Source organism: Nicotiana tabacum, chromosome 7, assembly GCF_000715075.1.
Source record: "Nicotiana tabacum cultivar K326 chromosome 7, ASM71507v2, whole genome shotgun sequence".
In the NCBI taxonomy this organism is placed as follows: Eukaryota; Viridiplantae; Streptophyta; class Magnoliopsida; order Solanales; family Solanaceae; genus Nicotiana; species Nicotiana tabacum.
Window position 1 is genome coordinate 97,022,677 of NC_134086.1, and position 144,179 is coordinate 97,166,855.

General features: G+C 39.3%; 3 protein-coding genes across 6 annotated transcripts; 1 reads left to right on the top strand and 2 right to left on the bottom strand.

Annotated features, from left to right (window-relative positions):
- Positions 1-22,716: 22,716 nt before the first annotated feature.
- Positions 22,717-56,758, bottom strand: LOC107775074 (protein VASCULAR ASSOCIATED DEATH 1, chloroplastic). 4 transcript variants are annotated; one of them, XR_012693445.1, is made up of 19 exons: positions 56,323-56,758; positions 55,969-56,028; positions 54,082-54,132; positions 53,837-53,902; positions 52,615-52,710; positions 52,371-52,469; positions 51,148-51,242; positions 50,890-51,074; positions 48,353-48,393; positions 48,147-48,234; positions 47,924-48,010; positions 47,765-47,819; positions 29,427-29,493; positions 27,213-27,312; positions 25,340-25,398; positions 24,820-24,881; positions 24,687-24,729; positions 24,279-24,556; positions 22,717-23,152 (listed from the first exon to the last, which is right to left on the bottom strand). XR_012693445.1 is itself a non-coding variant. In XM_016594745.2 (18 exons), the coding sequence occupies exons 1-18, from the start codon at positions 56,509-56,511 to the stop codon at positions 22,901-22,903; spliced, it is 1,914 nt and encodes a 637-aa protein (XP_016450231.1). In that variant the 5' UTR covers positions 56,512-56,758; the 3' UTR covers positions 22,717-22,900. The 4 variants fall into 4 exon arrangements, 3 of the variants coding, with proteins under 3 accessions (XP_016450231.1, XP_075073482.1, XP_075073483.1); XM_016594745.2 differs by lacking the exon at positions 25,340-25,398; XM_075217381.1 differs by lacking the exon at positions 25,340-25,398 and having other exon boundaries at positions 54,082-55,333; positions 56,323-56,501.
- Positions 56,759-85,566: 28,808 nt separating this feature from the next.
- On the top strand, positions 85,567-89,728 carry LOC107775075 (serine/threonine-protein kinase D6PKL1). Its single transcript, XM_016594746.2, has 3 exons — positions 85,567-85,965; positions 86,674-87,962; positions 88,679-89,728. Exons 2-3 carry the CDS (start codon positions 86,719-86,721, stop codon positions 89,547-89,549), a joined length of 2,115 nt encoding a protein of 704 aa, XP_016450232.2. The 5' UTR covers positions 85,567-85,965; positions 86,674-86,718; the 3' UTR covers positions 89,550-89,728.
- Positions 89,729-134,865: 45,137 nt separating this feature from the next.
- LOC107827638 (nitrate regulatory gene2 protein-like) lies at positions 134,866-140,184 on the bottom strand. Its single transcript, XM_016654814.2, has 4 exons — positions 138,566-140,184; positions 137,991-138,175; positions 136,890-137,113; positions 134,866-135,982 (listed from the first exon to the last, which is right to left on the bottom strand). Exons 1-4 carry the CDS (start codon positions 139,926-139,928, stop codon positions 135,196-135,198), a joined length of 2,559 nt encoding a protein of 852 aa, XP_016510300.2. The 5' UTR covers positions 139,929-140,184; the 3' UTR covers positions 134,866-135,195.
- Positions 140,185-144,179: the final 3,995 nt, after the last annotated feature.

Consider the following 144,179-nt stretch of genomic DNA (forward strand, 5'->3'; position numbering starts at 1 on the left):
AGTTGAGTATCAAGGAACATAAAGTGTGCAGTAGGAAAGTATGCCAGATCTCCATTCAAGCCCAAAAAGGGGGTAGTCATCACCTCAAGGCCACTTGATCTTCTTCATATGGATCTATGTGGAGAAGTGAAAGAGCCAAACAGGAAAGAAAGAAGATATATATGTTGACAGTGAATGACTACTCCAAGTCCACTTGGACTTTATTCCTCAGAACCAAGGATGAGATCTCTCAAGTAATTGTGGCTTTTGTCAAGAAGATCTAAGTATAGATAGAAACAAATATGGCTTGCATCAGATCAGATCATGGAACAGGTTTAGATAATGCCATAGTGGATGAATGTTGCATTCAAAGAAGAATTACTCAACTTCTTAGCTCCAAGAACACTGAAGCAAATGGAGTTGTAGAAAAGAAGAACAAGACTCTTGAAGATTTTGCACCGTCAATATTATTTGATAGAGGGTTTGCAAATATCTTGACCAAAGTTGCTGACTCATCAGAAGGTATCTGGGTGCAATTGTTATGTTCTCAACAATGGAAAGGATCAACTTCGAAAATTTGACGCTTAAAAGAGATGGAGGAATCCTCCTAATATACTCGTCCCAAGAGGGAATAGAAATACTGATCAAGGTGGAGAACGCTCATTGATTCCAGCAAGGAACCTGGTCCCACGACTACAAGAACAGAAGCTGAAAATCGAGTTGTCAAAAGGGGTTTGACATAGAAGCATCTCAAGTCATCAGCACTCCCATTGCCTCAGCTACATGCCTAGATATGGATGAACCTGGTTCTACTCTAAATCAAACCATTCATAGAGACATCACTGGATCACTCTTGTATCTCACTGCAAGTAGACCAGATATTGTGTTCAGAATTGGGTTCTGTGCAAAGGTTTCAGTCAAATCCAAAGGAGTCTCATCTGAAGGCTGTTATAAGAATTTTGAGATATCTTAGAGGAACACAAGACCTGGTCCTCCACTATCCTTCAAGTAATGGATAGGAAAAGCACGTCAAAAAAGGGACATTCTCTGGATTCCCGTCTTGTCTCATGAGGCTCAAGGAAGCAAAATTCAATGGCACTCTCAACAGTTGAAACCGAATATGTATCATCTACCTCCTGTTGTGCTCAGATGTTGTAGACCAAACAGCAAATTGGAAGACCTTGAGTCCAACTCAAGAGGGACAAATACATTGATTGTTGAAGATCAAGTTGTTGACATCTTCACCAAAGCCCTGAGAAGAAAACAGTCTGAGGAAAATCGCCTTGCATTGGGGATAATAAAGCACAACTGAGAACCTGGTTCCTCACGATTGGTTATGAAAGTCATACTCAGGTAAAAGTTAGCTAAAGTGTTTTCTGGATAAGTCTAATCACCTTTATACTGTCACAGGTAGATACACATGATGATTACAGAAGCAGATATTGCAGTGCATTCTAAAAAAGGGGTTAAACTCACTTTCCAAACCTATCAGGGAACCTGGTTTTCTTGATACAGGTTAATAGTTTCTTTGTTCTTTCATACACAATTTAAAATGGACAAAAACAATTCTATATCATCAGCGTGATAGTCTGTTTAAGTTGTGTATTTTCATCCAAAGCGTCACACCTTTTCTGAACGATACAACTCCCCAAGCAAAAGGTTGTCGCCGTTTCAGAACGGTCCCTCATCATAAATAAATCAACATCACAACCCTTCACTTCCAAATTCAAAACCTCTTCTTTGCCTTCTCTCTTCTCAATCCACAACCCTTCGAGTACAATCTTGTACGCGACAAAATCAGAAGACTTGATTTCTCGATGTCAAGTCATTTCGGAAGCATGCCTCGGGACCCCGAGGACGGGAGTCCACGACCGAGTTCCCGACCTCAGGGCTCGCCGAAGCCCGACTCAGAGAAAATGGAGACCGAAGCTAGGACATAGGGGGAAGCTCCCAAGGCACACGGCTAAGTCTGACAAGGTCGGCCTATCCAGAGCCTATGCTAAGGCATCACGTCAAGCCATCCCATCTCCATACTTTGTAATTAATCTCCACTTACTTGTAGCCGAGTCCTCCCTCCTATATAAAGGGGACTCACCCTACCTTGTAAAGGGCTGATGTTGCTCCATTTCTCCACAAATGCAATAATATCTCTTTCTCTTTTCTTTCTAACTTGCTCGTTCTTACTGGCCTGAGGTCACTTCAATATCTATCGTTCTCTTACTTGTTCTTCACTATATTGCTCAATATCAGTCGTAAAGAGCCCTGGTTAATCGTATCCTTAATTGTTATCCCATTCTCAGTTGCCCCTGATATCTCGAGCTTGACTCGAATCTCGACCCTGAGGTCCCCATTGACCGGTTTTGCATCCGGGCAACAGGCCCCTTCGGTTTGATTACTGCCTCATTTTAGCTCGCACCTCATCGTTAAACTTCACGTTCTTAGCATCATCTGCTCTAACAATAGCTCGAGAATAGATCACGTATTTTTAGAATCTCATTTACAAATTTAATTATTGTTACCATTTTCACGGTAAACAGTTTGGCGCCCACCGTGAGGATAAAAATAATAGTGATTATTTTCTTGATGGCTTCATTGCACAAACGCACATTATCTTTCACACTTTTTCTTGTCCAAAATCCTTTGATTTCAGGTCAAAATGTCTGGCTCGGTGAGCAAAATCGAGAACGACTAACCCGAAAATCACGGCAGAAACGGCGTAGCTGTTCCAGTGGCTGGCACGACGCCGCAGAACCTCGATAATGCATCTGGACCAATTTTAGCATATGCAGGTTCGCAGGGCACGCAACAGGTCGATGGAGCCTTGCGCATCGATGGTAGCATACAACATATCGACCAACAAGAAGCTCAAAAAAACCCGGCCCGAGAAGAACAAGAAGTTAGTCTTCATGTTATTTTTGAAATGTTGCAGGCACAATAGTTGGCTATCACTCAGCTATAAAGTTACCCGTAGACTCCCAGCACAGTAGCGCCGGAAACATCTCCCTACACCGAACGAGTACCCGAGAGATCAAGCAACAACGGATCGATAACCGACCCCACCGCAACGAGGATGTTTGGGGATCTCTTCGAAAGGATCGGGTCAGGTTCGTGAAAGTTCATACAGCAATCGTCTCCCGAGGAAGCGGTCCCGAAACTTGCTTCATGGAAATACGGAACGCCGAAACCCCCCAAGGTACGACAGAACCTTGGATCCCTACGAGCGCACCACCGCTTGCACGTGCTCATTCAAAGGCAGCGACTTCCAAGATGATGAGTTCAAGCCTGTCTCGTTGAGGAAGTTCGAGGAAACACTCTCAAAACATACCATGACGCAGCGCCGCAGCCTGGCACCTGGCCTGACAAACCCGATTACCATATCAGCAGACCCCTCCGCAGGAGCACACACCGATGTCATTGAAGTAGTAACAAAAGAGCCCGACACACCTGGAACCAAACAAAGAGCGAGTGAAGCACCAAAGGAAGTCGCGTCTCGTTCCCTAATAGGACGAATGAGATCGCTCCCAGTTTCGGATGGCTGGACAACCCAGACCTTCGCCCGAAGTTCAAACGAAGCATGCCTGATGACTCCAGGATGTTTCAAGCGAAGCTTGGTCAGGTACCCAGCCAAGATCTGGTCGGATACCCGCACCCCACACCAACCACGGAGCAGGGCCTTGGAAAACCGTTCGGGAACCTCCTCGGGCTCGGTATATCAAAGCGGACTCCTAACAAAGAAACTAATGTCAAACAGGTAGAGGTACCATCCATGCGCCACGTATGGGAGGAACGGCACAAGATGCAACCTACCTCACAACGATAGGGAAATAGCCCGAGGACAACATCCTCGAGGAACCTCTAGTGGAACCAAATTCAATATCACAGCCGGTAGGGGAACCCCGCCCAGCAGAGTATGATTTCAGCATTGCTATACCAAACATCATGATCACCATAAGCGAAACTAGGGATTCCAAATGACTCAGGACTATTCGACCAAGACCCCTTCAAAAGAACCACAACCCGATGCGGGAACTGCAGAGCGCGCGCTGCCACGGGGTCGAAAATGGCCACCAGCTCAAAAGGACGACAACCGTGCTACTCAATAAAAATCACCACCAAGTATCATCGAGTGGTCAGACTCGAACCCAGCCCCAAGGGAGGAAAGCAATCGGGAAGAATGAAGCAAACAAGACACGACGTATTACCATGACAGTGAAGGAGCGGTGAAAACCCCCAAGAACTCATAAAATGGAAAGTGAAAATCTTCGTCACCAGGGAAGAACAGGTCCGGGGAAATATTCCAAAGGGCACCCTTACATCTAGAGAAAAGGACACCAAGACCTCACCTCGGTCTCACACTGACACATTGGTAACCCTCCCCCTCATTTAATATATTTTCAATAAAATGTATGTTCATGAGTTCAGGAGATTTGATCAAGTACACCAACAATGTCGGACCAAAATCAATTGAGCGGTCCGGACCAACAGACTGAATCGCTTTTGCATCTCAAATCCCCAACAGATTCCCCGACGGATTCCGGATGACGATCGCCACGAAAACCATTCTCTTGATATAGCCCGTCTGAGCTCAGGTTGAGACGCCGAGCTCTGCACCATCATAGAAAGCGCATGCGTCCTATTCAGACAACCACTGGCACACCGCCCGGAGACAGCATCAACCCCACTTCACCGGAAAGATGAATTCCATGCAAAGGGCATGATTAAAATAAGGCGGCAAGGGGAAACACGCGACGAGAGAAAAATCCTCACCACATAACTCATCGCCGGCGTCAATGCCTCCGCCCTCAAAGGGATCGGAGGGTACGCAAAACCACATCTTTGGCCAAGCCTGGTTGAACACAGTAGAAAGCTGTATTAGGGCTCATGCCTCGGAACGGCAGAAACATACCAAACCTTGAAATGTCACCTACACATCCCGCGGTGAGGAAGAACTATTTCACTCCTTTGTTATTTTTTCACTAACCTGTATGTAGGCAATCAACCGGGGCATTCAGAAGTTCTAACTCCACCCGGAGATCCAAGACCTTAGCAGGGCCCGCCGTGCTCTCTTCCCTCGACCGGACTTCAAACCCAAAGAGGGTCCCGCCAGCAAGATTATTAGCGGAGCAGCGTACCCCCAACAAGGGTCCCGCCAGCACGATCCAATAAGATCACATGCCTTCTTCTACAATCGGACGACGAGTGATGATCTTCTCTTAAGGGCACCATTCCCTCGGAAGGACCGAAGATAGCAACTGAGTTTCAAAAGGGAACCTTGTAACGAATCAGATGGTCCGAAGAGTCGTACCTACGCGTGCCGAGATCACAACAACGAGACAACATGTATTTACAGCATATGTTTACGCCAAGCAATAAAGAATATATTTTCGGCATTTCATACTTCGGAAAAGGGGATTTCAGCATACTCGTGGCAAGGGCCTCTCCGCCAAATGCATCCCGAGATACTCAGAGACTTAGCATCAGCAATTCAACACCCGCACGACCCCAGGGTCGGAACTCCGGGCTCATAAAGCCCCCACAAGGCAACTCTGAACTCATGAGAAGCGGTCTTCAAGCTTAAACAAACTTGATTACTCGAAGACTGTCATTAATCGCCACACGCTGGAAAACCCGAAACCTGTAAGACCCCTAGCGGGCAGACTCAACTAGATCTATTCTACATCACAAAAACTGTAAGACCTCAATAGGCATGAAAAACTGTAAGACCTAAATAGGCATGACAAACTGTAAGACCTTAATAGGCATAACAAATTGTAAGACCTCAACAGGCATGAAAATCCCGAAGTTTAAGCTATACGTCGCATTTGTAAGAATCCCTAAAGGGCATACCCTCGGTGTAGATGCTTAAACTATCACTCGGGATAAAAAAAATGGCTACGGCCAAACACATATGACTACGGTCAAAACGGATGATATAACCAAAATAACGCAACTCGGGGATGCCCGACTGTTGCTAAACAAAATTGCAGGACACTACTCCGAATATACTTCGGAAAGAACCGAGTAAAACATGCTTCCCTCAACAGGCAAAAATGAGCTCTGACCATGTCGGCTCCAAAATCGCAAGGCATTGATCTACTCAACCTACAAGCTATGAACCTTCCGAGGTGCTCAAAACATCGCCGACAATGACTTGAAATCAAGGTTCTTCCAGAACTGATGATAGGTCAGGCAAAAATATTTCAAAAGACCTTAACGAGCGGAAAACAAAGCCTAGAAAAATCCCACAAGCAAAACAGCATAAGAGCCATTGTCGCCAGCCAAACGAGCCTATGGGCCGCACACTAAAAGGTCTCTACGACCAAACAGCGTAAGAGCCATTGTCACCAGCTTGAAAATTGACAACTTGAGGATTAAAATGAGCTCGAATCGTAACCCAATTCAGAGACTGAATCCAAAACAGTTAACTATGCAAGCCTCCGGGCCACATATCAAAAGGTCCCAACGACCAAAACAGCGTAAGAGGCACTATCGCCAGTCTGAAAACCAAAAGGTACTTGAGGGTCAATTAAAGCTCAAGTCGCAACGCGACTCGGAGATTGGACCCGAAATAGTTAAACTGCAATATGCCTTAGAGCACGGCATAAATGCCACTATTGCCAACCGAGCGAGTCTCTGGGCCACGCGCCTGTAAGGTCACTTCGACTCGAAGCACAAAAGGCCATCATCATCCGCCCATGCGGGCAGGAAAAAGCTTGAGGCTCAATGGAAGCTCGAGTCACGATGCGACTCGGAGACTGGACCCAAAATAGTCGAAACGGCAAATGCACAAGGGCAAGAAATAAGAACAATTACTACCTGCCCGCACGGGCATAAACGATTCAAGGGCAAGAAGGCTCGAGTCGAAGCCCAACTAGGAAACTAAGCCTAAACAGTCGGGCCAAGCACGGAGGCCCCAGGAACTGCTCACGTCAAGGATTACACTCAAGAGCCCCTGGGTCTGTCCGATCAGTTCCGGACCTACGAGGATCCCGCCAAATACCAAAACCAGCCTGCCCGGTCGAAAGCAATAATAGAAGAGAGGTACAGAAGAAATAAAGCTTCAAGTTTCTTCCTATATATTACATGCACGAAAAAGGCGCATTCTCCATCTACATGCATGCTCTACATATATCAAAAACAAAGCGACAAAACGACGAAATCTACACTCCACACTAAAGGTCTACAGCTTGTCAAATTCGCCCTCCGCGACGTCAGCGAGAAGTGACCGAGCATCACGCTCGTCCGCCCTTGCTCGAGCCAATTCCTTCGAGAGGACGAAGCCCCTTGCATCGACCTCCTCGAGTACCTCTCTTCGGGATCTACAACGAACATATTCCTCGATCCTCTTCTCCCGATCGAGGGCTCGCTTCAGCTCAGCTTGGGCATCAGCAACATCTTTCATACGAATCGCCATCTCCTGATCAGCCTTGGTTCGGCTTAATGTCGCTTTAGCCTGGGCATCGATTATCTCAGTTCTGACCTTCGAGAGATCAGATTCAAGTTTCCCAATCATATCCGCTTTAACTTTGGCGTTGTCACGAGTCACGCAGAGTTGGACCTCGAAGGCAGGGACCTTGGCTGAGGCACTTATCTCCTCCAAAGCTCGAGCCTGCACTTGAGCCCTTAGCTCCCCACAAGCAACTCTGACGTGGTTGACGTCGCCTTTGAGGTACTCCAAGGCCTCCGCCTTTTTCTACAGCTGATATAACAAAAGGGGTTAGCCTTAAGGTTAGAAAGGAGTGAAACACGTAATATAGGAAGTTACCTGATCCATCAAATAGCTCTCATAGTTTGAGCTCTGATACACCTCATAGTGCCAATGCACCAACTCAGCCTCCTTCTCCTCGCTAAGGAGCCTAAGGGACTCGCCCTCATTCAGGATTTTTTGGAGCCTGGCCCCTTGACGGAGCAGCTCAGACATAAGCCTATCATAAGCCTGCACAAGGAAAACTCAATGAAGAGAGGAGGGCGCGACATGCAGGAAAAAACACACCTAAACTCACCTCAAAGAGAAGCCGACGGACTTCCTCAAAGTCAGAACATACTCATGTTGATCATGCCTCTCCGGCCCCAAGAGAACCAACCTTGGGCAAAGCATATTCACTCGGAGGAACCGTCGCCCGGGAATCTGATACTCCGGGAACATCAGGCTCGGACGATGCCCTCTCCTCGAAGATACGGGCCTGCCCAGCGCCACTAAAAGCTCCATCACCCCGCGGGTGCCAATCCCCCTTATCGCCATCGTCCCTCGGCTCGAAGGCCGACGACTCCTTCCCCTCTTCGGAAGAGCACTACCTCATCCCAAGGAACCGCCTGATATCTGTAAACGGCGAATCTAGTACAAATGAAAGGGGAAAATGTTACCTCAACTATACAAAGGCCAAGGCAAAGGCAACATACGCACATACCTTGGTATTTCACTCCCCATCTGGTACGAAATACAGCTCGCCACCTGCGCTCGTCGCAGGTCGAATGGTCACCAAACTCCGGACCCAGTCGGGTAGGTCAAGGACTTCGCCCGGCATCCACGAAGTTGCTGCAACAAGGGAGACAACATTATTACTCAACTAATTTTCGCTATAGGCAAAATCTAAAAAAGCGCCAGATGTAGACATGTGATTTTTGACCCTCCCCAAGATTTTTTATACTTTAGCATGTAAATATTTAATTTAGGTTTAATATCGCTATTTCAACTAATTTTGACTCTTTTACTTTATTTTATTACAAGAAAATAAAAATTACAAAAATATTTTATTTTATGTACCTTTCATAAAGTAAAAAAAATACAAAAATAGTACCTTATTTTTATCTTTATATAATCTTGAAAAATACAAAAAATATATAATAGTTTCATGTTTTAATATAGTTTAGTTTAATTAATTAGAATTTGTTTTTGCATCATGTAGTATAGTTATTTTATATTAAAGGAATTTAGCTATGGTTTTGAATAATAATTTTGGAGTCTTCTTAGCCCAAAATTGAGACACAAAAAGACATGGTCCACCCCAATTACCCTTAGCTCATTCTTCTCAACCCATTAGCCCATTTAAGTGCAAGATTTAATCATAGTCATCTATTTCCTTCAAATCCAATGGTCATCATCCCTTCCCACTTCCATATAAAATATCCAATTATAGAAACTTTACCCGAAGTTTTTTAATTCCTAGACCTAGACTACACAAAAAAGAACGGCAGCTCCCATTTTAGTGGCAATTATATTCTGCTCAACGGAATTTGTTGCTTCAGCCATGGTAGATGTAGCAATGAAATTCTTAGTAGAAAACTTGATGTAATTGTTAATCTACAATGCTGACTTGATTATTGGAATAAAAAGTAAAGTTGAAAATTTACTACGAGATGTGAATGATTTCAATGCTTTTCTCAAACAAGCAGCTAAATCAAGGAGAGACAATAAAGTCTTGAAATCACTAGTAAAGAAGATAAGGAAAGTGGTAAACGATGCTGAAGGAGTTAAATTTGTGTTAATTGTAAAGTTTCAATAGATTTTCCTCTACTTTTATTTTTACATAATTAGATGATGAATTATTTGTGAATTTGCTGATTGGTTCTTGGATATCCTTACCTTGCTTTTTAGTGTTTTAAATTGTTGCACAGATTAGAGTCGACATTGAAGAACTTACATTCCGGTGCTAATATTGGTTAAACCACTATCTTATTGACGGCCAATCCATTTCGCCGCTAATTACAGTGGAGATATACCAATGGATATTCGACTTTCGTTCAGAAATATTTCCTCTCACGGTTTATGGTCTTGCCCAAGAAAACAAAAGGGTCTCAAACCTTGCTGTTCAGGAAAAGATTCTCAGCAATGTGGCGATTCAAACAACAATAAAACCCCAGCTCGATAATGTAGTCAATTATTCCTTGTGCTAAATTGAGTCCGTTTGCGCTAAATTGAGTCCGTTTGCGCTTAATTCACGGTTCCATCGAGGTTGTTGCTTTGTTTAGCCCGACTGACTTGCAATTTTCAGCTTTGTGCATCAACAAAAGGTCAATTTTTCAATTTTCATTATCATTTTCTTGTGTTATAATAGCTTGGTGCGCGTGTTGGTTGATTTGTGATTCCACGTTGTTTGAGTAGCATGTCCTAGTTTTCCTTTAAATTGTTTTAATTAGTTTTTTTTTCTTTTTTTTTTATTTTGATTGTGATGCATGTAGTCTTGGGTTCTTGAATAAATACTTTTAATTGGGTAGATGAAAATTGAAGTTGTTTCTTTCTTGACAAGGAATAAGAATGGGCATAAGGTGTGTCTTGAACTATAAAGAATCTAGGCCAAGTAATAGATCATGTTAGCTAGCCCTTGGCCCCAATAATATCTTGTTCATAAATTTGGCCTTATAACAATCTCAAAGATTAGGAAAATAATTCAATGCGTGGTTTGCTTTAGGCGTGCTAGTTAATAATTTACCTTCCTAAACTCGGGTGTGCATTTCATGTGACCCAAATCCAAATCTCAATAACGTTAAATAAAATGTGTCGTGGACCGCGGGTGCATTTCATGTGGCGTGGTTCAAGATGTGTTTCAGATAACGTTGAATCTTCCTAAAATTAATTAAAAGCGGCTAATAAGTTAAAAATGTATCATATGCTAAAACATGTATTAAAATCAGATAATAGGCCAATTATAACAGTTGAGCGACCGTGCTAGAACTACGGAACTCGGGAATGCCTAACACCTTCTCCCGGGTTAACAGAATTCCTTACCTGGATTTCTAAGTTCGCGGACTGTAAAACAGAGTCAATCTTTTCCTCGATTCGGGATTCTAAACCGGTGACTTGGGACACCATAAATTATCCCAAGTGGCGACTCTGAATTTTTAATAAAATGATCCCGTTTCGATTGTCACTTTAAGTTGGAAAAAACTCCCGTAAAAAGTGAGGTGTGACACCAAACGCCCCACGCACGTGCATGATTCCACCCTTTGGGAAATGACAAAAGCCCCGTAGGGATGATGTCAGTCGTCCGGACCCGAATAATCCAACTGGCCCACTCTCGATCCCCATCTTCTTCATCATCAACAACAAAGGGCGTGGATAAACGGCACCTCAGAGTTAGCAGGCCTCGATGATGAAAGGGCTGGTATAGCCTAACGAGGTGATCAAACGTGAATTCGAGCCCAGCCTTCTCCGCAAAGAACCTCATCATCAGCACCACTCACCAAAATAACGGATGTATCTGCGCCAGAGTAACCCGATACTTTAAGCAAAAATCAAGCACAACCCTATCAGGGGGGCCAAATGCGAAAGGGTATAGGTATATGCTCAAGAATCCATCAGTGGAGTCCGTAATACTCTCATCTGGGGAAAGCACTTGCAGTGTTATCCCCTCACTCCACCCGCAGTATCTCCTCACCATCTCCAGATGTTCCTCTTTTATCGTAGAAACAGTCTTCGGAACAAACCCTAGTGGATCCTGAGCGCCAGGAGCAGCACTCCCTACTTCCTGACGGGCCGGCCCCGAAGTGCTCACCATGATTGTGGTAAAACTAACAGATCAGAGCAAGGACGTGCGCCAATGTTTTTTGCGCCTGAAGAAATGGAGAACCCTATGCCAAAGCAGAAGGGTAGCTATCTAAAATAGTGAGGTCTTGCGAAGAAGCCGAAGCCGCCCCACATATATGCAAGAAGCAGCGATGACTCGCCTACCCAGAGTGAGCCCAAGAAACCTACAGCCTCGATACAGATCGACGGGGTCATACCCAATCCCGAAAACATCCTTCGACGAGAAGCCAAAGTTCGAGAAATTGTCCGTATTATGTCCAATCCCGAGATAGCGCTCTACCCCGAGGATCCCCGCCAAGGAGAAGTTGGACTTCGGAAAGCTTTCAACGCCATCACTCGATGCAAGGCAAGTACCTGGTCTTGTGATTCCCTCTTTCTAAAAAGAGGAATAAACACAGGAAGCTCCGATCGCTAAAGCTCCATGAGGGTCCGAAGCAGCGCCTGAGTATAGGCAACTCCTCAGCAGAAGTCTATCCTATACGCTTTAAAAAAAGGTTATCTACATCAAGATCAAAAAGGACCCCTGGGTACCCGAAGCTGACCTTCGTTCAGGATAACATTCCTGAAGGATCCGAAATTCGACGCATTGTCTCCATACAACTCGGAGGACCTCGGTATCCCGGGCCAATCAGATCAATCTGGGATTGGTCCGAAGTATCAATCTGGGATTAGTCTGAAGTACGACGATGGGTTCAATAGAGAGCCATGTCGACCAGTAGAAGAGCGGAAAGAAGCCCGCGCCCAAGTCAGATATCGACGATCAACAAATAAAGGAAGGCACTCAAAGGGCCTCAAAGGACATGAGAGCATACAGAAACAAAACAAAGATCGAAAGCAGAAGTCAATGGAGTATATTCATATTCATAAAAGATCTATGTACAATAGCCCTCGAGGGGACATTACATACAATGACAAAATCCTACGGAGGATCTCTACGCCTAAAGGAATAGACAAAGGGATGCACACGCAAAGTGAAAGCTCGAAGATCGGTCCATCTTCGAAGGTCCGCAACAGGTGCCTCCGGACGCGCACCCTTGGAAGTTTCATCCCAACCTTCCACACTGATATCCCCAAGGGACAAGGTGAGTGGCAGGGAGGGATGAAAAAACGTTGTAGCTCTCCGAAGCTTGAGGACCCTCTTTGGCCAAGGGAAGCTTGGAGAGATAGTAGACCGAATAATCCTCAGTCCCGCTTGCACGGCTACTTAGAATCAACTCCTTGGAATGTCTAGTCGTGCAAGCCCCCAACTTGGAGCAGAGCACAACGTCGAGTCGGGGTATGAAGGTGAGCAGCGGTGCATAATCCGAATGACTGTCTACATGATGGGGAAACTAACTCCCCGTCCATCATCACCTCGGGCCAGTAATACCAGCCACAATGAACATGTTAACGGCCACATCAGTAGCGGGACAACATGGTTATGCTCGACGAAGGGAAGCCCCGGTAGAAGGCCACGACACGGTCTAAGGAACCTCCGTCAAACGGCCTTGAGGCCATGAGCCCCTAGCATGATGTTCAAGGGTGAAAGAAGATGATAAGAAGAAATAGGCAAGCAAGTCAACGGAGGCACTGGGATAGGAAAAGCAAAGCCAAGGCACCCCCATTTATAGGGGGTTACGACACGATCATCTAGGCTTTGGAAGATTGACTGACGGCCGCAGTCAATGCATCCATGGAAAACCGAACCGACGGCGGTACCTTCACCATAGGAAGAAAGAATCAGGAGTGCAATGAACGAGGTCGAAAAGCACGAGTCGGTAGGTGTCCGGTTACCACAAAGCTCACGCCAGGAGTTGCATCATTGATATGGCGTCGCCAAAAGAAGCTCGAAGAGTCAAGTGTCACAATCATTTCTATCACTTTGTTATGGAAAATGCGGAGACTATCTGTACGCGGCAAAATCAGAAGACTTGATTTCTCGTTGTCAAGTCATTTCAGAAGCATCCCTCGGGACCCCCCGGGAGGCCACGACCGAGTTCCCAACCTCGGGGCTCGCCGAAACCCGACTCAGAGAAAATGGAGACTGAAGCCAGGACAGAGGGAGAAGCTCCCAAGGCACACGGCTAAGTCTTACAGGGCCGGCCTATCCAGAGCCTATGTTGAGGCATCACGTCAAGCCATCCTATCTCCATACTTTGTAATTAATCTCCACATACTTGTAGCCGAGTCCTCCCTCATATATAAAGGGGACTCACCCTACCTTGTAAAGGGCTGATGTTGCTCCATTTCTTCACAAATGCAATAATATCTCTCTCTCTTTTCTTTCTAACTTGCTCGTTCTCACTGGCCCGAGGTCACTTTAATATCTATCATTCTCTTACTTGTTCTTCACTATATTTCTCAATATCGGTCGTAAAGAGCCCTACTTAATCGTATCCTTAATTGTTATCCCATTCCCGGCTGCCCCCGATATCTTGAGCTCGACTCGAATCTCGACCCCGAGGTCCGTATCGACCGATTCTGCATCTGGGCAACAGGCCCCTTCGATTTGATTACTGCCTCATTTTAGCTTGCACCTCATCGTTAAACTTCATGTTCTTAGCATCATCTGCTCTAACAATTAGCTTGAGAATAGGTCACATATTTTTAGAATTCCATTTACAAATTTAATTATTGTTACCATTTTCACAGTAAACAAATCTCATTATGTCTGAAAATCAAGAAACCTCCAGTGTACCTGACAATATTGTGATTGAGTCCATACCAGTCAGCATTCCAGTGGCAAACTCCTTCCCTGACACAATCAGTAGTCAAAACCTTAAAGCAGAGTCTCCCCCACACTCCACTCCCTCTCCTACCCACTCCGATTATGTTCCTTATCTGAGAAAGTCTCACCGGTCAAATAGAGTAAACAGGGTAAACAAGGGAACCTTGTTTAGGAAACATCAACTCTCTCCATGAATGGGCACTCAAGTGAAATCCAATGATTGGTCATGAAAAGACTGGGACAACCATGACAAGCTGCTATTTTACAGGTATCACTCCTCTTTCTCTTGAAATATCCATGAAACACAAGAAAATGAGGGAATAGAAAATATGTTTTTCATTGCTTCAGAAGGGGTTGTTATAGAGGAAGGTGGAGGAGGGTTTGAGTCTTAGGAGGAAAAGACTCATGCTACAGAAGACTGCGGAGCACTTGTTCCATTTGAACAACCGAGTCAAGATGGCATTACTGGGGTCCCAAGTGTTGATCATGCTCTTTCTCCCCACTTCTATGCTCAGCCTCTGAATATGGTGTTGGCTGAGATGAATTCTGATAGTGAGGAAGACACAAATGACTTGTAATATGCTAGTTTTATCAGGGCTAGGAGTAAGCTAGTTGCAACTCCAGAGTCAATCCCTAAGCGACCCATTACTCGGTTGCAGCAAAAGGAGTCTCTAGAGTCTGCTCTCAAGAAGAGTCAAAGGAGCAAAAGAAAGAGAAGGCTGGTAAAGGATGGAAGAGTTGTGCATGAAAAGGTCGTCCCTATGGTAAATGTTGATGAGGAAGCAGAAGAGGAACCTAGTTCCTTAATTCACAAGTCCTTGAAGCAGAAGCACTCTTACTCTCAATCTATAAGGCACACTTCTACAAATGCTGAAAGTAATTTCAAGAGTGATGATACTGCTTCCAATGAAATGTTGGTGAAAAGTTCTTGTGACAAGATAGTGAAAGAGAGTGGTGACAAGTCTGATGATGAAGAAGTGGAAAAATCTGCTGAAGATATGCATAAAAAGTCAGTGGAGAAGGGAAAGTCTTTTCGCAAGTCAGTAAAAAGAAAATTGGACGATGATGAGGAACCTGGTTCCATCAAGAAAGCAAAAGTTAGTGAGTCTCTCAGTACTGTGAAAAGGAAGTTAAAAAATCAGAAAGTACTATGGGGCTGCACATTTGCCTCTAACATTCTAGAACTTGCTGGGATGAGACAATTGGTGGAAATTTGTGATTCTCAACAATAGATAAATTTGTTTACAAATGAGGTTCCCAAAGTGTATGAGGAGGAGGTACCGAGTTTCTATTCCAGCCTCTTCACAATAGAGGGTGATCAAATTTGTGTGTTGATAAATGGGGTGGACATAGTGATGCACTCCGCCTTATTGGGGTCAATTCTGGGTGTTCCTACCGAAGTACTGTCGTCTGTTCAGGGTGCCTGCATATCAAACTTCAGAAATGCCATTGTCAAGGACAAGGCAATACAATATGGGGAACAGGTGCATAAGAAGGCACTTATTCCAGTATATCAATTGCTTTTTGAGATGGTTAACAAAGTGTTTCTTCCCCGCGCTGAGAGAAGATTTGTTGCATCCAAAGCTGACATATTCCTTGTGGAAGCCTTGGATAATTTTACCACCATCAATTTGCTTGGCATAATGATTGAGCATATGCAGAAGGTAGAAAATCTTAAGGATGGAAATCCTGGACTACCTTATGGTTTTCTTATCACAAAGGTCTTTGAGTCCTTTAAAGTACCTCTGGGACAGGCCAAAGTGGGCACTAAAAAGCAATCCTTTTCCAAAACTACTCTTGAGGAGTGTGAGTGTATTGACAAAGCCGGAGGAGTTGGAAGAACTTCCACTATCTCTCAACTAATAAATGCTCAGAATAACGCCATAGAGGAGATCCGGAAGTTGAAAGCTAGGAATGCAATTCTTGAGAGTCAGCTCAGTCAATTACAACAGGCACATGGTTCTAGTAGTTCTCATAGCTCAGAAGTTGCACACCTAACAAAGGAGAATGCTGAGATTAGGAAACAAGTGGAGGATCTGAAAGAAAGACTGCTCAATGAGCAAATGTCCACGAATGCTCACATGGATCTTGTCCTCCAACCCCTTGCTTCCTCTTCTAAGCCCCCTTCCTCTAGTGTCCCCTAAAGATTGTCCCCTCAATGTCCAGTTTCCAATGTCCATCTTTTTAAGTTGTTTTTGGTGATGTTTTTCTTTGTTTCTGGCAATTTTTTTGTTTGTTTTAAACTATGGATGATAACAATGATTTTGCTCCCACCTGTAAAAGTCCAAATTTGGTTAATGCAAGTGGTTTCCTTTTTGTTGTTTATGCTGCTCTTTTATTTCTATTTTCTATCATATTGTGTGCACACAAGTGGCATGAGTTAACTATGCTAGACTTCTTTATGCTACATACTTGTTCTGTGCTTTTTATGATGCCAAAAGGGGAAGGATTCAATTGAATAATAAAGAGCATAATTGAATAATAATCTGAAGGGGGAGAAATACAGATTCAGGGGAATTAGGAACTCACAGAGGTTCATGTAACAGATTCAAGGGGAAAGGATAGATTCAGGGGGAAACTGGGAACTCACAGAAGCCCAGGTAACAGATTCAGGGGGAACTCACAGAGGTTCAGGTACTAATTAAGGGGGATGCAAAGATTCAGGGGGAAACTTAAGGTCTTTCTAGTTCGCAGTCTGGTTCTATATGGCTCTTTCTGGGATTTTTAATAATGAGTTTGTGATCATCAAAAAGGAAAAAATTGATAGGTTACAAGTACTTTGGTCATATGTATTTTACTTTATGTTTTGATTATCCAACAAACTTACTAACCAGAACCAAATAAGGAACTTGTTTCATATATACAAGACCTTAAGATCACAAGGTTCCAGGTTGGGATATGATTCAACTCCTCAGAGTGGAAGGAACAACTGAGGGAATACGTCCCTACCAATTCCCGATGAGACTGTACGAAGTCAACTCTCCAGCTGTAAAGTTGCTGCCTGCACACGCATTTGTACAAGAACAGTGCAACAGTCAACTTTCTGTGGAAGGCTTTTTACCTACCTTGCTTACATCATTTTATGTGAGGTCATACATGTATTATTAACACCAAGGGAGGTAAAACACATTCACTTGAACACTTAGAGATTTTACTCAAGCTTCTCATGTGACTATCCAGCAAGAAAGTTTCAAGTGCTTCAAGAATAAAGAACAAAGCAACTACAGACCAGTTCCTATATCAAGTCATTTTATGTCCTTAGTTGAGTTGTAACTTTGTAATAGTTCTTTATTTGTATTTCCTACTTAGCTTGTTTAGAAGCATTCTGTAGGAACTCTTCTGTAAACCTTAAACCTGTGTGTTTGAGTCTTGGCTAGAGTTAGTCATGTTGTAAAGTCTTTGTAATAGATTTATTACAAAGTGGCTTATAATAGGTATGTTACAAGTTAGTGAGGGATTAAGACGTTAATTCCTAGGTTGCATAGGTTGTAATCTAAAAGTTGCTCAGTAGTGCAGTTGAAATCCTACAAGGGTAGGTCGTGGTTTTTAATCCCGTTGAGTTGGGAATTTTCCATGTGAAATTCCTCTTGTCATTTATTTACTACTGTGTGTGTGTACTGTTGAACCTAATAGAGAACCTGGTTCTCAATAGAGTTTGGTGGACCCTTATATTCTATCAAGTTTAAATCACATAAATCTCCATTGTTGATTATCTTGGATAGCAAATCTAGCTACAAATTATGATAATACTATTTAATTCCAATCCATGTGGATACGATATTATAAATTACTATATTCGACTAGCGAGCATATTTAAGTGTGTATTTCAAGCTCGTCACTCTCCCAAGAACCAGTTAACATACTAACTCGTCACTCTCCCAAGAACCAGTTAACATACTAAGTATTTTCCTGACCAATTTGTTCCTTGGAATGATCATCCCTAGAAGATGGAGCTCATTGATGATGGAAGTGAAGCGAGTATGCATGTCCTGAATGGACTCATCATCCTTTATTTTGAAGAGATCATACTCAACAGTGAGCATGTTGATCTTTGACTACTTGACTTGAGAGTTTCCTTCATGTGCGGTTTCGAGATCCTTCCAAATATACTTGGAAAATTGACAAGATGAGATTTTGTTGTACTTGTCTGGTCTAATACCACAAACAAGGAACTTCTTTGCTCGGAAGTTTTTCTCGATAGCTTTGCGATCGGCATCATTGTATTCCTTCTTTATTTTTGGGATTGTCACTGCTGTATTGCCAATGGTCTTCATAGGGACGAAGGGTCCATCACAAATGACATTCCAAATCTCCAAATTTTCAGAATGATAAAATCATGTATTCTTGTCTTCCACTAACTATAGTATTGTCCATTGAATCTTGGTGGTTTGTAGGTTGATTGACCTTCTTCAAAATTTGGTGGAGCAGCCATGTAGATCCTTAAAAGGTGTTAGCCTTATAGAAAGAACCTACTCTGATACCAATTGATGTAAACTAAGAGTCCACCAAATTGTATAGAGAACTTGATTCTCTATCAGTTCTCACAGAGCACACACACACAACGGTAAGTAAATAACACATTAGTATTTTACGTGGAAAACTCTCAGCTCACGCTCGTAGGATTTCAACTTCACTAATCGAGCAACTTTAAATTACAACCTATTGTAACCTAGGAATTAAACTCTTAATCCTTCACCTACTTGCAATAACTCTATTGCAAGTCTCTTTGTAATAACTCTATTATTACAAAGCTCACCACTTGGATGAACTCTAGTCAAACACAGACACAAGGCTTATGGTTTACAAAGATATTCTACGAGATGCTTCTTACTAAGATGAGTAGGAATTACAAGTGAATAAAATTAACAAAGGTACAATAATACTAAGGACACATGATGAACTCAGTGCTTGGATCTGCTCATTTGTTCTGTTGCTTCTTTGTTCTTCAAGCCTTGGAGTAAATAAAGGCGGTTGCACACTTGAGAGAAAATAATGTTGTAGGGTTTGCGAGCGTGTGTATTCATTGCTTCATGTTGATAATATATAAGTGAGGTCACTAAGATTATACAAGCACGTATTGGTACATAACATGCTTCAAAGTGATTGTTGCACTGTTGCGCCTGCAGTGCAACAACTTTAATGCCACGACCCAAACCGAAGGGCTACGACGATCACCTAGTGCCTAACTCAATCGAGTACTAATGTAACATATCCTTATTATCGTACAATCATGGGTAAATAAGCCTGAAAGGCCGTCATGAGATAACCAGAATTAAACATAAGAGAATACTCAACCTAGGATGACCCAATATAGTATACAAACGTATACATGTGACATACATACCTATAAGATCGAAATGATCATTTGTACACACAAAACATAGGCCGACAAGGCTATACAATCATCCATATACATGACATATGTCCACAAGCCTCTAAGATTACATAAACATCATAAAGGCCGGGAGAGGGCCCCGTCATACCAATCAATACATGTCCTAAGAATACTAATCAAATAGACAACTCTGGAGCAAGTGGAGTGCTCTAACACCTTCCGCTGAGCTGATAGCCTACTAGGAGGACTGCCAACCTATCTATCAGGACCTGCGAGCATGAAACGCAGCGTCCCCGGGCAAAAAATACGTCAGTACAAATAAAGTACCGAGTATGTAAGGCATGAAAAATAGTATATAAAAGACATGAAAGAAACATGAAGTAAAAGGACTCAACCTGTAAGTTTGAATAGCTCTGTGAATCATGAAACATTCATAATTTCATGCGTATCGTATAAATGTCATATCATGCATAGGTATATGCGTACATAACATCGTCAAGCCTCCGAGGGCATCTTATCATATCATCTCGACCTCTCTGGGCGAAATCATCAACGTATACCAACTGATAAGATGGTGGTTGCGTATATAATGCCATAACCATTTCTCATACCCCATATATATATAATATACGCGTATATAATGTCATCTGGTCATGGATCAATATACATGTATAAATGAATGCAATGCATGAGAAGTAAGTCAATAAGATCACTCAGGGTATCATAAGATCAATATGCCTTCGGTTAATATCATAAAATAAACTTTATCAACATACATATTTTCTGAGACCCATGAACAGATGATATAATAATAGGACACATGGGAAATCAAGAACTTAGGCACCCCTAGTAATTCTAAGAATAACGTCATTTGTGAAAGTTCCGTGTTTGCTCGTTTCGTTTGTATCATAAGGATCATGCTAAAAGGGAATATTGATAGCCTTAACATACCTTGACCCCCTTGAGTCCTTAATACTTTCCAAGCAATTATTCAAACAATTCAACTCAATCTACCATAGCAGAAGGAGATTCAAAATCAGTGTTGAGTAAAGGCTATATCAGTAACTTAAGCTAGCAGCTTATTAACGTAATTTCGGCAGCATCTCCCCTATAAAAAGTGCCTCCTCAAATACCATATACCAAAAACAACAACTAGAACAATCCGGCAACATATAAGTATCAATAACAAGACACCATATAACAACAACAAGTCACAACTACTTCACGATGAGCGGCAAACTCTGATTGGATCACGTATACCCTATATCACCACTTATAGACTTCTTAATTTAGCTTAAAAGTATCATTAACATGATAATTAAGTCATTCATCAATGATTCCAGCATTACACCATATATTTATAATAAAGAAAATAATCCACAAATCCAACTATCCTCAATTAGCAACTTTATTCTCTAGTTCATGTCTAGTCCATCCATTTAACTTAATCTACATCAAGATAACCTTAAGCACAACCAAGAACATGATATAATTACCTTTGGAAGTATATACAACTTGAAATCCCCATCTATTGTAGCTCACAACAACCCTCAATCACACCACAACACTATATGAGTTGTATTCTCTTCTTGAATCAACATTTGTGTTCAAGTTGGTGTGTGTAAACACTTGTATTTCGCCTTGAAAATCTAATATATGAAGGAAGGACTGATTATTACCTTAAACAACAAGAAAAATATGAAATTTGTGGTTACTTAACTTGAAGAATGCTCCAAAACAGCCACAAGAACAAGGAAGCAAAACTAGCAATCAATTCGGGCTTCTCGGCTCTAGAATCACTTTGGAAGACTTAAAATCACCTAGGATCAATATGAAAACCTTGGAAGAGTATTTTACAGAACGTAAATCACTTTAAAAAACTCCCCACACGAGATGGAACCACACCAAAATCAGCAACCACAAGAAGAACAAGAAACTCACTAGCATCACGGGATTCCCGACACTTGATTTGTGTTATTCGCCCATGGTTTGGGTCTTGGATCATGAGAGAAATTTGAGAGAACGTTTTTAGGTGTCTAGGGTTTGAAGAGGGTGAAAAATAATGAGTTAAAACGAGTTTTAGGCGTCACATATACATCAAGATGTCTCAACTGCCTAAGTGGGCCCCATAGGGAGCTGTTTGCGCAGTCTCGCAAAAATACGAATATCTCTCTACTTCGATCTTGTATCGATGAAGGGTTTAATGCGTTGGAAACTAGACTCGTAGACCTTCTGGTAGGTGGATAATCCCGTAATTTCAAGTATATTGGGATAAAAGCTTAGCTACATTTGACCTAATTTTCATCATAATTTATGAATGTAACTTGTGATGACCTTTGCCAACTTTTGTTTCACAACTCGTTTGACTTCAAATCATAATACACGACTATCATACGACTAAAATAACTCATAACATTACTTCTTTATCATGTTAAGCACCTTACTATCACCCCAAATGTACATGTTATAACATTCACAACTTGTCGACATTCGACGAAACTTATTTTCTTCAATTTGTTTAGCTTGTAAGCCTTTCAACCCTCTTGGTACTTGTTATTCATGACTTTAAAGATTTGTAACTTCCAAGATAACATGATTAACTTACTTTTTGTACTTTCAAAGACGATCTTATTTCTGAGCTTACATTAATTGACTTACGACGTACTCTCACGTAAAAAACATGGGGTGTAACATTTGACAGCCGTAAAGAGTTAACTTATAATGTGATCCAAGGAACTGATAGCAATATGGTCCCTTTGCTGCTCCCTTGATTGATATTTGGAACTTGTGCCAGACATGTGACTTTTTGTTCCGAACACTTTGAGGCTTTGTATCAGGCTTTGTTAAATCATCAAAACACAATCACATAACTTATCACTATAAAATGTGACGTGCAGAATTGATTCATCCCTACAATATGTTAATGGTTACTCATTTCAAAATATTTTAGTGCTTTTGCACTCTCAATTTGCATATTATATAACTGTAACGAAGTTAACTTGTGCTTGATATCTTCCAAAACGAGTTTGTGTAATTTAGATGGTTAGATATTGGAAGAGTATTGAGTATATATATTTAGCATCACATATTATACGCATGTTTATCCTATTTCCATAATTATTCTAATCATTATATGTGTTTATATAAAGAAGCTCTTGGGGCGCTTGCATATTTATAAACAGTCCAGTAACCTTGTTTTACTATTTTATGTAGATAGTGCAACCATGTAATTAATTCAAAATGTACATGAATGTCGAAAAATCAGAAAAATGTACAACATACAAGCCTTTCACCCAAAAAGAAGATAATAAGGAAGGGAAGAAAAGAAGCAGCAGCATCTATGTACACAGCTCGTTTATCCTTTCTGGTGCTTCCGTAGGCGCTCAAACTCTTTCAATTTCGTGTTTAGAAGTGTATGCTCCTGCTGCATTTTGCCGAGCAGTGTTTCGACCATAACCATCTCCTCTTTGAGATGACTAATCTGTTTATCCAGAAAGGCTAGTGTGTCTATACCCCTATCTCCCAGTCGATACATGCTACCTGTGCAGTCCCCTTGAGGTATCACGTGGACGTGCTGAGGTCTACCTAATAACACGAGTATGCTCATCTGCAAATGAAGTTTGATTACACCAAAAGATTAGACAGCAAAATTTATGTTTCACCTCAGTTTGCAAGAGAAGTTCTGACAGCAATATTGACTGATCGATCTGTTCTGAGGACCACCATATGTGAAAACAGATTAAGTCATGCACACTAGAAGATCAATGCATCACATATACAAAGTAACAAACAAATTAGAACAAAATTGACAGAGTCAAACAAAAGCCAGGCTGGGCTGAAACTCGCAAATTAGTTGGTTGCAGGGGAGGGGGTAATGTTGACTTGTTTTCCAGAAGGCATATAATGAAAAAGAGTAATGCCAGGATCAGATGATGTACATCTCATAGGAGAGACAGATAAATACAAAGCATGTTCCACATGCATCAAAACGAAGGGAACAAGGACAGCATTTTCCTACATTTAAACAAGATGGAAAGAGCAAACATACAAGAATATCAGCTCGTATAGCCCTAACCTACTTCTACCACCGAAAGTCAGCCAACTCTTGTAACATGCAGCTAATTACATTCCCTCTCTTGTCACCATTTTATTAACCCGGTTTCTACCTTAATTCGTCAGTACTATGATTTCAATCATAATTTGTTCCAACTTTTTCCCCTTCTATTCAAACAAATATGAATATATGCTACTTTTTATTACTTCAAAATTGATCTTTCCAACAAATTTGTACACTTCCTCACACTTCAAATTATTATTTTGATCTCCTCAAATAAACCAATACAATAAGCCATTCAAACCTTGAAGGTCAACCCAAGTCAATTAAAATGGTAAGGAGGGAGTGTTTGCATCGCTATCTTGGACATCGAAAGGTGAATTCTACTGTACCAAGAATAGTTTACAGAGAGTATCACGACACTAACCCCAAAATCAGGGAAAAAGGGTCAGACCAAAAACAAGCGTACAATCTGCAGTTGACAAATTCTCCAGTAACTATTTGTTGACCCTAACAACCCTAACGATTAACAGAAAAAAGCATGAAAATCAGCAACTGCGTGATCACATGACCAAAGCAGTTTACTTTCCCTTGCTCACAACATCATATGAGGAACAGTTTGTGGTAGCAAATTAGTTAAACGTAATCTCAGATAGAAGGCGCAAATTGAGAAACATACCTGCATTAAGAGCAGGATCACAGCAATGGTGATCACTATAAGAATGGAAACCTGGCTTTGAGATTTGAAAGATGATGAACACTTAACCATGAAATTTCTACACAAGGAAGTAACAGAGACGGTACTGCTACAACTACCCCGCAGGGAATCAGCAGCTAGCTGGTTGAGTGGCAGTGTTTGTGACCTAACTTCATCACTTGCCCCGTCTAATATTTCCACATGTTCAGAACTTTCTTTCTGCTGAGCACTTGTTACCACATTAGCAGCATGACCACCGGCTGATACAGAAAATAATTTAATCAGATAATGTGAGCCTGGAATCAAAGAACATATACTGCAACATATAAAACAGCAGATGCCAATTGTTACAGACAAAGGTATGATACAAGAGGTTCCCAGAAGCACTACCTTCTTCCTTCTCTAACTTCTTTTGCTTCAACAGTTCATGTGCCTGAAATAAAAACCCAAATCAATCTCTTAAACAGCCTTGAAATACCTGCAAACTGAAAATAGAAGAAACCGGAAGGGATGAGAAAAATACAAGGGCAATCCATATTGCATACACGTCTCGACATTCATCAACAGTAGACTGCACTATCTTCCCTGCAGAGATTTCCAAGCATTTAGCAGCCAAACAGATATTTTTGTAAGGTGATCATCATAAGTTACCTTTTTCCCTTAACTGCTTAAGCATTGAAACTAACAAGGATACACTAAAATGCACATCAAATCCTAAGTAGGACCACTTTTTTCTGTTGTATCTCGTCTTGCTCAAAATTTGTTATATCAAAACATATACGCAAAAAGTGCTGCACATATCATGCCTTTGGTGAAAAACTTCTTTCTGTATTTACTATCATGTCAAGCCATGCCATGTGGATGAGGTGAAAAACTCTCTCTATTTTCAATCATGTAAACTTTGAAAACATGAAAACACACTTTCAAAGAGCCTACCAAACCAAAACTCTTCAATATCTATACATACAAGTATAGCAACAACAATAACAAACACTAGTATAATCCCACAAGTGGGGTCTGAGTAGAGTAGAATGTACGCATACCTTACCCCTAGCTTGAAGGTAGAGAGGTTGTTTCCAATAGACCCCAGACTCAGGAATATCTATACATACAAGTGGGGATTGTTTATATAAAACTCTTTAAACTTCAACTTGGGCAACAAAAAATATAGCTCTGATCCTCATAATACCTTGCCAATGGATCATTGCTAACAACTTAAAGGACATGATATGATGGAACACAACTAAGACTGGGTGGAAGGAAGAGCACCAGCAAATAGCTGCGTCGGCTTCACGGTCTTACAGTTAGTGTCAGAATAAATAAAGGAATTTTCTGAAAGCTTAAGTTTCATCTTAGCATAAAACAACTATTAAACCCCTAGTTGTGCAAAAAACTAAGAACATAGATGCTCATAATGACTGCCAATGGAAAATCACCAGCAACTTAAAAGATAAACTCTAGGAAATTACTAACTAAAATATGATTGATCAAACATAAATGAGGCTCAGTTGAAGGAAGAGCACTAGCAAATGGTTATCTATATTAATTCTCCAAAAAATGGGATGTAGATTTGTTCAACATTTCAAGTCAACATCAGAACTGGGGTGTTGAGGGTTGGGCTTGGATATATTTATTGGCGGGTCATTTTGGCAATGATCCATAAGAAAACTTATCAAAACACAAAAAGGTTTTTTTTTTTTTGAGTTCAGTTTGTTTAAAATAGTCATAATAAACAAAGAAAAATATTTTATTATTTTGATATGATTATTAAACAGATTATAAAAGAACAAACAAATAAATGGAAAACGTTTTGAGTTGGGCTGGATGGGTCAATGACCCATTGTTTAGCCCAAGTTGACTCGCCCCTTTCAACCCAAGCAAACATTGAGCAGGTTATAGCCCAGCCCGTTTATTTGATGCAACCTATTTTGACCTGTCCAAATGTAGCCCAATCCGCCTATTTGACACCCCTTTTCAGGAGAAGCAAAGAAATCGAATATGAGTGGATAAGCCCCATGTAGCATCAGTGGCGAAATATTTTGATTAATCAATCATCAAAAGTGTACTAAGCACATCAAAGCATTTGGTTAACCTATCAAGCATTGAAGAGCAGGCGATCCTTGCCTTGTTTATCCAGCTCTATCATATTTGATTACAACAAAAGAACTCGAAGTGAAAGGAACCCATTTTTTCCTTCTAGAAAACAAAGATCCAGATCCTGATAGTAAAAGTGATATGCCTCTAAAGCACATGTTAGTACAAGCCGACCAGAAGAAGTAATCGTCAATTACCAGATCCTAGACACAAACTTCCTAGAGCTGGAGAGCCCCACGATATGGCAAAAGCAGCAACAGTAACTTTTTGGATCAAATGGTCTCTAAAATAATTGAACTAATTGTGCCACAATTGACCATTCCTGTGCAATTGCTACATAGGTGTCCGTTGAGCTTAGTCACTTTTACTTTAATATTGTATTGATAGCAGTAGCTGTTTTTTGCATTTTTTCTGTCTCTTTATTGATTTATATTTTCATCATCATCCCGTGCTCCCACAAACGTTTACTTACAAGCCAAGTCAGAGTTATAAATAAGAAGCCCTTTGAATAAAGAAGGATTATAGCATATAGAAGCATTTGATTAATCTATCACCAAAAGCATAACTCTTTCAATAATGAGAAGGCAAGATGCTTTATGAAATTATTAAATTATTGATGAGTCGGTGGAAAGCCCTGCATACAAGAGGAAAGGAAAAAAAGCCACGATATTCTAGCCCAGATTTCAACGCCTCTTAAAGTCGCAGTAAGATCACACTTGCAGTTCCTTCTTGAGAAAAAAGAAGTCACTTGCTGTTTCTTTGAAAATTACAGTAAGTCAAACTTGAAGAAGGTATATATGAGCAATAAAGACACATGTGCACCTCTAAACATGGTTTTCTTTGAAAAGGCCACATTTACGTACACCTTCAAACTGCAGCCTCCTACTGGTTCATCGTGATCCTTCTCCACATCCCAAAAACCCTAATGTGAAAGGAAGAAATATATCATGAGAAGAAACTAAGATAAAATCGAAAATATTTCAACATGACCAACAACCCTCCCCCCCCCCCCTCCTCCAACACAAGGAATCCAATATTGGCTAACCTGAAACATATGGAATCTATAAACTACATGAATATACTATATATCAGCCACCAATTTTGTGATTGGGAAATCTGAAAACAAAAGACGACATTGTTTGATGGTCTACAATTCAACTAGAAAACAAAGTTAGACAGACGGAACACTGGTTAAGTTAGAATCGGCTCAGATGTGAAACAGACACCACATGCAGCAATATAGATTGAACAACGTTATCTAGAACAAATGATCCTGGAAAAGTACAGTTGAATGTGATTGTTCTCTCCTCAGTATCTCTGTATCTCACTTACTTATATATTCATCTTCAAGCATCATATAAAAATTGGCAATTGTCAATTCTGTAAAAATGGTTGTTCAGTTAGACATAAATGAACTGACAAAGTATACTTACCTTGGCTGCTTAAAGTTTAAACTCTCTGCTGGCTAACCCTTTTTTGGGGATAATTTATCTGTGAGCTGACTTACACATGAAAATCCCTTTATTACTTTATCAAGAACAGTTGCATTAGAGTCTCAGCAAGACAGACCCAGTTTAGACAACAAACAGCCACCACTCCTTGTCACCTCCCCATCCCCACATTCTATCCCCTACCATCCCCGAGAAAAAGAAAATAAAAAGTGGGAAAGAGAAACAACTCAACCTCTCCTTTCACCAACAAACTAACCTCAAACAGCCTCTAAAAGAACAAAAAAAAACACATATTTTGGCCCTCTTAGGTATGAGAGTCCTATAGCTGGGAGGACAAAACTAACCATGCTTGAATTGTACATAAGAAATACTGAGGTCAATTGATATTTCTCTTTCCAAGCTTCAAGTTCCAGATAGTATTTTCAAATCTATGAATTTACAACAACAACAACAACGGCCCAGTATAATCCCACAAGTGGGGTCTGGGGAGGGTAATATGTACGCAGACCTTACCCCTACCCCGAGGGGCAGAGAGGCTGTTTCCGGGAGACCCTCGGCTCAAGAGAGCAACAAGAGACAATATATTAGTACTATCAATAGACGCATAATAAAATAACATAAAATAACATAACATACATAATCATTTTGATAATGTGTTTTCAGGAATTGACAGTTTAAATTTAACAGGCTAGTAGCAGCTATGGAAGGTTGCAAACTGTTGCAAGGAGATTGGAATTCTAATGTTTGTGGAGATGACCCTGGCATGAGGGGGATAATAAACCAGCAATATTAAGGTCACATGACTTCAGGCAGGATAAGTTAAGAACATAATAACCCAGGCAGCAAAGCCAGGTAAGATAAATGTACCAACATTCAGAGTGCTTACACTAATTTGCTAATAACACTGGGCAGATAAAACTATCCGGTTCCTACTTAGCAATACTATAATACGATCCTTAATCTATTCAAATAAGGTTGAATTATAGTCCAAAACAAACAAAGAAAAATCCAAGGAACATTCAACGCAAAACACAGAATTAAGGGAAGAAGAGTCCAAGGTGAGTGGGGAGAGAAAGGGAAAAATGCCAAAAATCCCCTCATCCGGCGGGGCCCAGAAAAGAATTAGACTAAGCACTTAAGACCATCAAACATTTGCCCAAAGTTTATCCCACCAAACATAACCCCATATATCCCAGAAAAATGACCCCTTTGGCTGGTGTTCAACAGAGTGACTGATGATTACAGAAGGGTAGCAATGGTTGTTTACGAACATGATCGCAATGTGAGAAGGAAAGACAGCAGCAGCATTTCCTAAGGTCCTTTCTTAATTTTCACAGTCAATGTCTACCTTTTAATTTTCCGTTTATGAGACATTTCTTTGGTACGAATATGTCCCAATCGGTTATCTCGCATGAATTGTGCACCACCTTAATGATAGAAGCAAGTGCAGTTTTTCATTTAAAAAAAAAGGATAGATGCAAGTGCAGATTTATAATCAATACTGATCAAAAACCCGTCCAAGATAACCTCAAGTAGTACTAGTGCTAACGAGAAAGCAGACCCTTATGAAAAGTAAAGCTCATACCTGCACTCGAAAATAATCTGCAAAAGGAACATCACTAACTTCTTGTGATGTCTCAATCACCAGGTGACTGCAATCAAAGAAGTTAGAATAGCAACATAAATATCAATAGCAAATCAACAGACTAAAACATGTGCATTTCTAAATGATAGCGAAAAACCGAAGAAAGCCTAAAGTCAAAATCTCTAGATGTAAGCAGGCCTGGGACATCTCTTTAGGAAGTAAATAGATCAATATAAGCTTCAAAATCTAGCAAGTTAAAACAAAAAGATGTGCTTATCCCAGTGAGTGAAGTGAAACAGATCCTTTTTCTTTCTTGCAGCCGTGCAGCAGGAAGGAGCATTTTTGGGAGGATGGAGGTTGGATTTTGGAAACATGCCACTGGCCTTGAAATATTTGAATCTTTCTATGAAACAAACTTTGACAAAGTTTTAAACCTTGATAGTTTATTATCGGAACCATAATGGCTGCTTTGTTTGAAGTTTACTCGATTCATGCAATATCCTCGTGAATATTTAAAAAAAAAAAAAAATTCAATCACCTACGTATCCAAAAACATCAATCAGCTATGCCTCAATACAAATTCAGGTGCTTTGGGAAAAACAAGCAACAAAGCAAAAGGCGGCCATCACTTAAGTAACACAACGTTTGCATTTGGCATGTCCCTGGAACTTGTAGAGGGGAAAAAGGCAGAATCCCAAGATGGAAACCAGACATAGAAAGGATTGCAATTAAAGAAGAATAGGTTTGAAATGGAGGAACATAAGGTGAGAGGAAAACATGAAAACGAATGTGAAGCCCAGGTAAGATGAGACAAAAAGCTATCCAGAGCAAAATAAGCCAGAAAGAAGCTCTAAGCTTACTGAAGAAACTGCGATGAGCACAGAGGCAGTATCCAAAAGGAGCCGCTTTACCCTACTATTATCTGAATTATCTGAAGTGTCAATGGCAATTTATGTAGAGTTCAAAAATGCCCCTCCACTGATCTATGGGCCTGATCATGGAAATAATGTTGATGGAGCTCCATGGCCCTTTATTTTTGGTTTTTCGGTTTGGGGGTGGGGGTTAGAGCATATGTGGAACCCCAAATATGAGAGAAGGAAGATAGGACGCCTTCAGCATCCGGGGGTCACGGACCGACCTCTACGGTAAGACGTAAAAACACCCGATCCCATTCCGACCTCGATATGTGGAATCGTCTTGTGCCGCCCAAAGGTGCTCATTGAGCCGGTCCCTGGTGGTGTTTCTAAACTAGCAGAATCATGGGACGTCAAAAGCTAATTTGGTAAGTCTTTGAAGAAGGGGATCTTATCTCTTCCCACCACCAAATTTTATTGATGTAAGTTCTCATTTTATAAAATAATAAAAATAATAGCATTATTTTTTTCCCTTCTCGTTACTTACACCAAATTTTATTGATGTAAGTTCTCGTTTCAAAATAATAGCATTATTTTGAAGAAGGGGATCTTATCTCTTCCCACCGCCAAATTTTATTGATGTAAGTTCTCATTTTATAAAATAATAAGAATAATAGCATTATCTTGATGCAAATTTGACACAATACTCTTTTTTTTTTTTTTGATGAAGTAAGATGTTTCATTGAATGCATCAAGAAGATGCCAGAAAATTACAAAGTGTGAGTCCTTGGCTAACTCTGTAAAGACAAAAAACTATAATACTTGAGTTAGCCAAGACCAAAATCAAAAGAGGCATTATGCCATGCTAAGGGAGCTAATAAAATCTAAAAGGAAAATGGCATCATTCACAGGGGAGAGGTAGCTCCAACTAAACAAATTCACTAGACATTTAGACTTCAAACAGCTGGTGGAAGTTGAGATGCCTTCAAAACATCTGGAATTCCTTTCTGTCCATATACTCCAGCAGATACAAGTTGGGATCACTTGCCAGGTTTTTTTTATGGATTTCTCAAATTTTCCAGGAGCACCAGCCTTCAAATGCCTCTCTGATGTCCATAGGTATTGCATAAACTGCTAAGAACATGTTCCAGATGTCAGATGCCACTGAACAGTGCAAAGAAAGGTAATTTACTGATTCAGTATTGCTGCAGCACATGTAACATCTATTGACCAGTTGGATGCTCCTTCTGCATAGATTGTCCTGTGTCAGTGTAGCATTCCTAAGGGCAATCCAGGAGAAACAAATAACTTTAGTGGGTAGTTTTGATCTCCAAATATGTTTCCATGGCCAATTGTCAATCATTCCATTAGGTGCACACAATTTGTTGTACCCTTGCTGGAGTTGCCCCATCTTAGCCTGTCTGTAGTTTGAAGGTCTATGGAAGAACCTTCAATGATTCTGAAGAGATCAAATAGTTCCTCTAGTTCCCAATCCTGCAGGTTCCTTGGAGTTGCCCCATCTTAGCATGTCTGTAGTTTGAAGGTCTATGGAAGAACCTTCAATGATTCTGAAGAGATCAAATAGTTCCTCTAGTTCTCAATCCTGCAGGTTCCTTCTGAAGAGTGGTTCCCATAAGTTCCCTGCTCTATTCTGTGCAATTGATGAGTCTGGATCCAAGGCTATCTGGAAAATGCCTGAGTGTGTGTCTTTTAAAGGTTGGGGCAGGATCCACCTATCAACCAGAATTTAACAAATCTGCCATCCCCTACTTTGAAGTATACCTCTGGAAAGAATTCCTGTTTTAAGCTGTTGATATACTTCCAGGGTCCAACTCCATGTGGAGCTCTACTTTGTTTGGTGCTCCAGTTGTCCAACTTCCCATACTTAGCTGTCACCACCTTCTTCCATATGCAAGAATTTTCTTGAGCATACCTCCACCACCACTTCAATAAAAGGCTCCTATTGTGCTTTTGTAGATCCCTAACTCCTAGACCACCTTGGTGCTCAGGCATGATTACTTTGGACCACTTGACCAAATGAAACTTGTGATCTTCACTATTGCCCTCCCATAGGAATGATCTTCTGGCTTTATCTAGCTGCTTTTTGACTCTGCTTGGCATAGGGAAGAGGGACATGATATAAGTAGGAATGTTGTCCATGACACTTTTAATCAACATTAGTCTGCCCCCCATTGATAAATACTGCATTTTCCAAGAGTTAACAAGTTTATCATTTTCTTTTGATGAAAAGTTAACATATTGATCATTTCCTGAAGTATGATAATGAGTGAATCCACGCAAAGCATGTGATCACATTTGGTCCTTGTGAGAAAGGACGGGAGAAAATATTCTTGATTAATATTGACAATGATACAATGAGCCCTATATATATATATATATATATATGTCCTACTCCTAATACATATGAGATTAGGGTTATTTACTATACTATTTAACTATCAAACTAACACTCCCCCTCAAGCTGGTGCATATAAATCATATGTACCGAGCTTGTTACATATGTAACTAATACGAGGACCAGTGAGGGACTTGGTGAAAATATCAGCAAGCTGATCATTCGACTTCACAAATTTTGTAGCAATATCTCCCGAGAGTATCTTTTCTCTAACAAAGTGACAGTCAATCTCGATGTGTTTAGTTCTCTCATGGAACACTGGATTTGACGCAATATGAAGAGCAGCTTGATTATTACACACAAGTCCCATCTGACTAATCTCACCAAATTTCAACTCCTTGAGCAACTGTTTTATCCAAATTAGCTCACATGTAGCCATTGTTCGATATTCTACTTCTGCACTAGACCGAGCAACCACATTCTATTTCTTGCTCTTCCAAGACACCAAATTTCCTCCTACTAAGACACAATATCCAGACGTAAAACGTTTATCATAAGGTGATCTTGCCCAATCAGCATCTGAGTATCCAACGATTTGCTCATGGCCTCGATCCTCAAACAATAAGCCTTTGCCTGGAGCTGATTTTATATACCGAAGAATGCGGACAACTGCATCCTAACGACTATCACATGGAGAATCCATAAACTAACTCACAACACTCACAGGAAAGGAAATGTCAGGTCTAGTCACTGTGAGGTAATTTAATTTACCAACCAACCGCCTATATCTTGCAGGATCGCTAAGAGGCTCCCCTGTCCTGGCAGAAGTTTAGAATTCGGATCCATCGGAGTGTCAACAGATCTACAACCTGTATTCCTGTCTCCTCAAGAATATCTAAGGCATACTTCCGTTGTGAGATCACAATACCTGAGCTAGACTGAACGACCTCAATACCCAGAAAATACTTTAATCTGCCCAGATCCTTAGTCTGAAAGTGCTGAAAGAGATGTTGCTTCAACTAACTAATACCATCCTGATTATTGCCGGTAATAACAATATCGTCAACATAAACGACCAGATAAATACAGAGATTTGAAGCAAAATGTCGATAAAATACAGAGTGATCAGCTTCACTACGAGTCATGCTAAACTCCTGAATAACTGTGCTGAACTTACCAAACCAGGCTCGAGGAGACTGCTTTAGACCATAGAGGGACTGGTGCAACCGACATACAAGGCCACTAGACTCCCCCTGAGCAACAAAATCAGGTGGTTGCTCCATATAAACCTCATCCTCAAGGTCACCGTGAAGAAAAACATTCTTAATGTCCAACTGATAGAGAGGCCAATGGCGAACAGCAGCCATGGATAGAAAAAGGCGGATTGATGCAATTTTAGCCACGGGAGAGAAAGTATCACTGTAATCGAGTCCAAATATCTGAGTATATCCTTTGGCAACAAGATGAGCCCTAAGTCGATCAACCTAACCATCTGGACCAACTTTGACTGCATACACCCAATGACAACCAACAGTCGATTTACCCGAAGGAAGAGGAACAAGCTCCCAAGTACCACTCGTATGTAAAGCAGACATCTCGTCAATCATTGTCTGTCGCCATCCGGGATGAGAGTGCTTACTTAGGGATGGAAACAGAGGACAAAGATGACACAAATGCACAATGGGATGATGAGAGACGATGGTAACTTAAACCGACATAATGAGGATTAGGATTAAGTGGACCGTATACCTTTTCGTAGTGCAATCGGTTGGTTAAGAGGAGACAAGTCCGCAGTATTAGCAGGGTCAGGTTGCAGGACATGAATCAGCTGGGCCTGATGCTGGGGGCGGACGACGATGATAAGTCAGGAGTGGTGGAGCTGTAGAAGGTTGAACTGGACTAGGTGGTGGCACTGGAGCTATAGTTGGTGGAACTAGACTAGGTGGTGGTACTGGAGCTATAGTTGGTGGAACTGGAGCTATAGGTGGTGGAGCTGCAACTAGAGTTGTAGGCGGTGGAGCTATGGAGGAAGATGAATGGGAGATAGGGACTGAATCTCCAATAGAAGGGACGAGTAGCACCTCAGAAATATCTAAGTGATTAACTGGACCTGTGAAGTATGATTGGGTTTCAAAGAAGGTAACATCAGCAGACATAAGAAATCGCTGAAGGTCAGGAGAATAACATCAATATCCCTTTTGCGTTCTTGAGTAACCCAGAAATATGCACTTAAGAGCACGAGGAGCTAACTTATCTTTTCCTGGAGTAAGGTCATGAACAAAGCACGTACTCTCAAAGACACGGGGTGAAAGAGAGAACAAAGGTAAGTGGGGAAACAGGTCAGAGAATGGAACTTGATTTTGGATAGCTGAAGATGGCATACGATTAATAAGATAACAAGATGTAAGAACTGCATCCCCAAAAACGCAGCGGAACATGAGATTGTATGAGTAGGGTACGAGCAGTTTCAATAAGATGTCTATTCTTTCTTTCAGCTATCCCATTTTGTTGGGATGTGTACGGACAAGATGTTTGATGAATAATCCCATAGGAGTTCATAAACTGCTGAAATGGGGAAGACAAATACTCTAGGGCATTATCACTACGAAATGTGCGGATAGAAACCCCAAATTGATTTTGAATTTCAGCGTGAAAGGTCTGGAAAATAGAAAACAACTCAGATCGATTTTTCATCAAAAATATCCAAGTGCACCTGGAATAATCATCAAAGAAACTGACAAAGTAGCGGAATCCTAAGGTAGAACTAACCCGACTAGGACCCCAAATATCTGAATGGACTAAAGTAAAAGGTGACTCTGCTCGATTATCAAGACGTCGCGGGAAATGGGAGCGGGTATGCTTACCGATCTGACACGACTCACACTCTAGAGTGGACAAGTGAGATAAGCCAGGTACCATTTTCTAAAGTTTTAACAAACTGGATGTCCTAACCGTTAATGTAATAAATCTGGTGAATCAGTAACGGGAGAAATTATTGGAGGAAGACAAGATGCGAGTCCATGTGATTTTGCAAGGATAAGGTAATAAAGTCCATTTGATTCACGTCCGATACCAATGATCCGCCCTGTCTGCGTTCCTGTATAAAAACAAGGTCATCAAGAAATAAAACATCAGATTTAAGTGATTTGGCTAAGCGACTAACGGCTATGAGATTAAAAGGACTACCAGGAACATAAAGAACTGAGTCTAAAGGTAAGGAAGGAAGTGGACTTGCTTGACCTATTGTAGTTGCCATGGCTTGAGACCCATTGGCCATTGTGACTGTTGGAAGAGATTGAGAATATGAGATACTAGTGAAAAGAGATTTGTTACCAGAAATATGATCAGATGCACCTGAATCAATGACCCAAGACTCAGAAGGTGAAGATTGGGACACACCAGTCATGCTACTATTTGTTGGAACAACAAAGGCTAATCCTGAAGATGTCTGTTTACGTGCTTTGTACTGAAGGAACTCAATATAATCGGGTAAAGAAACCATCTGGATTGGATTTAATGCATTTGATCCAACGAATTGTGAGTCTAAGGCTTCTAATAAGAATGACATTATAATGTTCACGCCGGAAAGGTCAGAAAATTGTTTGGAAATCATTGTTTCACTGTTACTGTTCACCGGAAACACTGTAGCTCGCCGGAAAATAAAAAAGTTGTCGGAATCTGATGTAAACTTGATGGGTAGGCTCGGAAAAGCAAGGCTATTACACTGTCCAAAAGAAATTTTTTGAAATTCTAGCCGGAACAGCCCTCATGCGCCAGCGCGTGGGACAGACGCGTCGCCACCGGCAGAACTCCGGCAGGCGCGTAGGTGAGTGTTTTCAGGTGGTGTTGGATTTTGCACAACACTGATAATTAGTGGCTTTGACGCAAATAGTCACTTAGGTCACCGGAAAATCTCACGGTGACTGAGGTCTTTCTTCCCGGATATCGCTGGAATGACGCACAGCGATATATTCTCACCAAAGCTCTGATACCATGTGAGAAAGCACGGGAGAAAATATTCTTGATCAATATTGACAATGATACAATGAGTCCTATATATATATCATACATTTCCTACTCCTAATACATATGGGATTAGAGTTATTTACTATACTATTTAACTATCAAACTAACAGTCCTTAAAAGTATATCTATATAAAGACGAGTAAAGCCCCAATTTAGATTTTTGTTCAGATGATTCACACTTGCAGATTTAATTTATCAACAGCATAACCTTCCACATATATGTATAGGGCCCTATTAGCAAAGGTCATCCAATGCCACTAGTGGAATCCGACAGAATAGAAGATCTGCTTAGCATCCTTGGCCTTAAAGTATGACTAATAAGGTGTTCCACCATAAAAAGAGTGAGGATGCCGCTATGGAGGCTATAGTCAAAGAGCACAACTATTGATGGGCTTCATGAGCTAGATAGGATCCTCATTCAGAAAATAGGACAGGGGCCCAACTATAATCAACTACTCCTTTGTTCTACCAATTACTGTGTTGTCCATGTCCACAATATCTCTATATACAAAGTATCCAAGCTATATATCTTGCTTCCTATGAGAACTTAATATACTAGAGAAGCCTCGTACAGCACGTGTCCAATTATATTTTATTTTTTTGAGATGGTAACATATATATATATATATATATATATATATATATATATATATATATAGAATCAGTACATGGCTTGTACTGAGACAATATTAACAAGTCAGCGACGGAGAAGAAAAGACTATTCTGCAGTCCTAGCAAGAATCTAAGACATCTAGGATTGAAACAGTATCTTCTGGGTAACTTTGTGAAGGTGTTGGTTTATGTTTAGTCAACAATGGCATGCCAATTGGAAGAGTTGGTGGAAAAAGTTGGTGTGGATGCTAGGAGGAAGCTTCCTCCTTTGATGTCACCCATGACATCAAGAGGAGGTCTTTACCTCTATAAATAGATGTACTCCTTCATTTGTAGAAACCATCCCAAAATAATACAATACATTGTAGTGAGTAGAGAGTTAAGAGAGAAATTCTCTTAAGTGTAATTGGGAAATCTCCCCTTCCTTTGTTAATATTAAAAGGGCAATTGTTCTCTGGTGGACGTAGGATTATTTTGATCCGAACCACGTTAAATCTTGTGTTCTTTCTTTTACGTTTCAGCTAACAATTGGTATCAGAGCGACAGGATTCTTTAACGATCCAAGGAGGAAGAACAAGCAAATATGAGTTCCATGAAGTTTGAAATTGATAGATTCAATGGACGCAACAACTTCAATATCTGGAACATCCAGATGATGGCGTTACTGCGGAGGGAAGGTTCAATCCATGCTATTGACGGAAAGTATCCTACGGATATATCAGCCCCCGACAAGGAGAAGATTGAAGGGGATGCATTGAGTGCAATCCAACTATCCCTTGCACCTAACGTGCTTTGTGAAGTGAGTACGGGTACCGAAGAGACGGCCAAACAGTTGTGGGAAAAGCTAGAAGGGTTATACCAAGACCGATCAGTGACAACAAGAATGTTGTTACAACGGCGTCTTCACACATTTAAGATGGGGTCAGGTACTTTCGTTACAAGATCATTTAGATGCGTTTAATAAACTTGTCATGGACTTACAGATTGCAGGAATTAAAAGGGAGGAGGAGACGCTTGCATGTGCTTTGCTATTTTCATTGACTTCAGGATATCGTGATATTGAGAATTCAATGATGTATAGCAAGGAGCCTATCAAGCTTGAGCAAGTGCGGCAGGCACTTAACTCTAGTGATGTGCGGAGGCACATTGAAGGAGATAGAGATGACCAGGCAAGTGGCCTCTTTGTAAGAGGCCGGACTAGCCAACAGGGAAAGACCAAATTAAAGCACAGATCAAAGTCTCGTGTGAACAAGAAGAATACAGAGTGTTGGGGTTGTGGCAAGAAGGGGCACTTTGAACGAGATTGCCCAATGTCAAAGTCCAAGGAAAAGGCGAGTGCATCTACAGTTGAACAGGTACATAATTTTGATAATGATTATGTACTAACAACATCGTGTAATAATAATAGTAGTTATGAAAACAAATGGGTGTTAGACTCTGCTTGTACTCTGCATATGACGTTCCGAAAAGACTGGTTTAGCAGCTACGAGAAAAGTGGAGGAACCGTAGTAATGGGCAATAATGCAACTTGTGCAATAGTTGGCATTGGCTCAGTTCGGGTTCGCTGCCATGATGGAATCGTGAGGACTATTACACAAGTCCGTCATGTTCCTGATCTGAAGAAGAATTTGATCTCCTTGGGTACTCTGGATGAACAAGGCTACAGGTACATGAGCGAAGCAGGAACTATGAAGGTGACTAAAGGTTCTTTAGTCATGCTGAAAGGCAAGCTGGAGAACGGCCTTTACACATTGGCCGGAAGCACCATTGTTGGCTCTGCAAATGCATCTACAGTGCAGTTATCTAATGATGACAAGGCAAGACTATGGCACATGAGACTGGGTCATATGAGCGCACGTGGACTGGAGATGTTGAGCAATCGTAAACTTTTGGAAGGTGAGAAGATAAGCACGCTTGACATCTGTGAGCACTGCGTTCTAGGGAAGCAGAAGAAGGTCAGCTTCAGCACTGGCAAACACAAGACAAGAGGAGTGCTAGACTACATCCATTCAAATTTATGGGGTCCTTCTAAACTTCCATCGAAGGGCGGAAAGAGGTATCTTCTCATTTTTATTGATGATTTCTCACGAAAGGTTTGGGTGTATTTTTTGAAGGCAAAAAGTGATGCTTTTGAAGCATTTAAAGAGTGGAAGATTTTGGTTGAAAATCAAATGGAGCGGAAAATCAAGTATCTTCGCACAGACAATGGCTTGGAGTTTTGCAATAAAGAGTTTAATGAATTCTGCAAGGTTCATGGGATCTCAAGACATAGGACTGTCAGGCATACCCCACAGCAGAATGGAGTTGCCGAGAGAATGAACAGAACTCTTCTTGAAAAGGCTCGTTGTATGCTCCTACAAGTCAAAATGTCCGAAGTATTTTGGGCTGAAGCAGTTCACACTGCTGCTCATATTGTCAATCGATCTCCAGCATCGGCAATTGACTTTAAGACTCCGAATGAGGTATGGTCAGGTGAACCCTCTAACTATTCATACTTACGAGTATTTGGGTGTCCAGCTTATTATCACGTTAATGAAGGAAAGCTTGAACCAAGGGCTAAGAAGGCCATATTCGTAGGGTATGTGGATGGAGTAAAAGGGTACAAACTTTGGTGTTTGTCTTTACTCAAATTTATAGTTAGTAGAGATGTCACCTTCGATGAATCCTCTATACTTGATCCTCGTAAAGTTTCCGTGGAGTTTTCAGGAAACAAGAACAACGAGCAGGTGGAGCTTCCGGTGGAGCTTGCCAAGGAAAAGGATCAAGAGACTCAGGTTAAAGATGAGTCAGAAGATGTAGGCCTTGAAGAACTTGCTGTCAATGAACCATACACAATTGCGAAGGGGAGGGAGAAGAGGCAGACACGAGAACCGGAATGCCTTATAAATCAAGCAAACTTGATTGCATATGCGTTCGTAGCTGCACAAGAAGAGATTAAAGATTTGGAGCCCTCCTTGTATATTGAAGCAACTTCTTGCAAGAATGCCGCACAATGGCGGTTAGCCATGACTGAAGAGATGGAGTCTCTTCACAAGAATCAGACATGGGTCTTAGTGAAAAGACAAAAGGGGAAGAGGACAGTTGGATGCAAGTGGGTCTACCGAAAGAAAGAGGGAACTCCTGAAGTGGAAGATGCTAGGTTCAAGGCGAGATTGGTTGCAAAAGGTTTCAGCCAAAAGGAGGGAATTGACTACAATGAGATTTTCTCTCCGGTCGTGAAGCATAGCTCAATTCGCGTGCTACTAGCATTGGTTGCACAATTTGACTTGGAGCTTCAACAGCTTGATGTCAAAACTGCTTTCTTACACGGTGATCTAGAAGAGACAATCTATATGGATCAACCTGAAGGTTTCCTAGCTGAGGGAAAAGAAGATCACGTATGCCAACTAAAGAAGTCTTTATATGGTTTGAAGTAATCCCCTAGACAGTGGTACAAGAGGTTTGATGCATTCATGACTACACATGAATTCTCAAGGAGTGCATTTGATAGCTGTGTGTATCACAAGAATATGTCTGGTAACTCAATGATTTATTTACTTTTGTATGTTGATGATATGCTTATTGCTGCTAACAACATTACAGAGATAAATGCTTTGAAGAAACTGTTGAGTAAGGAATTTGACATGAAGGATTTAGGAGCTGCAAAGAAAATCCTTGGTATGGAGATTTCAAGAGAAGACGATGTTGTACATCTTTCTCAGAAGAGGTATATTGAAAGGGTTCTCGAGAGATTCAATATGCAAACGTGCAAGCCTGTAAGTACACCATTAGCTCCTCATTTTAAACTTTCAGAGTCACAAATGCCTCAGTCCGAGGATGAGGTGGAGCATATGTCAAAGATTCCTTATGCCAGTGCAGTTGGTAGTATTATGTATGTTATGGTATGCACACGTCCAGATATTGCTCAATCTGTAAGTGTGGTAAGTAGATACATGTCCAACCCAGGAAAGAGGCATTGGGAAGCTGTCAAGTGGATATTGAGATATCTCAAAGGAGCTTCTGGTGTTGGTCTTACCTTTCGAAAAAGTGGTACAGGTATTTCAATTCTCGGTTATGTGGATTCTGACTATGCAGGAGATCTTGACAGAAGAAGGTCCACGACTGGATACATCTTTACCCTCGTTGGCAGTGCCGTCAGTTGGAAGTCGACTCTGCAGTCGATTGTCGCTTTGTCTACGACAGAAGCAGAATACATGGCAGCAGCGGAGGCGGTAAAGGAAGTTATCTGGTTGAAAAGTTTAGTAGCGGAATTGAGTTTGGTTCAGCTGGAATCAACTCTTAGATGTGATAGTCAGAGTGCTATTCATCTAATGAAAAATCAAAGATTTCATGAGCGCACTAAACACATTGATGTCAGATTTCATTTTATTCGAGATGTTATTGATGAGGGAACTATCAAGGTCGTGAAGGTTATCACAGACGATAATGCTGCAGACATGTTGACCAAGATAGTCCCGCTCGCTAAGTTTGCACACTGCAAGGACTTGGCGGGGGTGTGCATCAACTGATGCAACTCCGAAGAGAAAAGTTGTTAGGTGGAGGTGGTATGTTCAACAATGGTTTGATTCTTCTTGTTTCTTACAACGGGTTGCCCAGTAAGCTTAGAAGTTTTGGCCAGAGTTGTTCACACGCACGCTCGAAACGCAAATCAAGGTGGAGATTGAAGGTGTTGGTTTATGTTTAGTCAACAATGGCATGCCAATTGGAAGAGTTGGTGGAAAGAGTTAGTGTGGATGCTAGGAGGAAGCTTCCTCCTTTGATGTCACCCATGACATCAAGAGGAGGTAGTTTGATGTCACCAATGACATCAAAAGGAGGTCTTTACCTCTATAAATAGATGCACTCCTTCACTTGTAGAAACCATCCCAAAATAATACAATACATTGTAGTGAGTAGAGAGCTAAGAGAGAAATTCTCTTAAGTGTAATTGGGAAATCTCCCCTTCCTTTGTTAATATTAAAAGGGCAATTGTTCTCTGGTGGACGTAGGATTATTTTGATCCGAACCACGTTAAATCTTGTGTTCTTTCTTTTACGTTTCAGCTAACACTTTGTTTACACCAAAAGTAAAAGAGCAAAACACAATCGAGTTTGATCTTCTGCACTGAATTGCTGCTATCCTCAAAACATCTGGAACTCTCTTTCCAGATTGTCCACCAAATACATGCTGGGACAGTCTTCCATCTATCTCTGTCTCTTGATCCAACTCCAGCTCCATCCCAATTAAATAGAACTTCAGTCATCTTGCTAGGCATTGTCCAAAATATGCCTTGAGATTAATAAAAATCTTACATAGCTGGTCAGTTATCTTGCAATGTAAAAATAGATGGCTAATTGTCTCAACATCTTCTCCATAGATAACATCTTGAGCATAGTGGCATCCCTCTCTTGATAAGATTGTCTTGGTCAAAACAGCCTCCTTTGCTAGTAACCATGGGAACCAGGCCACCTTAGGGGATCTTGATTTTCCACATGTGCTTCCAAGGCCAACTGATAATCTGCATGTCAGTTTAGCTCAGAATCTTGTATGATGCATTCACCTTAAAATGCCACTGCTGTGTCCCTGCCATATTAGTGTATCCACCCCATTCTGTAATCCTGTGAAGCCTTCCAGATGTTTGTAGAAATCAGTGAATCTAGTCACCTCCCAATCATTCAACATTCTCCTAAATACAAGTCCCCATCCTTGAGGAGACCACATTTCAGCTATTGTCTTTTGTTGATGTCGGGCCACATTTCACAACAAATGTTCTCAAAACCAATACGAAAGATCTATATATTCACTCCTCTTGAGATACAGACTTTGGATCAGATTTCCTATCTTCCATTCTTCAGTTTAAATGTCTTCTTACATCAATACTTGGTATCTGTGTGTATTCACATGCATACAAACTGAGACTTCGAAACCTTTTCAATTAATCTTTTTATTGTACTTTCTATATTTCAAGCTTTTAGTATTGTGGATATTTCTGTAACTACGATAATTTGGTAATTATTAGTTGTTACAGCACCGAGCATAAAATTTATAGTGAAAGGTTTAAGGTTGTCTATGTAGAGTTTGGGTAATATTAGTTGTTAGAGTTGGTTTTAAACATCCTTTTGAAGTTCTAGCATCTACAAAGATATCATTGCATATCAGACTGCTCAGCTAATACAGAAATTTCAGATAATTTTTTTAATAGAAAGATCAAAGAATTTTTCAGATAAATTTGCTTCCTTCACATTGTGTGATGCAATGCTTTCTCCTACAACAAAATAAACTTTATGGCAAGAAAGAAAAGCTCACCTGCACAAATGGAAGGGAATCTACATAAAGGAGTCTTTAGCTACAAAATCTATCAGCATAATCATTTCTAGTTGCAGAACCTTCCTCTGCTTTTCTTCAAACGTTCTCCTGTTCCTTTCCCTATATGAGGCCCCCTTCCCACTATTCCTCTTCCATATTTTTGCACATGTAGCGTCAATTTAGACGTACTTTGACGCATAAGATCTACCATGCAGGAAGTGACATTTTCTTCGTCATTTATTCAATTTTCTTATCACTTAACCCAGAGCCCTCGAAACATCTATTGTTTTAACTTCCTTCAGTCTTTTTATCAGTAACTTAGAGCACATATAAAAACTACTACGTGTGTTTGTCCATATATCACTTTACGGCATTCGTTTAATTCATTCTCTCGTCACTTAACTTAGTGCTCAAACAGTTCCCCTTTCAACTTCTGTCTACCAATTATTAACGCTTTTAGGCTGCAACTTAGGGCCTCAAAAGCTATTACAAGTTTGTCCGTACATCATTAATTCCTCTCCACAACCATGTAAAATTCTGAAAAGGTAGATTGCCAAACCTTATGCTTGTCCAACCACCCCTTAATTGAAGGCAGAGACCTCATCCAGAGGATGGAGATAGCCAGGAGTGCTAGCAAGAGTTGATGTTAGATGTTAAACCACTGTTAACTCAGTTAATCGCCTAAGAAGTTCCGAATTAACATGATCATTTGAAATATGACATAGTTGCTACTGGGACACTAAATTAAGCCACCCAAATTACTAACATACTTGCTACTTCAGGCACTAAATTAAGCAAACAAACAACAACAATCCAGTAAAATCCCACAAGTGGGGTCTGGGGAGGGTAGTGTGTACGCAGACCTTACCCCTACCCCGAAGGGGTAGAGAGGCTGTTTCCGAAAGACCCTCGGCTCAAGATAATAAAAAGAAGACAAAAGGAGAGGATATTAGATTCATCACGGAGATCATAGAAAAAATAGGAACATAAAATGCAGAAGAAAAATGCAAACCAAAAACGGTGGCTAGTAAATGGATCCAACGTCGAAAAATAAAATAGTAAGACACGACGTTGCCCCTAGCGTTCTTAGACAAAACCCTACCAGACTAGGCTCACAAAGGTACAAAGTAACGCAAGACTCAACTACCTCCCAGCCTACAACTTTAATACTCGACCTCCACATCTTATCAAGTGTCATGTCCTCGGAAATCTGAAGTCTCGCCACATCCTGCCTGATCACCTCTCCCCAATACTTCTTAGGCCGCCCTCTACCTCTTCTCGTGCCTTTCACAACCAGCCGCCCACACCTCCTTACTGGAGCATCTGGGCTTCTCTTTTGTACATGCCAAACCATCTGAGCCTCGCTTCCCGCATCTTGTCCTTAATGGGAGCCACGTGCACCTTCTCCTGAATATCATTCTTAATCTTATCCATCCTAGTATGCCCGCACATCCACCTCAACATCCTCATTTCTGCTACTTTCATCTTTTGAATATGTGAGTTCTTAGCAAGCCAACACTCAGCCCCATACATCATGGCCGGTCTAACCACCGCTTTGTAGAACTTACCTTTGAGTATCGTTGGCACTCTCTTGTCACACAATACTCCAGATGCTAACCTCCACTTCATCCATCCTACCCCAATACGGTGTGTGATATCCTCGTAGATCTCTCCTCCCCCGTGGATAACCGAACCAAGGTACTTGAAGCTGCCTCTACTTGGGATAACCTGTGACTCAAGCCTCACATCGACGTCCACTTCCCCCGGCTCAGCGCTTAACTTACACTCGAGGTATTCTATCTTCGTTCTGCTTAGCTTGAAACCCTTAGACTCAAGAGTCTGTCTCCAAACTTCCAATCTCTCGTTAACACCGGCTCGTGACTCATCAATCAGAACTATGTCATCGACGAATAGCATGCACTATGGCACTTCCCCTTGAATATGGTTTGTTATCGCATCCATCACCAGGGCAAATAAGAATGAACTGAGCGCAGAGCCTTGGTGTAGCCCCATTTCAACCGGAAAATGCTCAGAGTCGCCTCCTACTGTCCTAACCCAGGTCTTAGCCCATCATACATGTCCTTAATTGCCATAATATAAGGAACCGACACACCTTTTGCCTCCAAGCATCTCCGGAGAACTTCTCTAGGAACCTTGTCATACGTTTTCTCTAGGTCAATAAACACCATGTGCAGATCCTTCTTTCTCTCTCTGTACAGTTCCACCAACCTCCTAACAAGGTGTATAGCTTCTGTGGTGGAACGGTCAGGCATGAACCCGAACTGGTTGTCGGATACAGACGTTGTCATCCTCACCCTCGCTTCAACCACCCTCTCCCATACTTTCATGGTATGACTCAGTAATTTGATACCCCTATAGTTGTTACAACTCTGGATATCACCTTTGTTCTTATACAATGGAACCACCGTACTCCACCTGCACTCATCCAGCATCCTCTTGGCCTAAAAAATAACATTAAACAACCCAGTCAACCACTCCACACCTGCTCTTCCTACACACTTCCAAAATTCCACTGGAATTTCGTCTGGCCCGGTCGCTCTGCCCCTACTCATCTTACGCATAGCCCCCACGGCCTCCTCGACCTCGATACACCTGCAGTGCCCGAAGTCACGGTGACTTTTGGAATGCTCCAATTCGCCTAGCACAATATCATGATCCCCTTTTTCGTAAAGAAGTTTATAAAAGTAAGTCTGCCATCTCCTCTTAATCTGGGCATCTTCCACTACTACTCTACCATCTTCATCCTTGATGCATCTCACTTGGTCCAAATCTCGAGCCTTCCTCTCTCTCAACTTGGCCAGCCGGAATAACTTCTTCTCCCCGCCTTTTTCCCCCAGTTCCTCGTACATGCGACAATAAGCCGCAGTCTTAGCCTCCGTGACCGACATTTTAGCTTCCTTCCTAGCTACCTTATAACTCTCCATGCACGCTCGCCTCTCCTACTCACCTAATCTCCCAACTAACTTCAGGTATGCCGCCTTTTTCGCTTCCACTTTACCTTGGACCACTTCATTCCACCACCAGTCTCTTTTATGCCTACTAGAGACACCGATCGAGACCCCTAACACCTCTCTCGCAGACTCCCTTATGCAGTCTGCTGTCGCTGACCACATAGTGTTCGCATCCCCACTGCTCCTCCAAGCTCCCATAGCTGACAACCGGCACTCCAACTCTTGGGTTTTATCCTTAGTCAAGGCTCCCCACCTGATTCTTAGTTTTTCCCGAGCAGACCTTTTCCTCCTCTTTAACCTAATACCAACATCTAGCACCAAAAGTCTATGCTGCGACGAGAGTGTCTCACTTGGAATCACCTTGCAGTCCTTGCACAACCCGCTGTCACACCTCCTAAGAAGGAGATAGTCAATCTAGGTCTCCACTACCGCATTTTGAAAAGTAATCAAATGCTCTTTCCTTTTTGGAAATCTAGAGTTTGCAATCACCAACCCAAAAGCCTCAGCGAAGTCCAACAGCAATGTACCTCCTCCGTTCCTCTCCCCAAAACCAAAGTCTCCATGCACCTCGCCATAACCACCTGCAGTCGCCCCAATATGACCATTGAAATCCTCTCCTATGAATAGATTCTCTGTAGGCGGAACCTGGCGCACAATCAAATTATTAAGCCAACCAAATTATTAAGATTCTGCTTCGTGATCCACTAAAAAAAATTTCCAATATGATTCTCGGACATCTATATCATATATCGGCTGTGAGAAAACATTATCTTTTATGTGCTTTACATATGCTTTTATATGACAAAAAGCTAAAGTTACCAAAAAGGAAAAGATGAAAGGTTTTTTTAAATATATTGATGATAGACCTTAGAAGAATCATATGGTCAGCAAATTGTTAATTGTTATTGATATGATGAGAAAATTGCAGCATACATTGTGCATTGAAATTAGGGAATCCTGTATTCTTAGCACGTAAGCTAGACAACTTTCCACAAATCTATGCTCTCCGGTCATTGAATTACATTGACTCAAAAGCTTTTGCTTTCGGAGAAACTCACATGTAACCACAAAAATGATGTTATGCAAAGAACTTTATCATGTAAGAGACAAGCTAACGCATGGAGCAGCAGAGAGAATGACAGCATCAAAGAGAACTTAAAGTGCCAGTATCTCTTAAAAAAAAAAAAAAGCAAAATCAGTGAACTATAGTAGCGCCATAGTAGAAGTTATTACCTGTTTCTATAAAAACGATAGTTCTGTACCTCATGGCAGCCACCAAATTTTGCACCTAATCAAACCATAAATTAGTCAAAAATAAATAAATCTTGATTCACTTGAGAGTGCTCAAGTCATGTTTGAAATTAAATTGTTGATATAGAGGTGTAGTCACACCTAAATAGAATTTAATAGGATGCTGAAACGACCAATTACGAGAGTGCCCAAGTTCTTCATGAGGACGCCACTGTGTGCACTTAAAATCTGGGGAAAAAGGACGGAAAACTTTTGGTTAACCACATAATTACTTATCAGTTCATTGTGATCCATTGCTTCTAAATCTAACTGACAGAATGCGCTGAAATATATCCACGTCAGCAAAATCCATGAATACTGTCACCTTTATCACCACATTTTCTACGGAATGACTCCTGAAAAGCAATACCGTCATCTGAAATGAAGAGTTCAAAGAACTTCTCAACCGTAACCTGCACCTCAAATATTAAGTTCAAATAACAGTCTAAGATTAATTACACATCCATCATGAAGAAAACTAGAGATTCAGAACAAATGAAAGAACTAGGGAAAAAGATAAAGTTATATCACCGGAAACTTGGCCTCTGCAACAAGTGTAAAGCATTCAGGGACTGCATGTCAAATAATGCAAAGTTTAGGTAAATCAGGAACTGAATAGAATTTCAAACACAGAATATAAAAAAGAAAAGGAAAGTTTTGCTGGTGGAATCCAAGAAACAATTGCTTTAATAGCTTTAGAACCTATTGGATACAAGTACCAAAGAGAATCTTGTTTCTGGCTGAAAGTACGCATCTATCAAACAGAACTTGAGCATTAACTTGTGGTCAGAACTCTGAGAATAGACACCCACCCCATAGGAGAATACCAGATAACATCTGTCTAGTACGAGGAAAGTAAACCTGCTCATAAGTCCTAGTAACTGTCTCTCACTTCGTGATGTGCACGTCTGATACCTTATTAGCAGACAGTTCTCTCACTTCATGATGTGCACGTCTGATACCATATTAGCGGACTAACAACAACAACAAACCCAGCTTAATCCCATATTAGCAGATAGAGGCAAAGAAATAGGATTAGAAAACCAGACCAAGATAAGGGCACACTATATGTTATCTGGGAAGGTGTGGAAGATAAAAATGACAGCACTTTCCAACTTGAAGGTCCTAAATGCACCGGGTAGTTTAATTCATTCTTCCTGCCTTTTCCCTTGTTACACGTTAGCACATTTGGGAGAGTTACATGAGATTTAGCTTTGCGCATTACATTTAGCTCTAATTCCGTTTCATGTTTTAGACTAGTGACACTGCAATTCTCAGTATTATGAAGAAGAAGTAAACATACAGGCAACGCAACATGAGCACATACTTCTTGTGTGAGAATGCACGGGAGAAAATCTATTTATTGACAATGATACAATGAGCCCTATATATAATACATATTCTACTCCTACAACATATGGGACTAGGACATAGAGGGTGTTTGGCTAAGCTTATAAGCTGGTCAAACTGACTTATAAACACTTTTTGGCTTATCTACGCGTTTGGTAAAATTAAAAGTACTTATAAATTAAGTGCTTATAAACCAAAAATAAGCCAAATGTCATAAGTTGGTCTCCCCCAACTTATCAAATTTCAACTTATAAGCGCTTTAGGTTTGACCAAAATATTTACTATTCTATTCCTAAAATACTTCTTTTTAAAATAAAAATCTTCGTATACTCAGTTCTTCAGCTGCTAATTATTAATTTCAGCACTTTTATCCAAACACATAACTGCTTATTTTTTAAATCAGCTTCAGCACTTAAAAGTGTTTTTCAGCACCTAATGCTTATCAGCTACAATAAATCAGCCAAGCCAAACGGGCTCATACTCTACTCCTACTACATATAGGACTCGTACTATTTACACATAACTATCTAAAACTCCCCCTCAAGCAGGTGCATACATACGTACCGAACTTGTTACATATGTAACTAATACGAGGACTCGTGAGAGACTTGGTGAAAATATCTGCAAGTTGATTATTCGACATACAAGGCCACTCGACTCCCCCTAAGCAACAAAACCAAGTGGTTGCTGATAAACAGAAGTTGGCCGAAAGGTTGCCGGAAAAATTTGAAAATATTGAGACTACGCCGAATTCCACACTACAAAATAGGTTCTAAAACACCACCAGAAAACAGAACTTTTCTAGAAATTACTATTCACACCGGGAAATCACTGTTCATGCCTGAAGTGCACTGTTTACGCTGGAAAAAATAAAAGTTGTCAGAATTTGATGTAATTTATATGCGTAGGCTCGAATCACCAGACGAGTAAGTTGTCCTGAAGAAGTTTTGTCAAAAAGTGGCCAGAATGGCTTACACGCACCGGAAAAGTTACTGTAGCTCGACGGAACCCTAGTTCTGGCGGCGCGTGACTTTCTGTCAGAGCGATTGGCTGGGTTTTGTCGCCTAACTTTTTCGAACAAGATGGTAGTGTTGGTTTTTGCACAAACACTTACCGATGAGGAGATAACGCAAATCAATCTTGAGTAGTCAATCGGAAAAACACACGGTGACTGACTTTTCTGTTCAGATAGGACGGGAATTTCTAGGGTTTGGTCGCACAAGGGTTTCGTATCTGTAGCAGTGATGAACCCTGGAACAAGACTAAGTTGCCGGAAAATTGCACGGCTATGAGATCTTTCTTCCCGGATGTCGCTGGAATGACGCATAACAATAATTTTCTCACTAAGCTCTGATACCATGTGAGAATGCATGGGAGAAAAATCTTTTTATTAACAATGATACAATGAGCCCTATATATAATACATATTCTACTCCTACTACATATGGGACTAGGACATATTCTACTCCTACTACATATGGGACTAGAACGTATTCTGCTCCTACTACATATAGGACTAAGATTATTTACACATAAGTATCTAACATCTTGCAACAAAAGAATGCACATGACTTCAACATATCAGCCAACGAATAAGCAATTTTTCTTTAAATACTAGAAACCAGAGATTGTTAATTAATTGAATGGAGAAAATCATTTAACACACTTGAAGAATGAAGAAGCACATAACAAAAAGCCCAAAGGGACATTTGACTGACCCCGAGGTGCATCTGAATCCTCCTGCTTCAAAGCTGAGGACCTCCCAGAAGAGGAGCAATCAGTACTTTGAACAATAACTGCTTTTTCTTCCACATTGCGCTGCAATCCTAAAGGCTTTGATACAATTTCAAATTCGCCATTGGCCAAGGGCTTTGAGTCTTCCTGTACTGTATCATCCTTATTCCTGGTCACATGAATTAACAGACTGAAATAACTCCAGTGCAAGGGAAGATAATTCCTAACTTGACTCTAGATACCTTTCGAGGGATTCTACCCCTTCCATAGCCTGCCTGAAACTATCTGTTCCTTCTGGTATTCCACTATCTTGACTGTTTAGATCAGATTTTGGCTCCTGACGTCAAAGCAAAGTTAAACACAGTCAGAACTGCAAAGAGAAGGCCCAAAAAAAATAAAAGCATCAGCAAGAAATATTTTCAGGATTGAAACAGATATTTCTTGGAAGATGAATATAAAGAGAATTCTCAAACTTCTCTTTGCAAAATAAGAGAAAAATGAATAGAAGAAAACCAAGAGGTAGAATGTCCAAATTTTCACGTAACTTATGCAGAGCCATTATGGTGAGAAAACAGGCTAAGGGAGATGAAAGGACACGGTCACCAATGCTTTCACAACCAAATTTAAGATGTCAGTGAAGTAGCACATGGCACATGTCTGAGACTTTGCCCACACAACTTATCCAGGAGTCAACCCATTGCAATGAAGTGAGGCACAGAAGCCTCCAAATTATATGGGCTTGGTTGGCGATTAAGGGAACAACTATTCGTAATACCAAAATAACGTCTTTGGCAATGAAGGGTAGATTCCATCCGTTTTACTATCAGGTGTTTTCATTTAAAGAATGCAAGTTATATATTAGATTTTCTAGTAAAAAGCGCCGCCTTCTTGGCATTGCTTAACTTTTAATTGCATACCATGTTCCATTTCCACAAAGAAGAATATCTTTGAAGGGTCTAAAATCTAAATCTTCCACTTACTTAGGTTGCTAAATGACTAAATCCTTCCCTTTACTTATGTAGCTGATGTACCACCAATACCAAGATTCCGCACAGATGACGACTAAAAGGGAAGTGAAGGAAATAAATCCAAAAAGCAAAGTCAAAACTGTAATAGAGATTCTACTTGGAACATTCAATACTAATACCCTTACACTGCTGCGGCATCTTTCTTTTCAAATTTATGCTGGAAAAAATTATGTTTTTTCACACTTGCCTTTAGAGTTGAAAATAACAAGTAACATAACAAGGTTTCAAGGAACTGGGGAATGCATCAATGTTAGGTTACACGGAGAGCGACTGATTACTGACTAACCAAAATAGCACAAACGGAGTATTCATAATTTATCAGCATTAACCAAAAAATAGAATTTTTTTTTTTTTTTGGGGGGTGGGGGGGGTGCTCCATATTGCAACAAGCCTAAACACATTTTATAAATTCCCAAGCTATGTAAGTGACGACACACCAGATCTGTAGACTCTTCCGCTGCACCATTGTGTTGTAGCCAACCATCATTGATAAGCTTAAAAGCTTCATCTCGGGACAGGAAAGATGTAAAAAAGTACTGCATTAACAGAAGGCAAGTCAAGACTACGCCGAGGAAGTATTAATCTGAAAGGAGAACAGGCATATAGCATTAACATGGCATACATCATGTTTTAAAAAAAACATATGGCATTATAAATGGCATCACAAATCCAGGACATTACCTTCTTTTCTCCGGCTACTATTTCTATTGCTGTCGGGAATATGGCCGCAGCTTTAGCTCTTCGTACTGACGTGATCTCATGAAAATGTATTATTTTCTGGAAGATGGATATTGATAACTTAATTTACATCAAGGTAAAAATGTATAGCAAAACAGATGAGAAAGAGAAACTTTCTTATTTATCTTACTATATTTTCCTTGATTCCCTTTTTACTTATCCAAAAAAAAAAAGGAAACAAGCTATCCTCAGATGTCATGCAGTATAATTCTTGGTAAATATTGAATGGAGCTTATTAGTCAGTCTTAAAACTTAAATAACAAGGCCAAACAATGAAATACAGACAAAGCAATCCTTTAAACACATTCTTAGGACCTCATGATGGTGTACCCTCCTATTGCAAACAATAGCAGCAAGAATTTTATGTATCGAGACTAAAATATGTCAACAGTTGCCAAGCAGGAAAGCAACACGACAAATAAAAAAAGGAAATCTGTATATGGCACCAGAACAAAGAATTGGGGGGGGGGGGGGGTAAAAAGGAAGACATAGGAAACAGAGGGTCCTTTGTTGTTCAAATATTCATCGCCTTCAATTCACAAAACTCTCATATAAAACAAACTGCTTAAGATGGAATGATAATAGAGCATTCCACTATAAGCTTTTCGAATCTCTCTTCCATATGACATCCCACCGCACATGAGAGGTCGTATCATTACCATCCTTGCCTATATCCCTTCTATAACCTATATCCTGTTGTATCAGTCCAAACATCAAACATGTGAGCCAAACCCTTCCTAGTGTTACTTGGAATGTTTACTTTCTCTAATGCACCCATTTCAGGTGGGTAGCACGTAAGCACCTTGTACAGACAAATTGTCATATCTAGTTCTAAGTAAATAGAACCTTCCCTTCCTCTTCTTTCTACCTTGAATCACATGAAGCCTTCTCAATCAAGCAGTGCTATGAAAACAAATCCAAACAAATCAAAATATGCATTTTCCTTCTCATGCAGGCACATAACCTCTATCCTGACCCCGTGAATCTAGTAAATATTTTGTTAATAGCAATTCCAAAATAATTGCATAATCGAAACAGACAAAATCTCAGCTATATTTGTGTACAGAGAAGAACACCTTATCAGTAGTGAAAACCTATCTCAATCAACTATAGGCTTTATAAAAGGTGAATTTATTGAAGGGTAAAAAAAAACAGAACACCAAACCTTTGTCTCAAAGCCGAAGAGGTTGGAATAAAAGCAAATATAATGGCCAAAGAGGTACATATGACCCTGTAACAACAGTAAAACATTAACCAACGCACAAAAGCGTGTAAACAAATTAGAAAGGAAGGGAAAATGTTACATATTAGAAATTAGGGTGGTTCAAGAAGCCACAAGTTCAACTATACATGTATAATATCATCTTTTTAATGCGGATAGATGTGAAACATCATACAGTTCAAGTTTACCTGAAGTAGAAAACTCTCTTGCAGCGCACAGTTAAAATCTTGAACCAGGACCTGTAAAGAATTTATACAGGCCAACAGAACATAAACATAAAATATCTGTTAGCATGCAGATTTGAAAGCTGCATTCAGCCACGGGAAAGAAGAGGTGGAACTATATTCTTCATACAGATGAAATAAAGATTCCACAAGACATGCTCAATCAACAACTTAAGTGAAGAGATGTAAAAGAAAAGGATCTAAAGATCACATTATCTATTCCTGTTTCGAAACATGGACATGAAGATAAGATGTACAAAAATTGAACTTGGCAGAACGACACACTATGGGGTGCAAATCAAGGTATGACTTGGACACACGAAGGCTAAGTACTTTTTGAGTAAACGGTTCTAGATAATTTCTTTGCTAACAAGCACTAGGAAGCATCTGCTTAAGTGAACAACCTAATGTTTTCTTAAGCTTGTAGAGCATCTCAAACAGGAACATATCCCATTTATGCCTCAACCCTAAATTGGTTGGAGTCAGCTATACAAATCTTTTGTACCATTCCGCTCTAGAGGTTTGATCATAGTCAGACTAGTTCTACATTAATTTACATTGGTTGTCAACCTACTGCAACGCTCCTTTTCATTTTGGAGAAGGCAACATTCTATATAGAGAGAGAGAGAAAGGGAACCTTGGAGCAATGGTAAGGTTATTTCCGTGTGACCTATAGGTTACGGGTTCGACCCATCGAGGCAACCACTAATGCTTGCACTAAGGTAGGTTGTCTATTTTGGGTGCGGCCTTTTTCCGGATGTTGCGTAAACGCGGAATGCCTTGTGCACTGGACTGCCCTTTAATATATATAGAGAGAGAGACAGCGAGAGAGACATCAGCACAAAGGTTGTGGTGGAAAATAAATTGTTAAACCATGGCACCAAATTAAAAACCAAAATAAAACCTTGATCTTCTTACAAGGAATCTAGCGCATATAGGAGAGCCTCAGGATCATCTATACATTCAGATTTACGCCAAAAACTAAAAAGAGGAACACAATCAATCTTAATCAGCTGTAAGAAACTGCTCCTATCTTCAAAATATCTCGAACTCCTCTCTTTCCATACTGTCCACCAGAGACAATTTTCCACCTGTCTTTGTTTCAGCTGCAGTTCCTTCTTTGGTCCAGCTTGTCAACACATCAGAAGGTCTACCTGGCATTGGCCATCTAATGCCTCTAATGTTGATGAACAAATACCAAAGTTGACTAGTAATCCTGCAGTGTGAAAATAGATATTGATTGTCTCTTCATCCTACCCATACAAATAGCATCTTGAACAAAGTGGCATTCCCCTCTTCCTAAGATTATCCCGAGTCAAAACAACTTCTCTGACTACAATGCTCTTTCTTTGTTCCAACGTGGGACCAGATGTGTTTGCACATAGCCGGAGAAGTTATTTCCATAACCACGCCAAAAAAAGAACTTTGATATTTGGTACTAGTTTTGCAATTTGTTTGTTGTCTTACAGGATTAAGCCTCAAACAAGAAATGATAATCAGAAATACTGACACTTCTAAAGACATTAAAATACCAAGGGAAAAAGGTCAGAGTATACCCTGGTGAATTCACCAGATTTAAACTTTATGGGTTCGGGTTCGGATTCGGAATTCTACTACATCCAGTCCAATTGCTGGGCTCGAAATCTATTATATTTACTTATTTAATGGGTTTTTTAACACATATAAAGGGTTTAAGCCAAAGCTACTAAGATTGAATGAACCGTAGCTTCTTCACTACATCCGCCCCTGGTGAATCACAAAATAGCATATATATATAACCATAAGTAAACTGCCACAATTCAATGCAAACAAATTCATAGAGAAATTAACACATAAGAGACGGATACTCACTTCATCGGGCGGTAAACGGAACAGTTGTCGATACTCTTCACTCTTCACAAACAGCTGATTCTGTCACAAAATTGATAATTGTTGCAATCAGCCACACACAGTCAAATCATTCACCAACCACAACTCCAATTTTGTTTAAATTTAGTTAGTTGATTGTGACAAACTCTTGAAAAGTAAAAGAGTTCTTCATTTGCATGCAACAATAAACCAGAGTAGAAACTTTCTTTGAAGCTATGATCACCCATAAAATTCATATAGTATACACTAAAATTGTGGAATTTAATTCATAATTCAGACTCCTAATGCAATATCGAGTAGAAATTAATTGAACAAATTAATTTAAAAGAAGGTAACCTGAGCATCAGATAATCGTGTTGGGCTAGGGGAAGAAGCAGAGGAAAGATCAAGGGAAGGGCGGCGATCGAGAGCATCAGTATCGGAGGCGGCGTCAAGGCCACGCCGGGAAGTGGAAGGCGACAGATGCATGTGTTGCGAGGGCGGAGGCGACGGCGACATAATTTTCTCGGTCACGGCGGCAGCCATGGTTGGTTGGTTGGTTGTGAAATTAATAACGACGAGTCCAAAGGAAGCGTAAACGGCTATTTTAGCACGGAGAATGACGTGTCGGTTACATCAAAGGGTTCGAGCGCGTCGTGGTGTTGTTGGGACGTAACTCTACCGAAGGAGACGTGGACCTGTATTCAGTTTTAAGTTTGATGTGCCCATTTTTGACTTTTTTTTCTCGACCTTTTTCCTCGCTACTAGACTAACTAACGGTCAACAGTATATTAGAGTTGGTGTGTGATATCGGCTAATGATTTAAAGCAGATGATTACTGTTTTTTAATAAACCCAGTTAGTAAAGTATGCACTAAGGATGGTCGGAATCAAGTAAAGAGGAGTATTCCTATTTTAAAATCTCTAAGGGTGAAATTATAACTTTTACGATCTAAATTGTGCGTACATTGGCAATATTCATATTGCTTTTGATAATTTTATAATGGTACATTTGCGTAAGTTATAATAATCAAGTAAAAAGGACAAAAGTCAACTTCATCAAAAAGGAAAAACTATGTTTAGTTCTTAAAACTATCTATTTATTATTATACGCAACGTATAAATATTATCGAATAATAATAATTAAAAAAAATTACCGTTCGATCCTGTTGTGACTTCCTAAATGCTACGACAAATCAAGTCATATCAGCAAAGGATAAGGAAGTGAAAATGTGTGTTGAGTGAAATATTCGAAAAAGGTTACTTTACACAAGAGGGTAGATATGGTTCTTAACAAGTCTTAAGAGATCAATGTTAGACAATAACCAAATGCGACTTGCTGAAATGTCAGAGCTTTTTTAATTTATAAAATGGGATTTTATTTGGTCGGTCGTCTAAAAATAATTACAGTTCCTAGTTAAATATACAAAAATATAGAGAAACTTTCAGAAATTACTATGTTTTAGTGATTATTAGCTAGTTGTAGCTATCATTTACTATATTACTTCCTATAGCTATGTTTCCAGGTTTTCTAGAGTGTATTCGATGTATTTAAGCTACTGCATTCATGAATACAGTAGCATTTCTCGGCGTGAATCAGGGAATTACAGCGAGACAGATTATTGTATTCGACTGTATTTACGGCGTGAAACAGGGAATTACAGCTAGACAGATTATTGTATTCGACTGTATTCACGATATGTATTTATGAATACAACAACGTAAATAGCGCAATTCATGGTCTATTCAGTTGTTTTTAAACGGAAAGTGAATCAATTAACACAATAAACTCCTAGTATAACTCAACAAACTCAACTATAAATCTGAATACATAAATTATATTAATTAAAAAATATATATGAATACATTGATGGAATATAGCGAGACAGTGAATACAATGAAATACATGGAATACAACGAGATACATTGAAATACAATGAAAAAAGAAAATAATGAATACAATGAAATACATAGAATACAACAAGATACATTGCAATACAACGAGAGAGAAAAAAAGGAAACATACTCTTCAAGTTGCTCAGCCCCAAATTCCGTCGTCTTTGTTCAAAGTAAAAATTCCTAATTAGAACGATATTCATCTGCATAAAGGTGAAGAAGGTCGTCCACATGAGGCAACTCTTTAAAAAACTTGTCAAAATCGTTGAATGACATCCCCTGCCCTAAACTTGGATTTGGTCGGCACGCAATGGACTCGGTCTCAGAAATTAATGTTCTACTACTTTGATCATCCCAATTAGTGTAGATTGGGGGAAAACGGGAAATAACGATGAACCTTTTGATGCTTCTTCGATTTCTTTCATGGCGGATTCTGTTTCAATCTCTTGCTGTGTGAGAATTGGCGCTGAGAGAGAGAGAGGTTGGAGAAAAATCTGAAAGAATGAGATAGAAAAATAATATAAAGCGTATTTTATGGCTTAAGTGTAAGAGGTGACCACAAATAGATATTTGGCTATAAAAATGAAAAAGTAGCTATGGAATATAATTTTTTAAAATGGTATTTATTTAAAATAAATAAGACATCAACTTTTGCTATAGGAGGTAAAATTCCAAAAATATATATTGGTTATATATAAAATATATATTTATTGACTATTGCTTTTTATGGCAACTATATACAATGAAGATTCCCCAAAATTCAAAGTGTCCATTGGACCAAATGAGGGCGATGTGCACAAATAGTCACTAATAGCACATATCTTTATTTTAAAGCCAGTGATTTAAATGTCTTTAGGCTTTAGCCACTGGTTTAATAAACTTATACCTGATTGGATGAAAATACTCTTCTGCTATAACTTATACCTACGCTTTTATTAACAATCAGCAGTAGCAACAACGCACGTAACTACTTCACTATAATCGTCGAATTTCAAAGTATAGAATTGCAAAAGATTCTCTTCTGATTTCAAACTATAGAATTTAACCTTCTCGTCCAAAAATCGACATAAATTTACAATAAGTTATACTTTTATGTGTTTCTATTGATTTTTATTTCGACATAGTTATATTTTTTCCGATTTCTATTAATTTTTATACAGTAAGTAGAAATTTGATTTTTTTGTTTTTTTGAATTTCTGGATTGATAAGGTTAAGGACATCACATCCTGTGATAATTCTATAAAAAGTGAGCACATAATATTGAGGACATAGTGTCCTGATTTTGCAAATTGAATTGAAAAAGTTAAGGACATTGTGTCCTTAACTTTGTTGTTGTTCTTCTGTATATTAAGGTCATACTGTCATAGATTTGCAAATTGTTTTGAAAAAGTTGAGGACACTTGGACCTGAAGTTTGAGTTTCAAGTTGAAAAGTTCAGGACACTTGGTCCTAAACTTTGACTTACATGTTAAATATTTAAGGACACTTGGTCCTTAACTTATAGTTATAAGTTAAAAAGTTAAACACAGGTAGTCCTTAACTTTAAGTATCAAGTTCAATAGTTAAGGACACTTCATCCTGAACTTTGACTTGCATGTTGAGTAGTTAAGGACACTTGGTCCTTAACTTAGAGTTCCAAGTTAAAAAGTTAAGGACAGGGAGTCCTTAACTTCAAAAGTTTCAAGTTTCAAGAAACATATGAAAGACAAATACATCCTGTAGGACATACTGATTCTTGGATTGTACCAGAAAGTGTTAAGTCACAAATTGTTAAACCTCCAGATTTCAAAGTGCCACCAGGTAGAAGGCAGAAGAAAAGGCATATTCCAGCTACCGAGTCATCAAAAATAACATTCAAATGTGGTCGTTACAGAAGAATTGGTCATGATAGAATAACTTGTATATATTCTCCGGCAGTCCATCCATTTTCAAGAAAGCATAGAGAATAGTAGATATATTCACTTATGTTTATCGACTATTTTAAGTTTTTGCTATAAATTGGATTCATTTAGATTATTCTTATTTGAGGAGATGTCTGAATTTTCAAAATTTCTTTTTGCTTACGTTCTTTTTTGTTTCTTTTGAGTTCAAAGTTTAAAAGTTAAGGACAGAAGTCCTTAAGTTTGACTTGCAGGTTCAAAAGTTAAGGACGGACAGTCCTTAAGTTTGAATTACAGGTTCAAAAGTTAAGGACAGACAATCCTTAACTTTGAGTTCAAAGTTCAAAAGTTAAGGACTGACTGTCCTTAACTTTGAGTTTCAAGTTTAAAAGTTAAGGACAAGAGTCCTTAAGTTTGACTTGCAGGTTCAAAAGTTAAGGACAGACAACCCTTAAGTTTGAATTACAAGTTCAAAAGTTAAGGACGGACAATCCTTAACTTTGAGTTCAATGTTCAAAAGTTAAGGACTAGTTGTCCTTAACTTTTGAACCTGCAAGTCAAACTTAAGGACTCTTGTCCTAAACTTTTAAACTTGAAACTCAAAGTTAAAGACAGTCAATCCTTAAGTTTGAATTACAGGTTCAAAAGTTAAGGACAAGCAGTCCTTGACTTTGAGTTCAAAGTTTAAAAGCTAAGGAATGTATGTCCTTAACTTTGAGTTTCAAGTTCAAAAGTTAAGGACATGAGTCCTTAAGTTTGACTTGCAGGTTCAAAAGTTCAGGACATGCAGTCCTTAAGTTTGAATTACAGGTTCAAAAGTTAAGGACATGCAGTCCTTAACTTTGAATTACAGGTTCAAAAGTTAAGGACAGGCAGTCCTTAACTTTGAGTTTCAAGTTCAAAAATTAAGGACACTTGGTCCTTAACTTTGAGTTTCAAGTTCAAAAGTTAAGGATAGGAGTCCTTGAGTTTGACTTGCAGGTTCAAAAGTTAAGGACAAACAGTCCTTAACTTTGAGTCAAAGTTCAAAAGTTCAGGACATATGGTCCTGAACTTAGACTTACAATTTCAAAAGTTAAGGACAAGCAGTCCTTAACTTTGAGTTACAAGTTCAAAAGTTAAGGACACAAGGTCCTGAACTTAGACTAACTGAAATTAATGATATTACCTTAATTTCATTCTCAATCTTTTTTTCTAATACAGATATTTTCTGATTTATTCTAGTAACTTCAGCATGCAGATCCTTTTTAAAACTCTCTGATAATCTCTAAATCAAAAACCATAAAAACAAAAAAGTCTCTTAAGCAAAAAAATAATCAAATAAAAAACTAATGTTATTCAAAGACAAAAATCCTACTTTAACAATTTCCTTAAGCATGACTTCATCAAATTGTGTGGAAGAAAGCATTGAGCTTTGATCTTGAGAAATTGACTCTCGCACACTAATAGGTTCTGTATCTTCTTCAATATGAATAAATGGTGCCACCTCGATCAACTTATACAACTATTATATAACAAAAAAAAACATAAGTTTTCATAACTAAAACAAATAAACAAAAAAATAGTTAGTAATTAGATTAACTTACATTTTCATTATGGAAGTATTTTTACACAAAGAATCATACTGTGGAGATTTCATTTCCAAATAACATAACATCCGAGGAAAATTACATTCTTGGAAGTTCGCAAATTGTTTTTCCTGAAAAATAGGCAATACTTCCATAATCCAAACACAAAAAGCAAAAGGAAAGCCAAGTATAGTGTAGTTATCCTTGTCTTTATCTTTGTCTTTCTCTTTCTCTTTCTCATTGGGCTTCAAACAAATCTTCAATAATTTTAATAACATTTCATAAGAAAGAGAGCCCCAGTTGAAAGAAGAGCAGAGTTCATCATCATCTACAGTTTTCATTATCGGCTCGGACACATTCCTATTCTTTCGCTTCCCCATCAAAATAGATTCAACAAAATAAATTGTTGCCAACTTCACAACATCATCATCGCTGCCTACAAATGATGCAGTTGTACCATGTGGGTGACTAATAATAAAATTAAACAAATCACCCAACTCAACTCTATCCTTTCCGGGGAAAATAGACTTTTGAAAGCCTATTCTCTTTTTCATGCAAACCTTTGATGTCTAGTGAAGAATAACATTTCAAACCAGTAATTATATGAAATGCTTCATGTGTAAACTTAATTTCACGGTCAAAAACCTTGAATGTCATCGAATCAGAGTCATTATTTACAATTTCTGAAAGCAATACACAGTGAATAAGTTTACACAGAACTTCACACTTTGTAATCAGAAAAGGTTTCCGAAAATACCATCCCTCAACTTCTTCCATTGCCTGTTTGACAAAAAAGTTTTGATTGTTTCCTTATACTGTAACTCTCCTTTCCAATAGATCATAAAATTACGCCAAACATCAAACTCGAACACATGATCTCCTTCCATTATCACACTACAAAGAAGGAAAAAGAACATAAAGATTAGGACTTATAGTTACAACTTGAAAAGTTCGAGGCACTTGGTCCTTAACTTCAAATTTTAAGTAAAAAAGTTAAGGACAGACAGTTCTTAACTTAAAGTTTCAAGTTGAAAAGTTAAGGACAATATGTCCTGAACTTCAAATTTCAAGTTCAAAAGTTAAGGACTCTTGGTCCTTAACTTCAAGTTTCAAGTTAAAAAGTTAAGGACAGGCAGTCCTTAACTTATAGTTTCATGTTGAAAAGTTAAGGACACTTGGTCCTGAACTTCAAGTTTCAAGTTCAAAAGTAAAGGACACTTGGTCCTTAACTTTGAATTCCAAGTTCAAAAGTTAAAGACTTAGTCCTGGACTTTGACTTATAAGTTCAAAAGTTAAGGACAATTGGCCCTTAATTTAGAGTTACAAATTAAAAAAGGTAAGAACAGGCAGTCCTTAACTTATAGTTTCAAGTTGAAAAGCTAAGGACTATTGGCCCTGAACTTCAACTTTCAAGCTCCAAAGTTAAGGACACTTGGTCTTTAACTTCAAGTTTCAAGTTTCAAGTTCAAAAGTTAAGGACACTCAATCCTCAACTTCGAACTCCAAGTTCGAAAGTTAATGTCTCTTGGTCCTTAACTTTTATGAACACAGTTAACTAAAAATTCATAAACACAGTTAGCTTATGAATTCGTACGACTATTTTTATGAGATGTCCTTACATAATCAAATATATTGATTGAACCACAAACACATTTCAATACCAAAAATTTCTGAATAACAGCCTCACAAAAATGCGCTACTTATTCGATATTGAATCAATTTATAATCATTATTTTTGAAATTTCACACATACTTGACATAACATTGATCGTGATTACACATATACAAAAACAAAAATACATAAAAGCAAAAAAAAATTACCAGTTCGATCATTCGATGCATAGAAGATGACAGAGAAGATGAAGAAGGAGAAATATTAAGTGTAGCTGGTTTGCATGCGAGGACGATACAGATGAGGAGCACGCGAAACTTGCCCTGAAATTTTTGCTCTCAAATTTTCCCTCTTCTGAATGAAAAAAACAAGGGTTTGGGAATATAAAAATTGAAGAAAGGGTAAAACTGTCTTTTTCCTATTAGTAGTGACTATTTTTGCTGAGTATTATAATTAGTAGATAAAAAATAAAGACCACCTTACTTAGTTGCTACCACATGCCATTTTTACACCAAATGAGGCAAAGGATACAAGCGCAATCCATTGAAAGTAGACCTCTCCAACTAGGCCCAAATTGGTTTTAAAATAGTAAATAAAAGGCTTTTTACCCAATTGACGGCTTACTTTATTGTGAAAATAGCATGTGCTAGCTAGTTCTAGGGTTGGTAATCAAAAAATAGCTACCGTTTGTAAAATTAATAAATATAGCCACTATTGTAGTTGAAATGCAGAAAGTTCCAGCATAATATGCTGGATTATAGAGCTCATGTGTATAAAGTTCTAGCATATTATGTTGGAACTCCAGCACATTATGAAATTCCAGCTGAAACACAAAATTTCCAATATAATATGCTAAATTATGAAGTTCCTGCATATTAACTTCCAGCATATTATGTTGGAAGTCCAGCACATGATAAAATTCGTAAAAAAATTCAAACTCCAGCATATTATACAGGAATCTTTCCTGATTTTTAAGGTGTTCATGCTTTATCTTTATATGAAAAAGTGACTAAATTTTAATTATTTTTCATATCATAGCTAATTTGTAATTCCCAATTGTAAATACAAATTTTATAAAAATAATCGGCCGAATTTATTATTTACTTTTCCTGATATATATATATATATATATATATATATATATATATTAATTCTTCGCGATTATATATTGTCTTAAATGGTCGGTTGGACCGTCTGTTTCGGTCAATTCATCAACTAAATAGAAGTGGTGGACTCAAGCACATAGATATGTGATATGTGATGTGATAAAGCTATAGGCCACATTCAAGTCGTGGACCTTAGGCAAATTGTCACATGACATGCGAGTGATATCCATGAGTATTTAAATTACGAAATTGCGTTTGGCACGTGGCTGTCTCTCTTGCTCACGACAATGAATATAGTAGGAAATTAGGAATTCGTCTCGTCTTAATTTGATTTTGGTCCGAATTGTTCTCAACTCACATAACCGGAATTTGTTATGGGCTTCTAGACCCGACCCCATCCCAATGTGGACCCTTTGAATTGGACCTGTAAGTCAACTTGATAAACAAAATTTGGGCCTAGAATTGTTGGGCCTGGTCCCACTGATGCATAATTCCGAAGATTCAACGTTCAAGTAGGGAATGGAGTAAGATTTTTCTCATCTATTTAAACAAAACTCAATTAGAAACATTTCATTTGAATATATCAAATTGTACAAAACCATTAAACCTTTGCGAGAGACTACATGTTAAACCTTCAATTAAAGAGAAGTAGCTAATTGTATGCCTATCTAAGGTTTTGTTGTGCTCGTTGTTGGTGTGACAGTCTAATAGCCTGTTTGGCGAAGCTCTTTTTGGGCCAAAAGTATTTTTTTTGTTGCCAAAAGTATTTTTGGCCAAAAATTAAGATATTTGGCCAAGCTTTTAGATGGAAAAAAGTGTTTTTTGAGGAGAAACAGAAAAAGTAGCTTATCTTCGAAAACACTTTTGTGAGAAGCACTTTCTTGAAAAATACACTTATAAGCATTTTTCAAAATCTTGGCCAAACACTAATTACTGCTCAAAAGTGCTCTTCAAATTAATTAGTCAAACACAAACTGTTTTTCACCAAAAATTTTGAGAAAAACACTTCTGAAAATAAGCTGATTTTAAATGTTTGGTCAAACAGGCTATAAGTATACAACGCTCTATTTTCTATTGTTTTGGAGTTCATGACCAATGCTATTGAATCTGCCGTTAATTCTTGCTCTTTCTTTTACATTTATTTTGAAGTAGCATGCAGTAGCAAACCATAGTTGGAAACCAAAAATGAAAACGAAACGTAGGTTTCACAAAAGAGATTAACAAGAATGCTTTTCTTGAACATTGTTTCAATAGTTATTCTCCTAATCCAAACAAACTACTTTTTCCCTAATCGATTTTTGAAACCTGTCCCTAGAAGCTACAAAAGGAGCTTCTGTTTTTTGAAAAACCAAAACCAAAGCTTTTATATAGACAAGTGTTTCAGACATATAATTGGTCAAGTCAAACATAAACTAGAGATCTCCCATTTTGTTCAAATTTAGTACACGTAATACATGTCCATAACCCTAACAATAACAACCTATGACAAACAACATCTAATAATTGCATTATTTGAATATATGAACGCCATATTCCTCCGTGTAGAAGAGTTTCTGCAGCATTTGGGGAGCCAAGATAAATTATTGGAAAAACAAACAAGGATGTTGCTTTGCACTAGAACTTGCTAATGCTTCATTTTGGAAATAGTGGCGAAGCCAGAAATTTTTTCAAGGGTGTTCAAACTTGAAAAAAATGCAAAAAAAAATTTCGATAAAGGATGTTCAATATGTGTTATATACCTCTACAAACTAATATTTTACCTATATACACAATATAATTTTTCGACGGAGGGTGGTCAATTGACCAACCTTGATAGGCTGCAGCTTTGCCCCTGTTTGGAAATTAGTAAATTCCAAAGAATTACATAAAAAAAGACAGCGACCAAGAGATAACTATTCAAATAGTTTAACTATGTGAAAAAAAAAAAAAATGAAGATACAACTAAATGGGCAGTTTGATGCACATAATGATTTCTTATAATTTGATATAAACATCTAAGCATATAAAGATTTCTTATAATTTTATATAAACATTTTTCCGTATAGATAATGAAATGCTCCTTAGTTAGTGCAAGATTTACAGCTAATACATCAACAAACAGCAGATTATAATAAAGTTTCTTTTTCGTAGCTCTTGTATATGTGGACCAAATACCAAAGTGAGAAAGGAATCAAGAAAATGATCCTCTCCTCCTTCAAAACCATACCTTTATTTTTCTTTTCCTAATTCCAACACAACCTAACTCAGACTTTCAAACTCTATGTTTTCCTCTTTTCAAAAAGCAAGGAGGAATGGGGTTGCCCTACAAAAAGTATGATTTAACTAATCACTTCTTTTTTGGTTATTGTGGGAATGACTAACTATGGTATGTTGAAATTTGTTGCTCATACTATTATATATTGAGCTAATCATTGTAATCACTATAAGTTTCAGCTTTCATGGGATTGGTGAATGACCAACTTGATTTCCCCCATTATGTTGCCACTTCATTCATCACATTCTCATCCTCCTTTTTATAAGTATATATATGTATGTTTATTTAGATTTTTTCCCCTAATTTTTAAAGCAATATAATGATGATAGAAATAAGTTTATTGACTTTTTTATTCTCTGTGTAGCTATTGCAGGAAGAGTATTGCATATACAATAACGACTCAGTGAGGTCCACAGCGAGGTTTGGGGAAGTTAGTGTGTATGCATGTATATAAAAAAAAAATTAAAATAGTTTATTGTATGCTGTTGAAATAGTTACCTTTCAGGTTTCATCAAAAATAATTGGACAATCTTAATTGTGTTCATTATTTTAATATTTCTCTCTGTGATGTAAAAGCCTTTTTGTAAATGTGCTAATTTGACAAGTAGCATGGGACAATACTTTAATATAGAATGTCCCACTAGCTAGGTATATTTGGTGATGATTTCAAATTCACTGTTATTCTCTTATGTTCCTCTTTTTGACCAGTCAGTAGGCACAATTGTGGGTTTTGAGTGGAGATACGTAACTTCTTACTTTATCTTTACAAAATTAATAAGGGAGGAGACACCGATTAAGTTAATAACCAGAAAATTAATAAAATTCAAATTGGTGATACCGAGTTTCTTAAAAAATTTATATTTTGAAGATATATGGTTAATGACGCAACACTAACAACCAAAAAGGCCTTCTTTCTTAATTTTAGTATATTTATATGAGCCAACCTTTGATAATTTAATTCCCTTACTGTACAAGCATCTAATATGCCCACTAATCTACTATAAGCATCACAAATGGAGTGTTCGTGTATTTGTTTATAATGTCCATAATGCCCGTAGCTTGTAAATCCAAAAGTAGGCAAAACTAACAAGGAAAGCAATTATACATTATCTTTTATGTTATAAAATAAAAATGATAAAGTAAAAACAAGTATAGAGAGAAATTGATATATTATTCGAATTCAAACTGATGTACATAAAGAACTAAATTCTCCTCTATTTGTAAAAGAAAGAAAGTTGCGGTGTAAATTGCTGTGCAAGCTGCTTGTAAGTTTTTATTATACCAGATATTGATAATCTTCTACCAAGAGTGATATTTATCCATAACGAAGTACCGAAAGGATAAGCTTCTTCTGGTGGCTTATTTCCAATAGGGTACTAAATAGATAAACATATTTACGGCGGACTCCCATTTGAATAAGCTTCTTCAGGAAACTTATTTACAATGGAGTACTAAATGAACATCCATAATATAATATATTTATAATGCTTCCCCTTGGATGTTCATTAAAAGATAATATGCCTCATTAAACCTTACTAGGAAAAAATCCTAGAGGAAAAAATTATAGTAAAGGAAATAGAGCACATATTTAATAATACGCATAGCTAGTTGTCTCATTAAAAACCTTATAAGGAAAACCATGTGGGAAACACCTTAGTAAGAAAAAAAAGTATAGTGCTTATTTTACTCTCCCTCATGAAAATCTTGTTTCAAATATTTGAGTCTCTGCATTCCAATCTTGTATACCATCTTCTCAAAAGTTGAAATTGGCAAAGATTTAGTGAATAAATCTGCCGGATTATCACTTGAACGGATTTGTTGCACATCAATGTTACTATTTTTCTAAAGATCATGTGTGTACAATAATTTTAGTAAAATGTGCTTCGTTCTATCTCCTTTTATAAATCCTCTCTTCAATTGGGCTATGCATGCAACATTGTCTTCGTATAAAATTATAGGTCTTTTCTCACATTCCAAATCACATTTTTCTCGAATAAAATGAATTATTGATCTCAACCATATACATTCGCTACTTCCTTCATGAATAGCTATTATCTCAGCATGATTTGAAGAAGTAGCAATAATAGATTGCTTTATGGAGCGCCATAGTATGACAGTACCTACACATATAAATACATACCCAATTTGAGATCGAACTTTATGGGGGTCAGATAAATAACCTGCATATGCATAACTAATAAGATCCACAACTATCTTTGTTAGCATAAAATAAATCCATATCAAGAGTTCTCTTTAAATATCGCAATATATGCTTAATTCCGTTCCAATGTCTCCGTGTAGGAGAAGAGCTATATCTTGCTAGTAAATTAACAGAAAATGCTATGACAGGCCTTGTAGCATTAGCAAGATGCATAAGTGCACCAATTGCACTAAGATAAGATACTTCGGGACCAAGGAGTTCCTCATCCTCTTCTGGAGGTCGGAACAGATCCTTCTTTACTTCAAGTGATCGAACAATCATTGGATGCACTTTGTCCATGTAAAAGCGTTTTAAGACCCTTTCTGTATAGGCAGATTGATGGATAAAGATCTCGTATGCTAAATATTCAATTTGCAGACCAAGATAAAGTTTTGTCTTTCCAATATCTTTCATCTCAAATTCTTTCTTAAAATATTTAATTTCCTTTTGGAGCACTTTTGGAGTTCCAAGTAGATTTATGTTATCAACATAAACAGCAAGTATAACAAATTCTGAATCCATTTTCTTTATAAAAATACATGGACAAATAACATCATTTATGTCACCCTCTTTCAGTAAATATTCACTGAGGCGATTATACCACATGCACCCAGATTATTTTAAACCGTACAAAGATCTTTGTAATATGATTGAATACATTTTTCGAGATTTTGAATATGTTTCAGGAATTTTAAATCCTTCATGGATTTTCATGTAAATTTCATTTTCAAGTGACCCGTACAGATAAGTTGTAATCATAACCATTAGATGTATTTTAAGCCTTCGACGTTAGGCTAACTTGATGAGATATCAAAATGTTATGAAATCCATAACGGGTAAATATGTTATCATAATCGACTCTAGGTCGTTGTGTGAATCCTTGCGCGACAAGCCGAGCCTTGTATCTTTCGACTTTATTTTTATCATTCTTTTTTTCGCACAAAAACTCATTTATGACCACCTGATTTTATACCAGCAGGTGTTTGGGATACTGGTTCAAAGACATCTCTTTTAGCAAGTGACTTCAATTCTGATTGAATTCACTCTTGCTATTTTGGCCAATCAGATCTTTATCCACATTATTCGACAGATCGGGGTTCAAGGTTGTCACTATCTTGCATAATGTTAAGTGCAACATTATATGCAAAAATATTATCCACCACTATTTTAGAACGATTTAAATTAATCCCATCACCAATAGAACTTATTAAAAGTTCCTCTTCACTTGAGTCTCGGGTTCATTGATTTCTTCAGGATTCTCAGAACTAGTCAGATCTTGGATTTCTTCAGGAGATCCCTTTATAGTATCATTTTGATCATTTGTTGATTTTTTTTCTAGGATTTCGATCCTTAGAACCCAAAGGCCTACCACGCTTCAGGTGTACTTTAGGTTTACTAGATCTCATGCTAGTAGATGGTCATGCCGGGACAGTAATTTGGATAGACACATTCTCTACAGGGATATGTGACTTAGTTATCCTTTTCAAATCAGTAAATACTTCTGGCATTTGATTTGCTATATTTTGTAGATGGATGATCTTCTAGACCTTCTGATTACATATAGGAGTACGTGGATCAAAATGAGATAATGATGAAACTTTTCACACAATCTCTTTTGATTTTCTTTTTCTCTCTTCTTAATTGTAGAAAATTAGTTTTATCAAACCGACAATCTGCAAATCGAGCAGTAAATAAATCTCCCCTCAATGGTTCAACATAGTGAATAATAGACGGTGATTCAAACCCAACATATATTCCTAACCTTCTTTGGGGGCCTATCTTACTGCAATGTGATGGTGCTACTGACATATATACAACAGATCCAAAAATTCGTAGATGGGCAACATTTGGTTCATGACCAAAAACTAATTATTATGGATAATATTTATTATAATGTATCGGTATGAGACGCATAAGTGATGCTGCATGCAAGATAGCATGGCCCCAAACAATAGTGGACAATTTTTATTTATAAGCAGTAGTCTTGCTATCAATTGTAGGTATTTAATAAATGTCTCTGCAAGGCCATTTTGAGTATGAGCATAAGCTACAGGATGTTTAGCTTGTATCCCAACTTATAGACAATAATCATCAAAAGCTTGAGATGAGAATTCTCGAACATTATCATGGTGAATAGCCTTTATAGGATAATCTGGAAATTGTGCCCTTGATCGAATTATTTGGGCTAATAATTTTGCAAATACCAGGTTGCGAGATATTGTAGGCACACATGAGACCATCTTGAAGATGTATCTATTAGGACCATAAAATATTTAAATAATCCACTTGCTAGGTGAATATGTCCATATATATCCTCATGTATACGCTCTAAAAAGGTAGGGGATTCAATTCCAACCTTCATTGGTGATGGTTTAATGATCATTTTGCCTTGATAACAAGCATCACAAGAAAATTCATCATTTGTAAGAATCTTCAGGTACTTTAATTGATGTTCACTCGAATTTTCAGTAATTTGTCTCATTATTATTGATCCAGGATGGCCCAAACGGCCATGCCAAAGAACAAAAGTATTTGAATCAGTAAACTTCTGATTTACGATAGAGTGTACTTCAACTGTACTAATCTTTGAATAACATAAGATAGAAGATAAAGTTGGTAACTTTTCTACAATGCACTTCTTGCGAGAAATATATTTTGTAATATAAAGATATTCTATATTCATTTTATCTATCGTCTTAACATGATATCCATTTCAACGGATATCTATAAAACTCAACAAGTTTCTTCGGGACTTGGAGGAGAACAATGCACTGTCTATACTAAGTTTTGTTCCCTTAGATAGAAATATAATGGCTCTTCCGGAGCCTTCTATCAAACTTATATTACCAGAAATTGTAAAAATATTTTCTTTTTTCCCTATGCAAATAAGAAAAATATTTCTCATCTTTGTATATGGCGTGAGTTGTTCCACTATCAATTATACAAATATCTTCATGATTGATCTTTGATCTAAACATAATTTGAAAATTATCCATATTCTTCAAAATGACATAAACAAAATATATTATAGTAAACATCATTATCAAAGCATAATTTTTATTTATGTACAATAATTACATAACCATACTATCTATTACAAACAACAAAAATTAAATATTTACGTTTCTATAAATTCATTACCGATCACATAACTTGTTTCTCCTTCTGGGAGTGCTAAGTAATCAGCTACATCCAAATGCATGAATTCTAAATTATCTTCAGAAATAAAATGTGCTTCAACATTTTTCTTTGTCTTCTTCAGGGAGGCTTGATAAAGCTCAACCAGGTGCTTTGACCAGTGCCATTTTCCTCCACATCTATATCATGCATTTTCTACATTTGTTGCTTGCACCGCTTCATACTTTTGTTCCTTCCTTTTCCACTGCTGGTGGTGAAGAGAGATCTTTGGTGCATTATTATTACCATGATTAGAGTTTCTTCCCCGACCACAGCCATGACCACGACCTCTTCCACCCTTAGCTTGGTGGAAGTTCGTCTCATTCACTTCAGGGAATAGACAAGAACCAGTAGGTCGGGTTTCATGGTTTTTCATTAATAGCCCATTACGGAGTACCGAAATGCTAAGCTTCTTTAGAAGGCTTATTTCCAATAGAGTATTAAATAGATAAACATATTTACGGCGGAGTCCCATATGAATAAATTTCTTCAAGAAGCTTATTTATAACGAAATACTAAATAAACATCCATAATATAATATATTTATAACATTTTAAAGCTTCATAATCACCTATTTAGTTCTTTGCGTTGGAGAATGTGACGTAGTTAGCAATTTACATTGCTTAACAGTAAAGTCAAAGTACACACTAAAACAATATTCATAACTTCTTTTGCAGCGAAAAAAAAAAAACATTATTCGTATTATCCAATCATGAAAAATACATAAAACATCTAAAATAAAATATAGCCTCTTGACGTTAGTAAAACTTAAACTCGCGACACTGAAATTTTAATTATGACCTTTTAATCACAAGTGAAGTTCTAATAAACATTTCAAGATTAAAAGGTGGCTTGTTCTCATAGATCTTTGGATGCCTCTGGATTTTATTGGAGGGAGTAGAGCCACATGCATGGGGAAAAGACTTAATTGATGTACATACTTGTGTAAATGTCCCAAATAGGTACAAAATAAAGAATAGGATGCTAGGCATGCAACCACTGACTATATTTTGTCTACAATTGCAAAGCAAAAAGACTCAGGCATTCCTTTCGTCCGAACATGGACTTGCCTCTAGACAGACAGCAGTGATTGAGCATGCATGCTCACACGTCTTTTTCTTCTTCACCTCTGTCTCTTAACCCTCTTGTCTGTTTTCTTTTGTTCTCTTTATTGCTGTTACTTCGTCCTACTCCCCTCCTCTTATGGTACTCTTAATTTAAGTAAGAAGAATTTAACCACAGGTACTTGAACCTCAAAACAGCGTTAATAATTAGTACTAACAAGATGACATAGTCCATTTCAAGAGAATTAGAGGTCGTTTGGTAGAGTGTGTTAGTAATGCGTTAGTTAATACAAACATGCGTTAGCTTTGTGTATTAGTAATGCTTTTTTGGTACACTTTTTCAACCTATGTATAACTAATACAAGCATTAGTTATACACTCTATTTGGTATTATCCTATGTATAGCTAATGCATAGAAAATCATGACATTAGCTATACAAAGGCTATTAATGCATACATTAGCATGATTAAAGACAAAATTATCCTTAAAGTCCCTTAAGTTAAAGAATATGGAGGACATTTTTGTAAACAATTAAATTTCTTAAATATTATACAATGCATTTTAATTTTTAATACACCACACCAAACAATGCATAAGAAATAATCTCTGTATAACTAATGCTTGTATTACTAACTCATGCATTACTAACCCCTACATTACTAACCCCTACATTATTAATGCACCTTATTTAATATTATTCTTATACGCTCTACCAAACGACCCCTTAATAATAGATATGTACTCAATGCCAATTGTAACTAACTTGCAAGCAAATTCCAACTTGTAAACCAAGTTAAACATTCGATTCTTCTCAGAGACAAGTAGCGCAAGAAATATCTCTTATGAATCACCGAGTATCACTTCAGACAAGAGAATCTAGGATTTAAATTTTATGAGTATAACTTTTAAGGTTTTTAGCATTAAATCCATTATATTTTTAAAGTTGTGGGTTCAGACCTATCATTTGTTGTAATTTTATTGAATTCATATATATATATATAAATTTATGCTTCATATTGGAAGTATTGAGTTCAGATGAACCCGACGGTCAAACTCTACATCCGCCCCTGTATCACATGACTAATTCCATATAGTTTGATATTGAGGTATAGCTGATTAACTGATTAACCTATTTTTGAGGTGAAACAGTTTGATATAGCTGGAAAAGAAGGATATACTTACAAACAAGAGAGCGAAACTGACCTACCCAAGAGAGAGAACGCAAGAGTAACTCCCCTCTATAAAAACAAGGCCGGAAGAAAACAATTTCCCACGGTCTTATTTACCAAGCTCGGGGACTAGGGGAGCATTTTAGGAATTTGAGGTATCCCTAATTAGCATTCAGCCGCAACAAGTCAAAGATTGAGTCAGGCAAGCTAAGACCCTAAGATCAAAATAGGTTTAATATTGCTGGTTGTAGACTGCAAATGATAGCTCAAACTAGCCAAAGGGAGGGGATGAACAACAATAATAGAAGCGCGCACACACACACATCTCATAAAATATTCAGTCGCAAACACATATATATTTAGCTCTCAAAAGTAATATTAATATTATACAGCAGCACTTTGAATCTCTAGGCTCCACTATTGACGACTCAAATTAAATCACCCACAACATTCGAATAAGACAACAATTGGAGAATGTGTATGGACATGTTATTGAATCAATATAGATTTTCCCCCCTTAGAAACTGAAAATCAACGCTCTGATTAGCATACACTTAACTTCAGTAAATCTGTGAAGTTCGTTATTGCAAAGTTCTCAAATAATAAATCCTTCACACAAATTATATATCTGCACTTTTCTTATTGTTTATGTTTTTCTTATTTCTTACATATGAACATAAATACTTTTATTGTTCTCGATCAAGAAAACACAACCTCGCAGTGTTGTCAACTCCCTCAAGCTGGTTTGGTTTGCTTTGACTTCAAATGTCTCTCTTAACGAACCGCAACAACATTTCAAAAGTTAAAAAAGAAGATGCTTTGTAATTTGAACAATTATCTATTCAATTATTTAGGTGGTTGAAAAACACAACTAGACCTTGGGATTTCCCACCAGAAAACCCTTTTTAGTACCACATGACATGAGAGCTAGTGGTGAGACTTGAGAGTCATGAGATTAATTAATGCATTGTTTATCAATGGGGATGGGGTCCATATCCCCCGGACCCCCCTAATTAATCTCTTTTATTCCTAAAAACTTGTTTAAATTTAGGGCTTTATCTTAATAAATAAAAATATACTACTATATAATAATGCAATTGACAGTGATCCTTACTAATATTAAGGAGGGATTAAAATCAGAGTTGAGAAAAATTAATTGAAAAGGATGGAGAGTTGGACATGACAGAGAATAGAAAGAATGAGTTATTGGCTTTCAATTCTACTTCCTCCTTTGAAAAGACGTGTACTCTAAAGAAGGAACAGAGGTGGACCCCACTTATAGGCCCTACTCCAACGTTGAAGAAACTTTAGTTAGGGGCCCACCTTTTCTAGTTTCTCTTCCTTTTCATCACGCCATCAATTCTCTTTCCGGCCGTCGTTTTCTTGCTGCCATCCCCCATTTTGCTATTTCCCCTCCTTAAACCCCAAAAACTTTTTTGTTTTTTCTAATAAAACAAAAAACAATGTGTCACCTACCGTTTTAATTGTAAATTTCTTTCGATATTTTAAGCTATACCTAGATTATGGTATATAATGTTTTAATGTGTTTCTAAATATGTAATCTCATTTTAAAAAGTTTAAAAAACACAATTCAATTTAGTATAAAACTTAGATGTTTAACCATAATCTTTATGCTTTGAGTCCAGCAAGACCTTTTGCTAGGGAGATAGATAGTTTGTGAAAATATATTTCTGAATTTTTGAATTATTTATTCATTTATTACAAGCATTTGGTGCTCTTTTTATTTGAGAAAAGATAAAAACAATCGACTTTTTATATTTTAGTCATACCTTATGTGAAATCATCGCAAGTGTATTTACTATTAATTTTATTGAGATTCCCTCGCGTACTATACGTATTAACGAGGGAATCACCTACATGGAAGATTTCAAGATACTTTATATGCTTTAATTTTTGTACAATTTCACTAATTATGGAGGTGTTTAAATTACCTTTATATATAAAAAAACATGTAGGTGTTTAAATTACCAAATATCTATTTATCTATAATAGGAGAGGCAAAAGCACAATATTAAGACAAGTGGCATAATATTAAATTGAAACATGTAATTTTTTTGGACAATTCTCCAACTTTGTTGGAGTTTCAAATTTATTTAAAAAAAGAAGAAGTAAAGGACACATTTTTTTCTCCTGAATTTTAAGTTTTTAAACAATAACTGATTTTACATGGCACAATTAAAGAACGCGTTTTTTTTTCTCTAAAGAAAAATAAAAGTTGACTTTATTTCCTAAATTTTCTCTCCATAACCTAAAATTTTTCTAAACTATCTAACCTCCAGCGTATCACGATTGAAACCCATGACATCCACTTCCATTACTCGGTAATCATTTGCAAACTCAAGAGAGGTTTGCATAGAAACTTCATACCCACAACTTTGATTTTGGCTGTGATACCAACCGACGTTGGCCGTCATTACATCATTTATGGCTAAACATCATTTTGGATTTTGGTTGTAACATACCGCTTTTGCAAAATATGGCTATTCACAGAGGATATAACAATTTTGAAAACTAAAGGTAACATATTCTTCCTTTGGTTTCACATATTTTTGAAGTATTTCTTCTCTGCTGCGTCTATGCATTAATTTTCCACAACCCTAAAATTAAGTTTCCAAAAAAAAAAATGGTGACATTAGTAATGGCGTTTGAACATATAGATAGACAGACAAGTACGTCAGCATCACCTCTAGGTTTGAAGTAATTATATAGTCATTCTTAGTTCAAGCCAAGTGATATATATAGAACATTCTACTTTGCACTTCAAATGTAAAATTTAACTAAATTTTATGACATATCTAATTTATACATATATTATAGATTTAATTAATTTAAAAAATAAAATACATTCTCCTCTCTTTCCCTATTTATTTTGATTTCACATGTCATTATTGTATTGGTCAAAATCTGACCACCCCGACCAGGTTGCCTACGACCCCCTTTTTAGCAATCGGGTAATGAAAGTCAATAAAGTCCACTTCATTTTTCCTCCACAATATCCGACAAATTGAAAAGAGCAACGCCTGGAATCACGACCAGAAAGCACTGCTGGCCCGAGTGCGTCAAGTCACGCTGAGGGTGAAGAGATTTCAATTGTATATATATAGCCCAGAAAGGCTTTCAAGGGGAAGACTTCTCTCCATTTTTTACACAGAAGGAAAATAAGAAGAATTCATTCTTGTATCTTGTACAGAAAAAAGCAATTGTAATATTCTTTCCTTAGGGACTGAGGAAGAAGACAATATTGAATCTTAATGAGATTGTCGATATTTTCGTCATCTCCTACACATTTATTATTATGAAATCTCTTGGTCTGGAATCAATTAAGTTTGACTACGATTTACCCCTTCATCTTTGATGGATTTGTTCAAAAAAGTTTCAATATCTTTTGAGTAAAATAATTTGGCGCCGTCTGTGGAGATTTCCTAGTGAAAACTCCTAGTTTTTCCCAGATCAAAGCCGAGAAACACAATCATTCACCAAGAGAAGCACGAAAGGAGAATCTAACTCACGCGAGACATGGGAATAGCGCGTTGAGGGAAGGAGAAACAAATGAATTCATGAAACCTGGAATTCCTCGCCCCATCAGCTGCGAATATCCTAAACAAGGCAAACGATGTTGCAATCCAACCCCCCTCCCCCACCGGACCACTGGACGGGAGCAAAGAACATCTCACCCTCACCTCTCACACTTCGTCAAATTAAGCACATAAGATCCGCGTGGACGAATGTACGCAAGGACATCTAGATTGAAGAACAAAAATCACTTCGATGCAGCCGAAGCCCTCCCTACCGGCAGCATCTCCGAGCTGAACGACCGGAGTAAGACAGGAAAAGTATAATGCGCGCAAAGCGCAAGCCTATGCGAAACGTTGACGCCTCGTGTCCACCAGTGTTGAACCAACTGATGCAAGCTATACCAAACAAACTGGGACTTCCACAGAGGATGCCAGACCCTCTATAAACTAGAAAGGTCTGACCTCGCTCGAACGTCAATGGGCTGTTATTTTGATAAGTTCGAAATAACACCCTTTAAGGCCAAGGGCCTTCGACATCAAAGAAAAAAGGAAGGGTTCGACATTGCTCGAACATCGATGGGCCGTTATTTCGATGAGTTCGAAATAACACCCTTTAAGGCCAAGGGCCTTTGCCATCAAACGAAAGAAGAGGTTCGACCTCACTCGAACGTCGACGGGCTGTTATTTTGATGAGTTCGAAATAACACCATTTAAGGCCAAGGGCCTTCGCCATCAAAGAAAAAGGAAAGGTTCGACATCGCACGAACATAAATAGACCGTTATTTCGATGAGTTCGAAATAATACCCTTTAAGGCCAAGGGTCGTCGCCATCAAATGAATGAAGGGGTTCGACCTTGCTCGAATGTCGACGGGCTGATATTTCGATGAGTTCGAAATAATACCCTTTAAGGCCAAGGGCCTTCGCCATCAAAGAAAAAGGAAAGGTTCGACCTCGCTCGAACATCGATGGGTCGTTATTTCAATGAGTTCAAAATAACACCCTTTAAGGCCAAGGGCCTTCGCCATCAAATGAAAGAAGGGGTTCAACCTCGCTCGGAAGTCAACGGGCTGTTATTTCGATGAGTTCGAAATAACATTTTTTAAGGCCAAGGGCCTTCGCTATCAAACGAAAGAAAGGGTTCGACCTCGCACGAACGTTGACGGGCTGTTATTTTGATGAGTTCGAAATAACACCCTTTAAGGCTAAGGGCCTTCGCCATCAAAGAAAAAGGAAAGGTTCGACCTCGCTCGAACATCGACGGGCCGTTATTTCGATGAGTTCTAAATAACTCCCTTTAAGGCCAAGGGCCTTCACCATCAAACGAAAGAAGGGGTTCGACCTCGCTCGAAGGTTGACGGGCTGTTATTTTGATGAGTTTGAAATAACACCCTTTAAGGCCAAGGGCCTTCGCCATCAAAAAAAAAGGAAGGGTTCAACCTCGCTCGAACATGGATGGGCCGTTATTTCGATGAGTTCGAAATGACACGCTTTAAGGCCTAGGGCCTTCGCCATAAAACGAAAGAAGGGGTTCGACCTCGCTCGAACGTCGATGGGCTGTTATTTCAATGAGTTTGAAATAACACCCTTTAAGGCCAAGGGCCTTCGCCATCAAAGAAAAAGGAAGGGTTCGACCTTGATCGAACATCGATAGACCGTTATTTCGATGAGTTCGAAATAATACCCTTTAAGGTCAAGGGCCTTCGCCATCAAAGAAAAAGGAAGGGTTCGACCTCGCTTAAACATCGATGGGCCGTTATTTCGATGAGTTCGAAATAACACCCTTTAAGGCGAAAGCCTTCGCCATCAAACGAAAGAAGGGTTCGACCTCGCTCGAACGTCGACCTCGCTCGAACGTCGACGGGCTGTTATTTCGATGAGTTCGAAATAACACATTTTAAGGCCAAGGGCCTTCGCCATCAAAGAAAAAGAAAGGGTTTGACCTCGCTCGAACATCGACGGGCCGTTATTTAGATGTGTTCGAAAAAACACCCTTTAAGTCCAAGGGCCTTCGCCATCAAACAAAAGAAGGGGTTTGACCTCGCTCGAACATTGACGGGCTGTTATTTCGATAAGTTCGAAATAACACCCTTTAAGGCCAAGGGCCTTTGCCATCAAAGAAAAAGGAAGCGATCGACCTCGCTCGAACATCGATGGGTTGTCATTTCGATGAGTTCGAAATAACACCTTTTAAGGCCAAGGGCCTTCGCCATCAAATGAAAGAAGGGGTTCGACCTCGCTCGAACGTCGACGGGCTGTTATTTTGATGAGATCGAAATAACACCCTTTAAGGCCAAGGGCCTTCGCCATCAAAGAAAAAGGAAAGGTTCAACCTCGCTCGAACATTGACGGGCCATTATTTCGATGAGTTCGAAATAACACCCTTTAAGGCCAAGGGCCTTCTCCATCAAACGAAAGAAGGGGTTCGACCTCGCTCGAACATCGACGGGCCATTATTTCGAAGAGTTCGAAATAACACCCTTTAAGGCCTAGGGCCTTCACCATCAAACAAAATAAGGCGTTCGACCTCGCTCGAACGTCGATAGGCTATTATTTCGATGAGTTTGAAATAACACCATTTAAGGCCAAGGGCCTTCGCTATCAAACGAAAGAAGGGGTTTGACCTCGCTTGAACGTCGGCGAGTTGTTATTTCGATGAGTTCGAAATAACACCCTTTAAGGACAAGGGCCTTCGCCATCAAAGAAAAAGGAAGGGTTTGACCTCGCTCGAACATCGACATGCTGTTATTTCGATGAGTTCGAAATAACACCCTTTAAGGCCAAGGGCTTCGCCATCAAACGAAAGAAGGGGTTCGACCTCGCTCGAACGTCGACGGGCTGTTATTTTGATGAGTTCGGAATAATACTCTTTAAGTCCAATGGCCTTCGCCATCAAAGAAAAAGGAAAGGTTCGACCTCGCTCGAACTTCGACGGTCTGTTATTTTGATAAGTTCGAAATAACACCCTTCAAGGCCAAGGGCCTTCGCCATCAAAGAAAAAGGAAAGGTTCGATCTCGCTCGAACATCGACAGGTTGTTATTTCGATAAGTTCGAAATAACACCCTTCAAGGCCAAGGGCCTTCGCCACCATAGAAAAAGGAAAGGTTCGACCTCGCTCGAACATCGACGGGACGTTATTTCGATAAGTTCGAAATAACACCCTTTAAGGACAAGGACCTTCACCATCAAACGAAAGAAAGGGTTCGACCTCGCTCGAACGTCGATGGGATGTTATTTCGATGAGTTAAAAATAACAGCCATTAAGGCCAAGGGCCTTCGCCATCAAAGAAATGGGAAAAGATCGACTTTGTTCGAACGTCGACGGGCTGTTATTTCGATGAGTTCGAAATAACACCCTTCAAGGCCAAGGGGCTTCGCTATCAAAGAAAAGGAAAGGTTCGACCTTGCTCGAACATCAACAAACTATTATTTCGATGAGTTCAATATAATACCCTTTAAGGCCAAGAGCCTTCGCCGTTAAAGAAAAAAGGAAGGCTCAACCTTGCTCGAACAACGACGGGCTGTTATTTCGATAAGTTCGAAATAACTCCCTTTAAGGCCAAGAGCCTTCACCAAAAAGGAAAAGAGTTTGACCACCACCAGAGGAAAAGAAAAACCGGGACTCGTTGGGCGAGCCTCTATCTCGCTCTAAGGCCATGAACAATCAGAATAAAAAGTGAAGTACAAGGCAAATAGCGAAGAAGGAAACTTTTATTTAAGCAATGTCATAGTGCGGGCTATCGCCGCTTACATATGGCCCAGGCCAACCAATAAAAAAAAAGAGGAAAGAAGAAGAGAAAAAGAAGACGGAACGAACAGACGACAATCAACAAATAAAATAAAAATAAAAACAAAGGACATCACTCTTCATTCGGCGTCATCACCGCTATCATCATCGCCACTATCGTCACCATCTCCACGAGGCTCATCATTATCATCATCCGCACCCCTATTGGCTTCGGGTGTCGCCGCATCGTATCCACAGTTGATGCGAGCCTCGTGAGCCTTCACTCGCGCTTCCTCGTAAGCAGCCTCAGCCACGGTGCCCGCCTCCTACAAACTCTTATAGATGTCCCGCTGGGCTTCAGCATAAACCCAGAGCTCATGCACTTGGCGAGGAACGACAGCGGAGGATGACGCAACCTGGGCCTGTAGTCATGCATTTTTCGCCTCCAAGGCCGTGACTCGATCTCCTAGAATCGACGCCTCCTGATCAATCGTTCCAATGCGTTCCTCGAGCCTTGCCTCCCTAAGGGTAGCTGTCACTCTCTCCGACTCCTGTTCAGATTGGAGTACGTGGATGGTGTCCTCCAAGGCCGATGCCGTCGCCAAAGCCTCAGACCAAGCACTCTCAATGTTCTCCAAACCGACGACTTTGCTCTCCATCGCGGTCAACTTCCTCATCCACTCTGTACACATCGCCTCAACCTTGACCAAGTTCTGGTCTATCTCTGACTGCATTGACCTCAACCTACCCTGCAAATGCTCATACTCCGCCGCGATCCCCTTGCCCAACTCGAGCTCCTCGTCCTTGATGCGAAGCTGCTCCTCGAGTTCGCACTTACTACGGATCGTTTGCATCAATTCCTGGTCCCTTTTTTTGAACTCCTTATCGAGAACCTGATTACGGGGATCCGTCCTCAGCCGCTCATGCATATCGTGACATCTGTCGCGGTAGCGACGATACTTCTCCAGCATCTTTAAGAAAGTCCTTGTCCGGACGTTGGCCCTGCAAATGTTTTCTACCTCTACCATGTATGTCTGAAAATCATAAGGACGAGGTTAAACTAATACTTTCGAATAGGGGAAAAGCCTAAAGCAAAAACAAAATGTAACGTACCCTCAAGCCCATGACGGCTACCTCATCCCTCAACTCAGCATCGGGGAAATCTCGAAGGGACTCATTCTCAGCTTCTAAACATAAAAGGCTAAATTACGGCACCAGATCCTCCCCCTCCGCCAAGAGGTTAACGCTAGAAGGGATCTGAAGAATGTGAGCCGATCCACCCGCGTGAACCACCGAATGAGTAAGGCCCTCCTCGAACATCCTGACATTATCAGGATCCAGGTATGACTCGGACTCATACTCGTCAACCATCATGCCTTTTCCCCTTTCTGCTGTTAAAGGAGGAGCACGATCCGCTGCAGAAGAGGAGGGCACGTCAGAAATCACAACAACGGCGCCAGAGGTCTGGTTCTCTACCACGACAAGGCGTTGATCGCCAGTAACAGCAAGGACTTCTGGCTGAGCCATGGCGACAGCCGGAGTTTCCGAGCATTGACCGCCAGCACCAATTTCAACAATCCGCTTTGCCTCTAGGGAAGACGCCGCAACAACACCTTCTCCTAAGCCCGTCAGTGGAGAATCATCCAGGTGAATCACTGTCGGAGGCGCCATCTCAAACTCTACTCTTTGTCTCTTCGATGGCCCTTCCTCTTCCCCAGTCGACGGTGACTCGTTCGTAGGACGGACGACACTAGTCGGGACCTCGTCCTGAGAAGTGGCCCTCGCTAGAGTAACCAAGGCCGCAGATTCAACCGAAGCAGCCTTCGACGAAGGGCGTGCAGCAAGTACAGGACAAGACGAGCAAATGCGGCCGGCTGGCGAAAGGCTAGCTGAGGGGCCCTTGCTCTCCGCACCCTCCCTGACAATGACGAACGATGCATAAGAGGCTAAATAACAAAAAAAGGGAGGAAATAGTAGATAAGGACATCATCTCACCTGTAAGAGGCTTGCGTCCAAACCTCTCATGGAAAGTCAACCAGGTACGAACTCCCACTGTGTGGGAAGAATGGCCTCCACCCATTTGCGAATCCCTTCAACAGGCGGCAGGGGCAATCTCTCAGCTGCAGAAAAACAAAGCAATTTAGCATTCGCGGAAAATGGTCGAACATTTCATTAATTAAAGACGCAAACTTACGCGCAAAGTTCCATCTCTCGAGGAATCCAGTCGGGTCCGCCACAATATGCTCGGTCCACATATAAAAGTAATTTTCATAGAAACGACGATTAGTTCTATCGTCCATCTTCACCACTAGACCCTTTGATCCCCGAGGACGCGCATGAATCATCGTACCTCGAATCAGTTGTGGAGCAAAAATTCTAAGCATATTGCTCAAAGTGACCTCACGACCGGCAAGTTCCGCATATTTGAGTAGCATAAGAAACAACTTGTACAAAAAGGAGAAAGATGGGCAGGGCACACCTCGTAGTAGCGATAGAAATCTACCACCAACATGGGGAGAGGAAGTGAGTACCCTACAATGAAGGGGTAGGCGTAGAACACACAATATCCGGGGCGGTCGAAGTGAATTCTATCGTCCCCCTCCGCCAGCCAAATCTCGACGAAACTGGAGATTCCCCACCGTTCCCTCAACTTTACAATTCCCCTTTCCCTCACAACGGAAGCGACGTGTTCCAGCTCTGCTCTATCGCCGAAACTGAAGTCAGTCGCGTCCCTCCCTAGGCGAGGCAGAATTTTATCTACCGAGGGAATCTCTTCATCCTCTACCACATTCACTTCTCCGGTGGCCTGAACAGAGCTCTCTGTTACCGGATCAACGACAGGAAAATTATCACGAGAAGAATTGCCAGCCATTTTTAGCAGAAAACTCTCCGAAAAAAGTGATACGAAGAAAAGATTAAAAGTTGTAGTGAGCAAGAAGGTAAGCAAGAATTCAGGGTATAAGAAAAAGTGATATCTGAAGAACTCTTTCAAACGAATGATGAAGTGAATTACTCAAATGACAAGTTCCCCTATTTATAAGAGACATAAATTCCCCGAGCACGAAACCCAAGAGTCACCATTTGAATCCGATAGGGCACGGTACGTTTCAATTTCCCAGGTATGTGTGTCATAATGGTGGCATCCACGAACTAACGCTTCATTGCCAACCGACGTTTCAATTTCGAAATCATCGCAACGGTCCACGAGTATCGAAACAAAACCTCCACTCCGCCAAAAAGTCCACAAAACACGACTAAGGAACAGAAAGTTGGGGGTCAGATTCCTCTCGACTACGTTGCAAACATGATCCATCTGTCGAGCCCGATAAAGGATGGCCCCGACAGATGGAGAGACTAATTGTATTGGTCAAAATATGACCACCTCGACCAGGTTGCCCACGACCCCCTTTTTAGCAATCGGGTAATGAAGTCAATAGAGTCCACTTCATTTCTCCTCCACAATATCCGACAAATCGAAAAGAGCAACGCCTGGAATCACGACCAGAACGCACCACTGGCCCGAGCGCGTCAATTCATGGTGAGGGTGAATGGATTTCAATTATATATATATAACCCAGGAAGGCTTTCAAGGGGAAGGCTTCTCTCCATTTTTTCCACAGAAGGAAAATAAGAACAAAGCTTCATTCTTGTATCTTGTACATAAAAAAACAATTGTAATATTCTTTCCTCAGGGACTGAGGAAGAAGGCAATATTGAATCTTAATGAGATTGTCGATATTTTCGTCATCCCATACACATTTATTATTATGAAATCTCTTGGTCTGGAATCAATTAAGTTTGACTACGATTTACCACTTCCTCTTTGATTGATTTATTCAAAAAAGTTTCAATATCTTTTGAGTCAAACAATTATCAATTCACACAAAATAAAAGATATAATAATGAAATGATCACAATCAACATAGTAAAAAATATAAAAATTAAAACTTTATATTGAAAATAAAATCTATATTTTTTATTTATATATAATAGGAGAGGCAAAACAATGATCGGATAATAAGTGCATCACCAAAAAAAAAAATTCTAATTTTGTTTAAAAAAATATATCTTGTATAATATGAGAGGCAAAACAAGGAGAGGATGATCAGAAAATTTTCAATTTTAAACAAGCAAAATCTATCTATACCAAACAAGAATATGATGAGAACTTCCAATTTTAAAAAATAAATAAATTATAGAAGAAGCAAAACAATGGATATCGATTGCATTTACATGTTCATAAAATAATATCATTACATGTTTATTTGTGTATATTATATTTTTTAAATAATATTTTCTAATGAAAAATTATATATAACATTTTTCGCATAACATGCGGATATGAATACTAGTACGTAATTAAGAGTGGACCAGAGAGAGTAGTTAAAGTGGGGAAATAGCAATTTTTGTGTATGTGTGCATCCCAATACCCAAGTTCATAACTGCAACCTCTCCCTCTTTTTCTTCTTCTTTAAAATAAATATAAATAAATAAAGCACACACTTTCACTTTTGTGTTATCATCAGTTTTCATATGACAGTGAACACATGACTAAAGCCTTACCAAATACAACAACACCTAGCTAAAGGCAACCAAATCACCAAAATCTTCACCACTGAAGCCAAATCGTTTCTGTTTTCGCCTGTAGAGCCATATAGCATCAACGTTTGGCTAACAATAAATCAATTTTCTGCCAAAAAAATCAAATGCTCTGTTTGAGAGAGTAACAAACACAGAGAAAGAAGTATAGTAGGAGCTCTAGCTTGAAAATAAAGAACCAGTTGAGGATTTTACAGATCTCCTATTGTACTGGTAAATTTCTGCTTTCTTTAATTTATTTAATGGGAGTGTCATTTTTGAGTCTCTTTTTTTGGTTCTAGTATTTTGAAGTAGTTCCGCTGTTTAGGGCAAAAATTTCCACCCAATATAGAGACAGTGGTATTAAAGTGGGCAGTGGGCACGTTTATTATGTATTCACATTTTAAATTTCTTTTTTCACTTTTATATAATCGAGCCGAAAGCTAGATCTGCTGATGCTTCATTGAGTGTTACTGTGAAATGTGAGAAACACAGTTAATTTAGCACTATTTTCCTTTTTTTTTTAGGGGGGCTATGGTTTTCTTAGAAGTTGATTGTCACGTCACTTGGGGACTTAAGGTTTTCTATGAGAGCTTCTTGAGGGTTATCTCATTGTGTAATTAATGGAACTTGTTAAAATTATGGAATATTTTGGTGATTGTAAAAATAATAATATTTGCCTAATTGGATGTCTCTTACTACAAAATATCTTTATTACTTACCACATCACATAGTAAAACTGCGCGTTAAAATTCTGAAATTTGAAGATTTTGTAATGTGGTTGTGTTTACTCTAATGTGTTCATAGAGGATGAAGACCTTTTTAGTGAAAAAGAAATCTTTCATGTGCTGTAATACTTGTAATTGAAATGGTCCTAGTAGATTTGATTTGTAGTACAATCATGTGTGGATAATGTTTTACTGATTTTTGCGCTTTCTTCAGAGCTTTCTTCTGGTGAGGTACCTGTGATGTTAATAGTAACCGGAGATGGAAAGGATACATGAAGTAAAACAACCACCGAGGCAATTCCCTTTAGAGGCTAAGGTGACACATGCCTTTTCAACTTCCAGGAAGGAGATCGGTGTTAAATGCAATGTGCAGGACTTCCGAGATTTTGACTTGTCTGTTCTGAGACAAACATGGAAAGGAAAGACCTCGTATCAGGAGGAAGAGGAACTCATGATAGATGCTGGTTCAGTCAAGCGCAGTGATGATTCACTTGAAGACAGTGGCTCTACTTCATTTCATGGAGCGAGTCATCCTCCGGAACCTGTTGATACAGACCTAATGAGACCAGTGTACGTACCCATTGGTCAGAAAAAAGCAGATGGGAAATGCTTAGTGAAAAGCATGTCTTTGAAGGGTCCTTTCCTAGATGATCTTTCAATCCGGGTTCCTAATGTGAAACCGAGCCCATCTCTTCTTTCACCTGCAGAGAGCTTGGTTGAAGAGCCAAATGATCTGAGTGTAATCTCCTCTCCGTTTACAATTCCTCGTCCATCTCAAAACACAGAAGCAAGTCTGCCTCCTGACTCCGAAGAGAAAGAATGTATTTGGGATGCATCGCTGCCTCCAAGTGGCAATGTAAGCCCACTTAGTAGCATTGATAGTACTGGTGTGGTGAGATCTATGAGCATTGTCAACAGTTGCACAAGCACGTATAGGAGTGATGTGATCATGAGCGATGGCATGCTTAGTGTGGACAGAAACTATGAGAGCACAAAAGGGAGCATTCGTGGGGATTCACTTGAAAGCGGTAAAACTAGCCTTAGCAGAGCAAGTGACAGCAGTGGGCTTAGTGATGATAGTAATTGGAGTAACATTACTGGCAGTGCCAATAAGCCTCACAAAGGAAATGATCCTAGATGGAAGGCTATTCTCGCGATTCGGGCACGTGATGGTATTTTAGGAATGAGTCACTTTAGGTTACTCAAAAGACTTGGTTGTGGAGACATTGGCAGTGTTTATCTTTCTGAGCTTAGCGGGACTCGCTGCTATTTTGCAATGAAAGTGATGGATAAGGCTTCACTTGCGAGCAGGAAGAAACTGACTCGTGCTCAGACAGAAAGAGAAATCCTGCAGTTATTAGACCATCCATTCTTGCCAACCTTGTACACTCATTTTGAGACCGATCGCTTCTCATGTTTGGTCATGGAATATTGTCCTGGAGGAGATTTACATACTCTACGACAGCGACAACCTGGGAAGCATTTTTCGGAATATGCTGCAAGGTATGCTTTTATCATTCTATCTAGAACTAGAATATGCAGCATAAAAATTATCCTCCCCTTTCACATGTAGTCCTGACATAAGCATAAGCCTCTGCTTATTTTGGCATTCCTTAGATGTTATGATTTATCACATCCATTTCTCTTGCACCATCGTTCTGACTTCTGAACATGTAAGCTCTCCCCTGTAGAGGAGAGAGTCCTCTTCATGCGGTCAAGAGTTCGAGCCTGGTACCCTGACAAACAAAAAGCTCTCCCCTGTAGAGGATATGGTTACTAATATGACTTTTTTTATTAACTCTCGTCCACAAAAAGAATTTCTTTATCTGCCATTAATTGCACCTTTACTTGCCAAAAAAAAAAGTGATTGTTTCCCATGTCATATCAACTCAGACCAAATTAGATATTTATCACTCTTGGATTTTGATGTTTGTCCCACTCAATCCATATTTGGGATCCTCCCATACCAAATAGTTTGATCCTACTTGGAAGTTTTTTCCAGTCATTGGGTCTTAAGAAGAGAAGGTGGTAAATATGTAATGACATGTCTATTGATATTATTAAAGTCTGGTTAACTAATATTATTAAAGGGCTTTTCGTGCTAACAATCTTCCACATTTTCTTCATTTGGGAGATTTTAGAATCTTTACCCTCACATTTCTGTTTAAGCTGTTGAGTTCCTTAATCAAACTTTAACAAACCCCGCGTTTCTGCCACAGGTTTTATGCAGCAGAAGTTCTACTGGCGCTTGAATATCTACACATGCTTGGTGTTGTGTACAGAGACTTAAAACCTGAAAATGTTCTTGTGCGTGACGATGGCCACATTATGCTTTCAGATTTTGACCTATCCCTAAGATGTGCAGTTTCACCCACGCTCATAAGGACATCGTCTGGCGATCCTTCTAAAAAAGGAGCCGCATTCTGTGTGCAGCCAGCATGTATTGAGCCCACATCTGTATGCATTCAACCAGCATGCTTCCTTCCCCGCATATTTAATCAAAAAAGCAAGAAAAGATCACCTAAGCCTCGAGCCGAGACTGGGCTTCCAGCTAATGCACTGCCTGAGCTAGTCGCAGAACCTACTTCGGCACGCTCTATGTCATTTGTTGGGACTCATGAATACTTGGCCCCCGAGATTATCAAGGGAGAAGGCCACGGCAGTGCAGTTGATTGGTGGACATTTGGTATTTTCCTGCATGAACTACTATATGGTAAGACCCCATTCAAGGGATCAGGAAACAGGGCAACTCTTTTCAATGTAGTAGGCCAACAGCTCAGGTTTCCAGAGTCTCCTGCAACCAGTTATGCCAGCCGTGATCTGATACGTGGCTTGCTTGTTAAAGAGCCTCAAAACCGACTTGGGGTGAAAAGAGGAGCAACTGAGATCAAGCAGCATCCTTTCTTTGAAGGCGTTAATTGGGCTCTGATACGTTGCAGTACGCCACCCGAAGTGCCAAGACCCATTGAGGCGGAGCTTCCTGCAAAGTTTGGGCAAGTGAACCCTCTTGGGGTTGGCAATACGAGTAAAAGAGTGGTGGGAACAGATGCAAAACCTGGGGGTAAATATCTTGACTTTGAGTTCTTTTAGTTTAGGATATAGAATTCTTGTCTAGGATTGTATTAGTTGATCCTTCTGCAATTGTTTGCTTCTAGTTGTTATTATGCATTCAACTGAACTGCAATACAGAAGAACTGGGGCTTTACTAAACTTGTAGCTGTGAAAATCACTCGCCAATGATATGAGTCAGTTGCACTGTTTTGATTTAATTTGTCCTCACATCTATCTTAATTTTCTTTACCGTTGAATGTTGCTCTAAAATTAGTGTTATACTACATGATCCAAGAGAAAAAATGCCTTGTTATTTCCATGCCATAGGAGCTAGCTAAGAGCCTAAGGGGCTTGTTTGGTACGAGGGATAATTAATCCTAGGATTAAATTTGAGATGAGTTTATCCTATGTTTGGTTGGGATAAAATTGTGGTATAACTAATTTCGGGATTAGTTATCCCGGGAATGTAGTGTTTCTTTATCCTTATGGGGTGATGAGATAACTAATCTCGAAATAATTAATTATGAAATAGCTTGTTTCCCAACCAAACAACCTCGATCACACGTGGTATATGTAGACATCGATTTTTAAGGAATCAAGCCAAATCCTAAATTAAAGATACTACGTGACTCTTGAAATCCTAGGAATCTATTAGGGTTTCTTGGAGATTACTCTACCCTAAATCCTAACTCACACCTATATAAAGGGATATGTATTCCCTTGAAGAGGTGTCTCAAAATCCCATAAACTCTTGGGATATTCACAAAGAGATCAAAATATGGCCGGAATTATGGATAATAAATCAGAGGGAAGAATCAAGGGATAAACAGAGTTGTAACCTACAATGTTTATCAATAAAATTCTTTTTTCTTTATAGTTGTTTGTGATTGCAGTTTTATTTTTCTCTGCATAAATTTGTTGCAAACAAATTGGCACGCCCAGTTGGACCAGTTCTGCCCTTCATCTCTTCCTCCTGTAAATCGAAAACTCCAAGTTTCAAAACTATTTGTTGCGACGGTAGAGTACTTCAAGTCTCGTCTTAAAGTTTCGGCAAGCCTACACCCTGATAAACCTTGAAGTAGAGGGTATTTGTAGATATCGAAATTTGAAGGAATCAAGCCAAATCCTAAATTAAAGATACTACAGGACTCTTGAAATCCTAAGAGTATATTAGGTTTCTTGGAAGTTACTCTACCCTAAACCCTAACTCACACCTATATAAAGGGATACAAGGTGTCTCAAAATCCCATAAACTATTGGAATATTCACAAAGAGATCAAAATATGGCCGGATGCTTTTAACAATCAAATAGTTCAAGAAGCTGGAGATCAAATACATTCCCAGGTGGTCTGTATCATCCTACATTCGAGAAATACACGGCTTCAGCTCTCGAATCACGGAGATAATCAGGAGAGAAGAATCAAGGAGAAATAGAATTGTATTCACAATTGATTTGAGTAGTAAAAATATTTTTCTCTTATTTTATGATTGCAGTTTCTTTTTCATATATTGAAAATTAGTTGCAAAGTATGTTAAGGGGTCCTTTTTGTAAATAGAGCCAGATGCTGCGTGGAGTTGTGCTCGAAAACTGGGAATGAAATAGCCTAAAGGAGCATAAAGATTATATTGATGAGACCATGCGTGACAATAATTATGGATCCAATGCAGCATACATACACGTGCTACCCAGATAAATTCTTAAATTTTTATATATAACATACAGAAATGAATATATATACATAAATATATATTTTTCGAATATTATTTTAAGAGCGGATATACAATATCATTTTCCCTAAATTAATTTTCTTTGTGATTTAAAGCATGTTGTTGGCTTGGCCCAACTTGCATCATCTTGTTAGTGGTGCCCAGGATCAAAGCTAGGGACCCGTTTGTTATAATTTGTTATTTTAAGATTAAAATATTTGAATCAAACATATGAATATATATAATTTATCTTTATCTAACAATTAGAAATGTTAACTTTTTGATAGTTATAATATTATATTAGATAAAATCTTATTGTAAAGAGCCTTTTGCTATGAATATCACTTCCAATTGCTATTTGAATCCTTGTTCTTTTGATCAGTGGCGAACCCAAGTTTTTTTTTATGCGGGTTCAATCTTAGAAGTACATAAGTTGTAAAATAGTAGTTGTCAAGTGGGTTCAAATAACATCTTTATACAAAATTTATGCAGCTTTAATTGTAATTTATACATATACACAGTATTGTTTTTTGAAGAAGGGGGTTCAACTCGGGTTCAATTGAACCCGCTTGCCACCACGTGCGTCCGCCACTGTTCTGATTGATCTAGCTCTCATTAAGTGGTTGTAAAACAATAAAACAGAAATGCACTTAACACCTTGAGAGATTTAGATTCAAACACTTGTTAAACGGAAACAGCCACTTTTAGTGCATTTTTTCTTTTCCTTATTCAACATAAACCTTAAATGCTTTTCAGTTTTCACGCTTTCACTTTAGTAGCCACTTAGTTGAGAGCTCAACTTTTGGCTTGTAGGTAAGATAAAGTGAGGAAGGAACTAAAAAGAACAATGTAGAGAAAAAGAAGAGCAGCAGGCCACAAACGTTGGGCCAGATTGTGAACTAAAATGGGCCGCCCAAAAGGCAAAGATTTGTTGGGCTCCGAGGGGGACTTCCAAGTAAAAATTTAAAAATTGCACGGGGCATCCTATTTGGTCGCTCCCATTTAACCTATACCCATTTTTTTAAAGTTTTAATTTGTACCCACTTTTTAAACAACTTCAACTCCTTTTCTCCTCCGTCGTTTTCTTCTTCTTCTTCTTCTGCTGCTGCTGTTGGTGCTGCTATAAAACTTTAGTTCATGGGATGATTGCCATAAGTATGTTTATCAGATTATTTAAAAATAAATTATAAATAATTACGTAAGTTAGTAGACAATAATTTGTGAATATTTTCACGTACGGAAAATTTAAGGTCACACTTAGTGATTCTTTTCATGATAATTCTGTTCTTTTCACGTTTATTGTTTTCAAAATTTATGATTTAGATACTGTTGGCAATCTGATTATTTATCTAGTATGCTAGAAAGCTTTTTCAAAAACTTCAGCTTATATAGTGCTGAAGTTTTTATAAATGAACTAAATAACTTCAACATCTTCTGCTAAAATTTTTGAAAAACCTTTATGACAAAACTAATGATCCAGGACAAAAAAACTTCAGCTTATTTAGTGCTGAAGTTTTTATAAAAGAACTAAATAACTTCAGCATCTTCTGCTGAAGTTTTTGAAAAAGCTTATCCAGGACAAAAATAACTTCAGCTTATCTAGTGCTGAAGTTTTATAAATGAACTAAATAACTTCAGCATCTTCTGTTGAAGTTTTTGAAAAAGCTTAATGACAAAACTAATGAATCAAGGACAAAAAAACTTCAGCTTATTAGTGCAATTACAAACAAAAACTTTAGCAAATATATAACAAAACTTCAGCTACTATGCTTAAGTTCAGCAATTATAAATAAAAACTTCAGCACACTTGGTTCAACACACTTGCTACTTCTGGCCCGTCTACTAGAATGCTGAAGTTTTGCGTGATTGCCTTTACTACTTCAGCCCAGTATGCTGAAGTTACGCAAAAAAGTAGGTACGCTTTCAATTTTTTTTGCAAAGCGGGCACAAGTTAAAACGTGACCCAAAAAGCGGATATAGATGCAAATGCCCCAGTAAAAGCTAATTTTGGACTGATCATTCAAAAATAGCCAGAGTTTGTAAATCATTGAAAAATAGTCACTATTTTGCTGCAACACGGAAAGTTCCAGCATAATAAACTGGAGATCGGTGCACCTGTGTATGAACTTCCAGCATATTATGCTGGAACACCAACACGCAGAAAGTTCCAGCATAATATATTGGAGATTGGAACACATGTGTATGAACTTCCAGCATATTATACTGGACCGATATATTATATTGGAACTCCAGTATATTATGCTGGAAGTCCAGTATATTATACTGGAACTCCAGTATATACTTATGCTGGAACTCCAGTATATTATGCTGGAATTCCAATATATTATGCTGGAGTATCTTCTGGATTTTGAACAGTGTTTTCATTTAGATTTTATCTTTACATGAAAAGAGGCTAAATTTCGATTACTTTTGAAACTATGGCAATTTTTGAATGACCACTTATAAATCTGGCTATCTTTGAATTTCTCCCGACTTCCACCGACACAACATGGGCGTTTGGACATAAGAATTGTAAAATTTAAAAGAAAGTGAAGAAAAAAAATTCAAGTGAAAATGATATTTGAAAATTAGAGCTGTGTTTGGACATGAATATAATTTTGGGTTGTTTTTTGAATTTTGTGAGTGATCTGAGTGAAAATTTTGAAAAATAGCTTTTTGGAGTTTTTCAAATTTTAGAAAAATTCCAAAATCCATCTTCAAGTAAAAGTTGAAAATTTTATGGTAAAACACTGATTTCGAAAAAAGTGAAATAAGTTTCATCGCTAAACATGCTCAGCAAAATGATAAGTATATTTTTTTGAGAAATCTATGCGCTACTGCCTCGTAGAAATCGTAAAAATTTCATGGGACATCCTATGTGGTCATGCTTGCATCTTCTGTATATTCATGTTTCATGTATTCAATACTATCTTTTTCTTTTTGTATTCATGACTTCATGTCCCTTGTATCTAGGAGTTGTTTGGTTTTTTCTTCTTTTTCGTAGTTGCAAAACACTATTGTAGGTTGTGCTTAAGTTAGTTAGATTTGTTGTTGTTTTAATAATTTGATGATTGGACTTTGATTTTAATGATATGTGAAAGTTATGTTTCAAATTTGAGTTTATTTGGAGCAGATTTGGACATTGAATCATATGTTGAATTATTGAAATTCGAATAACAACTTTATGTTTCAGAACAAGATTTGGTTTCTAAAGTTGCATTGAAGAGGTTGAAATATTTAAGATTTGATTTTTTTTTGAAGTTGCATTGGAATGATAGAAGTACTTGAGATTCAGTTTTTGAAGTTGCACTTAAAAAATAAAAGAACTTTAGATCTTATTCTAAAATTGCATTGAAAAGATAGAAGAAATTCAAATTCTGGCGGATAATTTTGAAATGCGAGTATAATTTCAATAGTGGCTCCATAAGTAAGTGTACGTGAACTTCTCCTATAGAAATGTCAGCTAACGTAATATAGCACTCACATATTTATCTTTAACTAAGTAACCATTTAAAAAAAATTGGGAAATTCGGAAAGGAGAGCATTCTGAGTGTATATTAAGAGTATAAGTGTATACGGTCAAAATCAAGGAGCCCGATTTCGAAGTCTTGAATTGGGCTATGAGTTAGAGTTCGGGCGGCTGGAGGTAGCGGTCGGACCCGTCTGAGGGACACACACCTCGAGGAAGCGTATCGAAGGCCTGACACGACCAATATCGAGGGCAGGGCAATCTCGAGGGCACTCAAGAAAGATCGGGAATTTCTCAAGGACACGTGGGTCAGGGCATAAATTATAGGATAAGATCTGTACGAAATAGTACAGGTCCGTACTAGGTTGTTATACAGCTGTACCAATATAATTATTTACTAAAATTAGGAATGTACTACATTGGGGTTTTCTCCTCCTATATAAAGGGGACCCCAATTATTTTGTAAGGATCATCTTACATTATTCACTGCAATAGAATATTCTACTCTGCTTTTCTTGTTTAACGCACTCAACAACTGTTCTTCAGCTTTATTGCTTTTACTTTATTATCCATACTGCATTGCTCTTAGCTGACCTCGAGCCCCCCAAGAAAGTCAAGCTCGGGGTCCTCATTGTTATAGCAACATTGGTTTAGTTCATCAATTCTTCATATTTAAACTTAATATTAGTTGTATATTCATTAGTATTAGAACAAATCACATATCTTTAAAATCACAAATCACATTTTATTGTTACCCCCATATTCGAGGTAAATAGTTTAGCGCCCACCGTGGGGCTAAAGATAATAGTGATTATTTTAGTGCTAGTTTTCTGATAACACACATTATTCTTCATACTTTTTCTTGTCAAAGATTCGTTGATTTCAGGCTAAGGGAGTGCTGAATGTGGAGCCAGTTGATATCAGTTCGCACAACGCTCTAAATACGGACGCAGGCACAGACCCCGCAAGGAACACACACAGGGAAGTCCGAGCAGGAGGCCAAGAAGCATGAGAGATGGAAGAAGGAGGAGTCAGCCTCCAAGTGATATACGAGATGCTGCAAACTTAGCAAGTTGCCATCGCTCAGCTTCAGAGTTAGAACAGAACTCTTAACACAACCGAACTAGTGAACACTCGGCATGCAGAACCTACGAGGCCTGATGAAAATGACTCGGGGACTGACCCCGCTATTATGAAAATGCTCGAGGAACTCATTTTGTTTATTATTGATGATATAGATTGCATTGCTTGGCCCTGTTCAGATATGACAGGGATTTAGCCTTAAATCACCACGCATAGACTGAGCAACAGCCCCAGGTTCAAACCAGTAAAGCAAAAAGGGAGGCCCCTAGTTCGAAAAACTTCGTATCAATATCCAGTCAACCGGATGTACGAAGAACAAACAGGTAAAATAACGAAAGCTTATATTCATGATATGACTGGTTAGGTCCCTGTGAGCAGAGGACCATTTTAATTCATTTGCAGGAAACAACCAACGTTTCGGGGCAACGCGGCACGAAGCTCAACCTAGAGAAATGTGCCTTCAGAGTTGGCAAGAGTGAGTTTCTCGGGCTCATGGTGTCAAATCATGGCATTAAGAATCATCCCCGAGCAGGTCAAGGCTCTGGAAGATACTATGATCATGAATAGCGAGACCTCGGAGCCGTTGGTAAAGGATCTTACAAGCTCGGCATGATAGAAGCTTTCAAAGACCCGCGATCTCGAAGACACCCATTTCTACACGAAGACCATAGGCTTTAAAGCATGCGTTGCACTTTTTTTCCTTGGCTCGGATTTTTTCCCAAATGGGTTTTACCGGCAAGGTTTTAACGAGGCAACAACTATGCGTCGCCTAAGGAAAACTCGACAATATCCAGGTTTTTTTTTAATCAACCCCGAATACTGGGGGGGGCATCACTCTCGGAGGTTATATTTTCAAGGAAAATACTTCATGCTTAAGAAAACCTCGATAGGAAAACTTTGTAATAAGCCAAACGGTCAGATGAATAATGTCCATATATCAGTCAAGCCCCCACAACAAAGTATGTACAAATGTACCAATTTTGTTAATATAAAAAACACTTAGTGTTTCAAAGACGTCTACCATTACATGAACTCTACATCCCACGGGAACAACTTAAGAGTCAAAGCATAGCAACACCCCGAATACTCGGGGACTGTCATCAAAAATTTGGATTAATAAGACCTCAAAGAGGCACCCCCTCGAAACAAAGGCCAAGTCCAATATTCTCGGGGACTAACTTCTCGAATAAGTTTGGAAAGTTATCGGGAAACAAGTCCAAGTGACGTTCCCGAAGGCTATGACCATACTAAAGACTACGGTCAAATAAAGGCTATGGCCATACTAAAGACTACGGTGGTATAAAGTCGGAGATAATGCGGCTCGGAGACGTCCGACTTCCGCTATAAATTAAAGGCATTCAAACACTTTGTAAAAACCGATTAAATCAGGCTACCATCGGCAAAAGCAAAATATAAAGGGGTTTGATAAATTCAGCCTTCGAAAATACCTCAAGAGGCATTTGATTATGCCTACACAAACGAAATGACTAAAAGGTCCCAATACGTCGAGCCTTCAGAAAACCGAACGGGTACAAAAATACATGCTATGTCATAACTAAATTTCACTAGAGTCTTTTAACCGAAATGAGGAAAAAATTATATAGCCATTTTAGAGGCCGAAACGGCCTAATATAAAGAGCCTAAGGGCCAGCTTAAAATATCCTAAGGGCCGATATGCAAGAGCCTAAGGGGCAGCTTAAAAAAAAGCCTAAGGACCGATATATAAGAGCCTAAGGGCCAATCTCGAAAGGCTTAACGGCCAAAAACTTACAGTTCGAGACTCTACTTTCATTTCGATATAGACTCGAGGTTCACAATATCCCGAGCTCATAACGGATCGATTTAAACTCAGCTAAAAAATTATTATACTATCGATAAAGATCTCAGGGTTTGTAATACCCCGAACCCCAAACCGATCCTCGAACTAATCATTCAATCGAAGTCTTCCATAAATAAAGGCAATGTTAAATCCAACACTAACCAAAGACGAGATAAAAAGTTTCCATCGTATTTCCAAAAGGTGATTACAGGAAATATTTATACAAGGGAGGCTTACAAGAAAACAAAATAAAGTGACATAAAGCTACTTCGGGGTCACATCCTCAGCAGCTGCATCTTCATGAGTCGCATCTTGGGGAGCCTCATCCTCGGGAACCTCATCCCCATATCTTTCACGCTCAGAAACACTAGCTGGATCATCTTCATCGAAAATCAGAGCGGCCGCCTCTTCTTTCAAAATCTTCTCCGCTTCAATATCGGCTGAAAGATCGAAGCCGCGAGCATGTATCTCCTCGAGGGTCATCCTCCGGGGTTGTCGCCTAGCATGGTCAAGGGCACTTGATAACTTAGCCTCCACCGTAGAAGAAATCTCCCTTGCCCGAGCATTAGCAGCTTCGACACCAGCTCGATACGAAGACATAATTGTCGCAACATCAGAATTGGCCTTGGCCAACTCAGCAGCAGATCTGGCTTTAAGCTCCTCGATTTCGAGGCCCCGATTTAGGCTTTCTTCCTTCACACCTTGAAGCTGGTGTTCGAGCGAAGCCAACTGCTCTCTTAGAGTTTCCTTCTCAGAGGCGAGATTGTCCATGCCTTGCCTCTACCCTAGGGTCTCAGCTTCTCTCATCTTAAGCTGCTCCCGAAGCTGCACCTCCAAGTCGGCCTTCTAATGAAACTGCAAAATTAAAAGCGTCAGTCGCTAAAATAAACAGGTATGTAACAGACCTTCAAGAGTTGTGTTACCTTCTCAACATACTCGGCTCGACCTTGGCATGCCTACCTTAGCTCAACTCGAAGATCTCCATCTCTTTTTTAGCATAGAGGGCTTTGACGATGTCCCTCTCCTCCAAAGTCATCTTAAGCTTAGCCTCGCATCGAGCAAGATCAACTTGGGACGTGGAAAATGCCCTTTTATGGAGTACCACAACCTTCATGAAAAAGGAAAAAAGATAGATTCAGAACAGGAAGTAACAAAGGTGCAGGCATAAATTCACTTGTTTAAAGAGACTACGAGCCTCATCAAAAATGAAAAAGGCATCGGGGTCGGGACCATCCTCAAGCCCTGCGAGACATTCTCGAAAGATGTCATGCCCTTCATGGCTTGCTTCCACTTTAGAAAACCTCATATTATGGGCATTTCGGATTTGTCCCTCAGAGAAATCGAGGCCAGGAGGCGAATCATCCACGTTGATCACCCCAAGTGATCCACTCGGGGCATTTTCTCTTATCTGAAGAGGCTCAGGGTCAGGTCGTTCGGCCTCGCCCTCCAAATGATCTCCTAGGCGAGGTGCTTTCTTTCTGGATGATGGTTCGGGGACTATGTTTGAACTCCCCTAAGAAATTTCTTCGGCTCTGGATTGAGCCATATCAACCGCCACCGGGTCGATGGGCTTTGGAGCATCAACATTTTTCTTTTTTCGCGGGTTACTAGCAGGTAGTCATCATCTTCTTATTCCTCCTGCTCCCGAAGGTGTTGGGCCATTTCCGGAGATAAGGTCATTGTATCGTCCTTTGGCATTCAATCCACGCTCTTCTTTGGCTTCGAGAGATTATCGGATGTCTCTTTTCTTCTTTTCCGTTCTTTGGAAGGCTTCAGAACCTCCACTTCATCAACTGGGGTCGACCGCAAATCAACGGCGTCTCCAAGGCCTACATAAAACTAAGATCAGTATCCCATAGTAGAAGCACAAGAAAACAAACAAAAGAGCTCACCATGGTTTTTGGCCTCCCATCGACCCTTAGCCCAATATCGCCAGCAGCGCTTCGAGTAAGAGGAGACGGAGGCCAAACTTTCGGACCCAGCCCTCGAGGCCCGGGACCCCACCGAGAAACCAAGCAGCAGTTGCACCATCGTAAAGAGGTTAGACCAATGAAAAATATAAAGCCAGGGAAAAGAAAAGATCGCAGGGTATAAACCGGTTGCATACTCATGTTTCATGTTCCACTCATTGAGGAACGGCATCCAATCGGCAGGGATAAGATCGGAGGTCCTGACTTGGACAAACAGGCTAATCCACCCATGATCGTTGTCCTCATCGATACTAGCGAAGAAAGATTTTAATGATCGGCATTGCAATTTTATCAAGCCGCCACGATGAAGTCGGAACTGTACAGTCTGATCAGATGATCAAGGGTAAAGGACATCCCCTCGATTTGGCTCGAAAAGAACCTGATTAAGCAAACGATTCGCTAGAAGGAGGGGTAGATCTGGCCGAGTGTCACTCGGTATCATTGGCAAAAGTCAAGAATAATTGGATCTATGGGACCCTTAGCCGGAATTACAGGTCCCAACGTAAATGGGTAGGTGTATACGCTCAGGTACCCCACTTTATACGTGGTGATGTCCTCCTCGGAGGATGGAATCACTATTTCTTTATTGTCCCATTTACAATCCTCCTTTACTTTCTTGATCTCGACCTTGGTCACCAGACAAACATATCGAGACATGGGCTCGCATCGGCCTAGTGTTGAAATAGGTTTCTTGATTTTAAAATCAGATGTTATTTCACATGGCGGGGGAATACACTCCTCGATACGAGGAGGCACTTCCGGTTTACCCTTGGTCGATCGAGAAGATGATGAAGCTTTTTCCTTTTGGGAAACTGGTTTAGAGGTTTTAGCCATTGCAATACGAAAGATCCAAGAAAATGAAGAAGATGGTAGTGAAGAGAAGAGAGAGCTCAAGGAGATTGAAAAAAGGGTAATGAAACTTTGAAAACAATATGGGAATAAAGTTTGTAAGGTTGTGGAATCTGTCTATTTATAAAGGTCATTTAAGCGTGCTGAGGAAGCCAAAAGGCCGACCGTCAGCCACCTCCAATTAATGATTTTGGGAATCGTACAAAAAGCAACTTTTCAGTCATTTCAACCGCTGATGTTATGATATTTGCATTAGGACCAAGGCATCAAGGATTAATTCGTCAAATATCAAAGGGCAACCTGTGAATTGAGTTCGAGTAGGGCATCCATTCGATCACTAAGCCCAAGGGCTATCCGAGTTTGAGGAATCACTCACTTGAAGACGGTGAAAAGGCCTAAGGGCTATCCTTATTACAAGTTCGAGCATATGCCCGCTCGACCGTAAAAGCCTAAGGGCTACCCGAGGTGGAGAAGTTTCCCACCCGGGGACTGCAAGGAAATCTAAGGATTTATTTCATCTCGAGATCTTGCTCTCACCTAACTCGAGCTCGAGAATCCCGACGTTCAGAGTTCATATTCAGGCTCAACTAGAGGGTTAGCAAAAACCTCGAGGTGTATCATATTGATCAATTAAAAACCTAAGGGTTTATTATGTCCTAATCTCAATATTTTGGATAGGCATTAAAATCATAAAATCGAGTCTTTTACGAATAAAGATAGAATAAAATTCAGCATGGGCTGAAAGTGTTATACCTCGCAATATTACGTTGATATTTCGTTCTGCGGTATTATATTACGATGATGTTACGCCTTGCAGTACTATATTACGATGATTTTACGCTTCGCAATATTAAATTACGACAATGGTGCACCTTGTAGTATTGTACGCTGAATTTGTCGTAAGGTAATTGACATCAGTCCAAGGAAAAGGTTATTTGGAGATTATAAGGATGATATTTCAAACAAGTGATGAGTAAATTCGTGAAGGTGAGAGGTGAAACAAGTCAAAGAAAATAAATTTTCGTCCAAGTTTGGCATGTTGGGATAAAATACTGGCCGAGCGTTAATACCCGATATTTACGGACTAGTACCATATGACCATGATAGTAGAATGTATAAAGTGTATTAAAAATAAGTAGAATTTTAAGTAATTTGAGATATTAGTCATCTTTACCCATTGTTTTTTTTTAATATAACATCTGAATCCCCACACCTAGATTTCATGAAAGGTAGGCTGCACTACCTCATAATAGGAAATAAATAAATGATGGAAATAAAGATATAAATTAGTACAAGGAAAAGAACAAATAAATGTCATACATGATATATACCATTATGCTCATTTTGGCATCAAAATACTATTTTGAAGATGATTTCAAAAGTTCATATTAGATTTTCATATTACAATAAGCAACGACAATTCTTAGGTTGGTAAAGAAATTCATGCAAAATTATATGGCGTAACAATAACGGAATTTTGCAATTCTAAGGGAGTACGGTGCAATCATTTCCAAGAATATCATATGGATTTTACCCTACTCCAGGTATGTTAAGGCTAAGTTCTTCCTTCATTTTGCATGATCTCGTCATTACACAAGTTTGATAACGAGGCATAAAGAAAAATTCAGATCCAGGAATTTACGTATATTTTGCTAGTCTCGCAAATTACATATATTTTTCTAGTTTTGTAAGTTACAATATTCTCCTTATCGGGACTTCATATTTAATTGCGTATTTTCTTCTTCCAGTCAAGAGAGCAGAGAGTTTATACATACAATATTAAATTATTTTTATTACCATCGAGCTATAATCGATGGGCAGACCCCTATTTGGCAACCTCTGATCAGATGGTAAGTTATATACTGAGCCTATTGTGGCCGAACGCCTATGAGCGAGCCCAGTTGGCCGAGATACAGAACCTAGAATGGCCAAGTGCCTATGAGCGATCCTACTACGACATAGCAGTTACATATATATACCGAGTCTTATAGGGCCGGACAACTATTTTACTTACTATATTGAGAGAGTTGAGTCAGTATCAGTAGGTGAGCATATCTTCAGATTATCTTTTACTTCCAGCTACTTGCAGTAATTATATTATCAGTTCAGTTCACTTTCAGCTTTCGGTATATTGCCTTACATACTCGGTACATTATTTCGTACTGACGTCCCTTTTTTGGGGGTGTTGCATTTCATGCGTGCAGGTTCAGACAGACAGGCAGATGGATATGCCTCCTCATTAAGTGTTGCCCTAGTTCAGCTTGATCGGTAAGCTCCATGCCTTTTGGAGTTGTTGGCTCTAAAGCTTTATGTACATCTTGTGTATATATTTATATATGGTATGAGTAGGTCAGGGGAGCTGTTCCGATCACAGTATATCCACCAGTAGCGGCTTGTAGACATATCCTGTCAGTTAGTGCAATATGTTGGGCTTATAGGCCCTGTATGTATATTTGGTCTATTTGTTAGCTGCAATAATTATGACGGCCTTGTCGACCCAGCTTTATATTGATATTTAGTCAGCATTTGCAGTTGTCTTGCAATGTGGCCGATGTCCAAAGTACGAGATTATATGTTCAGAGTCTCTTAGTCGCAAGTAGTACGCAAGGATAGGTGAGGCACCAAGTGCCGGTCTCGCCCCCAGGCTACCATTATGCTCATTTTAGCATCAAAATTCCATTTTGAAGATGATTTCAAAGTTCATATCAGATTTTCATATTACAATAAGCAACGACAATTCTTAGGTTGGTAAAGAAATTCATACGAAATTACACGGAGTAATAACAACGGGATTTTGCAATTCTAAGGGAGTACGGTGCAACCTTTTCCAAGAATATCATATGGATTTTTCCCTACCCCAGGTATGTTAAGACTAAGGTCTTCCTTCATTTTGCATGATCTCGTCATTACACAAGTTTGATAATGAGGCATAAAGAAAAATTCATATCCCGGAATTTACGTATATTTTGCTAGTCTCACAAATTACGTATATTTTTCTAGTTTTGTAAGTTACAATATTCTGCTTATCGGGACTTCATATTTAATTGCGTATTTTCTTCTTCTAGTCAAGAGAGTAGAGAGTTTATACATACAATATTAAATTATTTTTATTACCATCGAGCTATAATCGATGGGCAGGCCCCTATTGGGAAACCTTAGATCAGATAGTAAGTTATATACCGAGCCTACTGTGGCCAAGCGCCTATGAGCGAGCCCAGTTAGCCAAGATACAAAACCTAGTGTGGCCGAGCGCCTATGAGAGAGCCTACTACGGCAGAGCAGTTACATATATATACCGAGCCTTATAGGGCCGGACAACTATTTTACTTACTATATTGAGAGAGTTAAGTCAGTATCAGCAGGTGAGCAAATCTTCAGATTATTTTTGATTTCCAGCTACTTGCAGTAATTATATTATCAGTTTAGTTCAGTTTCAACTTTCAGTATATTGCCTTACGTACTCGATACATTATTTCGTACTGGCGTTCCTTTTTTAGAGGTGCTACATTTCATGCGTGCAGGTTCAGACAGACAGACGGGTAGGCCTCTTTATTAAGTGTTGCCCTAGTTCAGCTTGATCGGTAAGCTTCATGCCTTTCGGAGTTGCCGGGTCTAGAGCTTTATGTACATCTTATGTATATATGTATATATATGGTATGAGTAGGTCGGGGGAGCTATTCTGATCACAGTATATCCACTAGTAGAGGCTTGTAGACATATTCTGTCAGTTAGTGCAATATGTTGATCTTGTAGGCCCTGTATATATATTTGGTCTGTCTGTCAGCTGCAATAATTATGACGGCCTTGTCGGCCCAGCTTTATATTGATATTTAGTCAGCATTCACAGTTGTTTTGCAATATGGCCGATGGCCAAAGTATGACATTAACTGTTCAGAGTCTTTTAGTCGCAAGTGGTACGCAAGGATAGGTGAGGCACCAAGTGCCGGTCTCGCCCCAGGCTCGGGGCGTGACAGAAAAGGATACAAAAGGATCCTTTTATAGTTCCAAAAAATGATTAAAAAGTATAACTATGGCACCCACAAAGGATACTTACACATGAACAAAGAAGAAGAAAACAAAAGCCAAAGATCTTAATTTACTTATAAGGCCACGACCTCGAGAGTAGCGTCTCCGGAAATGCTCTTCTCGGAGGCACCATTTCCGATTTTGGAAACGATTGGCAGATGGCCCTCGATAAATGCAATTATATCTCTGGTAGCCGAGATTGAGCATTCCATTGAAATTTTGGGCCATAATATATTAAGAAAGAACAAGCAAAAGGAAAAAACAAAAGGGGTTGCAAGATGCACGAACAACAATCCAAGAATGTTCATCCTCGGAACTCTGTTCCGGTGTGGGATGCAAAAGTTAGTAGATGATAGTGCCACCTCATTCCATGGAAATCAAAAGGAATGAAGCGCCACACTAGGTTGAAGTTAAGAGAGATGAGCAGCGGTGCAAAGTTCACATTATTCTCTGATACGGGAAGGATTTGGTGCCTTTCTCTCGTTGTCTCGAGCCAAAACTTTGAAAAAGGAAGCCTTGGAATAGCTGGTAAAGTTGCTGCCATGTGGCCCTGTGGTCACAGATTTGAACCATAGAAATAGGTGATTAGAGGAAGAGATAAAGCAAGGAAATGGGTGTAGTTTTTGTTCAGCCAAGTAACCCCTTATTTATAAAAAGCCGACAACGGAACCGGCGGCGCAAGTGGGCGACAAAAGCTGAAATGTATTTGATGTTTTGGGGAAGCATGCTGACATGACATTTCTGATCACTTCAAGTTCCTATGTCACAAGCATAACGTTATCACGAGAGGGTCGGGAAGGTCGAGGTTCAAATCGTTTCTTATCATCTTACTCTAAGGAACGCGAGGACTATCTGTATACAGTCAAAATCAAGGAGCCCGATTTCGAAGTCATGAATTGGGCTATGAGTTCGAGTTTGGGCGACTCGAGGTAGGGGTTGGACCCGACTGAGGGACACACACCTCGAGAAAGCGAATCGAAGGCCTGGCACGACCGATATCGAGGGCAGTGCAATCTCGAGGGCACTCAAGAAAGAGCGAGAATGTTTCAAGGACACATGGTTCAAGGCATAAATTATAGGATAAGATATGTACGAAATAGTACAGGTTCGTGCTAGGTTGTTATACAGCTGTACCAATATAATTCTTTACTACAATTAGGAATGTACTATATTGGAATTTTCTTCTCCTATATAAAGGGGACCCCAATTATTTTGTAAGGATCATCGCAAATTATTCACTGCAATAGAATATTCTACTCTACTTTTCTTGTTTAACGTGCTCAACAAGTGTTCTTCACCTTTATTACTTTTACTTTATTATTCATACTTCATTGTTCTTAGCTGACCTCGAGGCCCCCAAGAAAGTCGAGCTTGGGGTCCTCATTGTTATAGCGACACTAGTTTGGTTCATCAGTTCTTCATATTTAAGCTTAATATTATTTGTATATTCACTAGTATTAGAATAAATTATATATCTTTAAAATTACAAATCACATTTAATTATTACCCCATTTTTCGAGGTAAACAATAAGTTACTGATAATATAAAGAAATTTTACTCTACCATTGAGTTTTTACTTAACCCCCTATATTTGCTTCTTTTCTTCATCTTTTTTTTCCTCCTTTTTTTTGTAGTGGGTTAAATTGTTTGTTGACAATCCCAAGCCTCGTGATTTAAAGCATTCTCTAGTACTTCCTACATAAAGGAAATGTGTTCTTCTATCATATCTTAATTAATACTCCCTCCGTTTCAATTTATGTGAACCTATTTCTTTTTTAGTCTGTGCCAAAAAGAATGACATCTTTCCCTATTTGGAAACAATTTACCTTTATGCAATGATTTATAGCCACACAAAATATATGTGATTCATTTTACACCACAAGTTCAAAAGTCTTCTCTTTTTTTTTAAACTTCGTGCCCAATCAAATGAGTTCACATAAATTGAAACAGAGGGAATAGTACTTTTTAAAAATAATAATAATTTTGATAGGTGTATTTCTTGATACCTATCCAAGGAAAAAATTAACCAAAATGTTTAGAAAAAAAGAATAAAGAAAGGAGGGGCAAAAGAAAGCAAATTTTCTTCCTTTGAGCCCCACGGCCACAGTTGCTTTTTATTGGGTCCATTTCTCCATTTATTATTTGGTCCCCTTCCAGCTCAACTTCAACTTTACCTTAGGCCCCAACCCCACCTCCCAACTATGCAAAATTGAAAGATAAAAAGAGAGGGAAAAAAATTAAGAAAACTACGCCCGATAACTTTAAAAATGTATGGTCTTAATTTTTTGACCTTCCCTTGCCCAATGGGCAAACATTTAAAATCAAAAGTCAAAAGTGTTAGCTCATCAGACAAACAAGAGATAACAATTGTTAAACTTAAAGTTCTATTCAAAGGATAAGCGGGGTAAAAAAAATCAAGTGTGGCACCCGAAGTATCCTATTGTGCAAATCGCTCAAAAATAATTGGGTGAAATTCAAAAATAGCCAAATTTACAAGTGAAAATTGAAAAATAACCACAGTTTCAAAAATAATCGAAATTTAACCACTTTTCATGTAAAGATAAATCTGAACAAAAATACTGTTCAAAATCCAAAAAATATTTCAGCATAATATACTAGAGTTCGAATTTTTTACATGTGAACTTTCCAGTATATTATGCTAGAATTTTTTGTGTTACAACAAAATAGTCGTTATTTTTCAATAACTTTGCAAACACTGACTATTTTTCAATTACGAGTCTGAAAATTGACTAGCCCGTGCTATTTTCACACAATAATTACCACGCGCCCACTTGGAACCGTTTCCTTTTAGAGATTTTTACATACATATATAGTATTAGAAACTTTATTACCCTCCCTACTCAAGTTTCACTTTAATTACCTCCTATATACAAAATTACCAATTATATACATTTTTAGGATTTAAGGATAATTAATCAATTTCTACAATCACTCCCCCCCCTCCCCCCACATTTCTCTCTCTTTATCTCACTCCCCCCTCACGTTTCTCTCTCCACATCCCACCCCCCACCCCCACGTATCTTGCACAAGAGAGCAGCAGTTCCACCATTGATAGCCATTAAAAAGCTTTGAAGCTTTGAATTCGAATTTGGGTTTTCAAAAAATATTACTTGTTTGAATTGGATGTTGTTGCAAATAATTGGGAATTCTCTCTACGTCTCTCTCTATCTCTCAATCCCTAATTCCAGTAATGTAAAACAAAGAAAAAGAGAGCAGCAATTCCACCATTGACAGCCATTAAAAAGCTTTGAAGCTTTGAATTCGAATTTAGGTTTTCAAAAATCATTATTTGTTTGGATTGGGTGTTGTTGCAAACAATTGAGAATATGGTTCGAAGTTTATATCTCAACTTTGAGGGTATTTTGGTGAAGATTAGACCTGATTTTGGCTGAATTTCAGATTGAAACTCTAAGAAGAAGAAGAAGAAGAAGAAGACATGACATACATTATACTGCAGAAATTGTAGTAAAATTCTAGAAAAATTGTATTATGTTATTTTTATATATATTTTATTTATTTAAGTATCGTATGAAAGTTGAACAATATTATATAAAAATTGTATTTAAGTTGTATGATATTTTAGATGTCTTTTACTGGGAAAAAAATAGTGTATGAAAATTGTAGATAAGTTGTATACTATATAATTAGTTGTATAAAATTCATTCTTAGTTTATATATTATTATAAATATAAAATTTTATCAAATCTGTATCCTACCGGCTCCGATGGTGTAACCAGCTTTCCCCTCAAGTGAAGCATCGTGCATTCACTTCTGAAGAGGATGAAACTATCATCAGGTAGGAGCGGCAAACGGACGTGTCGGGTCGGATATGGTTCGGGTAAAAAACAGACAATGAAAAACGGGTAAATTACCCGACCCGACCCATATTTAATACGGATAAAAAATGGGTTAACCGGCGGATAATATGGATAACCATATTATCCATGACTTCTTACATATGATCATTTTTGGGAGAATTCTTAGGCTCCCTAACTCGAGGAACTCCCAATTTGAGGCTTTACAAATGTAAAAGTTAGACTCATTGGTTATTCATTTTCTAAATGGATAATATGCTTTTTATCCATATATGACCCATTTTTAAATAGTTCATTATCCAACTCATTTTTTAATGGATAATATGAATGGTTAACTGTTTTGTTTGAACCATTTTGCCACCCCTATCATGGGAACCACTGGAACTCTACTCTTAAACGTAAGTGTTGTTCCATGTTTAAAGATTTAAGCTTTGAAACTCCTTGACAACCTTTGAAAAGATTGTTTAGTGTAGGTCCTAGTACCAACTTTTCTTCTGGTATGAGTCCAAGTAGTCCATCCGGATCCGACTTGACAGATTCGCGTCTTTTCGATTTTTTCCTAACCTCTTGTTTATGGACCTATCCCCCGAATCAGTGGGATTTTCCCTCTTCCTCCTCCAGTTCAACAGATCAAAATTGCTCCATTTGTACCCGACCCACCCACTTCTCTTTGCCTTTTGCTACCTCGGATCTGGAACCCATGAAACCTCGACTCAGACTGCACAACCAATCCAGCAAACTCAGCCCCTTAGTCGCAACTATTAAATTTCCTAATTTAAGGCACTAATAATGAATTGTATATAATTATTTAAGTAATCCTTATTTATGGCTAGTAATATATAAAACTAGAACAATTTTAGTAAATAAGTTTCAAATATTGTATATGAATGAAAAAATCCCCTCCTTTTATTGGTGCTAACTACAGTGTCTCATCAAAGCATTAAATTTGTTTACCAAACATTAGTCATCCCAGCATTTAGCCCATTGAAAACTAGTACTGTATTTTAAAGTTGATATCTTTATTTAATATTTAAAATGTGTCCAGTGGGTTCATTGGTTTTTGTAATTTGTACCGAGATCTTCAGTTCAGTTCAGTATACAACAGAAATGTGCATCAGAGGCACCAGATCCAAGAAATAATTCTCAGGAAAATATGAGAATAATAATAGAACTCCACCCCCATTATAAAAATGAAGTAAAAGAAAACAAGAGACATTAGAGAGTGGGAGGCAATTCAAGTTTGAACAAGATGACAAAATTTATGACCAAATAAGACACATACGTTGACAGTACTTTTGTTTGGATTACCAACTTAGTAGGCGGTCTTCAAGGGCGACACCCAATTACATCATATGCCTATCTGACACCTCATAATATCTTACAAATACTTTTCAATAATAATAATAAACGAAATCTCTTTGTTCTTAATTCTCGGATTCAAACCTTGAGAATGAAAAACTAGAGAACCTTCTCCTATAGTTGGCCGGACATGAATCTGAATTAATCGACCAACGAACTAGTAATTTCATATAAGTTTTGAATCCTCTTAATTAATGAGATATGTCTTAGACCTATGTCTAGAAAATTCAAATATAATATATAGAGTTAAAAAATAAATTTTACCTTATATAAATGGTATAATTTTGGCACAAACCCCCTTCCGCCCCAAATCCGCCCCATCGACCAGTGTTTACAGATACTACTCTGAGTAACTAATAACAATTCAACCGACTTTCCCTTTGTCTCTTTCCTTCCATGACCCCATACCCACCAACAGAAGAGCCAGTGTGGTGTAATTGTAATTTGTAAAGTAGGTTAGTCATACTTGCAAGCTGCTTCCTCATATATATATCTTAGTGTTTGCTTTACCTGCATGCACATGCAAGGACACGGGGGGAGATCATTTTTTTGCATTACGTCGTAATTGATCCAGTTTTACCTTTGTATCCGCATGTAAAATGGAACAAATAAGGCAAAATACATAAACGGCTCATTGAAGTTGTCCTCAACAACTAGCTAAACATCTTAAGTGACTCATTTACCATTTAGACACTTTAAGTGGTTATTAAGTATTTCAAGTAAACACTCGAGCGCAGCAACTATATGTGTGAGTTACACTTGCTAATGATGTGTCTAATGAACCAATTAGAACACGACACGTGTAATTTGAATTAACAAAAAAAAGAGAATACATTTAAAGTAAAAAAAAATTATTTTTTCCTTACTTTTAATTAACCAAGCCAGCGCTGACAGCCCCCCCCCCCCCCGCACACACACACACCTTTTCATCTTCTTTCTTTCATCCATCAACTTTCCCTCATTCCATTTCTCCAAATTAAACCTGCATCCTAACTCCCAACAAATTAAACGTAGCTACTGACTAAATGCTTAAGCTACGCTACTTTAAGCCCAATTTCAAAAATTGAAGAACACAAGAGTTGAAGAATATAGCAGTTTTCTTCGGCCATCTTCCGACTTGCTCAAATTTTTCAATCCAATCTCAATTGTTATTTCACCAAATGAGTCCAAACTTGAAATAAGAACTCTAATCAACACCGATATCAAACCACAATACCCAATTTTTACAAGCAACAAAAAAATCAAAAGACTCAGTCGTTGTCTTCTTCGAATAGACTTCAAAAATTTCGAACCAAAGCCAATAGAATCAACTCCAATCGACCTAAATCTGTATATTCTGTTTCACAAAGAAGTTTTCAACAAAGGTTTTAAACACCCAATCAATTTCGACCTCCAATTTTCAGATCGAAAAACCCAGCTTCTTCCACAGTGTTGGACAATGAAGAATGATGGAACACGAACTCAAATTTCAAGAGTTGTGATGGGTTTCGAAGACTTCTTTCCAAATTTGAGAGTTGTGATGTGTTTCGTATACTTCTTTCCAAACTTGAATTGTAGAGCAATGGCAAGGATTATATTTAGATCAATTCAGAATTTTAATGCCAGATAATGAAGACCAAAGATGCATAAGAAGCACCCAAGCAAAATTTTCTTATCTTTTTTGAATTTTCTTGTAATTAATTAATTTTTTCTTGGATTTGACAATTGAAAAATGACATTCACGCGCCGAACACTTTGTTACCAAACATGCATATGCCACGTCAGTAACGAGTGTTTACTTGAAAAACTTAATAGCCACTTGAAGTCATTTTTTACGGCCTAATAATGACTAAAGGGGAGAAAGAACATTGTCACACCTCCTTTTTGCGCGCCCGGCCCCGAAGGGTTAAATGCGCGGGTGGAGTTTTTCCAATTTAAGTGACAATATTCGAAATGAGATTATTTATTTAATTCAGAGTCGCCACTTGGGAAAGGTTTGGCTTTTGGTGTCCCAAGTCACCGGTTTATCTTGAATCCCAAATCGAGGAAATTTTCGACTTTTCCAAATGAAGTCTGCGAACCAGAAATTCTAAGTAAGGAATTCTGTTGACCCGAGGGAAGGTGTTAAGCACCCTCGAATCCCGTGGTTCTAGCACGGTCGCTTAAATTGTTATAATGGCTAAATATCTGATTTAAATACATGTTGTGACTTATGTGCTTTTATTAAGTTTTAACCGCTTTTATTATTATCATTTATTTTTATAGAATTGCAACGTCGTGAAAACGTATCTCGAACCACGTCACAATCAATGCACCCGTAATTGTTAACACATTTCGACTCCATTGAGATTTGAAATTGGGTCACATAAATGCGCACCCGAATTTAGGAATGTAATTTGATTAAGTCGCGCCTAAAGAATCTAACGCGTTATTGTCTTCGGGGAGGGGAGTGGAATTCACTAAACAGCCCGTCCCAAATTCTAAGTATTTATTATGACCAATTATTGAGGGCCCCGCAATTTGCCTTTGATTCGGCGAGGCTCGTCTCATTATTTTAGAAGGGTACCCTACAAGGACTACATTTTTACTACATTTATCTTTAAAGGGAAGGATGATGCCGTATTTTGCTGGTTTAGACAAATACGGACTGAATCCTTATTATGTTTGCCGAACCTAAACTTGTTTGATTACCTGATTGATTGTTCATGAGGTGAAAGCTACGACATTCTTTGTCTTCAACAAGTGAATATGCTTATTAATTCGCTAAGTGAGATTGCAAACAAACTAACAACATATATTGAGTTATGTTTTAACGACCTCCAAGTTCTATTCTTAACACTCTAACCTATTTGAAATTGATAAAGAAATCGGATGTATTATTAGGAAAAATTACTACTAATTGAACTCAAAAATGATTATTAGTTTTTCTCAACAATCATTACATCATTTCGAAACGAAGAATCTGTACCGAAACCTGATATCAAACCGGCATTGGAACAAATAAACTGACAAGCGAAAATGGCATTCATAGCCAGACTTTTAATATGACTGCATGAGAGTTTGTTTGGGATACATCTATCCCAGACCTAATACCACAGATTTGTCGATTCAGTGGTCTAGGCAGAAATACATACAAGTGTTTGCCCTGACTCTATGTTATACAGTCGTAACTAAACCAAACAGTATTATACTGAACTGAACGTATCCCAAATCAAACATGCTGTCTATCATATTGTTATTGCTATTGAACAGCGCTATCTAACAGTCCATCTCAGCAGAATGTATGCTAGTTTTATACAAAGTGTTTGCAGTTTGCAGTAAAATACAATCCCACTAATATTCGACCTATTTTTAACACCAATGTTATAACATGAACAGCTGTTCTTTTCTTTATTTCAACTTCAAACTTTCAACAATACAAAGTTTCAGAGGTTGTGTACCTGGAAATATTTGACAATTGAAGGAAAGGGGGAGTCAGCAGAATATAATGACAACAAAATGCAGCAGCAATCACAGCACTATCAGTAGCAGCAGGGCAGAAATAGCAGCAGACAAAGCAATACAGCAAGAACCCAGCTCGAGTGCAGAGATGCAAATATAGCCAATAGAAAGCAATAGCCAAATAACAGCAACACCCAGTGGAGTAGAATCAGAAACTCCAGATAGTAGTAGACCAATGAAAGCACTCAACTAATAGACACAACTGAGATTTCAAAGGATCAAAATTGGCTTGAACAAATTGAAACAACTGAAAACCCAATAACAATAGGAGGAAGAAGGTTTCTGATTGTTGGTTGTATAGCTTCTATCCTTTAACCTCTCTCTATCTCTGTTTGTGTTTTTCCTATTCAGCTCTTAAGGTTCAATGTCTATCCTTTTGTGTGTGTGTGTGTATGTATTTCTATCTCTCAATCCTGTCTCTAATTCTGTCTGTATCTCCAGAACTTCAACTCCCCTCTATCTATGCTCTCTCTGTGTATCTCTATCCTCAGATGGTCCTCCTATCCCCCCTTTTATAAGTCTCAAACTCAACCTTTTAACAGCCTGTTTTCAGAATATCACCATGCCCCTCCCATGTGCATTTCCATTTCAGATTCCCATTAGTTATTTAAGTATTAACCTCCATCAACATTCCCTGGCAGATTTAGCTTTTAAAAGGTTTAATACTTTTTTTAAACTTAAAGCAAGGTATGGGCAGTAGAATCTATCTGACAGCATATGCTGTCAACACATTTTAAAATAAAAAGCCCTTTTATGAAGGAAACAGGCTGTGCACAATGCACATGCTGTGCACAAGTGCACATGCCATCAACTCAGATTTCAATTAACAGACCAAGCCTTAGGTTTCTGAAATCATATTAACAGCTATAAGTAACTGGACTTGGTTCTTAATTGTTTCAGGCAAATGTTCATCAGAAGCAAATTGATTTAACTTTGTTCGGGTAGCTGAAACTAATTGACGACATATGTCGACTCGACTATATTAGCATTAACATACACAATCGAAGCCAAAAATCAGACATTTAAAGTATGGGACACATGGTTTGAATTATACTGACTAAACAGAAATACCCTCGAGGAGTTAAATAATCAGTACAAATTTGGAATACAACCCAATACATATGTCTTATCAGAATATGAGGGGTTCAAACAAACATAGTGGTTCAAACAAGGTGGACAAACGGAAGTTGGTAAAAATTCAAAACACAAATTGACACAAAACATGAACAGACATCTAATCCCTCACATGGACCAAACAAATAAGGGAAGAAGGCAGACTCACCTCAAATCTTGAAAAATCGGAAACCTTGAACCGGACTTGGACAGACTTTCTTAAGGCTGAACGGACTTTAATCGAAGTGTTTCTCAGATGAGAAACACTTCGATTAAGGTCCCTTGGACCTTAATTTCTTTGGCTCGAACGGGTATGAACTAGTGACGAGGAACTACAAAGTTCCAAAACTCAGATCCGGGATTCATGTTTCCCTGGTTAGATTCGGACCAAACCAAGTATGGTTTGGTCACGAGGGGGGTCTGGGGAGTGTCTGGTGTGAAGCTGGGGTTGGTTGGTGTAAGCCGAGTTTTAACTCGAATCTTCAAATGAAGATTCGAGGACCTAGGGGATGATTCGAACTACATGGTTAGCAGATCCATGTTCAGGCTGGCAAGGGGGTTCTAGGGTGTTAAGGGGAAGGTCACCGGCGTTCAGGCCGCCGGGTTTCTGGTGAAAGTGTGCAGGGGCGGCTAGGGTTTGAAGGGGATGGGTTTGGGTGAAGACGACGAGGCCGGGGTATTGGATAGGGGGGGTAGGGTAAGGATTTGGGCTTATATAGTTAGTGGGTGGGTCGATCTCAACCGTTAGATCAATCTAGATCTACGGTTTGGATCTGATGGTCTTAAGTGAAACGGTGTCGTTTCAAATGTTGAGGGTTTGGGTTTGGTCCGGGTGTAAACGGGTCGGGTTTGTTGATGGGTTATGGGGATTGATCTTGGCCGTCGATCACTCTGAGATCAACGGCCCAGATCAGGCACGACTCAAACGACGTCGTTTGGACGTCCTGGGCATCAGGTGACCTGGGCTGGGCAGGCCTGGGTCTTGGGCTGTTTGTTTGGGCCAATTTTGTTAAAATTGGCCCAAGTCCGGAAGGGGTCTTTTCTTTATTTTTTTTTATTTTTTTCTTCTTTTCTTATTTATTTTAAAACAAAGCTAAGCCAAAAAATCAAATTAAAATTAAATACACACTCAAATACAATTATTTGCACACATACTAAAATATTTCAAAACCGGTAAAGTCAAACCAAATAAAATCACGGACGAAAATGCCTATTCACGATTTTCTATTTAACGACCGAATTACGGTTTGAATTACGCAGGACACATATATATTTTTTTGAATTTTATTTTAATAAAGTAAATAAATAAGAATGGGCCAAAATCACAAATAAATCCACAAGGTGCCGCACAGAAATCCGAAATTGTACAGCGGGGCCAATTATATATATATTTTTTTTATTTCTTTTTGGAGCGATTGTCGTGTGAAGCAAAAATCACGTGCTCACAGCTGCCCCTCTTTGTTCGGAAACACGAAGGGTTTTCGTGCAAAGATCAAGTGAGCGTGTATGAGCGATTTTTGCCTATAGACCACTCCGTATGAAGCATTTTTTGAAAGATCTGACCGAATCTTGCTTCAAAGATTTCCTACATATCCTGGGCTAAACAGGAATCAGGTCAATGTAGTTCGAGAAGTTTTGGTAGCTGGGGCTACCATGGGACTGCAATGCTTGCCGCTACTGCTGCTGCTGTTGTCACTGCTACGTCACTGACCGCCTTATTACAACCAAGCGAAAATTGGAAACTGAACTAACTACTTTTATGCATGTCAACTGCTAGTTACAAGATTCCTATCTATGATTCTTTTACGACTTGATCTTGGGTCTTAGCTGATTCTGCTTGTAGACTCTGATCTGAATCTTGATGCTTGCGAGTTGCGGCGACTTGTTTTTTTAATCTCCGGGATACCGAATAAAATGTGACCGGCAGAGGTCAGGACCTTAGTCAAATGTTGGAGTCGATTTGCTTTCCCTTTACTCTGATATCTCGGGATATCTCTTTTTTTGTCTTTTTCTTCTTTGATTCCGAACTGGGATTTATCTCGTGGGTCATTTCGATCCATGTGGCTCGAGGTCAGACCTGCGGGAGAAAAGAAACAAACAAACGAAATTTTCTGCCCCAGTTTCACTAGGAAAATTTCGTTACTTATTCACCAGGAAGTTCATAAAATTGATGAAAGAGGATATGCGTGCTCAGTTCAGGGTTGGAGCCCTAATATCGACTAGCTGGGGAAAGGTTCAGTGTAGGGTTTAAAACCCTTACGCCAAACAAAGGAAGAATTCAGTTTAGGGTTTAAAACCCTAATGCTGACTAAAAGGAAAAAAAAAATTCAGTTTAGGGGTTTAAAACCCTAATGCTGACTAAAAGGAAAATTCAGTTTAGGGTTTAAAACCCTAATGCTGATTGGCTGGAAAAGCTCAGTTTAGAGTTTAGAACTCTAATGCTGGCTGAAAAGGAAAAAGCTCAGTTTAGGGTTTAAAACCCTAATGCTGACTAAAAGGAAAATTCAGTTTAGGGTTTAAAACCCTAATGCTGATTGCATGGAAAAGCTCAGTTTAGAGTTTAAAACTCTAATGCTGATTGCATGGAAAAGCTCAGTTTAGAGTTTAAAACTCTAATGCCGACTAAAAGGAAAAGTTCAGTTTAGGGTTTAAAACCCTAATGCTGACTAAAGGAGAATTCAGTTTAGGGTTTAAAACCCTAATGCTGATTGCATGGAAAAGCTCAGTTTAGAGTTTAAAACTCTAATGCTGGCTAAAAGGAAAAGTTCAGTTTAGGGTTTAAAACCCTAATGCTGACTAAAGGAAAATTCAGTTTAGGGTTTAAAACCCTAATGCTGATTGCATGGGGAAAAGCTCAGTTTAGAGTTTAAAACCCTAATGCTGGCTAAAAGGAAAAAGTTCAGTTTAGGGTTTAAAACCCTAATGCTGACTAAAGGAAAATTCAGTTTAGGGTTTAAAACCCTAATGCTGATTGCATGGAAAAGCTCAGTTTAGAGTTTAAAACTCTAATGCTGGCTAAAAGGAAAAGTTCGAGAATACTAAACGACCTCTTTTTTTTTTTTTTTTTTTGAACTTTCTTGTTTTAGTATAAGATACAAGGGAGTTTCGTGGAAACTTACCTTTCGAGTGAATTCCTTATTGCCAAAATATTTCTTGTACCCATGTACCTTCTTCTTTGGGCGACACCTGCTCCTTGCACGGTTGTCTTGGATCATACCTGTTTCAACTTTTCAGCAAAGGACAATTGTTAGTTCGGAAATGACGGTCGGTTTGGTGACCTCGATCGTTCCCGGTTGCTTTGTTGCGTCTTCATTTCTGTTGTGAAGTCCCGCCATTGATTTGATTCATATGCCGAAACCCTTTAGACCGCTCAGGCTTGTATTTCCAGATTCTGTGATGATTTGCCTCGTAAGGCTCTCTTTTTTTTGTGTCCCGTTTTGCTTGGAGGTTCTCAACGGGGATTTTATTGGAGGTATTTTGTGGGGATTTGTACAAAAGGGAAGCTTTGTGGGGAATATTTACAAAGTCGATTCTTTGTGGGGAATTTTGTACAATGGGCATGCTGGGGATTTATTTCAAAGTGGGATTTCTAGGATTTGTTGGGGTAAGCTTGTTGGGGAATATTTACAAAAGGACTTGCTGGGATGTGCTGAGGAGATTCCATTTTCTTTCTTTTTGATTCCATTTTTTTTTTTTTTTTTTATATTGAGGAGATTCTGTGGGAGATTGTACAAGACTCTGTTGGGATTTGTACAGGGGGAGACTCTGTGGGGATTTGTCCGAAGGTGGACTTGCTGGGGAAGATTTCAAGATTTCTCTCTTTTTCCTTTACTCCGGCACACCATCAAACGTCATGATCCATCATGCTTGGGTAATCATATCAACGAGATGAGGTGCTTTCCTTCATGAGACGGGATTCCGTGCAAACAAACCATGCCACCTACTCTTTCCGGTGCGTCCTGAACTCTGGGTTAAAATGCAAAAAGGGATTCGAAAAGAAACAAAGCAGGGGAAAACAAATCAGAAAAGGAATACCCTTTTCGGGACGAGAAAGACTTATCTGAGGAAGATAACGCTGGCTTTAAATGACATGACATGCTCTTTGGACTGGACGTTCGACCTTCCATGAACTTGCGTTTTCCTAAACCAGAACAGATCTGTGATTCCAAAACTGGTGGAACTTTGCCGAGACCTTCTTGGGGTGGCGTCATTCCTTTTCGGCCAACAGCGCCCTTTGCGGGTTTTCACTGGCTGACCTCTCTCATTCCTCTTCCTGTCATCGCTTGATAGCACTCTTTGCGAGTTTTTACTAAACAAGCTCTCTCATTTTGGTTTCTCTACTCCCGTCGCCTCGTGGTGCCCGAAGGTTTTCACCGCCGAGACTCTCTCATTTTATTTCTCTCAACTCGGGGTGTGCCGGTTTCCATTTGTGATGCTTATCGGTTTCCCACTATCTTTGGTAATTGACTTGAAGGCTTGTACCTGGTAAAGAGAGGTAGCTGATACTAAACTTCTCAAGTGTCCGACATGCCCCGGTTTTCAATTTCAGGGTGAATGGGATTTTGTTGTTGGTGTGACTGAACCTCAGGGAGAGGCTGCCTACGTATCCTTTCGGAATCAAGTCAAACGTAGTTCAGGCCTCAATCAATGTTTTGTTTTGTTTTTTTTTTTTAACGGCTCAAAAGGTGGTAGCGAGAATTGGGTAGTGTTTGGGGAGTAGTGGGGAATAAACACCTTCGCCCTTTTCAACGTGTCAGGACCACTTGGAGTATGATCTAGACGTAGTACCTCTTGACTGCATCTGCATTCACCGCTGTGTCAGGGTCATTTCCTTCGATATCACCTAAATACAATGCTCCTCTTGGCAATATTTTCCTTACGATGTATGGGCCTTTCCAATTTGGGGCAAACTTTCCTTTTGCTTCTTCATGATGCGGCAGAATACGCCTCAGTACCAATTGCCCTACTTCGAAATTCCGGGGGCGGACTTTCTTGTTGTAGGCGCGGGCCATCCTTCGCTGGTATAACTGTCCATGACAAACTGCAGCCATCCGCTTTTCATCAATCAACGTCAATTGCTCCAGTCGAGTCTTAACCCACTCGCTGTCCTCGATTTCTGCTTCGACAATGATTCGAAGTGAAGGAATCTCTACCTCTGCCGGTATTACGGCCTCGGTTCCGTAAACCAAAAGATAAGGGGTCGCTCCCACCGATGTGCGCACCGTAGTGCGATACCCCAATAATGCAAAAGGCAACTGCTCATGCCACTGTCGGGAATTTTGTATTGTTTTCCTCAAAATCTTCTTGATGTTTTTATTTGCAGCTTCCACAGCACCATTGGCTTTTGGCCGATAAGGAGTGGAATTCCTGTGTGTTATCTTGAATTGCTCGCACACATCTCCCATCAAGTGACTGTTCAAGTTTGCTGCATTATCTGTAATGATAGTCGCAGGAATACCGAAGCGACAGATAAGATTTGAGTGTACAAAATCCACTACAGCTTTCTTGGTGACCGACTTGAGAGTGACAGCCTCTACCCACTTTGTGAAGTAATCGATGGCAACCAGTATAAACCTGTGCCCATTCGAAGCCTTTGGTTCAATCGGTCCAATGACATCCATGCCCCAAGCGACAAATGGCCAAGGTGCGGACATGGGATGCAGTTCCGTGGGAGGTGCATGAATCAAATTACCGTGCACCTGACACTGATGACACTTCCGGACAAAGCTAAAGCAATCCTTTTCCATGGTCATCCAGTAATAACCTGCTCTAAGGATCTTCTTCGCTAAGACATACCCGTTCATGTGAGGTCCACACACACCTGCGTGTACTTCGTGCATGATCTTTCTCGCTTCCTCGATATCGACACATCTTAGGAGATTGAGGTCCGGAGTCCTCTTATATAACAATTCACTGCTCAAAAAGAAACCACTTGCATGTCGCCTAATGGTCCTCTTTTGATCTCCAGTTGCGTGCTCGGGGTATTCTTGTGTCTTCAAGAATTTCTTGATGTCATGGTACCAAGGCTGCGTATTTGATCCCGCCTCGATTACACTGCAGTAACCGTGTCTTTCCTTGATTTGGATTTCCAAAGGATCGACGTGGGCGTCGCCCGGGTAGGGTAGCATAGAAGCTAAAGTAGCAAGTGCATCTGCCAGTTCATTGTGACACCTCGGGATATACCTGAATTCTATTGAGGTAAAGCGCTTGCTGAGGTCCTCCACATGTTGTCGGTATGGGATAAGTTTGACATCCCGAGTTTCCCATTCGCCTTGAACTTGCCGGATGATCAGGTCAGAATCTCCCATAATCAATAAGTCTTTGACATCCTGATCGATTGCCATATGTATGCCCATAATGCAGGCTTCATATTCAGCTGTATTATTTGTGCAGAAGAAACGAAGTCTAGCTGTGGCGGGATAATGCTGACCGGTAGGTGAGATCAAAATTGCCCCAATCCCTATACCCTTGGCATTCACGGCTCCGTCAAAGAACATCTTCCAAACATGAGCTTCCTCTGAGATCACTTCTACGGTGTTTACCTCTTCATCTGGAAAATAGGTATCCAATGGCTGTTATTCCTCATCGACCGGGTTTTCGGCCAAATGATCTGCTAACGCCTGGGCTTTCATTGCCGTGCGAGTGACATAAACTATGTCGAATTCCGTAAGCAAGATTTGCCATTTAGCCAGTCTCCCAGTAGGCATTGGTTTCTGAAATATATATTTCAAGGGATCCAACCTGCTTATGAGGAATGTAGTGTGGGCTTGGAGATAATGCCTCAGCTTTTGAGCAACCCATGTGAGAGCGCAGCATGTCTTCTCCAACAGAGTGTATTTGGCCTCGTAGCTGGTGAATTTCTTGCTCAGGTAGTAGATCGCCTGTTCCCTTTTCCCGGTCACATCGTGTTGCCCCAGGACGCAGCCAAAGGAGTTCTCCAAGACTGTCAGATACAAGAAAAGTGGCCTCCCTGGTTCGGGAGGGACCAAGACTGGGGGATTCGAAAGGTACTCTTTGACTTTATCAAAGGCTTCTTGACACTCCGTTGTCCACTTAATCGCCGCATCTTTTCTTAACAACTTGAATATGGGCTCACACGTGCTTGTCAGCTGGGCAATAAACCGACTGATGTAGTTCAGCCTGCCCAAAAGACTCATCACGTCTTTCTTCGTTCTCGGGGGAGGTAGATCTTTGATAGATTTTATCTTAGTCGGATCTAGCTCGATACCTCTCCTGCTTACGATGAAACCCAAAAGTTTACCTGACGGAACTCCGAAAGCGCATTTGGCTGGATTTAGCTTCAAGTCATACTTCCTTAGCCTCTCGAAGAATTTCCTCAAGTCTTGGATGTGGTTATCCTGCGTCCTGGACTTGACTATAACATCGTCCACGTACACCTCTATTTCCTGATGCATCATGTCATGGAAAATGGCGGTCATGGCCCTCATGTAAGTAGCCCCAGCATTCTTTAAACCAAATGGCATGACCCGATAACAGTAGGTGCCCCAAGGCGTGGTGAAGGCAGTTTTCTCGGCATCCTCTTCATCCATCAATACCTGATGATACCCAGCGTAACAATCTACGAAAGACTGTATCTCGTGCTTGGCGCAATTATCAACGAGGATGTGGATGTTGGGCAGCGGGAAATTATCTTTAGGACTTGCTCTGTTCAGATCTCGGTAATCTACACATACTCGAGTTTTCCCGTCCTTTTTCGGTACTGGAACCACATTCGCCAACCATGTTGTATATTGGACTACCCGGATCACTCCTGTTTTCAGTTGCTTGGTGATCTCCTCTTTAATTTTGTCACTGACCTCGGTTTTGAACTTTCGTTGCTTTTGTTGAACCGGAGGACAATCAGGATGAATCGGCAATTTGTGAACCACTAGATCGACACCTAGTCCCGGCATGTCATCATATGACCAAGCAAACACGTCTTTAAATTCAAGAAGAAGTTGAATTATCGCCTCTCGCGTTTTTTTGTCCGTGTGAATGCTTATCTTGGTCTCCCGGATTTCTTCCGGGGTTCCTAAATTTACCGGTTCAGTGTCATTCAGATTTGGCTTAGGTTTATTCTCGAAATATTCCAACTCTCGGTTTATCTCCCTAAAAGCCTCTTCCGCATCATATTCTGGTTCTGGATTCATTAATTCGCAGTTAAATAGCTCATTGTGATCCGGGCGTGAAGTCCGCAAGCATGTCATATTTAAAGCCGCATTATTAGGACTGAAAAGGAAGATAAGAGGAAAAGTAATAAAATCAGAACGAAAGAAAGAAATGAAGATTTTTTTCATTTTCTTTGGAAAATTGGAAGACAACAACGTTTACAACTAGGAATTCGGAACAACAAATGAAAAGAAGAAAACGTTCAAGTTATGTCCCGGAGATAACTTGTGATACAAGAAAGGTGGCAGGACAGGTCTACCCGGACTTCCGTCTAGTTGGGAATGGCGTGATCTCCCAGTTTTGGAGCTTGGCGTTTGGCCCCATGTATATCATCTCAGCAGTGCTCGTGCCTTCGCCTGGTTGAACCATGTGGACCTCGTAGAGCATTTCCCTCATTGCCCCACATATTTCCTCGATTTCCTCAACTGTGAAGACCTCGTCTTCTTCTTCTTCAGTGTACCCTGGCCTGACAAAAGTCGCATGTAAATCCGGCAGTGGTTGAGGCAACTTCCAGCCCTCATTTCTCCTTTTCTTTGCCCATTTTTCGTCTGCTGGAGTAGGTTTGAAACCTAGTCCAAAAGGTTTCTTGATGACTGGTAAAGTAATGGGTTCCGTCATTCCCTGAAGGGTTCGTCCAAGCCCCTTCCCTGGCCTAAATCCGTGTCGGATCATCTCTTTGGCCACCATAACCGAAGCGTTAGACAAGAAAGGCTGGGGGCAAGGTACTCCCTCTTCGTGCTGCTCTGCCAATACCACCTCGAAAGCTTGATAGACCGTATGCTCACTCCCTTCTCTTGGTTCAAGATACGGGATAGATGGGTCCCGATAAATGGCATGTTCATCTTCTCCATGGACCACGATCTCTTGGTCTTCATACTCGAACTTCACCATCTGGTGAAGAGTAGAAGGCACGGCTCCTGCCGCATGGATCCAAGGCCTGCCAAGGAGGAAATTGTAAGATGTGTCCATGTCGATCACTTGGAAAGTGACTCGAGATTCGACTGGCCCTATGACCAGCAACAGGTCTATTTCTCCCATGGTGTCTCTCTTGATACCATCGAAAGCTCTCACGCAGACGTTGTTGGGTCGGATTCTTCCGGTCTCAATTTCCATCCTTTGCAGCGTGGAGAGCGGGCAGATGTCAACACCTGATCCCCCATCCAACATCACCCGCTTGACATAGTAGTCCTCACATTTGACTGTTAAATGCAATGCCTTGTTGTGTGCTGCTCCTTCCGGGGGTAGATCGTTCTTGCTGAAGGAGATTTGGTTGACGGCGAAGAATCTTTCTGTCATCCGCTCTAGTTGCTCCACCGAGGTTTCGACCGGTACGTATGCTTCATTCAGGGTTTTCAGCAGGATCTTTTGATGCTCGGTTGACTTCATTAATAGTGACAGCATGGACACTTGCTCAGGGTGCTTGCGCAGCTGGTCTATCACCTCATAATCCGGCATCTTCATCTGCTTGAAGAACACTTCCGCTTCTTCAACACTCACAGGCTCCTTTGGAGGGAAGCGCCTTTGTATGGCGTTGTTCAGTTCTTGGGTATTTGAGTACCCTCCAACGAAAGTATTTTCTGGAAGTTCTTCCCTGACCTCCTTACCTTTATACGTTACCAAAGTCTTTTGATAATTCCACGGCACTGTGGACGGGTTGGTCATTGGCTTTTGTGGCACGCGTCCGATAACCACTGGCTCATTCAGCCGAGGTGGTTGAATCGTCCCCCGGACCACATAGGCCCCTTTTGGCACATACATAGGTTTTGTCTTTTTGATCCCGAAGTTCTGCGTCTTCTTGGCTTGACCTCGTGGTATGTAAAGAACTCCACCCTTTGCTGGTACTACTTTCTTCTCCACCTTCTTTTCGGGCTTGCTTTCTGCAGCCTTGGCCTCCTCCCCCCTTTCTGATTTCTGGTCTGTTTCAGGCCTCCTCGCTGTGTCGACAATGGCAATTATGGCTTTCAAGGCAGGGTCGAACTCTTTGTCTTCACAAATCATGCCGATCAGCGGCCCATTATTGTGAGCGGGCAATGGATTGTTAGTTACATTTGGGATCTCTTCGTCCCTTAGCACTATCTTCCCCTGCTCTATCAAATTTTCGACCACTCTTTTCAATGACCAGCAGTCGTTTGTATCATGCCCCTCGGCCCCTGAATGATAGGCGCATCTGACTCCGGCTTTGTAAGAAGGAGATGTCGGGTTTTGCCTTGTTTGAGGGATGGGTTGTAGGAAACCCAACTGAACCAACTTTGGGAACAAAGTCGAGTATGGCTCACCGATGGGCGTGAAAGTCCGCCGTCGAGGTGGCTCTTGGGGGCGGTAGTTATTTTGCGGGGGTTGTGGGTTATAGTGGTTGCGGTAAGGAGGCTGATTTCTGGGAGGTGGAGCTGGGCCTCGGTTGGCTTGTTGTGGTGAATGGTTATAAGGTTGGGCATTCATGACCATATAAGGTTGATGAGCATATGCCGCATTTGAGTGGGGGTAGTAGTGTTGTGAGGCCCTTTCCGAAAAATGGGGCCTGGGATGACGATACTCCCTTGCTTCAGAGGCTGCCATAGCCGTTTCTTCCTTCTTCTTCCCCCTTGTCGTCCCTCCAGACCCGCTTTGGACGGCCTGGGAGGTTACCCTTATGGCTGCTTGACTCAATATCCGACCCGTTTTCAGCCCATTCTCTACCATCTCTCCTATCTTGATTGCTTCCGCGAATGGCTTACCCATGGATGACATCATGTTTTGGAAATAGTCAGACTCTTGAGCCTGGAGAAAGGTAGTGACCATTTCCACTTCATCCATGGGAGGCTTCACTCTCGACGCCTGTTCACGCCACTTAATAGCATACTCTCTAAAGCTTTCCGAAGGCTTCTTCTTCAGATTCGACAGAGAGTTTCGGTCTGGCGCAATGTCGATGTTATACTGGAATTGCTTTACAAAATCTCTGGCGAGATCATCCCATATATGCCATCGGGACATTTCCTGATCCATATACCATTCCGAAGCTATCCCTACTAAGCTTTCCCCAAAATACGCCATTAGCAGTTCTTCCTTTCCGCCGGCTCCCCGCAATTGGTTGCAGTATTTTTTAAGATGTGCAATGGGGTCACTGTGCCCATCGTATTTCTCGAACTTGGGGGTCTTGAAACCCGTCGGCAGGTGCACGTGAGGGAACATGCACAGGTCGGCGTAAGAGACGCTCTTTTGCCCGCTCAAACCTTGCATATTCTTCAAACTTTGTTCAAGGCTTCTCATTCTCTTAGCAATCTCATTTTGTTCTGCAATCCTGGGGTTCTGATCCTGTCCCGGTGCGAGTTCGCACTGAGGCGGTAGAGGATTATTGTTGGTAGCGAACCTGGTTGGTTCCATTGAGAACGATGGTGCTTGGAATGTAAAAGAGGATGAGTCAAAGCTTGGCTTGTATGTGGCAGGCTGTGCCGTAGCTGGGCAAGGCGATGCAGTAAAGATGTTCATGCTTGCATCAGTGGCCGACATTCGGGGATGAGGCTCAGAAGGTGATCCTGCGGAGAGAGCGGAGTTGGCTGGGTACCCGAATGGGGTAGCAGGGTAATTTACGGGGACATTAGAAGTCCCACCTGACCTGGAGAATAATTCAGGGAATCCGGGGACGACACTTGGCGGCTCTTTCCCATTGTTCCAGTCATCCAGCATTTCCAACATGCGGAGCCGTAGGATTCTATTTTCTTCCGCAGTTGCGGATTCAGGCGTGAGGATGGCTGAGATTGAGCTCTCCTCAGAGACGGGGACTGTTTGCAATGGAATTTCCGAAGACATTTCCACACTTCCTTTTGACCTGGTGAAGTAAGTGTGAGTATTGCTTCTAGTCCTAACAACAGGTAGTTGAACACCTCTCCTTGATCTCGTGAAGTATGAATGCGAGGCCAGACTTTCACCAAACCAACCGTCTTTTCAAAAACCCTGGAAATGCTCAATGACAAACGCACGGTTAATTTGCAGCAAATAACAGATAGTTAGTCTCACGTAGGGCATGATGCACCTATACAGTTAAGTGGATTACTATATGTCTGCTACGAGAGCATGCGTCATTCCGGTATTTTTCCTTTTTTTCCTTTTTTTTTTTATTTTATTTTCATTTATTTTTCTTTTATATTTTTTTTTTTGTAGCAAAATAAAATGCGATCGGATCCGATTAGGATTGCCTACGTATCACGATACTCACGTGAATCAGATCATTACGTAGTTCGAAAAACACAAATGGACGTAAAAGAATCAACCTCTTCATTGTTGAAATGTTCTATTACAAGCTACATTCTGCAAAAGAAAAAACAAACTTGGAAAATGAACCTAGACTCAAAATAGACTGAAAATCACCTTGATGAAAAAAACAGGCAGAAGATGCTAAAATACAGATTTGACCTATGAATGCATTATGGTTTTAAAAATCGGTTTCCGCGGGGCATCGTTCGGCCTTGCCGCGGTCCTAGGCGTGAGATCCCTCTCAAGTTGCTCCAGCTCGTGCATAGTCTGCTTGACATAACCCATTACTGCCGAGAGGACGGTAGCGCTGGACATGTTCTCACATCGTAGGCATCGTCTGGTGATGGCATGGGCAATGGCCTTGATCCTATCTCTGGTTTGCTTCTTCTCTACGAGCAGGCGTTTTGTCTGATCGCTGCATATCTTGAAAACTTGAGCATCTTGTACATGCTGATGCTTCAGTCGTCGTACTTCCAACTTCATCTGGGCTATTGAGTCATACCAGTATCTGCTCTCAATTTGGAAATCCTTGGCCTGATTAACTGCTTTGATCTTAAGTGCAGCCATCTCTCTCTTTATTTTAGCAACAGTCTTCTCATGGTCGCTTTCCAATCGATTCAGGTACCTGCGATGCTTATCCGTTCTTGTATCCCACTGTGCTTTGAGCTCTGCTATGATGTTTTCAGATTTCTCCAAACCATCTCGCCATTCCCTGATTTCACCTTTTAACCCTTTTATCAGCTGCTCGTCCGATCGACGCCTTGGTTGTCTATCTGCATCCAACTTTATCTGTTTGATCTGGGCTTTGAGCATTTCATTTTCTTGAATCAACCTGTTCCGCTCTCCCAGATCGATAGCAACTTGCACGTTGTGTTCATATTTCAATTTTTCCACTTGTTGCTTTAACCTGCTGATTTCGGTGCAATAGCCTCTTTCTTTCGCTAACCAATCCCACTGCTTTTGTGATGATTCGGTGAAATTCCGGATGTGGGGTCTCTTAGTTGGCCTTTCATGCTCGAGTTCCCTTCTGTACCATGCAAGGTAACCTGGCGCCGTTTCTCCTTTGGCTTGATCCCGCACGCAAGTATCTGATTTCAAATATTGACCCTCATTCCAGATTTGGCGAATCTTTGCTTCTGGGAACTGCCCGTTAGGACTTATCTCAATTGCTTGAGTGCTTAGATCTTCCTCATGAGGTACTGTCTGGCATTTTCCGAACTGTCTTAAAACTCGGCCGGGTGCGTAAGGTTGAATGCTCTTAAGCCCCATCAGCAAGAAATGAGTTTTAGCCGCTGACATATATAAGACCTCATCAACGGGCAACCATCCCAACTTCCATTGTATTTGGCTGGCAGTAAGAGCTTGAAAGAACAAGGTCCAAGCCAGGACTCCTTCGGGCAAACTGATCTCTTTGGCTCTCGCGTAAGATTCTTCTATGCGGGTCTTTTCCGGTGATCCATGGCTCAAAATCTCGGAATGATGGCAAAGGTGCTCGATCATCCACATCTGCAGGAGCAAGTTACAACCTTCGAAGAAATTTCCCCCAGCTTTACAAGCTGTGAGAGCTCGAAAGATGTCGGATACCACCATAGGCGCGAGAGTACTGTCACTTTGCGTGAGTAAAGTGCTGACGACCCCCGATATCTTCAAATCAATGTTTCCATCTTTCCTGGGAAATACCAGAAGACCCAGAAACGTTATCATGAATGCCACCCGTCTGTGCTCGTCCCACTTCTGACGAACTCCTTTGCTGCACAGTTTGTTGATTGGATTATTGAATCCCCCCTCGTGACCGTATCTATCATATATGAAGCATGGAGTACAGAATCCGGCTGCTAGATCCGGGTTGTGGACTGTTCTAGGTATTTTCAATGAATCCAGGAACCGATGTACCGTGACGACTCTTGGGGCGACCAAGTATTTTTCCCTCAGCGGAAGTTCAGTATTCCCGATGTATCCGGCCATTTCTTCTAAAGTTGGGGTGAGCTCAAAATCAGAGAAATGGAAAACATTGTGCGCCGGGTCCCAATAGGTAACCAAAGCTCTTATGATATCTCCCCGAGGCTGGATTTCCAACAGACCCACAAGACCTTTCAGATTTTTCTTAACCTCATTTTGCCCTTCAACACCTAGATCATTCCACCATAGCCGTAACTTGATAGGGATTTTGGTCATTATTGAAAGATGTTCATTTTGCATCGTGCTCATCCTGCACATTTATTAAGGTGATTTTAACAAAAATGACTGACTCAAAATATTTTACAGAGGGGACCAAGCTTTGAACACGGCCTTTAAGCACTCCGGGGAAGAAGATTTTAAGGCTGTGTGGGTCTAAACATGCTAAGGAAAACCCAAAAGTGGCTATTTATGCAAAGTCAGCCTTCCGGCGTCCCTTTTCGGGAACATTCGGCTATTCATGTCAAAACAGCATCCCCTGACTTATTTATGACTCTTTAAAAATTTGAAACATATATTTTTTGATTTTGGCTATGTTAGCAAAATGGGGGTTGAACCCGACGAGGGTTGCCTACGTATCTCACATCCGGTGAGAATCAAACCGGCGTAGTTCGGGGTGTCGTAACATAGGAAAAAAAATCGAATAAACCTAGAAATCAGGAATGCGTATTTTTTTTTGCATTTTTTTTTTGAAAAGAGATAAAGATTAAAGAAACTATATATTTATATTTTTTTTTTTATATATTATTATTATATTTTTTTTAAGGAAAATTTGGACTATTAGTCTGAATTCATAAAAGGGGTATTACGAAAGAAACAACTCATTTTTTTTGAATTATGAATTTTCGATTTTTTTTCTTTTTTTTTTACTCTTAAAATAAATACCCCCTTTTTTTTATCTTTGAAAGTGATAAAAGAAAATTTTATATATATATTTTTTTTAATGACTCTCAATAAACAAGACAGTTTTTTTTTAGGAAAATTTCGGCAAGGTTTTGACACTACTTGGACATTGGTTTTATTTTCCAAAATTAAGTAATTATCTCCCCTACGCTGCTATTTTCCTTTCTTTTTTTTTTTTAGGAACCGGTCGACATGCGGAACCGAAGCAAATAAATGCACAACACAGATAGGAATGCAGCATGATGGTCTTTTCCATTTCAGGTTGCATGTCCTAGACGGACCCAACCCCTGTGTTGAGTCCCCTAAGTCAAATGCAATGTGATGCAAATAAGCGTTCCTACTAGGGATCCGGCATGAAGTTTCGTTATACTAGGTTTAAACCTTGGTATTTGTTCTAGACTGTGTACCCGAGCGGACAACTCGAGTCGAGGAGGGGGCTACGTACCGGGGACCCGCGAGATCGTCCGGCTTTGTAACTTGTTCGTCCTCTTTCTTATTTTAGGTATTGACACTAACAGAATAGGGAGTCTCGACCAGCGAGCTTCTCCCCGGAGGTAAGAAAAGAAGGGTTTCGGCACAGTTTATATACAGTTCAGATAATATCAGAAGCGGTAAAAGACAACATTTAGCACTTTTATGCAAAACATGTAATAAAGATCAGATAATAAGCCAGATATAACAATTACTCTAAGCTCGAATTCTTGAACCCTGAACCAGTGGTTCTGGGTTTTTTAATCCCCAGCGGAGTCGCCAGAGCTGTCACACCTCCTTTTTGCGCGCCCGCCCCGAAGGGTTAGAAATGCGCGGGTGGAGTTTTTCCAATTTAAGTGACAATATTCGAAATGGGATTATTTATTTAATTCAGAGTCGCCACTTGGGAAAGGTTTGGCTTTTGGTGTCCCAAGTCACCGGTTTATCTTGAATCCCAAATCGAGGAAATTTTCGACTTTTCCAAATGAAGTCTGCGAACCAGAAATTCTAAGTAAGGAATTCTGTTGACCCGAGGGAAGGTGTTAAGCACCCTCGAATCCCGTGGTTCTAGCACGGTCGCTTAAATTGTTATAATGGCTAAATATCTGATTTAAATACATGTTGTGACTTATGTGCTTTTATTAAGTTTTAACCGCTTTTATTATTATCATTTATTTTTATAGAATTGCAACGTCGTGAAAACGTATCTCGAACCACATCACAATCAATGCACCCGTAATTGTTAACACATTTCGACTCCATTGAGATTTGAAATTGGGTCACATAAATGCGCACCCGAATTTAGGAATGTAATTTGATTAAGTCGCGCCTAAAGAATCTAACGCGTTATTGTCTTCGGGGAGGGGAGTGGAATTCACTAAACAGCCCGTCCCAAATTCTAAGTATTTATTATGACCAATTATTGAGGGCCCCGCAATTTGCCTTTGATTCGGCGAGGCTCGTCTCATTATTTTAGAAGGGTACCCTACAAGGACTACATTTTTACTACATTTATCTTTAAAGGGAAGGATGATGCCGTATTTTGCTGGTTTAGACAAATACGGACTGAATCCTTATTATGTTTGCCGAACCTAAACTTGTTTGATTACCTGATTGATTGTTCATGAGGTGAAAGCTACGGCATTCTTTGTCTTCAACAAGTGAATATGCTTATTAATTCGCTAAGTGAGATTGCAAACAAACTAACAACATATATTGAGTTATGTTTTAACGACCTCCAAGTTCTATTCTTAACACTCTAACCTATTTGAAATTGATAAAGAAATCGGATGTATTATTAGGAAAAATTACTACTAATTGAACTCAAAAATGATTATTAGTTTTTCTCAACAATCATTACATCATTTCGAAACGAAGAATCTGTACCGAAACCTGATATCAAACCGGCATTGGAACAAATAAACTGACAAGCGAAAATGGCATTCATAGCCAGACTTTTAATATGACTGCATGAGAGTTTGTTTGGGATACATCTATCCCAGACCTAATACCACAGATTTGTCGATTCAGTGGTCTAGGCAGAAATACATACAAGTGTTTGCCCTGACTCTATGTTATACAGTCGTAACTAAACCAAACAGTATTATACTGAACTGAACGTATCCCAAATCAAACATGCTGTCTATCATATTGTTATTGCTATTGAACAGCGCTATCTAACAGTCCATCTCAGCAGAATGTATGCTAGTTTTATACAAAGTGTTTGCAGTTTGCAGTAAAATACAATCCCACTAACATTCGACCTATTTTTAACACCAATGTTATAACATGAACAGCTGTTCTTTTCTTTATTTCAACTTCAAACTTTCAACAATACAAAGTTTCAGAGGTTGTGTACCTGGAAATATTTGACAATTGAAGGAAAGGGGGAGTCAGCAGAATATAATGACAACAAAATGCAGCAGCAATCACAGCACTATCAGTAGCAGCAGGGCAGAAATAGCAGCAGACAAAGCAATACAGCAAGAACCCAGCTCGAGTGCAGAGATGCAAATATAGCCAATAGAAAGCAATAGCCAAATAACAGCAACACCCAGTGGAGTAGAATCAGAAACTCCAGATAGTAGTAGACCAATGAAAGCACTCAACTAATAGACACAACTGAGATTTCAAAGGATCAAAATTGGCTTGAACAAATTGAAACAACTGAAAACCCAATAACAATAGGAGGAAGAAGGTTTCTGATTGTTGGTTGTATAGCTTCTATCCCTTAACCTCTCTCTATCTCTGTTTGTGTTTTTCCTATTCAGCTCTTAAGGTTCAATGTCTATCCTTTTGTGTGTGTGTGTATGTATTTCTATCTCTCAATCCTGTCTCTAATTCTGTCTGTATCTCCAGAACTTCAACTCCCCTCTATCTATGCTCTCTCTGTGTATCTTTATCCTCAGATGGTCCTCCTATCCCCCCTTTTATAAGTCTCAAACTCAACCTTTTAACAGCCTGTTTTCAGAATATCACCATGCCCCTCCCATGTGCATTTCCATTTCAGATTCCCATTAGTTATTTAAGTATTAACCTCCATCAACATTCCCTGGCAGATTTAGCTTTTAAAAGGTTTAATACTTTTTTTAAACTTAAAGCAAGGTATGGGCAGTAGAATCTATCTGACAGCATATGCTGTCAACACATTTTAAATTTAAAAGCCCCTTTTATGAAGGAAACAGGCTGTGCACAATGCACATGCTGTGCACAAGTGCACATGCCATCAACTCAGATTTCAATTAACAGACCAAGCCTTAGGTTTCTGAAATCATATTAACAGCTATAAGTAACTGGACTTGGTTCTTAATTGTTTCAGGCAAATGTTCATCAGAAGCAAATTGATTTAACTTTGTTCGGGTAGCTGAAACTAATTGACGACATATGTCGACTCGACTATATTAGCATTAACATACACAATCGAAGCCAAAAATCAGACATTTAAAGTATGGGACACATGGTTTGAATTATACTGACTAAACAGAAATACCCTCGAGGAGTCAAATAATCAGTACAAATTTGGAATACAACCCAATACATATGTCTTATCAGAATATGAGGGGTTCAAACAAACATAGTGGTTCAAACAAGGTGGACAAACGGAAGTTGGTAAAAATTCAAAACACAAATTGACACAAAACATGAACAGACATCTAATCCCTCACATGGACCAAACAAATAAGGGAAGAAGGCAGACTCACCTCAAATCTTGAAAAATCGGAAACCTTGAACCGGACTTGGACAGACTTTCTTAAGGCTGAACGGACTTTAATCGAAGTGTTTCTCAGATGAGAAACACTTCGATTAAGGTCCCTTGGACCTTAATTTTTTTGGCTCGAACGGGTATGAACTAGTGACGAGGAACTACAAAGTTCCAAAACTCAGATCCGGGATTCATGTTTCCCTGGTTAGATTCGGACCAAACCAAGTATGGTTTGGTCACGAGGGGGGTCTGGGGAGTGTCTGGTGTGAAGCTGGGGTTGGTTGGTGTAAGCCGAGTTTTAACTCGAATCTTCAAATGAAGATTCGAGGACCTAGGGGATGATTCGAACTACATGGTTAGCAGATCCATGTTCAGGATGGCAAGGGGGTTCTAGGGTGTTAAGGGGAAGGTCACCGGCGTTCAGGCCGCCGGGTTTCTGGTGAAAGTGTGCAGGGGCGGCTAGGGTTTGAAGGGGATGGGTTTGGGTGAAGACGACGAGGCCGGGGTATTGGATAGGGGGGGTAGGGTAAGGATTTGGGCTTATATAGTTAGTGGGTGGGTCGATCTCAACCGTTAGATCAATCTAGATCTACGGTTTGGATCTGATGGTCTTAAGTGAAACGGTGTCGTTTCAAATGTTGAGGGTTTGGGTTTGGTCCGGGTGTAAACGGGTCGGGTTTGTTGATGGGTTATGGGGATTGATCTTGGCCGTCGATCACTCTGAGATCAACGGCCCAGATCAGGCACGACTCAAACGACGTCGTTTGGACGTCCTGGGCATCAGGTGACCTGGGCTGGGCAGGCCTGGGTCTTGGGCTGTTTGTTTGGGCCAATTTTGTTAAAATTGGCCCAAGTCCGGAAGGGGTCTTTTCTTTATTTTTTTTTTATTTTTTTCTTCTTTTCTTATTTATTTTAAAACAAAGCTAAGCCAAAAAATCAAATTAAAATTAAATACACACTCAAATACAATTATTTGCACACATACTAAAATATTTCAAAACCGGTAAAGTCAAACCAAATAAAATCACGGACGAAAATGCCTATTCACGATTTTCTATTTAACGACCGAATTACGGTTTGAATTACGCAGGACACATATATATTTTTTTGAATTTTATTTTAATAAAGTAAATAAATAAGAATGGGCCAAAATCACAAATAAATCCACAAGGTGCCGCACAGAAATCCGAAATTGTACAGCGGGGCCAATTATATATATATTTTTTTTATTTTTTTTTGGAGCGATTGTCGTGTGAAGCAAAAATCACGTGCTCACAAACATAAGTCTATTATTTCATGATTGAGCAGAATTATGAAAGATCTCATGGGGACACAAATCAGCAAAAGCTCCAGCCTTTCTTGTCCTTTCCTCAAGCTTCAAAGATAAGATAAATAGTCCCACAAGGGGAGAAAATAAAGCTATGACTTACACTTTTGGTAAACTCATTCTATATCCCTGATTTTTGGTCCTTTTGGAACAAAAGATAGAGGTCACTGTCTCAATGCTACAGAAAAGTGGCAAAAGCACATTATATTTGAACTGCTGCTTCACAAGCAGTGTTCAACCAGAACTTAGATTTGAACTGCTATGGTTCACATAAGAGCACTAAAGAACCTTGTCTAATGCTCTATACTTGGTGTGACATGCTCACTCTAACGAGTACAACAAAGCATGAAGTTTAGGTCATGAAAAATTCAGTACAGCAGGAAATGTTTGGTTGAAGCAAATTTTTACACTTTGACATAACATAAGAGAATACATTTATTCATCTGCTGAACATGTTGACCTCAATGCAGTAATGCAAATAATTTTGCTATACAGAGAACATTCCTTTTTCCCACCACTACATAAAAGTACAAAATTGCAAAATTCCACATATCTACAACATAGCAAAATATCAAGGGAAAAAGCCAACTAGCTGAAAAGAGCCCATGACCAAAAATGCCAGCCCTTTCTCTTCCATCCTTGCCCAGAACCGCGGAAAAAATAGCCCAAAAAAGAAAAGTAGTACTACTAGTATTCAGTTTTCTGCAAGTTGTTTCCTACTTAATAGCATAAGAATGAGTGCATACAGCCTCAAGGGCCTCTGTCATCAAGGAAGAAAAGCTGGTCATGGCCTGGAAAACTCCCGGCAACCCTGTCTGAATGTTGTTGAGAGTCATCGCTCTGGTTACGTCCACTGCCTTGGAGTGCTTCAGCATCTCATCTTCCACACGCCGTTGGCTAGCTGCAAGCTCAGCCTTTTTCTCAGCAAGAGGGTCTCGTGTATCTAAAACACTACCATTATCAGGTCCCATCTCAGGAAGTCCAATGCCAACCATGGAGTAAGAGTTGTAATACTTCCTCTCAATGCTCCTAACACTCGAAGCCTTTTTCTCAAGCTCCTTTGATGCAGATTCAGTTCGTTTTTTGATCTTCAACTCCTCCGTTTGTTTCACAAATATCGAATGGACAACGTTTATGAAGCTTTTGATAGCTTCTGATGCAACAGTGTCAGGAATACGGTCAAGGGCTAGCTTCCATTCATCGCAAAACATAAATGAATCTGAAGGTTCTCTGTTGCAATTAGTTGGCTCAATATTGACAGATACAAGAGTGAGCTTGAACCAACCATGAAGGGAGCGGATAAAGTCCCTTTGAAATTTTATGAGGCGACAAAAACTCGAGTGCCATGCAGATACAGCAGACTCAAGATCACGTGTCGCCTGCCTGTGTAGGTCAGACGTTGATAGACCTTTAGTTGCTCTATTGATGAGACCTCGCACCTGCTGCACAATGTCATTCTGAACTTCATGGAACTGGTTCATGGATCTCCACATGTACATGAATCTGCACCCGTTTATACCAATATCAGTTGAGGACTAGTCAGGGGCAAAACTTAGAAAACAGTAAACACTTTATCATAAGCTGCCATTCAAGTTCAAAACATAAACATAGACAATCTTTTAAAACTTTCTTCCTAGTAGAAGAGCACACATGTCCACAGCAATCATTATAGTAATTGTCAAAATTCCAGGGGTCAAAGAAACTGAGTCTTTAGCCTTCAAATCCAAGACCATAACACTTTAGCTTAGTACTGTAATTGACTTGACCTGGCTCAGTTGTAACTACCATGAAGAACACTACTTTTTTCTTTTTAGATTAAGCTTATCAAGGCAACAATAATGATCAGCCTAAGAAGCACCACCATATTTAGCCATCAATTACACATGTCAAAGCACAGTAGACGTTCCCAATTTCCAGAAATAGTGGTTCCATCATGACCACAACCTGTCCTGGAGAGGCTGTTAGACTATAGAAAGATGCAACGTGGACAAGCTTAGGGGCTCAGGAAGACAAAAGCAAGGCACATTAAAAGATAAATAATTTTCCAACTACCCACTGAAACAGGCCAGTAGCAACACCAACATGCTTTGAGAGCATGACTATAGAAGATGCCAATTTTAGGTAGGAGAAGTTCAGGTTATCAATTCAATTTTAAGGAAATAAGTCTTGAGATGGCTCGGTGATTTAGGTTCTAAAATAAAGCTTGGAAGAAATTTCGGTAAGGATGTAACCAAACTTCTTTAATCTCTTAAGGGTAGTTGATGTTGCTTCAGAGCAGTATCGCGACGTAAGTACTAACCATATCTCATTTGAACCCATAATTCATGCATGTGTCCGACAGCAAATAATCTGAATAAGATTTGCAGTCAATAAATTCCAAATCAAGTATGCACCAAACATAAGGACTTACCCATGACAAAGTTCAACAAGCTGTGGGACAAGGTCAGAGTCTCTTAGACCAATAATGGCAGAGGACGTAGTCGAAACAGCCTGCGATGTGACCACCATCAGCGACTGCAACCTCTTTATTGAGGCCTTGGTTTTGTCCAACTTGGCTTCCTCATCACCTCTGCATTCTTGACTCTGTAATGTTGCCAACTTCTTTTCATGCTCAATTTTAACTCCTTCCCTTGCCTGCATTTACAGTACTTGGATTAACAAATGTGTAGGGCTAAAGACACGTGCAAAGAAGCAGTTGCTCAAGTTGGCAAACCTTTTCCTCTTCCTTTTTCCTACTTTTTTTCCTTGTCTTTTTCTATTCTTTTGAATAGTTCCTTTTGTACTCAGTCTCATCAAAATAACCAAATAAAAAGAACACATTGATGTACTTACTTAAGATGTACTTACATATATGCAGAGACACGCATATATCCATGAATAATTTTAGATCATGTCAAGAAGCAGTTTCCTGTCTATAAGGAGTTGAAGGTATTTTAAAACTGCTCAAACACACTACTTATACTACTCTTTTCCACAGTAATAACCACAAAAGGAAGAAGGAGTAAGTCTTTCAAAATGAAGTCCATATCAATTTAGAGCTAACTTAGTACAAGGCAGGGCCACCTGCATCTAAATTAATATATCTCATAATAGCTCCAAGTTGTCCTTGTCAAGTCATGCAGTTACCTTGGATACTCTAGTCATTACGCCATTATTGACTAAATGGAGTGCAAACAAGTTAGATTACACAAGCTGAATAATCTGAAGAAGTTTGGATGATAAGCATGATCCGTCCAATTTTGACACCTCTGACTACAATAACATGCATATGATTCCCAGCCGAAAACCCGGCTTCTGTCACTCGACTAAAGTACAAATACCCAATTACGATTATTGAGTATATTTTAACCTATTCTTGATTGAATCAGAGTAGATTTCACTACAGCTTTTCTATCTTTGCAGACAACCAGTTAACCAACTGAGATCATGATTCATAAAAGACCAATTGGTAAGGAACACCGAGAAAGTGAAAAGAATGCAGTGAAGACTAAGGCGGGATTGAGAAGAGCACCTTCACTTCCTGATATAGTTTCTTTTCCCATGCCAAGAGTCGCTCCAAGGTGGAACAAAGACTCTTTTGGGAACCTGGTTCATCAATGGAACTAGGTTCAAAACGATACTTGACGGCCAGTGGAGGTTTTGAAGACCAAGTGGAGCTTATGGTACTAAATACTCCACTGGAATGATACACTGTTTCTGCAATGAACAAAAAAAACAATAATTAAATTCCAAACAATGAATCCAAAATTTTCAACAAAATTTTCCCAACTGGATCTCAGGGGAAAGATAAATCAATGTCAATCAACTAATCTCAATCCCAAACTAGTTGTAGCCAATGGTATGAATCATCTGGATTCATCATAATTTGACAAATTTTACCCCAAACACTAACCTACCACACCCCTCCCCTCCTTTATCCAGACTCTAAACTGGCTAACCGAAGCTCAGATGGGTGAGCTTGCAAATGCAATTCCAGAAAATTACAATACCATCTAATTGCTATGCCAAGATCAAATCATCAAAAGGCATGGAAAATAAAAAAATCATTATGCATTCCACATAAATCAAGAATCCAAAAAGACTCACTCTTTAACTGCTTAAAGCTGCGATCAAGCTGAGCTCGGCCAGTCTCCAACATCTCAGAGACCTGGTCACCAGCAGAAGCAGCTTTATCAAAGTAGTCCCTAATGGCAGCAACAATCTCAGCTAGATCCTTGTGCCTCACCACTATACTCCTATTATCAGATACCATCTCCTCCACCACTTTCCCATTATTCCCATTCCCCCAACTCATCGAAGACGACCCTCCATCCTCCGACGATACCTTATCCGATTTCCTCCCTGAATAACTCTTCATCCTCAAATTGACATCACCAATCTTAGAAGCTTCCTCACTCTTCATTGACCCAAAATTAGACCGGGTTGGCCCAAACCCAGATCTTATCTCATCCTTTTCTTCCTCTTCATCATCATCAGAAGATGAACTCGTAGTACTATAATGATCATGGTCCCATTCACTGCACTGTACCTCTTCTCTCTCAGCTTCACTATCCTCCCACTTGCTATTATTATTCAAATGGTGACCTCTCTTGTTTTCACCCACCATTTTGTGATTCCTAACAGACCCATTAGTCAACTTCTCATCATCAACACTATGACTATCGAAAAAATCAAACTTTTGCTTGTGCGATTTCCCACTAAGTGATGATTGGTCAGTAGTAGGATGCTGATGCTGAGAGTAGTGTGAATAAGATGTAAAGTTTGAAGCTTTATCATCATCATGCTCATCGTCAGCATCCATTGTGTCCACTTTACGGAGGCGTTCAAAGTAATCTGAGCTAGGAGGGGAAGGAGGGTAAAAGTTTTCCCAGTTCCAAACAGAGGAAGTTTGTGAAGGAGTACTCGAATACGTCGAATTCGCTTTCGCATCGTACGTATAATCCTCCTCATTGTATGAACTCAAGCTTGATCCCGAAAGAATGTGTGGAAGTTTTACGGGTTTTTTCCGTTGTTGTAACGGCTGAGGCTGACGGTGGTGGTGGTTGTGGTGGGAGGAAACAGAGGAGGAAGAAAGTATGTGAGGTAGCTTTGATGAAGCTATCGTCGGTGACGGAGACGGAGAAAATGCCGGCGGCGGTGGTGGTGGGTGGAGTGAAGGTGAGGGGGATGGGATACGAACAGGAGGTGGTGGAGCTGGGGTTTTAATGGTGGTGGTAGTAGTAGAGGGTGTACGGAGGAGGACGGCGGGGGTATGATCGGAAACGGAAAGAGGTTCACCGGCGGCGAAGGTGGAAAGAGCAGAACCGGTGATACGGAGTGAACGGCAGTAATCGGAATGAGCTGAAGCTAAATGATGACGAGCGTAAACAGCTTCTTTCATCAATCGCCGGCGTTCTTTACACCTCCGGACAGTGTCCTCGTTATCTAGCTTCGACGCCGTGCAACCCATCTGTAAATAAATGAGGTGCGGTCTCCGCCGCTTACGGTGGTGATGGTGGCAGAAGGGACAGCGCTGTGTATTGTGGAGTTAAAGAAGGAGCGACGGAAATGGGCGGAGAAGGTGAAGAAGAAGTGCCATTGAGAGAGTTTTTTTACACACAGACACACAGTACATAGACACACACTGACTGACTACTACACTTTACTCTTACACTTTCCTACTCCACTCACTCAAAAAGTCTTCCACTTTAAAAATGACTGGCTCTGTTTTTCTATTTCTTTTTCAGAATTTAAAAGTTTTGAAGCTATTTTACTACTCTATTCCAAAAGAAAATCACGATTAACCATTTAAGAAATTTAAAAAAAATCATTTTTCCACAATAATTTTTACAAAAACTATAAGTTCTAAATAATCTTATGCACTTCTAAATAAATATTTATAAGTAGTTAAGAATTTTGTAGTCTTAATTATAGATGTATTAAAATTCTCTTTACTCCGAGAATCTTTTTTTAATAAAAGAGAGTAAGCGGGCGTTTGGACATAAGAATTGTACAATTCCGAATGAAATTGAAAAAAAAAATTCAAGTGAAAATGATATTTGAAAAATTAGAGTTATGTTTCAACATCAATATATTTTTGGATTGTTTTTAAATTTTGTGATTGATGTAAGTGAGAATTTTGAAAATAGTTTTTTGAAGTTTTTAAATTTTTAAAAAATTCTACAATTCATCTTCAAACAAAAATTAAAAATTTTATGGCCAAACATTGGAAAAAGTAAAAAAAAAAATCTCATGACCAAACGGACTCCAAGTTTTTCAATTAAATTTGATTGTGTTGGAATGTTTAATATACATGGGTCGCTTTCGGAAAAAGGAGATGAATTTCCTTAAAAGGATTAAAATAGTATAATTTTTACTGATTTATTAATAAAAGTGTTGTTAGAACAGAAAAAGGCTGCTTTTTGTATTTTGCATGGATATGGGTGGCAGCTGGCAAAAAGCAACAAGAAAGAGTAGGGTAGGGCCTAGGGGTTAGGGGTGGTGGAAGGTAAAGGACTAGTAGGAGGTAGCTGCTTTGGATCTTAGATTGAGGCATAGAGCCCACTGTCATTCAATACAGAATTGAGATTTTCAATTGCCATATTTTAGAATGTTTTTTTTTTGGTTGATTCTTATCTTAATTCTACTATATTAATTAATTTCGTAATTTTTTTTCTTTAATGTTTGCCACTCTTCTTTTTTGCGAATCAAACTTTTGATAACTTATTTAAATACTATTAGCAGCTTTAGTACAGGACTTAATGTTATTTGTGTATTTCTCAACTTTTGTTATTACTTCTTATTGTTTTTGTTGCGGATTTTTAATTGCAGTACTTAATTTATATTTTTGTTTTAGTTTTTTGATTGGTGTGCTTGTTATTGCCCTTTCTTTTACCTTTTTTAAGTTGATAGTTTATCAGAAACAGTATATTTGTTTTCTTAAAGGTAGGAGTAATGTTTGTGTATGTATTACCGTCTTTAAACCTCACTTGTAAAATTAAACTGGGTAGCCACTCGTGGTTTGTTGTTGTATTTAGTAAGTACTTAAGCAGGTTATTAGTCCGTGTCTGATAATAATAACGTAAAAACCCAGAATGTTTACTGGTATCATCTCATCTAAGGTTTTCCAAAAAATATGCAAGGACAATCTCGAAACTTGTGTTGACTTATCTATATAGGTAATTAAAAGGAAACGCTTGAAGAAAGACACATCACCAACCAAATTAGTAGCTAAAGACATCAATAATACCGCTCATAATGCCGATAGGCAGAGTAAATTGCCATGTTTCTTCTCAAATCTATTGGAAAAAGTTGGGATTATATTCCTATTCTACCCATTGTCTCTTATTTTTGGTCCGTGATATATGGGGAAAAAAATCCGGAAAATTCGCAGTCATTATCTTTATGGTGCATAGCGAGTAATTCGTTTATTGCGCAATAGTTCGCATATCACATAAAAGATATGAACCGAACTAGACAAGCCCGTTGTACGAGCTCTTAATGAGGAGGTTGTTGATGCATAAAATCTCTGTTATGTGAGAAATCACTCACCTAACCAATTCAATTAACTTGCGAGCTTATTCCGTAATTTATGATAGTCGTTTTCAATGAGTTTTCGCTTCAATGCTGAACAAAATCCTTCTATTTCACTCAACAACTTGGGTAAGTATATTAGATGGACATTATTGCAACTTTCACAAATAAGACTCCCTTGCACGTGTCGAAAGACCGTATTCATTTGCTTATTATATTTTTATGAGCGTTTAAAAGGTGCGATGAAATTTGATTGATGCTGATGCGTGAACCTAAATGGCAGTCCGATGCACTAAGCTTTCGCCTCATCAAAAAATGACTAGATAACGGTTAAATAGGAAGGATAGCTAAAATGAGGGGCAAAATGATAATTTATCGGGAGAAGGGACATTATTAAATTGCAATCATTCATTAAGACAAAATGCAAAAGATTAAAACCTAAGGATTGTTGATTGATCATTTTGGCAAAGTGTAAAAAAACAATTATAATGTCCAATGTGATTGGCTACTAGGAATGGTATCGAGACATTCAACTTTTTTCTTTTTAAGTGTGAAAAGGGAGATTTTGGTTAGGGTAGGGTTAAACTCTAATTAGGGCAAGAAAAGGAAACTTCTTTTTAGAGTATTGGTTGGGAGGTTTCGAAACTTTATTTCTCTTTTCCAAAAAGAGAGCACAAGAGCATATTCTCACATTTATTTGGTCAAAAAGATAACATTTTAGTGTTTTAAGGGGAAGTGCGCCATGAAAACTCACAACAAATTACATTACCCATGCTTGTTATTTCTCATTTCATTTTCAACTTTATCAAATATAAAATCACGATCTTACAAATTTAATACTAGGGTATTCATGGTTTATTTAGTTCGATTTTTATCTAAAAAAAAAACAAATTATTATTGATTTATTAAACATACAAATCAAATCAAAACAAAAAAGTCAATTTTTTAATCTAATTTTGTTGATCACTCAAATAGTCACTCAACTATCCGAAATTATCTCCTAAAGTCATTTTTTTTGGTTTATAACAACAAAGTCACTAAACTATGTCTATTGCACTAAGGTCACTCAATTAAATTTTTCAAATTTTGGATAGCCAAATACCTATTTTACCCTCTAAATTATAAATATTTATTTTATTTTTATTTTTTTAAACTTTTAATATTATAATTTTTCCCTTTTTAATTTACATTATGGACTTACCTATAGAATAATAAATATTATTTATAAATTTAAAAAATAAAAAGTATTTAAGCATATATAATACTGGAATAACAAAATAATGAGCATAGTAAAAAAAATTAATTAGAATAATTTGTTAGTAATAATAATTTTAGTATTAAAAAAATTAAATATTATTTTATACAATTCAGAATGAAAGAAAATAAAGGTTATAAAATATATATTTCATGCACGTAATATAAAAATAATTATTTTAATAAAGATATTTAAACTATGCTCAATTATATTATATATTTTCCATGCACGACTTAACATAGCATATTTTACCCTATACAGATAGCCTCCCTACTTTTCGGTGACATAACTTTGTGTCGTAGGAAAGGTGGTAGAAACATAATAATATAATTTACCACAATTGTTAAGAATATATAATGTATACTATAAAAATACATTTATTTAAGTAATTATTTTATATTACGTGTATGAAATATATATTTTTTTCAATTTTTATTTTCTTTTATTCTGAATTATGTAAATAAATTTTGAATTTTTGTTGTTACTAAAAAGTTTAAAAAATAAACAAAAAAGATAAATATTTATAATTTAGAGAGTAAAATAGGTATTTGACAATCCAAAATTTGAAAAATCTAGTTGGGTGACCTTTTGAGTGTAATAGGCATAGTTCAGTGACTTTGTTGTTACAAATAAAATAAAAGTGACTTTAGAAGATACTTTGGAATAGTTGAGTGACCATTTCAGTAATAGTCTCATTTTTTTCCACACAAAGCGCAAATTTAATGTATTCAATCCATCTCATATGTTCGTATTCGTTTAGCAAGAATCTAACAAATTGATTGATCTATTATTTATTGAAATATCTATGTGAGAGAAATTTCATTGGAAGATATGACAATTAATCATTTTCATAATTCAAACAAAAAAGCTTACATCCATATATGTTTTCAGTCTTACCTATCATTATTCTCCTAAATAACTCCATATAAGAGT

What these genes read in the sequence shown, in the direction of transcription:
- LOC107775074 (XM_016594745.2), bottom strand. Translation starts at nt 56,511, where the DNA reads ATGGCTGCCGCCGTGACCGAGAAAATTATGTCGCCGTCGCCTCCGCCC. An exon ending in AAGAGAGTTTTCTACTTCAG is followed by an intron (nt 53,903 to 54,081) that starts GTAAACTTGAAC and finishes CTGTTGTTACAG; the next exon opens with GGTCATATGTACCTCTTTGG. An exon ending in TGATCCTGCTCTTAATGCAG is followed by an intron (nt 23,153 to 24,278) that starts GTATGTTTCTCA and finishes CTTCATTTGCAG; the next exon opens with ATGAGCATACTCGTGTTATT.
- LOC107775075 (XM_016594746.2), top strand. Translation starts at nt 86,719, where the DNA reads ATGGAAAGGATACATGAAGTAAAACAACCACCGAGGCAATTCCCTTTA. An exon ending in TTTTCGGAATATGCTGCAAG is followed by an intron (nt 87,963 to 88,678) that starts GTATGCTTTTAT and finishes TTTCTGCCACAG; the next exon opens with GTTTTATGCAGCAGAAGTTC.
- LOC107827638 (XM_016654814.2), bottom strand. Translation starts at nt 139,928, where the DNA reads ATGGGTTGCACGGCGTCGAAGCTAGATAACGAGGACACTGTCCGGAGG. An exon ending in CAGCTTTAAGCAGTTAAAGA is followed by an intron (nt 138,176 to 138,565) that starts GTGAGTCTTTTT and finishes TGTTCATTGCAG; the next exon opens with AAACAGTGTATCATTCCAGT. An exon ending in CTTGTTGAACTTTGTCATGG is followed by an intron (nt 135,983 to 136,889) that starts GTAAGTCCTTAT and finishes AAACGGGTGCAG; the next exon opens with ATTCATGTACATGTGGAGAT.